Source organism: Opisthocomus hoazin, chromosome 14 (genome assembly GCF_030867145.1).
Source record: "Opisthocomus hoazin isolate bOpiHoa1 chromosome 14, bOpiHoa1.hap1, whole genome shotgun sequence".
Taxonomy (NCBI): Eukaryota; Metazoa; Chordata; class Aves; order Opisthocomiformes; family Opisthocomidae; genus Opisthocomus; species Opisthocomus hoazin.
In genome coordinates, this window is record NC_134427.1 from 1,574,547 (window position 1) to 1,705,673 (window position 131,127).

Consider the following 131,127-nt stretch of genomic DNA (forward strand, 5'->3'; position numbering starts at 1 on the left):
CAAAAAAAAACCCAACAAAAACACAAAACCATGCTATAATTCAGTTGTATTAAAAATGTTATCTACTACTCTCTGTGTTCAATAGTCTCTGTACCTGTAATGCTTTCAGTTCTGTTGTATTTCGGGGCAGAGGTTTGCTCCGCTCCTTGTTTAACCCAGTAAAGAAATAAAATGTTAAGAATTGATGATAACTTCCTCCTCCCTTTCTCCGCGGTGGAACCGGGTCCCGGCGCGCTGCTCGCCGTCCGGGTGGGACGGGCCGCCGGCCCCCCGCTCCCCGCCAGAACCGGCCCCGCCGGCTGGGGCTGTCGGTCCGACGGGTGCCTTTCTCCCTGCAGAATCCGATCTGGGACGGGGGACAGCAGAGGCAGAACAGAGGGACAATAGCCCTGCCTCGCGGAGTTTGATTTCGTAACCTTGCTTTCTATCCTTTTGTTTCTTGCCTTCGCGTTTCTTGCCATGGGGCTCACCTCGGAACAATAGGGGCAAGGACTGTCACCAAGAGATTCCTCAGGGAGTAATGACGAGACCAGGGTATCCAGATTTCGCCCAGCCGAAGCCCACACCCACGCACGATCTGGAATTAATTCGCCTGGACAACGGATCTCGGCATGCAACAGAGCGAGGACGCTCGGCTCCCAATTGAGCGCTGCGTGCCGGGCTGCCGAAGGCCGCGGCATAAAACTCCGCCGTTACGCTTGGGCCATCGCTGCCCCGAGCTGGAAATGCTCGGTTTGGAAAGACGACGAGGAAAAGACAGCGAAAAAAAGGAATTCGACTGGACGGCGATAGACAGAATTATTTTGAAGGCTGCTGGGTGCGGAAGGCGAATGGGAGGGGGAGGGCGCTGGGAGGCTTCGGCTCCGCGGCGAAGCCGGGGCGGGGGGAGAAGAAGCGGTGGGTGCGGGGCGGAGGGACATGGGGAGCACGGCCAGGAGTGGGGGGTCTGCTCTGGAGCCGCGTGAGGGGCTGCGTGGGTGAGCGATTTGGAGGGCGTATCACTGCGAGAACCGAAGCCGCGTTTCCTGGCCTCCCACGAGGTTCTGGCTCCCCTCTGCCCAAACCCAACCGTCGACGAGAGACAAGTTCCCTTTGTGGCTAAGAGAGAAAAAAACTATATAAATATATATATCTATGTTCCGTGGAGCTGCTGAGAGAGGGGAGCGGGCGGCGGTGCTGGAGGGGCTGTGCTCCAGCGGGGAGCTGGGCTCCTGCTGCTGCACCGTCCCCTTCCCTCCGCCTTCGCCCCTGCCGCACCTTCAGCCCTTCCCTCTTCCTCACCCCACCGGGAGCCGATACCCGTATTCAGCCCTTCAGCAGCGAAATCCGGAGTGTTCCGGGGCTGCCCGTCCCTGCCGGCAGCCTGCGCCCTGCTACACGAGCACACGGCTCTGCCCCGGGCGCGAATGGCAGCGGACGGGTCGGTGCCTGATTTTCCGATGCTCTGCTCGGGGTGCCCGCGAGCTGGGCGGGGGATGGCGTCGCACCCCCCGTCAGAGGGAGCCGCTTCGTCGATAGAACCGCCCGGCTGGCCTTTTGCCCACACAACCCAGCGGCGCGAGGCTTGGGGTACTGGGACAGGCGGCTGGGAGGGTCCCTCTGCTCTGCCCTGGGGAGGCCCCATCTGCAGTGCTGTGTCCGGTGCTGGGCTCCCCAGGTCCAGAAAGATGAGGAGCTACTGGAGAGAGTCCAGCGGAGGGCTACGAGGATGAGGAGGGGACTGGAGCATCTCCCCTACGAGGAGAGGCTGAGGGAGCTGGGCTTGTTCAGCCCGGAGAAGAGAAGGCTGAGAGGGGACCTTAGAAATGCCCATAAATATCTGCACGGTGGGGGTCAGGAGGACGGGGCCAGACTCTTTCCAGTGGTGCCCAGCGACAGGACAAGGGGCAACGGGCACAAACTGGAGCCTGGGAAGTTCCAGCTGAACCCGAGGAAGAACTTCTTCCCTCTGAGGGTGACGGAGCCCTGGCCCAGGCTGCCCAGGGAGGCTGTGGAGTCTCCTTCTCTGGAGATATTCCAGCCCCGCCTGGACGCGGTGCTGTGCAGCCTGCTCTGGGTGACCCTGCTTGGGCAGGGGGCTGGACTTGGTGACCCACAGAGGGCCCTGCCAGCCCCAAACATTCTGTGATTCTGAGATTGAGTGAGGGTCCCAGTGCTGCTCCCAGGCTGGGCAGCTGGAGATCAACGTTACCCAGCCCGTGTTCGACTGAAACCGTGCTGCTCGCTTGTTTCTTAAGCCACGTCAAGGCATGCAGGACCTCTGGCAAGGTTTACAGCAGCAATAACTGTGTGAATTCCCACCACATTTCTCAGGCAACCTTGACATCTTTGGTGGGGACGTGAGGGGACAGGGTAGATGATGTACAGGAGCACTGCGGGGGGGTCCTTTGCTCTGAACCCCACTTCTCCTGCTTTGTTGCAGCCCCTTGCTTCGATTTTCAGAGAATCGTGTTCTGCCGCCGCCCGAGCATGAAAACAAGGCAAAGGCAAGATGGTTTCCAGGACAAAGCATGAATATGAGTTTCTGATGCAGAAGCACGATGGCCAGCGGACAGAACCAGGGGGGTCTCTTGCTGTCTGCGTATCAGGGACCATGCTGGGCCCCCCAAACAGGAGCACATACATCAGAAGCGGTCCCCGGAACAGCACTCAGATGTCCCAGGTTGGCATGTCTCCTGCCAAAGGCACTTCAAGCCAACTCAGCCCTTTCCTAACATCTGCAGGCCCTTCCACTTGCTCTTAACGGACCTGGTTCTTCATGGGTGGTTCTTCAGGGGTGTGTCCTGAACCGCCCCAATTTAGGCAGCTCCAGGCCTCAGCTGGGCTCTGGAAACTACATCTGAGAGTTCTGCAAGGGGCTTGAGCTGATAAATAGTCCCGGGGTGCAGGCAGCACCAGACTTCTTGGAAAACATGTTTGGGATTGCTTTTCCCCTTGGGAGCACGGCTGGTGGGATGGGGCCCAGTGAGTTCCGTGCCGTTGGTTGTGAGAAAGCACCAGCTCCCATCTCTGCTGTGCTCAGCACCAGGTAGGTCATGGTGAGGAGCTACGAAGCCTCTGAGAAAGAACCTGCTGCTGGTGATCTAAAGCTGGAGTTGCTGGCCCAGGGGGGAGAGCATGGCAAAGGGGGGGGAGATGCTCCCCGAGCCGCTTGCTGAGCCCATAGGAAATAATGGTGAGGCTTGGGGTGTGCTGCTGCAGCAGGTGTTTTGGGAAGCCCCATGAGAGTGGGGCGAGCATCCAGTAATGCTGCTCCTGGAGTATCCACACGTCCCCATCCAACTCATGGGACTTCTGAGCCAAATACAAGGGGTTTCCTGGTATCTCTCTCTGTGACAGCTCTGGATCGGTGTTTAGCTGCTGAATTTGTGTATTTATGCATTCTCAAACCCAGCTGCTCCCCGGGTACCCCCCGTCCTGGGCAGTGACTGCTGGAGTGCTGCACTGCGTGCCTGAGGAGCCATCTGTTCTTGGCAGCTTCTTTTGATGGCCCTGTGTCTTCTCATCCCAGACGCCACATCCCTCAGCTGTGCTCTCCCAGCCTCACGGGGTTTAGCAGACCCCGAGCATCTCCCACCTTGGTCTCTGCCTTTCTGCAAAAAGAGGTGCCATGAGCCAGCCCCATCTCCCTGTCCCCAGGATGCCCCAAGAGAAGCATCTGCTGGGGCTTGGCTACCATAGAAAAAGACCTCCAGATTTGTGGGGCTGGAGAAGGGGGCAAGAAGGCGCACGCCTGCGCAGCCTGGGGAGTAGTGATGCTGCTCCTGAGCTTGCAATGAGCATCGGGCAAAGCGCAGGGAAGGGTCTCGGTGGCCACACGGTGCCCAAAGTGATGTGGCAGCCAAAAATCCACCCAGCAACGTGGTGGTTCCCAGGGGTTTCGGTAGCGGGGACTTGAAGTGGGTATAAATTTTCATGCCTATAGGCCGGCAGACATTGGAGCTGGAAGGCGGCATGGAGTGAGAGAGAAGTTTCTCAGCTGTAAATTTGCCTTGTGACGCCACAGAAACTGAAATGGGCAGTGGAAAATCATTTCTGCTGGAAAGAGCATGGCAAATGCTGTGCCCCTGAGAAACCAACACGAAGTGCTACAGACCCGGATCCAGCTCCAGGCCTGGGAATGCTGGGAGGTGCAGGACGGGGCTCTCCAGACCCTGAAGTCGTGGGCAGGGTCCAGATCTCTAACATTGTCTCTTCTGGGTGTGAACTGGGAGTTGCCTTTCTTTCTGTATTTATCCAGGTAGTTTAATGATGCAAAATGCTCTGCATTCTGGTTTATCAAAAAAATAAAGTGACATTTTCAAGCATGTGCATCCAGAAAATGTGCCAACTGCGTAATTATATTTTGGAAAGACTTCACAGCTGCTGAAGCTTCTTCATCTGCCCTGGGAACAGGAGTACTCAGGACTCCTGAAAATCAGGCAACTCGTTAGCGTGGATCTAAAAACCTGTGCGAGGGCCTTGTTTCTCACACCAGCGTTTGAACCTGTGAGACCAAGAATCCTGAAGACAAACTGTGTGTTGTCGCCCTTCCCGCTCTCTGCTGCGAGAACGCAGTTCCAGGCTGGTTTCCACCTCCCGGGAAGCTCAAGGGTGTTCCTAGGCCTTTCAAAGTCTACGTGTGGTGGATACCTTCACCCTGGAGTGCCCTGATGTTGGTGAGGAGTTCTTCATCTATTTTTATGTGATCAAACAGGTATTTTTTTGGTGGGTATATAGATTTTTTTGGGTGGAAAATACTGTATGGAAAGTTACTGTGATGCCACCTCAGAAAACCAATGAAAATGTTGTAGTGAAGAGTTGAAGAAATTATTAATGATTGTAATTTGCCACATTTTTTGCCTGGAGGACTCCTTTGTTCTCTTCTTTTTGTCTAAGATTTGTGTTAAGTAAGAGCTGACCATTTATCTTTCGTTAGCAGCCCCCTGGACGCAGCAGGGTGGGAGGTGCCAGGACCGGCTGCGGCAGGCGGCTGCGTGTGGCTTGGTACCGTAGACACAGGGTAAACCCGTCTGGCTTGTTGAGACTTGGTTCTCCCTGGCGCTCTTTTTCCTGGTCTCTCCTTTGCCCGCTTTAGACCACGGCCTTGATGCTGCACAGCAGTCTGTGTCATTCTGGTTTGGTGATGTAGGAAGACCAAGGTCATACTGATGTGTTTCCTCCACTAAAATCATCAGTGTCATTATTAATTCAGCTTTAATGGTGTTGAAGTGAAGCCCCTTGATGGGAAAGGGCTAGGAAGGGATGGTTTTCTCTGCCTTCATGTGAAAGCAGTGTAAGTTCCTTTTCTGTCTCTCATCTACTTTCCCAAACATGCATATTTGGAGGAGAGAGTGTTGCTGGTGCCAGGTGGGACTTGGATGATCATCACAGTATGTCAGGGCTTGGAAGGGACCTCTGTGGGTCACCCAGCCCAACCCCCTGCCCAAGTAGGGTCACCCAGAGCAGGCTGCACAGCACCGCGTCCAGGTGGGTCTTGAATATCTCCAGAGGAGACTCCACAGCCCCTCTGGGCAGCCTGGGCCAGGGCTCCGTCACCCTCAGAGGGAAGAAGTTCTTCCTCGGGTTCAGCTGGAGCTTCCTCTGCTTCAGTTTGTGCCCATTGCCCCTTGTCCTGTCACTGGGCACCACTGGAAAGAGTCTGGCCCCGTCCTCCTGACCCCCACCCTGCAGACATTTAGAGGCATTTCGGAGGTCCCCTCTTGGCCTTCTCTTCTCCAGGCTGAACAAGCCCAGCTCCCTCAGCCTCTCCTTGTAGGAGAGATGCTCCAGTCCCCTCATCATCCTTGCAGCCCTCCGCTGGACTCTCTCCAGTAGCTCCTCATCTTTCTTGAACTGGGAAGCCCAGCACTGGACACAGCACTGCAGATGGGGCCTCACTGACTCCAGATGGGGCCTCTCTTATGAGCTTACCCTGCACCAGGAGTTTACCCAAAAGCCTTGATAATCAGACCAGATCAGGTGAAACTGCCAGTCCCAGTATTCTGGGAAAAAAAAAAAAAAAAATCAAAAGCCTGAGAGTGAAGAGCTGGAAGCAGGAGGACCTCAGTCATTGTGCTCCTGGAGTCTGCAGAAGGGCAGGTCCCCAGCTGCTGAGATGGGTGGGTGACTGTCAGCAGGAATGTGCTGGTCCTAGCCGGGGGACTTCTCTTGAGCTGGTGGCAGAGGAGGTTGGATGCTGTAGGCTGAGCCTGGGAAGGACTGGACACAATCCTCCTGCTGTTGCTGGAATAGGCAAATAGATCTGGAAGGTGGGGGATGCTTAGTTATGAGTTACTTCCAGTCTGACTGTATTATCCAGAAAAAGTCCGCTTTTGGTTTTTTATTCCCTGTCAAGCCCCCTCCTCCCCTTGGGTCCCAAGGAGTCTTCCCTCTTTCAGCCGTGCTCCAGCCATGACCCCTTGGATCAGCCTCCTGCTTCTGCCCTCCACCACAAACACCTGATCCCTGTCAGGGAATCAGCTGGGTGCTGAGAAAACTCTCTCCTGGTGAGAGCAATGGAGAGCCGGCAGCTGGTGGAGGTGAGGGCTGGCAGAAGGAGGTGCTGGGGGTGAATCTGGTGGTGTGCTGGGGGAGCAACACAGACATGGCATGTCCAGGATGCCATGTGTGATCACCCAGGGCTACCAATGTGGATCTGTCCCTTGCACTGCCCTTAGGGCAGTTTCCTGTAAGGAAATTTGTGTGGGATCTGGTTTTGCTTTGAAGAGGGAAGCGTTAAGTGCAGGCAAAGATCACAGACCTGATAAATCCAAGGGATGTCAAATTACATCAGAATTCCTCGTCTTCATGTGGAAACGCCAGGACAAGTGTCTTGAACCAAGCTGCAGAAGCTGCTGTACGCGGTGCTACGTTTGGGAGAGGTCATCTTTGTGCTACCTGTGGCACATCACCTCCTGCCCTGCTCTCCTTTCCCCTGCCAGTCCCCTGCACATCTTCAGCACAAAACGAGTCCTGTGTGTGCCTAGCGAGAGGACAAGGGGCAATGGGCACAAACTGAAGCAGAGGAAGCTCCAGCTGAACCCGAGGAAGAACTTCTTCCCTCTGAGGGTGACGGAGCCCTGGCCCAGGCTGCCCAGGGAGGCTGTGGAGTCTCCTTCTCTGGAGATATTCCAGACCCGCCTGGACACGGTGCTGTGCAGCCTGCTCTGGGTGACCCTGCTTGGGCAGGGGGTTGGGCTGGGTGACCCACAGAGGTCCCTTCCAACACCGACCATTCTGTGATTCTGTGACCTCCTCATCTCTCTCAGGCTTCCTAGCCACCCTTCACTTTTGATCTGTCACCTTTTCCAAGGCTGGCTCTAGCAAGCTCTTGCACTCTTCTTCCTCCAACATTTCTCACCCTCTTCCCACCAACCTCCTCTCTGTCACTCCGCCTGCTTTCCCCTGCCTTGCTCTTTGCCCCCAGACCAGCTGGGGTTGACCCATGCCTTCTCCACGCAGGGACCACGCAGCTGTTGCTCGAAACCCCCCGGTGACCTGCCTTCACCCGGTTCTCCCGGCGCTCGGGGCTGAGCCCGGGTCAGCACCCAGCTATGGCACAGCCCCGGGTCAGCCTGCGACCAGCTCGGAGGAAAGCCTTGCTGTCAGGAGACCCCCCGACAGGTTTCTATTCAAAGCTTGTCAGCATTTGGCTTTTTTTTCTTCTTCTTCCTCTTGGGGAAATTTGCTGCTGTTCCTGACGCCGCTGCGGATCCGCCGAGCCCAGCTGCGAACACGCCGAGCGTCGGTGCCGACGCGCCGGATGCCGCGGAGACCCGAGCTGGGTGAGCTTGCGCTGGACGCTGTCGCTGCGCTGGCACTGGGGACGGCGGAGTTAGGAAGCCAAAGGGAGAACCTCTTTTCTATAAACTGTAAGTTTTTCATAGAAGCCTTTCTAATTTGTACCAAAGAGACTCTAGCACGCCCTTGGGACTGGTAAAATAATAATAGCTTCAGTGGTAGAGGACTGCGAATTTGAAACAGAAGTACATGAGGTTTAGAAGCACTGCAGCAACGTCAGCGTTGCGTATCAATAAATGTAATTTAGGTGTGCGAAGGAGGCAGCGAGGATTTCGGCAGAGAGCTGTCATGGCTCACCTCTTCAGGTCTCTTCAAAATAAGCAGATGTCTCCATCCAGTCGATCCAGAGGAACTGGCCTTCTCATCCTAAAGGATGGAATTTCAAGTCACAAATGAATTGCTCCTTTCAAAAATTGCCTGGTTTGCTATTTTTCAAGCTTTTTTTTTTTATTCTGAGGTGAAGCACAGGTGTCTGCGTTGGCTGGCGTAGCCAAGCAGTGCAGCTGTCCCTACGGCCAGCAGCGCCGAGCTCGCCGAGCCGCGGCTGCCGGACCGGCGAGAGGAGAGACGAAGGCGAACGACGCTCGTTACAGCCGCCTCTGTTCGCTGCTCGGAGTACGCCTTTGTAATTAGCAGTTTAATTTTTACTGTTCTGTACCATAACGAAGGCCTCTGCCCCTTTCCAAGCCCTCTGACCGATGCTCGCACGGCGTGCTGCGTCGAGCCTGGATCCGCCGTGGGCTCCGCAGGGCAAACTGCTGGCTTCAGGCTGCGTCGCTGTCAGACGTCGTGTCGGAGCCTGGGGGTCTTCCTCCTCGCTGAAATCCACGACGGCTGGGACGCACCGAAGCACAGACGCTCGGGTTCTCCTTCCCCTGGTTGTCGCCGTCACGTAGCATCCGCAGGCTCAAGGCTGCAAACCACTGATCACAGAATCACAGAATGGTAGGGGTTGGAAGGGACCCCTGTGGGTCACCCAGTCCAACCCTCCTGCCGAAGCAGGGTCACCCAGAGCAGGCTGCACAGGACCTTGTCCAGGTGGGTCTGGAATATCTCCAGAGAAGGAGACTCCACAACCTCCCTGATACCCTGGGTCACCTGGAAACCGAGCCCCTTGGGCGGAGGTCCCGTGGCTGGATCAGCACCGAGGCTGTGCGCCTTCCGATAGCTCCAGCAGTGAGAAGGAGAAGATAGTGCCATATGTCCTCCTCATGACCGCTCCTGCTTTGATATAGATTCCTTGGATTCATGCTTTCCAAAGCCAGGGCTTCAGTTCTTTACCCTGGGCTCGCCCCACCTTACCCGAGATGCTTAAAAATCCAAATTTAGTCCAGAACTATGTGGGAAGACTCTGGTCCCTGGCTCCCGGTAGCTACAGACCTCTCCTCCCCGCTGGCACCGCTGCAGGCACAGCTCTGGGGCCAGGGAGAAACGCTGGACCCCCAGGAACGCTGGAGCCAGGGGGTGAGGGGGCTTCCCCCCACCATCTCCCAGCTCTGTGGCTTTGTCTGCTGGGCGGGCAGACTGTGGCGGCGGGGGGCGAGGGCTGAGCTGGGACCTCCGCGTCTGGCACGGTGCTGGGCACTGGGGAAACGCTGCTGGGAGCTGGTAGACCCACGTGGGTGGCCTGGGTGCATCAGGCACAGGGACACGCTGGTCACCGTGCTACCAAATCCCTCTGCAGCCTGGCTAATTTTTCATTCTCCTTTCATTTTTTCCATTTTTCTTCGATGACATTTAATTTTTTTTACTTTTTTTCCTACCCCTCTGCTTACAGCAGCCTGAATCATCCATGGAGCTGTGACCAGAGAGTCGTGGTGTGTTACCACACCAGCACCAATGCTGCCTCGGGGCTGAGGGCAGCGCCGAGTCCTCCCCAGGACCCTGGGCTTTGCATCACCAATAATCAGCAGCATCAGCCCGCAGACGCAGCGCGCGGGAGCGCAGGTGAGCTGTGCCTGAGGGTGGGCAGGATAGAACCATAGAATGGTTTGGGTGGGAAGGGACCTTGAAGATCATCTGGTTCTAACCCCCCTGCCATGGGCAGGGACATCTTCCACCAGCCCAGGGTGCTCAGAGCTCCATCCAGCCTGGCCTTGAGCCCTGCCAGGGAGGGGGCAGCCACAGCTTCTCTGGGCAGCCTGGGCCAGGGCCTCACCACCCTCATGGGGAAGATCCTCATGGATCAGCGCTCCATGCAGTGCTGGCAGCTCCCGGGATGGTTCTGGAGGACCAAGGGGCTTGTGTGACCATTCCACCAGGTGACAAGAAGGGACACCGCAGCCCACAACCCCTCCCTGGTACCAAGCAACAGTGTTTCCCAGGCTGATGGTGTGTGAGCCTGCAGCCATTGGCCCTGCAAGCCCTCTTACTGGGGGAAGGGCTCAGCGAAGGGGTGGTGGGACATCGGTCGGTTCCCCGGGGCAAAGCCTGATAAGAGCTGTGCCACAACTCCCATCCTGAGGAACACCTGGGAACAGAATCACAGCATAGTCAGGGTTGGAAGGGACCCCTGTGGGTCACCCAGCCCAACCCCCTCCCCAAGCAGGGTCACCCAGAGCCGGCTGCACAGCACCGCGTCCAGGCGGGGCTGGAATATCTCCAGAGAAGGAGACTCCACAGCCTCCCTGGGCAGCCTGGGCCAGGGCTCCGTCACCCTCAGAGGGAAGAAGTTCTTCCTCGGGTTCAGCTGGAGCTTCCTCTGCTTCAGTTTGTGCCCGTTGCCCCTTGTCCTGTCGCTGGGCACCACTGGAAAGAGTCAGGCCCCGTCCTCCTGACACCCACCCTGCAGATATTTGGAGGCATTTCGAAGGTCCCCTCGCAGCCTTCTCTTCTCCAGGCTGAACCAGCCCAGCTCCCTCAGCCTCTCCTCGCAGGAGAGATGCTCCAGTCCCCTCCTCATCCTGAGGAACTGCAACAGTGCAAGAAGAGCCGGTGGCTTTCCTTTGTGTAGGTTTAACCAGGTGAGTACCGGACCTTCGGGTGCGTTGGGCTGTAGGACGGGGCTGTCGGGCCAGGACAGCGCGGTTCAGCGGGGCTGGAAGAGCCTTGCACGGGCTGGGTCATATTGGTGGAGAGAGACCTGAGCATAGGGTGGTACTCAAGCTCATGTTCTTCGTGGAAATTGAGCTTGTATCGTTTGGAATGAGCTCCGCTGGCACGGCGCTGTGCTGCGTGCGTCGGCTCACCCCTGCGAGCCGGCTGTAACCCTGGTTCCATGGCCGCAGCGTCCCCTCCACCCCAAGGGCAACCAGACGGGAGCTGCCCTGGCAGCCCCCCTGCCCTGGGTCTGGGCACACGCGTGTACACGCTTCAGCCTCTTCGCCTTCTGCTTCTCTTGCTTTAGAGATTAAAATTCTGTGGACAATAATTTAATCAGGATTGCCTCTCCGAAGAGGTAATTTGTGCCGTGCGTTAACGGAGACAAACATCAAATGACCGAAATCATTTGCAGATGGAGCGGGGCCGCAGCTCGAGCCCCGGTACGGGCAAGGCGTGCTGCGAGACCCATCTGCTTCCGCTTTGCGGGCGCTGCCTGCGCTTGCTTTGGGTGGGAAAGGGCGTGATTTGGGGGTCTGCGGGGCAGCTGCTCTCCCCTCGAGGAGCACCCAACCTGGAGCCGTGCTCCCCGGCCGACAGGTCGGGCGAACGCCCGCGCCGGAGACGCCGGAGCCTGGGGAAAGCCCTGCCATCCTCCGGCAAGGGGCAGGGGAGAGGAGCTCCCTCCGCTTGGTCCTCTGGTCAAGGGAAGTTCTAGCTGGGTGCTGCAGCTCCCTTCTCCTCCTCCCTGTTCTAGCGTGGGCTGCGGGTGAGCGCGTGTCACCCATACGAGGGGTGGCGCGGGCTCCGGGCTCTCTGCAAGGGTGTCTCTCGCACAGCACGTATGTTCCTCGAGGCGAAGATCCTCTCCTCTTTCGTTGGCAACAGCGCATCCCGAAACCGGCGCTCCGGGACAATGGCTTGGAAGGTTCCTCCGCCTGCCCGAGCGACCTGGGACGCGGGGAGCCGGCGGGTCGGGGGCGACGGGGAGGTTGTATAACGTGGTGTGGAATATCATTGTCCCAGCCAGGATGAGTAAGAGCACAGCTGACGCTGGTCACCGGCTGCACTTCCATGTGGCCGAGGGAGGGGGAGGCTGAGAGACGGCTGCACAGTTGAAAATGAAGACAATAAGTCTATAAAAGTTTAAGAACTGAATAGATTCCTAACATTTGTTTTTCATTATCACCAAATAACGTATAAATAAACATACAACAGGACCAAGAGCAACGTCCCAGCCACCCTCTCCAGAAGAAGCTGTGTCTAGGCTCAGCTTAGCCTGCTCCGGCCAAACCTCCGCCCCGTGCACTCCGTAACGGAGCAGCAAAGCCGGCCGCGTGGCGAGGCCTCCATCTTCCCTCGGAAAGCAAAGCAGGACCTTGTCTGTGTGGGAATCTAGATGTCAAGGCGCTGCGAATCGTTACCAGTCAGTAGTACAGGGGGGAGAAGGTGAGAAAATCAGCACCGTAAGAGCCAACAGACCCTTTTTTTCCCCCCTCTCTCAGGAAAAAGGACAACGTAGACCTGGCACTTAGAGACATGGTTTAGCGGGCATGGCGGTGTTGGGTTGATGGTTGGATGGTTGGACTGGATGATCTTAGAGGCCTTTTCCACCCTTAATGATTCCGTGACACAAGCATATGTAACTTTTGTTGTTGTTGTTATTGCCTGTTGATAATCTCAAAGAAAAAAATCTCTGTCGACACTCAGTGGTTGGTAGGTTTGGCTTTTCCTTTCTTCATGTCCAATGCTGTAAAATGGACCCTGGAGTGATGCTCTGCACACTGCGCTCTGTAAATACTGCCTCATGCTGATGAGGAGAAAAAGCAATTCGGGCTTCAGACGCAGTGGCTGTTTAGGTGACACCGGGCTATCGAGGGTTTTCCGATCGTCCTCTGTCTCAGGCATCTCGTTGAAGCCAGGTTGGACCAACGGGGTGGTCCAGCAGAGTTTGAGGAGGGGGATGAGCAGCTTGGTAGGTGTCATTTTAAATGCGAGTTGTAAGAACTCATGGAGTAAGATGGAAGGGACAGACAAATGATCAGGGATAGGCAGCGACGGCCTGCGAGAGGGGAAAGCTCAGAAGAGTTGTAGGCAGAGCTGGGAAAGGGGCATTCCAGGAACGCAACTGCTTGGTGCGTGTTGCCCTTACAGCGTGCGGGGATTGCTCAGTGCGAGCCCCTGCGGAAACAGCCGGGCCCGAATAACCACCTTCACCGCCCAGGCAGAGCTCGCAGTGACTGCAACGACAGCCTTCAGTGAACCAGCTGGTGTGAAAGGTCTGGGCCCTCACCGAGGAAAGCCAGGCGTAATGGCCGTGACGCTTGGAGGCTGGATAAATAAAGTCGGGGTCCTTTGCCCTGCGGGCTGTGGACACGTCTGAGGACGCGCTGTCCGCACGCTCTGACTTCAGGTTTCAGGAGGCTTCATTGTATGAACGCTGTTGCCAACATCACCGCGAGAGTGGGAGAGACGGCTTTCCTGCAATTTAGCGGAGCTTTCCTCAAAGGGAAGTCATGAATTCCAAAGCTTTTAGGTCACGCATGCTAAAATCTCCCCGATTGCTGCTGCGGAGATTACAGCTGCTGCCAAAATGTAAATGGGAGATGGGCTAAAGCCTCCGTGAGGACACCCTGCCGAGAGGTTCCCTGCTCCCTTCAATTCGCATGGCAATGGGCGCTGGCACCCGCCATCAAGCGCCCTGTGTCATGCAGAGAGGCTCTTACCCATCCCCAAAGGCAGGGAGATCTGCGCTGACGAGGTGCCCGCCGCAGGTTCTGCTCCGGCCTTTGGTGGATCCGGCCCTGGTGGGAAGGCTCCGTAGAGGAAAAGTCCCCCGGCATGAAGACGTTGCCTCTGCGTGGCGTTCTCCTCGCCAGCCTCTGCCCACCCTCCGGAGGACGCGGCCGCACTACGTGGGCTGGAGGGAACAATGCCTTTATTTTTGGGATGTTTCCTTTTTTTCCTAGATTTCTCTCCATTGTTCACAGGCAAAAAAAGAAAAAAAAAAAAAAGGCAGGGGCAGCTGGACCCAATAAAGCCCAGCAGATATAAAGAGGCAAAGTTTGGGTGGGGGGACCTCTTCCTTGTGAAAGAAGTAATGTTATTTTCTGATTAAAAAGAACTGTTCTTTATTTTCCTATTGTGGACCCTGCCTTTGATCAGCCCATCCAAAGCATTACGAATCTGGGCCATTTCTGCAGCCGTTGGGAGCGGGAGGCTGGCCTGTCCCCTGGCTCCTGCCTCTCCCAGACCAGGCTGCAGAAGATGACTTCAACCTTTGAGGTTCTTCACACATATAATGAAGTTTATCGAGGATGGTGTAGTGAAAGGGGACAAAACTTGTGAAGGAAAGGGCACTGGCTGCATTCCGCAGAGAAGGGGGACTCACGGCTCGGAGAGGAGAAGTTGACCATGAGCCAGCAGTGTGCCCTGGGTGCCAAGAAGGCCAATGGGGGCATCAAGAGGAGTGTGGGCAGCAGGTTGAGGGAGGTTCTCCTCCCCCTCTGCTCTGCCCTGGTGAGGCCCCATCTGCAGAGCTGTGTCCAGTTCTGGGCTCCCCAGTTCAAGAAAGATGAGGAGCTACTGGAGAGAGTGCAGCGCAGGGCTGAGAGCATGATGAGGGGACAGATCTGAGCAGAAGCAGTGAACCCCCTTCTCACGAAGAGTCAAGGGCTGCTTGACCCCGCTGCGCAGCGGGGCCTGGCGACGCCTGCACTGCGGAGCTGTCTTCAAGGCGCTGCGAACATGCACGGTACGAGATGTTTCAGGGACTCCCGGGCAGAACTGACCTCTAAAATTCATCTTAAAAGTACCAGAAACTACTCTCAAAAATGGAACCAGCCTGTTGCAAGCCTGAGGAGGTCAATATATGATTGTTTTTAAATAATTTGGATCTCAGTCTTGAAAACCCGCAACAACCCCAAGCATTCAAATAATTATAAGTTCTCCTCAAACAAGAACAGAATTTTGTACAGGGGGTGTGTTTGCTTTTATTTGCTTGTTGCGCTGGAGTTGTTAGGGTTGGCACTGGTTAATGCTTCCAGTTTTTTCTTCACAAGTAGTAGGGAAACACTTCTTTCTTAAATGAAAACAGAGTTTTGCGTATAACTTCATGACTGTTGCATAGAACTTAAAGAAAAAAAGTCCCTACTGCAGAACAATAAGGCTAGGAAGGACAGCGAAGCGGTCACCTAGCTCATCTTCCTCCCCGAAGGTGGGATGAGCAGCAGCCGCAGGGTTCCTTCCAGCAGTGCCCTACGAGACGCTGGGGGGTGCAGACCCCCCAGATTCCCGGAGCTTCCCACCGCCAAGAGCCCCGGCGCTGGCGTCCCCGGGGAGCTTCACCGGTGTCGGGCGCCCGGAGCTGAGCCTCGGGGACGGGCTGGGGACGGTCCTTGGAGCGGCCAGCCTGCCGACGGCTCCGATGGGGATTCCACCGCTCCCTCGCCCGCTGGCCTGCCCTGCACCGACGGCCGATCTGCTCCGCACCATCCGGTCCCGTCCCAGCAGCAGGACGCGCTCCCCCGCAGAGCCCCGCACCCGCTCCTGCCTCCCCGCCGCAGCCCCTGCCTTCAGACCTCCTCGGCACGCCGGGGTTGGTTTGCTTTTTCTTCTTTTATTCTTTCAGGTTGTATCCTATTTTCTTCAGGCCACCCCTCCAATTTGTGAAGAGAATTTCTAACGCTGCATTTGAAGTTCCTTGCAGCCTCTGCCGTGTAGGCATCACACAGAACCCTTCTCACCTCCCTCTCTGTTTCATTATGGAGTAAAAACACTGAACCAGCAAAGACTTTTGCAGGGCTCCCGTTGGTGCTTTTGCTTCCTCGGTGGCTAACTGTCACCAAACTGCTCCCCAGGGTGCAAAAGCTGATTTCGGGAGCCTGCCCTGCGCAGCCGCGGGCTCCCACCTTCCTCCCGCAAGCCCCAGGGGCCGGTGGCCCTCGCAGCCGCCCCGGCGAGGGACCCAGAATGCCACAGCGTCGTGGAAATCGAGACGAAGCGGTCGCCAGCTTTGCTGTACCTGGTCACTGGGGACGTCCGGTCGGCCTGACGAGGTCACCCTCAACGGGTCCCCGTGAGCCGCCCTCCCGTCCATCTCACCCGCCGGGTGCTGGCGAGCGCCTTGCTGATCTCCAACGTTTGGGGGGTATTTAGCCAAGCTGTGTGACCTGTGTAACAATTTCCTGATGTTTTATTCCTCCTCACCCAGTCTTTTAAGCTCTCCCTGACCCCACCAATTCCCAGTGATCACCTCTAATGATTCGGCCAAAGCATCATCTTCATCAGGCCCAGCTTTTGGGAAAAACGCCAACGTTTCTGCTCCACCTTCCTCCCCAAGTCTTCCCCATCCCTGGTGTTGGCCACTGCCTGACTCAAACACAGATTTATTTTTTTAAATATAATATCTCACTGAGGTAGTCCCAACCCTTCCGCCTGCTTCCATTTCAGCTGTCCATGTTCCTCCTCGCCGAGGACAAGCCCCTGGTCTTCCTCTCCCCGATCACCAACCCACGCGCTGACGGTTCCTCGTCTCCCGCGCGGCTCGCTGCCCGTCTCCGCGCCCGCAGCCTCACTCCTCCCAGCCCCGTCCCCACGCGCTCCCGCTCTTCCGCCGCGCTCGGCGCTGGGGACCGCTCTGATTTATACTTTCTGTGCGTGTTCCTCGCCGTGTTCGAGGTGACCCGGCTGATCTCACGCTATTCTTTCTATCTCGCCGCCGCGGCGGGATGGCCTGCAGATGTGCCGTAACTCTGATTCCAGTACGGAACCGGCAGCTCCCCGGACGCCTTCCCCCGCCCCTTGTTTTCTGCGGGATGCGTACCCAAACTCCTGGTTTATTCCAGCCTGCTTTCTTCGAGTTCGCCGTCTGCCCTCTCGAAACCCACGCTGCTTCCTGGGTAGCTTCTGCCCGAGCCGCTTTCCACCTTCTGGCTGGTTTCTAGCGGTCAGAATCCACCTTGGAAAAGCTGGAGGAGGAGTTGAGAGTTGCCCCAAAACATTCACATAATGTAAGGAAGCTAACTACTAAAACATTACGATCAAAATATTTTAGTTCCTCAAATTAGAGAATTAGTCAGCTAGAACAATCCTGCAGCAGAACAAATTCACACTAAAATTTGGAAGTAAATACCATGCATGTTCTGTGAATGTTTTCAGCAGTACAACTTAAAAGGCAGCACCTTTTAGTAGCAGTATTTCTTAATTCTGTGTTAGCCAGCTATTAAAACAGCAAAAGCAATATGCTAATTACAGAAGGCATTATTAATAATGATAAATACTTCTTTTTATTAATCAGGTATTTAAATGGCTAGAAACCAGCAATTCACTGAGAGTTCATGTATGAAACCTGTTTATTTGCTCCCTGATGTGTGACCATGTGGTTTGGTGACAGAATTATCTCACTACTTTATTTACTATATTACCCCGTGCCCCGCTGCCTGCGCCTTCCCAGCCGTGCCCAGAGCCAGGGCTGCCTCCTGGGCCTCGGACGTCTTTGCCGGCCGCTCGCAGCGATCCTCGGCCGTTGGCTGACCGCAGCGCATCCCCGCGCGACGCCGAGAGGCCGCGTGCCAGCCCCACCGCGCTCTCGGCCGTTCGCCGTCCCGAGGGGCTGCGGCAGACGCCCGCGACCGCGCTCCGGTTCCCCCTTGTCCGGCCGGCTGCGACCCAGGCTGAGCAGCCCCCGGCTCCCCGTGACGCGCGGCTCCAGCCCGGGACCCCCCGCTCGGCTTCTGGAAGGGCAACGGTGGGGCTGGAGGACGCAGGTGCTGGGCCGGAGCCGGGCTGCGGTGAACTGGGGGATGGCGAACTGGGGTACAGCAAACTGGGGTACGGCAAACTGGTGTATGGAGAACTGGGGTATGGCGAACTGGGGTATGGAGAATTGGGGAATGGTGAACTGGGATATGGCAAACTGGGGTACAGCAACCTGGGGTACGGCGAACTGGGATATGGAGAATTGGGGAATGGTGAACTGGGATATGGCAAACTGGGGTACAGCAACCTGGGGTACGGCAAACTGGGGTACGGCAAACTGGGGTACGGCAAACTGGGGTATGGCAAACTGGGGTATGGAGAATTGGGGAATGGTGAACTGGGGTATGGAGAACTGGGGTATGGCGAACTGGGATATGGAGAATTGGGGAATGGTGAACTGGGATATGGCAAACTGGGGTACAGCAACCTGGGGTACGGCAAACTGGGATATGGCAAACCAGGGTGCGGTGAGCTGGGGTATGGTGAACTGGGGAATGGTGAACTGGGGTATGGTGAACCAGGGTATGGCAAACTGGGGTATGGCATACTGGGGTTTGGCAAACTGGGGTATGGTGAACCAGGGTGCGGTGAACTGGGGTATGGCAAACTGGGATAAAGCAAACCGGGTATGGTGAACTGGGGTACAGCAAACCGGGGTATGGCAAACTGGGGTACAGCGAACTGGGGTATGGCAAACTGGGGTACGGCAAACTGGGGTATGGCAAACCAGGGTGTGGTGAACTAGGGTATGGCAAACTGGGGTAAAGCAAACCGGGATATGGTGAACTGGGGTACGCCAAACCGGGGTATGGTGAACTGGGATATGGCAAACTGGGGTACAGCGAACTGGGGTATGGCAAGCTGGGGTACGGCAAACTGGGGCACAGTGAACCAGGGTGTGGGGAACCGGGGTACAGAGAACTGGGGTAAAGCAAACCAGTGTGTGGCGAACTGGGGTACGGCAAACTGGGGTAAAGCAAACCAAGGTACGGTGAACTGGGGTACGGCAAACTGGGGCATGGTGGACCGGGGTATGGTGAACTGGGGTACATTAAACCAGTGTATGGTGAACTGGGGTATGGCAAACTGGGACACAGTGAACCAGGGTGTGGCAAACCGGGATACAGTGAACTGGGGTAAAGCAAACTGGGGTATGGCGAACTGGGGTACGGCAAACCAGGGTATGACGAACTGGGATATGGCGAGCTAGGGTATGGCAAACTGGGGCACAGTGAACCAGGGTGTGACGAACTGGGGTATGGCTAACTGGGGTACGGCAAACTGGGATATGGCGAACTGGGGTAAAGCAAACCAGGATACGGTGAACTGGGGTACAGCAAACTGGGGCATGGTGGACCGGGTATGGTGAACCGGGAGCTTGCCTGGCCAGGCTGCGGCCCCGCAGGAGGAGCAGCCCGGCCCTCCCCGCACCATTCCCCCCCCCCCCGCACCATTCCCCCCATCCCCGCACCGCCTCCCGCGGCGGGGCGGGGCTTGGCGCGGCGGGGCGTGGCTCCGCCCTCCGCCGGCCCCGCCCCCCCGCCGGCCCCGCCCCCTGGCGGGGCGCTGGGGCGGCCCCGGCCGCGCGGCCCCGCGGCGTCCCGGCGCTCCCCGGCCGGGCATGGAGCAGTAGCGGCCGGGCGCCGGGCCGCTCCGCACCGCCGGCCATGGGCGCCGAGCGCAGGGGGGAGGCGGCGGCCCGCGGGGGGGGCGGCTGCGCCTGCGGCGGCGGCGGGAGCTGGCGGCTCTTCCTCGGCTTCTTCGCGCTGTCGCTGGCGCTGCACGTCCTGACGCTGGGCTGCTACCTGGAGCTGCGCTCCGAGCTCCGCCGCGACCGCGGCCCGCAGCCCGCCGCCCCGCCGCGGAGAGACGGCACGGCGGCGGCGCCGGGGATGCCGGGGGCCGGGCGCCCGCAGCGGGCCGCCGAGGGAGCGGAGCGGCGGCAGCAGGTGGGTGCCGGGCCGGGACCCCCACCCCACCCACCACCCCCACCCCGCCATGCCCGGGGGTCTCCGGCCGCGCTGGCTTCGTCCCTGCGGGTCCCCCTTCCGCCGGGCCCGCACCCCCAAACCCCGAAACTAGGGAAACGGGGCGGGGGGGAGGCTCGAACTCGCGGGGTGGGGGGCTCGAACTCGCGGGGGCTCGAACTCGCGGGGTGAGGGGGCTCGAACTCGCGGGATGGGGGGGGAGGCTCGAACTCTCGGCGACGGGGCTCGAACTCGCGGAGGGGGTTGGGGGCTCGAACTTGCGGAGGGGGGGACTCAAACTCGCGGGATGGGGGGGCTCGAACTCGGGGGGGGGGGGGGGGTGTCTCGAACTCTCGGCTGCGGGACTCGAACTCGCCGACGAGGGGAACTCGAACTCGCGGCGGGGGGGGGGGGGGGGGCTCGAATTCGTGGCCGCGGGGCTTAAATTCGGGCAGGGTTTGTTTTCCCTCGGCGGGAGGGGGAGCGGGTGCCCCGGGGAGGGGCTGCCCGGGGACACGCCACCTGCCGCCCGTCCCCCCTTGTCGCTCTGTCGCGACAGCCCCGCGCTGTCGGCGCGCCGTTGTTGGGGGAGAGCGGCGGGGCAGCCTCAGGCGGGGGTCCCAACGAGGGTGGGGGAGGGGGCTGTGACCCCGGGGGGCTCTGCGCAGCCCGGCCTTAACCCCTCACCCCCTGCCCACCCCGGCTGCGGGGGGCCACGCTGCACCCCGCGCACCCCGCGCTCTCCTGGGGTGCCTGTGATTTATCCGGGTTATTTCCACCCCCCCAGCCCGCCCGGCGGGGGCTCGGCGTCCCCCCGGCCGCTGGTCAGGGTGGGTTGGGGTCCAACTCCGGGTTTCCTCGCCGGTGGACCCGGCGCCGGGGAGCGGGGGTGCCTGGGGGGGCTCGCCTGGCCCGAGAGCCTCTGGGAGAGCGGGAGCCGAGCCGGGGCCCCCGCTTGCAAACTTAGCTCATTTTTTCCAGGCACGAAACCTCGCTGCGAGCGGGATAAGCTGGAGGAAGGAGTTTCCTCCCCTTCGAGCCTGGCCCGATCCCCGAAGGTGCTGGGTGGCTTTGCTGGGGGGTCCCGGGGGGGGCTGGGGGGCACTCAGCGCCCGGGCAGCCCTGGCCGTGCCGGTTATCGGTGCTGGGGGGGGAGGACAAAAATAGCTGTGATAAAGCTGCGAGTTTGGAAACTCTTCCTCCTCCTTGGCAGCCGTTGGCCGCGCCGGCCTCGGCTGCTCCCGGGAAAGCCGGGCTCGCGCCTTCCAGCGGGTGCTTGGATCCCGCGGCTTCCGATGAGAGAGCCCGAGCGAGCGGGGAGCCGGAGAGAACCCCCGCCATCTCCACGCCGCTTTTCCCCCCCCCCACTCCCCGCTTCGGCGCTCGAGCGGCGTCGGCGGCGAGCGAGCCGCGGTGGCTCGGTGTCCTGCTTGGATTCTTAGGTCGCGGTGCATCTGCTCGGGCCGCGGAGCTCCGCGTTGCAGCGAGCGTCTCGTGGAATAGCGGGGTGAGTAGCTGGGGCGGTCGTGAATCGCGGCGTCAGTTCGTCCCGGGACGCGTGCGGAGATCCGAGCGCCGCTGGCTCGCGGCTGACGTACTCCAGAGAAGGTGGTGCTATAGCATATAATATAAATATAAATATATTTGTCTCTACATCTGGCCTGCCAGGCATAAGGTGGGAAGTTCTTCGGGATGGAGCGAAGGAGCTGGAGGGGAGAGGGAGTTTGCTCGTGGCGACGGCAGCGCCCAGCCCGCCGGCACCGAGACCGCTCCGTGTGGGAGGCTGTGGAGTCTCCTTCTCTGGAGATATTCCAGCCCCGCCTGGACAAGGTCCTCTACAGCCTGCTCTGGGTGACCCTGCTTGGGCAGGGGGTTGGGCTGGGTGACCCCCAGAGGTCCCTGCCAACCCCCACCGTGCTGGGATTCTGTGGGAGCCGGCGCTGTGACAGCGCGTGATTAACGTCGCGTGCGGCCGCGCCGCTCCCCGGCTGCTCGCTGGCATCGAGCGCGGGTACGGCCGGCGTCGCGGGGTGCCGCGGGCATCGCCCGGCCGGGGGCAGAGCGGCCGCATGAGGCCCGGTGTGAGGAGTGGGCATCGGCGGCGTGGAAACCCTCGGGGTGCGGACGGGGTTCCTCGCCGCGGGGAAGCCCCGGCGCGCTCCCGTGTCGGCAGGCGGACGCCAGCATGGATTCAGCGGACATTGCTGAAGCGTGGTCGTGCTCGGTGGCACCCGGGGACCTGCGAGGGAGCGGCCGGCGTCGGGGCACGCCGTGCCACGAGCCCGCTCCTTTCGCTCTCCGTCACCGCGCAAAGCGTTTTCGGTGACCACGCGTGCGGCGGTGGTACAAGGGGTTAAAACCCCCAAAAACATTCCCCTCCCTGACCCTTCTTCCTCTTCCTCCCCGTCTCCGCTCCCCGACCCGAGGCGGGAGGGAGGGGAAGGACGGGGAGCGGTGGTCAGCGCCGAGGTTTTGGCGGGGGATCCGGCCTGGCCGCGCGCCAGAGGTGACCTCACGACGCGAGCGCGGTCCGGCGGCCGCGCAACGCCCCGCTCCCCTCTCTGACCGGGCGCTGCGAGGCGTGACGCGCTGGGGACGCCAGGGCGGATCGTCGCGGCGGAGCTCGGGGCGGTTCACCGTTCTGTCTCTGTCCCAGAAGTTCGTTAACGCTGCTTTAATTCATCGACTGCTCGATCGCGGAGCCTCTGGGCGCGGTGGCGGGCGGTGGTCCGTCCGGCCCCGACCCACGCTGTAAAATCTGAATCGTCCCGGCGGGTGGGCGCTGCGGGGGGCAGAAGCGATTCCCTCGGCGCGTTCGTTGTCGCTGATCGGGCACCGGGGTACCCCGTGCCCGTCGTTAAGATATTTCGTGCCTGAACCAGGTCGTGTTTTGTTGCCAGGAGCAATCGTCCCCTGTGGCAGCTGAGCCTCGCGGAGCGTCGTCTCTGCGCTCTTTCTCCGCACGTTTCTGTAATAACTTGTTTTTCAGCGCGTGCCCGCGCGAGCGTCCCGAGACGCGCTCAGGAGCTGCCAGAGTCTGCCTCTTGGAGGAAGATCAAATACCCGTCAGGGCTGTCAGATCAAACTGATTGCAGAGGCGTGGGGGGGCTGCTGACTCAGCAGAAAAAAGGCGCCGAGCAGCGCTTGGGTCCCGTCCGCAGCGCCCGAGGTGGCCGTTCCCGGGCCCCCACCGCTCGCCTGGTGGACCGGGGCCGTGCCCGCTTCCCGGCAGCGCGGACGTCGGCATTCCTGGCAGCGCCGTTGCTTCCCGGCCGGCGTTTTTAATTCCACCGGAGCAGCCGTGTGGAAACCCCAAGTTGTTCACGCGCTCGCTCTCCTCCGCTCTCCCCCCCGCGTCCCTCCGTCTCCCGAAGCGCGGCCGGGGCCCTCCCGTCCCAGCAGTCGTCAGGCCACGCTCGTTAATTTATATCGGCCTGCGAGGAGCCTGCTCGCCCGCCCGATGAGGGAATTGGGGGAACGAAGCTGGAGAGGCAGAGCGGTGTTTCGCTCGTAGCCGTGGATGGAGAAGCGCAGCGAGAGCGTGCGGCGTGCTCTACGCACACTGCTTCGTGTGAGAGCAGCTCTGCGGAGAGGGACTGGGAGTGCTGGGGGACGACAGGGTGACCGTGAGCCAGCAGCGTGCCCTGGGTGCCAAGAAGGGCAATGGGATCCTGGGGGGCATCACGAGGAGGGTGGGCAGCAGGGCGAGGGAGGTTCTCCTTCCCCTCTGCTCTGCCTTGGGGAGGCCCCATCTGCAGTGCTGTGTCCAGTGCTGGGCTCCCCAGTTCCAGAAAGATGAGGAGCTACTGGAGAGAGTCCAGCACAGGGCTACGAGGATGAGGAGGGACTGGAGCATCTCTGCTACGAGGAGAGGCTGAGGGAGCTGGGCTTGTTCAGCCTGGAGAAGAGAAGGCTGCGAGGGGACCTTAGAAATGCCTCTAAATATCTGCAGGGTGGGGGTCAGGAGGACGGGGCCAGACTCTTTTCAGTGGTGCCCAGCAACAGGACAAGGGGCAATGGGCACAAACTGAAGCAGAGGAAGCTCCAGCTGAACCCAAGGAAGAACTTCTTCCCTCTGAGGGTGACGGAGCCCTGGCCCAGGCTGCCCAGGGAGGCTGTGGAGTCTCCTTCTCTGGAGATATTCCAGCCCCACCTGGACGTGGTGCTGTGCAGCCTGCTCTGGGTGACCCTGCTTGGGCAGGGGTTGGGCTGGGTGACCCCCAGAGGGCCCTGCCAACCCCACCATTCTGTGATTCTGTGAAAATGGGTAACCAGCTTTACTCGACGGGGAGGACGGAAGGATCGAGGGAGTAATACATAATTTTTTCCCTGTTTCTGGTCGGGGTGCTGTGGCAGAGTAGCTCTTGGTGAATTATTTGGGCGGATTCATCTGGGGAAGGGTTGGCCCCAACGTGGCCGTGGGGAAGGGCCGCTGGTTGTAGAGGACAGACGGACGTCGCGTTGTCCGCCACGCTTAGCCGGTCGCCCAGCCTCTGCTGCCAAAGGGCGGTTGCCAAAAGTGGGGAACCGTGGCCGGGTGCTGGCTGCCGTCCGTTCCCAAAAGGCACGCGTGGTGCTCTGCGGAGCGATGCTGTCACAGAATCACAGAATGGTGGGGGTCGGAAGGGACCTCTGTGGTCACCCAGCCCAACCCCCTGCCCAAGCAGGGTCACCCAGAGCAGGGGGCACAGCACCGCGTCCAGGTGGGTCTGGAATATCTCCAGAGAAGGAGACTCCACAGCCTCCCTGGGCAGCCTGGGCGTGCAGCCGGCGGGGCTGGGCCGTGGGAGTTCTCGCTGGAAAGGGGGGAGGTGGTCGGCGGGAGGATAAACGGCTGCGGGTCGGGGGTCTGCGCGCGCGGGGCGGCTGCGGGCACGTCTCGCCGGGGCAGCCCTCGGCCCTCCCTTCGCGCGAGGAGGGGGCTTCTGATCGGCGTTCGCCGGGTTCCCTGCCGGAGGAGGGGTTGTTGCCACAGCGAGCGTCTGACCCAAGCCGCGGGGTGTTCCCACGCCGTTCCGGTGGGTGAACTGGCAAACGCTCCCACCGGTGTGGGGCTTTGTGGTTTTTTTTAAGAGCGCTCGGTGGCATTCCAGAGTTATCTTTCACTTCACCCCGTGGTACATAGTGCTTTATCAACCCGGTGTTATTCTAACCTTTTAACATCATTTTTCTAACCGCATAATACTATAAATCTTCCCCGCTCTTCCCTACACATGTAGTATCTTGTAATGCTAATTAAGCTGCGCGCTCTCCTAATTTTGCTCTCGCACTAATCCAATATATTCTCCTTGACTGGAAGCCAAACCCTGAGCGCCTCGGAGCACGCGAAGCTCTCGTTCCAGCCTTATTATATGCTAATGGCTGGAGATTTTAGTGTCTTTCAGCACTTGGAGAGGATGTGATTTTTCGAGGTGTCTGGCTGCGAGAGGTAACCCGTGCGTGAGAGGCCGAGGGGTCTTTGTCGGTGGGAAGCCCTGAGCGAGCCCCGCGCAGCGAGTCGGTGGCAGGCGCGGCTCTGGAGATGCGCGAGCTGTCAGAATTCGTTCTGCACAAATTCAAAATTACAGCGCGATTCGGATGCAATTTGGAAACAGTGAAGGGTCTTTGGAGGAGAGGAAAACAAAGCTCTTGCCTCGGCTTTTACGTGTTGCGGTTGCGAGCGCTCCCTTGTCAGGCTCTTGGGGAAACGCGCTGCGTTTGTGCGCCGATGGCGCTGATGCCAGCGGGGCCCGAGCGCTACTACACCAGCGCTAATTACTCCCAGATGGGTGGATATTAAACGAGCTCTTTCCGTAAGCCCAAATAAAATTCTGTTGCCAGCGCGGAGGACTGACCACGCGAGATCGCCCTGGTGCCACGCCAGCGCCGTGACTCGCTCCGAATGGCCGGTGCCCGCCGCCCCGCGCGTCCCGTGAAGGGCTCTCGCCGCGGGACGAGCCGAGACGGGGGTCTGCAAGCGGTTCGGCTCCGCGCGCCGTGCCTGCTGCCGGCACCTGGGAAGGAGGAACGCCGTGCGAAGCTGAGGGCCGGCCTCCAGCCCTGCTGCTGGCCGGGTCCGTGCAGGGGACCTGAGTCAGCTGAGGAGAGCGTGAGACCTCTGCAGGGGTTGCGTCGCGTGGCTTCGGAGCAGCGGGCGTTGCATTGTATGGCCTTGGAGCAGCGGGCGTTGCATGGCATAGGGTTGCGTTGCATGGCTTTGCAGCCGCGGGGTTGCACCCCATGGCATGGGGTTGCATTTCATGGCTTTGCAGCTGCGGGCGTTGCATGGCATGGAGTTGTGTCACATGGCTTTGCAGCCGCGGGGTTGCACCCCATGGCAGGGGTTGCATTTCATGGTTTTGCAGCTGCGGGCGTTGCGTGGCACGGGGTTGTGTCGCATGGCTTTGCAGCCGTGGGCGTTGCGTGGCACGGGGTTGTGTTGCATGGCTTTGCAGCTGCGGGCGTTGCATGGCACGGGGTTGTGTCGCATGGCTTTGGAGCCGCGGGTGTTGCATCACACAGGGTTGTGTTGCGTGGCTTTGGAGCCGCAGGCGTTGCATGGCACAGGGTTGCATCCCATGGCACGGGGTTGCGTTGCATGGCTTTGCAGCAGTGGGTGTTGCATGGCAGGGGTTGCGTTGCATGGCTTTGCAGCAGTGGGTGTTGCATGGCATGGGTTTGTGTTACATGGCACGGGGTTGTGTTGCATGGCTTTGCAGCCGCAGGCGTTGCATGGCACGGGGTTGCATCGCATGGCTTTGCAGCAGTGGGTGTTGCATGGCATGGGGTTGTGTTACATGTCACGGGGTTGCGTTGCATGGCTTTGCAGCCATGGTTGTTGCATGGCAGGGGTTGCATTGTGTGGCTTTGCAGCTGCAGGCATTGCATGGCATGGGGTTGCGTTGCATGGCTTTGGAGCTGTGGGCGTTGCATGGCATGGGATTACATCGCATGGCTTTGCAGCAGTGGGTGGTGCATGGCACGGGATTGCATCCCATGGCACGGGGTTGTGTTGCATGGCATGGGGTTGCGTTGCATGGCACAGGGTTGTGCTGCATGTCTTTGGAGCCGCGGGTGTTGCATGGCACGGGATTGCATCCCATGGCAGGGGTTGCCTTGCATGGCTCTGCAGCCATGGGCGTTTCACGGCACGGCTTGCGTCGCATGGCTCTGCAGCAGCGGGCGGTGCGTGGTGTGGGACGGTGTTGCTGCGGTTGCAGCAGCGCGTGCCAAGAGCTGTTATGCCGGATGGCTTGGCAGTGCGTGTTAAGCAGCGTGGCGTCGCACGGCTTTGCGGCGGCGGGTGCTGCGCGGCGCAGCGCGGCTTTGCAGCGGCGTGGCAGGGCTTTGCCGTGGTGGGCATCGCTCGACGTGGCGCGGCGTGGCATGGCGGGGTGTTGCGATGCGTGGGGTCGCGGGCGTCGCGTGTTGTGATGCGTGGGGTTGCGGCAGGGGCTGGCAAAGCGATGGCTGGTACCTGCTGGCTGCTCCTACGTGCGGGAGGAGGAGGAGGAGGAGAGGCCTGGGGAAGAGAAGGCTGCGAGGGGACCTTATAAATGCCTACAAATATCTGCAGGGTGGGTGTCAGGAAGATGGGGCCAAGCTCTTTTCAGTGGTGCCCAGCGACAGGACAAGGGGCAACGGGCACAAACTGGAGCAGAGGAAGCTCCAGCTGAACCCGAGGAAGAACTTCTTCCCTCTGAGGGTGACGGAGCCCTGGCCCAGGCTGCCCAGGGAGGCTGTGGAGTCTCCTTCTCTGGAGATATTCCAGCCCCGCCTGGCTGCGGTGCTGTGCCCCCTGCTGTGGGTGACCCTGCTTGGGCAGGAGGGTTGGACTAGATAACCCACAGAGGGCCCTTCCAACCCCTACTATCCTGTGATTCTGCTTCCCAGTGCCCTGCACCCAGCGCTGGGAAGTTGGCCCCGCAGGGGTTAGGGGAGGTGGCCTTTCTGCCTGGAAAGCTCTCCTTCTCCTGCTGCCCTGCAAAACGCACCCTGCGGCGGAAAAATTGGGTCCAAGTGCGACTCGCTGGGCATGCAGCTGGTGGGGTGTATCTGGGGAGCAGGATGAAAAGCTGTAGGTGTTTTTTAGCTGCAGCTGTTAGCATCTTCAGTGGTGAGGAGCAGGGTGGCTGGCTGCCTGGGAGCTACGGGTCGGGCGTGCTGGGGCTCGCCGGCTGCGCGGCGTTAACTCCTGCTGGGGAGCGGGGTGAGCCTGCCCGAGGGACCCGCTCTGCGCAGCGGCAGCCAAGCTACCCCGGCGTGGCCTTGGGGGCCCGGGGGGGATTTTATCCTTTGAAGGTCAAAAGGAGACCTTTCACAGAATCCCAGCATGGGAGGGGTTGGAAGGGACCCCTGGGGATCCCCCAGCCCAACCCCCTCCCCAAGCAGGGTCACCCACAGCAGGCTGCACAGCACCGCGTCCAGGCGGGGCTGGAATATCTCCAGAGAAGGAGACTCCACAGCCTCCCTGGGCAGCCTGGGCCAGGGCTCCGTCACCCTCAGAGGGAAGAAGTTCTTCCTCATGTTCAGACGGAACTTCCTGTGCCTCAGTTTGTGCCCATTGCCCCTTGTCCTGTCGCTGGGCACCACTGAAAAGAGCTTGGCCCCATCCTCCTGACATCCACCCTTCAGATATTTGTAGGCATTTATAAGGTCCCCTCTCAGCCTTCTCTTCTCCAGGCTGAACAAGCCCAGCTCCCTCAGGCTCTCCTCGTAGGAGAGATGCTCCAGTCCCCTCCTCATCCTCGTAGCCCTGCGCTGGACTCTCTCCAGTAGCTCCTCATCTTTCTTGAACTGGGGAGCCCAGCACTGGGCACAGCTCTGCAGATGGGGCCTCACCAGGGCAGAGCAGAGGGGGAGAAGAACCTCCCTCGTCCTGCTGCCCACACTCCTCTTGATGCACCCCAGGGTGCCATTGGCCTTCTTGGCACCCAGGGCACACTGCTGGCTCATGGTCACCCTGTCGTCCCCCAGCACTCCCAGTCCCTCTCCACAGAGCTGCTCTCCAGCTGTACTGGTGCCTGGGGTTGTTCCTCCCCAGGTGCAGGACCCTGCACGCTGGCATTTTCAATCGCCGTCAAATCGAGCGCAGCGGAGCTCTGGGCTCTGTCCCGCCCGTCGCTGCAGACGGCGGCCAAGCCACGAAGCGGGCAGCAGCAGCCGGTGCACCGCTCCGAAGAGGAGAGCAGCACGCCCCTAATGAAAGCAAGACCTTCAAACACGTGGGCTTCAAACCCATGGGCGCGGCACGGTGCTTGTTAGCGCTCCGATGCGCGCCCGCGGGGCTCGGGCAATTTATAGGCGCTGCTGCGTCAGGCGCCGCGGTCGGTTCCAGATGTGCTGCCTCCACGCGTCGGTTCCAGATGTGCCGTCTCCATGCACAGCCTGGTAGGGGATGGTGGGACGAGCTCTTGGAAGTTGAGGTCTTCAAGTGTTAAGTGCGAAGCGTTGCTCCTGCGGGCCGGGCTCTGCCGGGCCGGGCGTCTGGCGCGCGGTCCCAGAGCGCGCTGGGTTACGCTGCGTGCAGCGAAGAGCTGCCAGCTCCGTCCTCCCCCGTCTGCCGGCCTGCCCGCCGCTTGCTTCGCCGAGCAGCCGGGTGCTTTGGAAGCGATGCGGGAGCTGGGGTTTCCCCGTGCCGCGGTGGTGCTTCCCCTCGCCTGGAAAAACCCCGTCCTCGCAGCACCCCGGGCGAGGGCCGCCGGGACCCTCGGCAGACCCGCTGCTGAGGGCCACGTCGAGCGGAGAAGAACGTGAGTTCCTCTCCTCTGGTACCTAAATATTGCACCAAAGTGTGCAAGGGGGGATTTTGGCTGGAATATTGACTACCTCGTTCGCATTTCATGAAGACTTTTGGGCTTCTGAGCCTGGTTGCACGCGGGTGGCTGACGCTGGGCTCAGAAGAAGACCTCCGGAGCCCCCCAGGCTGGTGTTCCCCCTCCTCGTGGACCATGAGCTTCTCTGCTGTTGGTCCTTCCTGACTCAAAACCATTTCTCCTTTCTGTGTCTCAAGATGCTGGAAAACCAAGAAGTGGTTGTCCTGATAACAGTAGTCGATGGGGGCTTTGGGGCAGTAACGCTTTTGGCCAGGTCCCAGCAAAGCTCCTGGGTGGCTTCAAGCTTCTGGCCTGGATCGGGCACTCAAGCAGTTAAATCGTCCCGCTGCCGGTGTACGAAAGCCACGCCAGGTATCTCCCAGGGGATCCGCGTCTGCTATCTGCAGTCTGGCACATAGCAAAAATTTTTATGTCGTTAGCAGAAATCGCACCCCGAGGCGCCGGCCGACGGGGCAGGTCTCGCTGACATATTTACCGAGCAATTTCGAGTCCGCCTTCTCAAACAGCTCGAGCCTGGAGAACAACAGCAGCAACAAACCCACCGCGGGTGTGGCGAGCAGACGGAGATAACGAGCGGTTGGTTTGCTCCGTGACTGCTTGGCATTCGGTGGTTAATTAGTGCGAGGCCACGTACGGTGAGATAGTTCATAAAAGGGAGTTTTAAAAGCCCTGGAGCTGGAAGGTTTTGAGTTACGCTTGTTCACGTCAGTCCGGGCGCTGCGAGAGGCGGGCGAAGCAGGGCTCTAGAAACAGCTAAAAGTAAATATTGGTTTTGGGCAATAAAAGATGGACTCGGTCCTGTGCAGCCTGCTCTGGGTGACCCTGCTTGGGCAGGGGGGTTGGACTGGGTGACCCACAGAGGTCCCTTCCAACCCTGACCATGCTGTGATTCTGTGAGTTTGGAAAGGGTGGGAGGGCAGAGGGCACAGCGTGTGCAGCCCGTCCCGAGGGTGCTGTGGAAATGTCGCCCAAAAAGCCAGCGTTCCGGCCGGCATGGCCGTGGGCCGGGGCTGGACCTGCTGAAGGGAGGTGGGCTGCCGTGCCACGCGTTCCTCCGCCGTCCCGCCTGTCCCGGCCCCTCTGCTCGTTTGCAGGGCCACGCTGCCATGCAAAACCAGTACTGGTCATTCGCGTTATGAAGGAACGCCTGGGGAGGAACAACCTCATGCACCAGTACAGGCTTGGGGTGGACCTGCTGGAGTGCAGCTCTGCAGAGAGGGACCTGGGTGTCCTGGTGGACGACAGGTTAACCATGAGCCAGCAGTGTGCCCTGGCTGACAAGAAAGCCAATGGAAACCTGGGTTGCATCAAGAAGAGTGTGGCCAGCAGGACGAGGGAGGTTCTCCTTCCCCTCTACACTGCCCTGGTGAGGCCCCATCTGGAGTCCTGTGTCCAGTTCTGGGCTCCCCAGTTCAAGAAAGATGAGGAGCTACTGGAGAGAGTCCAGCGGAGGGCTACAAGGATGGTGAGGGGACTGGAGCATCTCTGCTACGAGGAGAGGCTGAGGGAACTGGGCTTGTTCAGCCTGGAGAAGAGAAGGCTGCGAGGGGACCTAGTAAATGCTTACAAATATCTGCAGGGTGGCTGTCAGGAGGATGGGGCCAAGCTCTTTTCAGTGGTGCCCAGTGACAGGACAAGGGGCAACGGGCACAAACTGAGGCACAGGAAGTTCCGTCTGAACATGAGGAAGAACTTCTTCCCTCTGAGGGTGACGGAGCCCTGGCCCAGGCTGCCCAGGGAGGCTGTGGAGTCTCCTTCTCTGGAGATATTCCAGCCCCGCCTGGACGCGGTGCTGTGCAGCCTGCTCTGGGTGACCCTGCTTCAGCAGGAGGGTTGGACCAGATGACCCACAGAGGTCCCTTCCAACCCCTACTATTCTGTGATTCTGTGATTCTGTAGTGGAGGCCCAATCCCTGGAAACATTCAAGACCAGGTTGGACAGGGCTCTGAGCGAGCTGATCTAGTTAGCGGTGTCCCTGCTCGCTGCAGGGGGGTTGGACTAGATGACCTCTAGAGGTCCCTTCCGACCCAAAACTTTCTATGATTCTAAGGGGTGACACTGGTTCTGATCCAGGTTGCTCCCCGTTCTTTCGGTATTATTTTGTGTCGTATGGGAAGGGCTGTCCACGCGACGTCTAGGGTGCTCTGTCAGCGTTGGCACGTGGAACAGCGAGTAATAAAACGGCGTCTCTGCGCGTGGGCTCGGAGGGTTGTGGTGCGAAGAAGGGCAGAAGAAACGTGACACTGGGATTGCGATTCCTGGCAGAAATGCTCTGCGGTGGGGCAACGTCAGCGTAGTTAGGGTTGCCTCCGCGCCTTTCTCCTGGCTGAAGGGCAAATGGCACTGCTGGGATTAAACGTTACTGACTGGCACCTCGCCGTGAAGTACGGCTGACGTCTCCGAAACTGAGCTGGCGTCATTGCCGGTCCGGAGCTGCTGCTTTGCTGGTCTCCGTTCCTGGTCTTGCCACACAACGGACCCAAGCTCAGCGCTCGTGCTGGCGAGGAGCTTGGGTGTGAAGGAGAAGCGCTCCGGGGAGAGGCCTGACAAAGAGCGAGCGGCTGCGTGGGGAGAGTCTGGTCGGGTCGCCCGCGGGCTCTCGTGTCAGGCTGACGGGTGCCTGCGGTGTTACAACAGTGACAAAACCCGGGGCAGTTTCTCGGGGTTTTGTTCTGGCTTTTAAGTTTTTCTGAGGCCAGAACTCTGGGTTATTGAACATCGTGGGCTTTTGTGGGGAGGGTTTGTGGTGGGTGCCAGCAGTTTGGAGACTGAGGAGGTTGTCCTTGTTGGAAGTGATGCCGTGCTGGTCACAGAATCACAGAATCACAGAATGGTCGGGGTTGGAAGGGACCTCTGGGGGTCACCCAGCCCAACCCCTGCCCAAGCAGGGTCACCCAGAGCAGCCTGCACAGCACCGCATCCAGGTGGGTCTGGAATATCTCCAGAGAAGGAGACTCCACAGCCTCCCTGGGCAGCCTGGGCCAGGGCTCCGGCACCCTCAGAGGGAAGAAGTTCTTCCTCGGGTTCAGCTGGAGCTTCCTCTGCTCCAGTTTGTGCCCGTTGCCCCTTGTCCTGTCTCTGGGCACCATTGGAAAGAGTCTGGCCCCGTCCTCCTGACCCCCACCCTGCAGATATTTAGAGGCATTTCTAAGGTCCCCTCTCAGCCTTCTCTTCTCCAGGCTGAGCAAGCCCAGCTCCCTCAGCCTCTCCTCGTAGGAGAGATGCTCCAGTCCCCTCATCATACTCGTAGCCGTCCGCTGGACTCTCTCCTCTTTGGTCCAGCATCCAAGGCAGATGCTGCGTGATGGCTCTTAGGTTGGTTGGCATGGCCGGGCCTGGTGTCCTGATGGCTTCCACACCTTGAGATGAGTGATTTGGGAAGAAGCTGCAGTGATGTAGGCTGACCAAAAGCTAGTGAAGGTGTGTGTTGGACAGCTTGAGCTGCAGGGAGGATGGGCAGCCTTGCGTCGCGCTCAGTTTTAGCTGTAGGTACGACGAGTTGTGCCGCTTGTGCCAGAGATAACGAATCGGTGGTTGGTTTGGGCTGAGTTTGGGCTCTCCATCCACAAAGGTGCTTTTGCAGAGTGATCTGCCAGGGTTGTAGTCTGTGAGGAAGAGAGAGGTGTCAGTCTGTTTAGGAAGTGCCGATTGCTACGTCTGCAGAAGATCAGCAGAGTTGGCCTTTGCTCGTGAGGAGGCTTCAGTGGCACGTTGCACTTCGCGGCATCTTCCAGCATCTTGCCGAAGAAAGTCAAGAAGCAGTGGATTGAGTGTTGGGTGGGAATGATGGCGGTGTTGCAGGTTGGGTTGTCAGCTCCACCTCCAAGACCGGAGAGAGGTCCAGCAGTGTCACCGGGGAGGTTCACCCTCTGCAGTGGCCTGAGGGGTTGTTCTGAGCAGTGCTGAGCCTTGATGCACGCTGTCAATTTGAGACCTGTAGGCTGATGGTTCTTCTCCCTTGGAGTGAACATCTGGGCAAAATAAACGTTTCAAAAAGAAAAGGAAGACGAGCCGGCTTCTTGGTGGAGCCATGAAATCTTTCAGACATCGTCCACTTCTGCAGGGCTGTCCGTTTTGTGGGCGCTCTTCTCTTTTTATCAGCGGGGTGGTACTACCTGCCGCTCTTCTGGCCAGCCCGGGCCTGTTTTGCCGCTGGTAACTGATATTTTGAAAGCTCTCGGGCTTTGGCGCGCTTCGGGAGCGGGGTTGGTCAACTGGAGGTGGTGGAGCGCGTGGTCTGGTGGGGCGGGTGGCTTCTCCAGGCAGCTCTCTGCGCTGTCGGTTGATTGTGTCGGTGGGGTATGTTGACAGCTCTGTGCACCGCTCGGGGGTGGTGTCGGGACGCTGCCGATGCCCGAAGTGGAATTGCCTTCAGGCCCGTAAAGCTGTCACTCGGTCGGGGACGGTGACGGCGAGCGGCGGCTGGGGGGAGCGGCTCCCGCTTGAGTTGTTGGAGAAAAGCAGGAGAGCGCAGGTGCAGATTGTGTGTCTGTGGCAGGACTCCCCTTCCATTGCCTGCTCGCTCCGAGACCCCGACGAAGTGACTTCCAGGGGGAGTCGGGATTCACCGCCGCCGGCTTTTGGTTCGCCCTCAGGCTATGCCCACCCCCCAAAAAATCAGACTTTTTCTATTAGCGGCAGCGCTTGGTAGAAATTTTTCCCCTTTTTTCTGGCAGAAAAGCCAAGCCGGCTTTGCTGCGGACCCAAGGGCCTGTGCCTGAGGTGAGGAGCAGCCTGGGGAGATGGCGTGCGGGTCTGACCGCGTCCCGGCGCTGCGGAGGAGAGCGGGCAGCAGAGCTTTGCGGGGCCCTCGCTGCAGCTTTTGGAGCACGCGTCCGGGGGTGTAAAGAGCTGCAAGGGAAAGGAAACTTCTTCTTTGCAGATTTATTTAGGGGGAGGTTGGATCGTGGGTCTTTGAGGAGCACAGAGGCAAGCCATGAAGAATCACAGCATGGCGGGGGTTGGAAGGGACCTCTGTGGACCCCCCAGCCCAACCCCCTGCCCAAGCAGGGTCACCCAGAGCAGGCTGCACAGGACATTGCCCATCCAGGTCTTGAATATCTCCAGAGAAGGAGACTCCACAGCCTCCCTGGGCAGCCTGGGCCAGGGCTCCGTCACCCTCAGAGGGAAGAAGTTCTTCCTCATGTTCTTCCTCATGGATGTCGAAGAGCGAGTGCTTCCATCGCTTTCTAATTCTTGCTGTCTTTCGGTGCTTTGGGCGTTCATGTTACCCAAATGGCTGGGTGCTTCCTGCAAGTATTTGAGGCTCTTCACTGCAGGGACACCCGGTAACAAAGAATTCCCTAAATTCAACTTTTTGAAATAAATAAAATCCCAAGTTAATTGATCTTATAGTTAATGGTTATCAGGATGGGTTTTTGGTCTTGGTGGAAGGCCGAATCCGTTGGGTTTTCCTGTCGTTCCCTTTCAAGCTGTTTCAGAACTGGCAGCGATCTGGACTGGCCGTGGAGGTTTGAGGATGCCAGTTATCGTCTGAGTCACGAGGAGTCACCCTAAGGGTGATCTCTTGCTGCTGAGGTGACCGTACATCAGCTGCAAGTGACAGCAACCCATAAAGATCCACCATAAAGATCCACCCATAAAGATCTCAGTGAGCTGGCTGGGCGAGAAAGCCGCTCGTCGTGACGCGAGTGAACCACAGCAGCACCAGGCTTTGCTTTCACGTCCCAGGATCGCGGCCGTGGGGGTGTTGGTGGCTCCGTGTCCATCACCTCCAGCCCGAGCGTCTCCCGTACGCCGTCGCCTTACCCAGGGCTCCCCGTCCCGGTGCCTGGCCCGCGCCGGTGCGCTGAAGCGGTGGAAAACGCTGGGTTTGAGGGGCTCTGAGTAGGCATAGGACGATTTAATGAACATTTTTGATAGCTCTCTGTTTGTCAGCGGTGACTAAGGTGGGAAGAAGGTTCTGGAGACCTCGCGGCGAGCCCCTGCGTGCGGCAGAGGTAGGGTTTCCAGGAGGAGGATGCCCTCTGAAGAGCACGAGCTTGCGCCCGCAGCCGCTCAGCCCAGTCACCCTGCTGTCTGCGTCGCCTTACCGACGAAAGCTTGCAGTAATTCGGAGCAGCGCTGGGGCTGCGAGTGGTGGCGATGATGCTGAGCTTGTCTTTTAGTGCCGAGTTTGGAGTCTTTGAGGTTTGGATTAAAAAAAACTTCAATGAAACCACAAAAAAGAGACTGGGAGCATAACTGAACAGGTGGAACAAATTTGTTAAATCTGTTATTGGGAAAGCAGCAACTTGCTTTTAAGAAATAAATCAATCTGCAGCTCAGCGTTTCATAATGAGGAGTGGGATAGGAGAATCTAAAAATATCTACAAATGAGAGCGAGTGCTCTGAAGGAACAGATCCAAACGAGAATATAATATTGCCCATTGTGGTGACAATAAGCATTCTAAAGTTCATTGAGAGCCTTGCTGGGATGCAGATGGGACTTTAAGAGCCAGCATATTTCACTTGGCTGGGTCCAGTTTTTATTTGCATAATAACTTATTATATGTATTGCCAGTAGCTCGCAGAGCCCCTGCTTGGGGTTGGGAAACCACGATGAGTTCATACTCCTCTGCCTGGTGAGACAGCATAGGCAGCGAGGAGCTGGGAGGGAGGCGTCTCCAGCAGCTAACGCAAGCGGTTCCACGCTTCAAATCCCAGAATCACAGAATGTTGGGGGCTAGAAGGGCCCTCTGGGGGTCCCCCAGGCCAACCCCCTGCCCAAGCAGGGTCACCCAGAGCAGGCTGCACAGGACCTTGTCCAGGCGGGGCTGGAATATCTCCAGAGAAGGAGACTCCACAGCCTCCCTGGGCAGCCTGGGCCAGGGCTCCGGCACCCTCAGAGGGAAGAAGTTCTTCCTCGGGTTCAGCTGGAGCTTCCTCTGCTTCAGTTTGTGCCCGTTGCCCCTTGTCCTGTCGCTGGGCACCACTGGAAAGAGTCTGGCCCTGTCCTCCTGACCCCCACCCTGCAGATATTTATGGGCATTTCTAAGGTCCCCTCTCAGCCTTCTCTTCTCCAGGCTGAACAAGCCCAGCTCCCTCAGCCTCTCCTCATAGGAGAGATGCTCCAGTCCCCTCCTCATCCTCGTAGCCCTCCGCTGGACTCTCTCCAGCAGCTCCTCATCTTTCCTGAACTGGGAGCCCAGCACTGGACACTGGCAGGGTCTTGCTGGAGCTGTGAATGAGCCAGGCCGTTGTTCGCAGGTGGGTGTTGCTGTGCGCCGGGATGGTGACGCTTGCCTGGGGACGGAGACCTGTGTGTGTGCCCGTGCTGCGAGCTGGCCTGGGGATGCGGCAGGGCGGCAGTGTCTGTGGCAGCACGGCTTCTTGGTTCGGGGGTCACACTGGCAGGCTCTGCTGCCATTCAGCGAGACGTGGACAGGCTGGAGAGTTGGGCAGAGAGGAACCTGATGCCGTTCAACAAGGGCAAGGGCAGGGTCCTGCACCTGGGGAGGAACGACCCCAGGCACCAGTACAGGCTGGGGCTGAGCTGCTGGAGAGCAGCTCTGTGGAGAGGGACTGGGAGTGCTGGGGGACGACAGGGTGACCATGAGCCAGCAGCGTGCCCTGGGTGCCAAGAAGGCCAATGGGATCCTGGGGTGCATGAGGAGGAGTGTGGGCAGCAGGGCAAGGGAGGTTCTCCTGCCCCTCTGCTCTGCCCTGGGGAGGCCCCATCTGCAGTGCTGGGTCCAGTGCTGGGCTCCCCAGTTCAAGAAAGATGAGGAGCTACTGGAGAGAGTCCAGCGGAGGGCTACGAGGATGAGGAGGGGACTGGAGCATCTCTCCTCCGAGGAGGGGCTGAGGGAGCTGGGCTTGTTCAGCCTGGAGAAGAGAAGGCTGCGAGGGGACCTTAGAAATGCCCATAAATATCTGCAGGGTGGGTGTCAGGAGGACGGGGCCAGACTCTTTTCAGTGGTGCCCAGCGACAGGACAAGGGGCAATGGGCACAAACTGGAGCAGAGGAAGCTCCAGCTGAACCCGAGGAAGAACTTCTTCCCTCTGAGGGTGCCGGAGCCCTGGCCCAGGCTGCCCAGGGAGGCTGTGGAGTCTCCTTCTCTGGAGATATTCCAGACCCGCCTGGCCGCGGTGCTGTGCAGCCTGCTCTGGGTGACCCTGCTTGGGCAGGGGGCTGGGCTGGGTGACCCACAGAGGGCCCTGCCAACCCCAACCATGCTGGGGTTCTGTGGTTCTGTTGCATTGATGAAGAGCGGGGCTCTGTGTTCGGGGCTGGCGCGGGGACGGTGCCGGTTCCTCCTCGTGCTGCTGGAAGCCCTGCTGGCCTCCTGCCGCCGCGGTCGGCGAGCGCTGGCGTGGGATGCTCGGGCCGGGAGGAGCCGCGTGACGGTGACGGGCTGCGCCGGGGACGGGGGGAGCGGGGCGGGAGGACCCGCCGGCCGGTTTAGCGCCGGCACCCATGGGTGCTGGTGGAGGTGCCGAGGCTTTCAGGGGGCACCAGGGAGTCTCTCCGGCCACGCCGCCGGCGATTTATTTTTATTCAAGGCCAAGGGGTTTGTGGAGGTTTTGTGTTCCCGCTTTGAAGCTTGGGTCTGAAAGTGTTGTAATGAGGTTTTATGATGTATTCTGGCAAGGTCTTGTTATTTTGTGTGTGGATTTATTGTATAATGAACTGAGTGATTTTGAAATGTTTTGTGCAACGATTTTTTGGAAAGGACATTGTATTTTGTTTATGGGATGTGTGAGTTTTTATGAAACTTTATTTAGCTTTTAGCAAGAATAATCTTTATTCAACAAATAGTGCAAATAAATCTTTAATTGAACAAATATGTGCCAACTTTCAAACACTGTAGCAAACAATGACATGAAACAAGGAGACTTGGGAACAATATACAACTTTAAACATAGTATTAAAAAAAAAAAAGCCACCCCAACCCAAAAACCCCTCACAAAGCAGAATTTCGGCTGCTAGCGGGGCAGCAGCGCGTATGTGTGGGACCTGCCGAGCTGGAGGGAGCTGGGGGGGGAGCGGGGTGCCCGGCAGCTTTGGGGGGTGCCCGGCGGGTCGGGGTTCGCGGGGGGCTGCGGGTGCCAGCTCGCGCCGGGCTGCCGGACGTGACTGGGCTGCGCCAGCGCCCGTAGCTGTGGGGAGATGTGGAAACGTGGTCTCCAGCAAAGCCGGCTGGCTCCGGCCGCCCCGGGGAGCGTTTCGTATACGTCCCTGTCCTTTCTCAGCCCCCTTTCCTGGGGCGGGCGATGCTCCCCCCTCGCGGGGCCGTCGCCGGCCCCCCGGCATCTCCGAGGAGGGGTGGCAGGGTACGGCGTGGGGCTGGGGGCTGCGTCGTCACCGCTTTGCTGCTCCCAGCCCGGTGTTGTTTCTGGGGTGTTGGCAGGCAGCCGAGTGCCGTCGGCGTCTGCGCGTTGCTGCGTCTCGCGTTCGTGAGGCTCGTGGTGGCTGCAGACTCGTGCGGACCATGGCTCAACCTGGGAAAGGGTGTTAGCGTCCCCTTGCTCCTCTCCGTTTCATCTTTGATCTCCCACGCTGCCATTAAATCCATCCTTCACCCCTGTCACAGAAGCGTTAAGGTTGGAAAGGACCTCTAAGATCATCCAGTCCAACCATCAACCCAAACCCACCATGCCTGCTAAACCATGTCCCCAAGTGCCATCTCTAGATGGTTTTGAACCCCTCCAGGGATGGGGACTCGATCTCTAGGTGGTTTTGAACCCCTCCAGGGACCGGGGACTCCATCTCTAAATGGTTTTGAACCCCTCCAGGGATGGGGACTCCATCTCTAGATGGTTTTGAACCCCTCCAGGGATGGGGACTCCATCTCTAGATGGTTTTGAACCCCTCCAGGGATGGGGACTCCATCTCTAGATGGTTTTGAACTCCTCCAGGGATGGGGACTCCATCTCTAGATGGTTTTGAACTCCTCCAGGGATGGGGACTCCATCTCTGGATGGTTTTGAACCCCTCCAGGGATGGGGACTCCATCTCTAGATGGTTTTGAACCCCTCCAGGGATGGGGACTCCATCTCTAGATGGTTTTGAACCCCTCCAGGGATGGGGACTCCATCTCCCTGGGCAGCCTGGTCCAATGCCTGACCACTCTTTCAGGAAAGACATTTTTCCTGATATCCAGCCTAAGATTGGAGCTCCGGGAAGGGCCGAGCCGCAGGCAGCGAGGCAGCGCAGGGCCGAGGAGCGGGCAGCAGCGTGGGGAAGAGACGGGCAGGCGTGTGCCCGGACTCGGCTGCTGCAGCCTGGGCTGGCAACGGAGCTTCCCATCCCCTGCACAGCAAGAGCCCTCCCCGGGGTGGGTGCCCCATGCCCGGGATGGGGCACCCACCATCCTATCGTGGGTGATAGCAAGGTGGTCTCCGTCGCATCTGTGGTTCCTCTGTCCCGTAGCTGTGGCACAAGGCGCTGTGCTTCGGTGGCAGCGGTCCCTCCTGGTCGCTTCTCTGCCCGTCGCGACGTGTCCCTGCCGCCGAGATCTCCATCCCTTGCCCCCCTCCATCCGTTTGTGCCAGCTTGGCTGGAGCTCACCGCAACCCTCTCGTGTCCACCGCGAAAGGGCTCTGCGCGCGCGTGGGACGCCGGAGGGAAGTAGCTCATGGCTCCGAGAAGCAGGCGGGCTCGCAGTATTTTGTGTGCAGTTTTCTAGAGCTTGATTAAGCCACATCCTCCGGCTCTGCTGAATTTTACTCCTCTGTGGTATCTCCTTTCACTTGTCCAATTATCTGTATCAGCAGTAAATATTTGCAGTTGATTCTGGATTTCCCAGAGTTCTGCATCAATTCTGTAGCTAGAGATCACAGTATTAAAGTTCTCACCTGTAAAACATACACTATTTTCCAGGTAAAACCTTCTTTTGCAACCTGCGAAGCGACTTTTATTCCTCTTTTTACCTTCAGGGCTGTCTCAGAATTTGTTTCGCTTCGCTTTTTTGAAGGTTAGTCTTGAGGGAAGAAGGGCAAAGCCGCCTTTCTCTTTATTTCTGTACTGTTCTGGTTCTGCTGGATCTCCTTCCGTGTTCCAGCACCTTGGCTGGGTTGGACTCTGCTCTTTACACACCGATAGTTATCCTGAAGTATGGAAGGAGTTGATTGATGAAGATGCTGACCTCCCTGTGTGGCTACTGCTTTCCCTGGGGTGTGGAGGATTCCTGTATTGAAGATAAAATAACTCAGCAGTTATGGCAGGAGGAGACCGAACCCTGCTTTGAGGTGGCTTCCCTACACGTTCTGACCTCAGGAATATCAGGGCGATGAGCCTGATACTGCGTATTTCTGCGGGCAGCCCCGTCTAGTGAGTCCATGGGCAGGGGAGGAGCATTTCCAGCCCTTCACTGCCCTTTTCAGCCCCTAGAAATATTAACAAAAGAGCTTTTCTTCTGATAGTGAGCAATGGAATTGGGTGTTAATGAAAACAAATGAATTCTGAATGGAAAATTCCTTCTCGTCTGTGTTGTGCCATTCTCTTTTCACAGCGTAAGCCTACCAGAGCTCTCTGGCTGCCCCTGCTTTTCCAGGGAGAATAAATGAGGCTTATGTTTCCAGAACTGTGAGCTGGAGGCATCTCGCTGCTCCTCGCACCCGCGGGTCGAGCCGGCCCAGCCTGCTCCGGACCTTTCCTACGACCCCGAAAGGGCACGGCGCTGTCCTGTGCACCTCGCTGGTGAACACGGCTTCACGGCCATTCGGGCTGCGTTCGCTGTGTCCCGCCAAGCCTCAGCTCCTTCCTCGCTCTTGCACGTTGTGATTATTCCATGTACCTTCAGAGTCTGGGCACGACGCTGCCTTGTTAGCTGCAAACAGGATCACACAGAATGTTCTGGGCTGGAAGGGACCTCTGTGGGTCATCTAGTCCAAGCCCTGCCAGTGTCCAGTGCTGGGCTCCCCAGTTCAAGAAAGATGGGGAGCTGCTGGAGAGAGTCCAGCGGAGGGCTGCGAGGATGAGGAGGGGACTGGAGCATCTCTCCTCCGAGGAGAGGCTGAGGGAGCTGGGCTTGTTCAGCCTGGAGAAGAGAAGGCTGCGAGGGGACCTTCGAAATGCCTCTAAATATCTGCAGGGTGGGGGTCAGGAGGACGGGGCCAGACTCTTTCCAGTGGTGCCCAGTGACAGGACAAGGGGCAACGGGCACAAACTGGAGCAGAGGAAGCTCCAGCTGAACCCGAGGAAGAACTTCTTCCCTCTGAGGGTGACGGAGCCCTGGCCCAGGCTGCCCAGGGAGGCTGTGGAGTCTCCTTCTCTGGAGATATTCCAGACCAGCTTTGCTTTTTGTTTCGAGTCACATTCGCAATGTGGGTGGACTTTGTCATTGCAAGACCTCTGTGGAGCAGGAGACCGATGGGGTTGGGGACAGCGTCACCCCGGTTCAGAACTGGAAGCTGTTGGTGCAGAGGAGACCGGTGAGGTTGGGAACAGCATCACCCCAGTTCATAACTGGAAGATGTTGGTGCAGAGACTGGTGGGGCTGGGGACGGTGTCACCCCAGTTTATAACTGGAAGATTATAACTGCTTCGGCAGGAGGGTTGGACTAGATGACCCACAGAGGTCCCTTCCAACCCCTACTATTCTGTGATTCTGTGATATCAGTGGAGGGGAGACCGGTGGGGCTGGGGACGGCGTCACCCCAGTTCAGAACTGGAAGCTGCCGGTGCAGAGGAGCCTCGCTGGCCAAACCCAGCGTTTGGAATCCAGATCTCCTGAAACGCAGCCCGGCGTGCTGAGCCGCTGTGCCACCACCTCCAGCCAGACCTCAGCGACTTCCCCAAAGCTCTTGTTAGCCGCTCTTGCATTCAAAACAGAGACAAAAGGCCGAGTGCGGAGAAAAACACCTGCCTGCGTGTTTTGTGCTGAAATCCGTATTAACTTAGGAGATCAAGGAGCTGATGTCATTTGCACCACGCAGAAGGAACCGAGGCAAGCCATTGATGTGCCAGATGTGAGGCTGTAAAATCTGCCGCCGCGTGAGAGCGGAGTGGTCGGCGGTTTGTTGGCCCCGGGTTCCTCGTCTGGGCTGAGGACGGTGGGTAGGGAGCTGGTGGCTGAGAAGACTGCGAGCGGCCGTCTGCTCGCTGCGGTGAATCCTCCGTTCAGCCAGCGCCCTGGCTGGTGGGCAAACGGAGAGCAGGCAGCAGCATCTGCCAGCAAAGCACTGGCATTTCAGCAAAAAGTACATCTTTAATACCAGTTATAGTTTTTATATCTCGTTAATACTGGTTAGCTGTTCGCTAAACATCTTTTTTCTTGGGTAAGACACAGCCTGAATCCATAGAACAGCTGGTGATGGTATCTAAGGGTAGACTTTCTTGATTCACAATATTTTTCTAACTCCTCACCCTCCTTGCTACATGGGAAATTGTGTTTCCCCTGAGGACCAACCCATCAGCGTCCAAGCTGTTGGTCCGGGCGGAGCTGGTGCTCCCAGCACGCAGCCCTCGTAGCTCCGTCCAGCGGACAGCGAGACGGTGACCCTGCTGCCCAGCCCACCAGGGAGGAGATCCCCATCCTCCTCTTCTGGACAACCCAGAAGGGGAAAGGGACGTTCCTTGGGCCGAGGCCACGTCACCCCGGTCCCGTGAGAGGGGCTGTGAGGACCAGGGGCGATTGCCTCTGGTGTCCTTCCTCAGGGCAGGAGAGAGGGAGCATCAGCATGGTTTCCACTGGTGCCTTGGCTGGGTTGGAGACGGGTGCAGGTCAAGGATGGTGAGCTCCAGAGACTGGGACTGGTGTCCTGCGGACCAGCAAGATGCTTGCGGTCGTATCGCTGTCTCCTGTCTTGTGTCTCCCCGTGTCCCCATCCCGGCGCATCGCTGCAGCCTCTCCTCTGCGGGCTGAGGGCTCGGATCCGCCTCTTGGCGTGTGCTGGCCCGGGGTGGGAGGACATTGGTGCATCCCTGCGGGAAGCGCGGGCGTCTGCGTGTCGCGGCGCGGGGCCGCCGGCCGGTTTCCCCGCGGACAGGCCAGCGTCCCGTGCACGCCGTGGCTGGCAGCGGCTCCGTGGTATTTCCCACCGGCAAATCGTAGCAGCCGGCACCTGCTCCTCGTTGGAAGTGGTAAGCCTTTGCTGGCTTCGTGTCAGCAGTGTAGCAGGCGTGTTTCTCCTTCCCCTCTACACTGCCCTGGTGAGGCCTCATTTGGAGTACTACATCCAGTGCTGGGCTCCCCAGTTCAAGAAAGATGAGGAGCTACTGGAGAGAGTCCAGCGCAGGGCTGCGAGGATGAGGAGGGGACTGGAGCATCTGTGCTACGAGGAGAGGCTGAGGGAGCTGGGCTTGTTCAGCCTGAAGAAGAGAAGGCTGCGAGGGGACCTTAGAAATGCCTACAAATATCTGCAGGGTGGGTGTCAGGAGGATGGGGCCAAGCTCTTTTCAGTGGTGCCCAGCGACAGGACAAGGGGCAATGGGCACAAACTGAGGCACAGGAAGTTCTGTCTGAACATGAGGAAGAACTTCTTCCCTCTGAGGGTGACGGAGCCCTGGCCCAGGCTGCCCAGGGAGGCTGTGGAGTCTCCTTCTCTGGAGATATTCCAGACCCGCCTGGACAAGGTCCTGTGCAGCCTGCTCTGGGTGACCCTGCTTGGGCAGGGAGGTTGGTCTAGATGACCCACAGAGGTCCCTGCCAACTCCTACCATTCTGTGATTCTGTGTAAGCACATTGGCAGGCACCCTTCGTCTTTCTCGGGAAGGATTAACCAGATGTCCTCAAAATCCCGCGTGCTCTGTAGCTAGCCTGCAGTCCAGCGAGGAGAGCTTCGCGGCTCGGCCCCGTGTCCGGCGAACCTCTCGCAGGTCTCGTAAAGAAAGACAGGAGGGGTTGGGATCTCAGCCCCTGCCCCACGCTGGGTGCCTCGGCCGGGGAAGGCTCCGCTGGCTCTGGGCGCTTGGCGGGGTTTCGGCAAAGCCCTTCCCTCCGGGCAGTCGCCAGCCGGGAGCCGGAGTTCAGAGCCTTGCACCTCTCTACGTCCCTCCCGCCTCTCCCCGCTCAGTGCTGCTCCCCTGGGCTCCAGGCTGAGAGCAGCTCGGGGTGGGACCTGGTTGCAGCCATGTGGACGGCCAGCAAGGTGCTGAGCTTCTCCTGCAGATGCTGCGAGGGCATGAACTGGCGTAGCACTTCAGCTGGCTTTCCCTCCAGACCTAAGAAAGGCGATCAGGGCTGCGTGGCTCGGAGGATGTCCGTTATTTGAAGAAAGAAACCATTTATTTGCACCAACCTTGACATTTGGGTGGTGGTGGAGAAGCAGCAGCATGAGGAGCGCTTCATGGTACCTGTCTAGAACCGCTTAGTCAGAGTCCGAGTCCGGACGCAGAGGTTTTCGGTGTCTGCGTCCCTGGTTTCAGACCCGCCGCTTGCTCCAGGATCTTCCTCTGGAAAGAATGCGACGTTCTGCGTCAGCGCTTGCAGCTTGTGGTCGCCGCCAAGATCCTCGTCCTGGTTTTAGGACGAAGATTTTGATCTTAACCTGTGAGTCAGAGCACGCACTTCAGCAGCGTCTGAATGAGCTTATAGTTCGAAGCCACTCATTATCTGTTATAACAGGCCTTTTATTGCACTGGAAGACTAATTTGCATTGCTTGTTGTAATTAACACTGTAAAATGTTTAAACAAAAGTACAGATAGAAATTAAGTTTACAGGCATTGAATTCAATAGCATGAAAATAAACCTTTGATTTGTTTTTCTCCTTTGGCAAGAAAGTGATTAGCTCAAATTAAATTTACGGAAAGCTCTCGACTTGGAACAAGTGATTTAATGAAAAAAAGGCATCCCGAGCTGGCAGAGCAGCCCGAGGACGAGCCCAGCCGCCGCTTGCAGAAGGCTGTCGACGTGAAACTTAACCGTTTCGGGGCGGAGGGCTGCGTGCCCCGAAAACCCCCATCAGCCGCTGCCGGCGGGACGTCTGCGGGCGCGACGGCGGCTTGGCTGCTCGGAGCCCACGGTCCCGTTTTACCACCAACTATTTTGGAGGCATCGGGGGGTTTCTTTGGAGTGGGGTTGAGATATTTATTCGCTGTGAAGACCTGGCCAGTGCTACATCGCATTTCAGGGTGGGAGCTTGCCCAGCGCGGTCGCCGGACGCCAGCCCCACGCCGTGCGCCGTTCCTTGGAGCCTCGGGGTCCGGCGAGGGTGGCATCGAGGTGGGTGGCTCCGTGATCCGAACGGAGCTGGCGTGGAGCACCGCATGCTGCGGTGTTGCTGCTGGGGCGGACGCGGTGCTGCGGTACCCGAGGAGCGCGTCATCGCCCGAGAGCCACGCGTCATCGCCCGAGAGCCACGCGTCATCGTCCGAGAGCCACGCGTCATCGCCCGAGAGCCGCCCGTCAGCTGGGGTCGTGGCTCGTCTTAGCTGAGCTTGGCTTTTTTCTTTTGCCCCAGTGCCTCATGTTCACGTTGTATCGGGTTAAATGAAGAGCTGTGGGTTGTTTCGAGGTCGTGGTTTATTTTTTTGCGTGCCGCTTCTCGCTCGCCACCGGTGCCTGTCCTCCGGCACGACGGCGGGCATCTGCCTCCTGCCCGGGGTGTCAGGCGCAGGCAGGCTGTTCCGTGGGGACACGAAACAGGGTTTGGAAAATCAGCTTTTTCAATGGCAGCGGATCCCTGAGCGAAGGGGTGGGAATTGCGCCGTGTGCCCCCTGTTCCCGGGGCGCTGGGGATGGCGTGCAGGGACCCCTGCGATGGCCGAGTCCCCTCCGGCTGCAGAGCCCGTAAGGTGATGCCAGAAAAGTCTTTTTTGCACCAGAAGAGGCTCCAACATGTTCATCCTCAGATGAAGTCACCAAACCCAGGCCATTTCTGCTCCGATTCGTGGAGCAAGCTTTGACAAAAAATTGTATTGCGAGAAAATGGTCTCTTGGTAAGGTTTGGATTCTCTTCCACTGTTTTGAATTTTTTTTGTTGTATGGCTGTGATTTGCGTGGGTCAAACGAATTAGTGCTGCCTGGGACCGCGGCTCCGAGCTGTCCACGTGCTGGCACTGAGCTGCTGCGGAGATTCACGGGTGCGGGCGTCCTCCTCGGGGTCGGGGCTGCCGTCACGTACGGCCCGGAGCCCTCTCGGGGACTACTCTGCTCTGTCTGGCAGAAAGCTGGGGCAGTCAGAAAAATAAAACTAAAAGAGGGTAGGACGTAGCGTGTGTCTCTGGGGTACTCCCCGCTGCTGAGCTGCCCGGGAAGGCTGGGGCTTGGGGCGCGATGTGCAGCCACGCCGCGAAGCAGAGCGCGTTGGTTCGAGCCTTACGGAGTGGGGTGTTGCTGTGCAGGGTGCTTGGCAGGAGGGCTGGGTCTGAGAAGCCAAAAGTAGTTAAAAATGAGGTTTGTCCCAAAGGTTCGTGGGTAAAAATTTGGGTGCTGATGGGGTAGATTGGGAGTTCCAGGTCTTTGGTGCTTCTGGGCCGTTGGGTGGCCTTCAAATGGCCATTTCCTCCCCAAAATCCCTCCTGCGTCGGCTTGGAAACCACCGGCAAGGACCTGCCTGTGCAGAGGACGTGGACACCTGAGAGGAGCGGAGCTAAGGGCAGGCAGAAGACGCCAGAGGTGTGTCGGACCCTTTGCGATGAGCTGGTGGGCTCCGAGGCCAGGGGATGGGTGAGGTCTCAGCCGCTCCGGTGATGGCTGGATTCATTCAATGCTCTGAATTTCTGCTTTTATTTTTTTTTCTTCTTTTTTTTTCTTTTGTACCCTAGCTGTGTAATTAACAGACAGCGTTGGGAAAAATTAAGTCTGTGTGGTCGAAAGGCGAAGAATTGGCAGAATCCTCATCGGTAGCGAATGTGGCTGACGCGGGCGGACAGGGGTCTGAGCCGCGTGAACGGCCGTTACCGAGGCAGCCTGGGTGCAAACACGCTCTGAGATACACACAATTAATTCTCAATTAGCACTAGACACTAATCTGCCAGACCCCCCGGGCGGGCGATGCCGCTTCCCCCCGCGCTCGGCTGCCCGGCACGCCGATGCTCCCGCGGCGTGCGCCGATGCCTCGCGTAGCGGCGGTGGAAATCCGATTTCCACGGGCAGGCAGTGCACAAACCACACCTTGATTTTTATTTTTCGAAGTTTCCATCGCTCTGCCGCCAGTAGCTTTTCGTGTTGGTTTGTTCCCTCTCTTAAAGTATTTTTATTTTTAGCTCAAGCTCACGTTCCTCCTCCACCCAGCAGTTGCTTCTCGCTATTTTCAGAATAAATCTCTAGAAGCCGGAGTGCCGGTGCGTTATCTGCGTTAAGCTGGACGGATTGGCGGCTGGGACGGAATCTCTTTCAAACCCTGCCAGAGTATTTGGTGAGCTTTCTGCTGCTGGTTTTTTTTTCCAGCCTTTTTGCTTCTGTAGGCACCGGGTTTGTGTGCTGCTCTTTCTCCGGTCTCTATTGCAAAGTCTCTTAGGCAAGAGGTGACTTCAAGCTGGCAGAACGCGTTTCGAGCCCACGTGCGTGTTTTCGTTACGAGTGTCTGAAACGATCCCTGAGATCGCCGCGCTCCCTCCTCCCCGGTGATGAGCGAGGTAAACCTGCCGCCTGCTCGGGGTTGTTTAAACACGAGGTGTAATTCCTGCTCGCCCCCAAAACGGCTGCGCTGGACCCTGCCCGCCAGGCGCTGCGGCGGGGGAGCGGGCGCCGGGGCCCCGACCAAGGATGCCGATCCCACAGCAGAGCCGCCCTGGACTCAGATTTGCACCAGCTTGTTTGATTTCCTCCTAGTACTGTTTTTTTTGAGTTTTAGGGTTTTTGGAGTTCTTGATTTTGTGTTCGTTGTAATAAAGCATCTCCTTGCCCCTCCAGTTTGCTCGCTCTGCAGGCCCCAGCCACCCAGCACGCCCCAGATCAGCGTTGTCCCTCTCCCAGAAGAAAGCCAAAGGTGACGTCAAGCTATGTAAAAACTTGTGGTTTGGGTCTTTAGCCTTTTGTTTTTTCTTTCTTGTTGATTTCTGAGGAGCAAGCCAGCCCTGTAGACGATGGGTGATGGAGCTTCCGAGCGTTTGCCCCAGAGAAAAGAAGTGGTCATTCTGCAGGAGCTGTTTGCCTTGGGATGAGCTGGAAGGGAGCGCCTGGCTAGCTGCAGCGCTGGGCTGTTGGAAGGGGCAGCTTTTGCTGTTGGAAGGCACACACAGCAGCGTGCCCTGGGTGCCAAGAAGGCCGATGGGATCCTGGGGTGCATTCAGAGGAGTGTGGGCAGCAGGGCGAGGGAGGTTCTCCTGCCCCTCTGCTCTGCTCTGGTGAGGCCCCATCTGCAGTGCTGTGTCCAGTGCTGGGCTCCCCAGTTCAAGAAAGATGAGGAGCTACTGGAGAGAGTCCAGCGCAGGGCTACGAGGATGATGAGGGGACTGGAGCATCTCTGCTACGAGGAGAGGCTGAGGGAGCTGGGCTTGTTCAGCCTGGAGAAGAGAAGGCTGCGAGGGGACCTTAGAAATGCCTCTAAATATCTGCAGGGTGGGGGTCAGGAGGACAGGGCCAGACTCTTTCCAGTGGTGCCCAGCGACAGGACAAGGGGCAACGGGCACCAACTGAAGCAGAGGAAGCTCCAGCTGAACCCGAGGAAGAACTTCTTCCCTCTGAGGGTGACGGAGCCCTGGCCCAGGCTGCCCAGGGAGGCTGTGGAGTCTCCTTCTCTGGAGATATTCCAGCCCCGCCTGGACAAGGTCCTGTGCTGCCTGCTCTGGGTGACCCTGCTTGGGCAGGGGGGTTGGACTGGGTGACCCCCAGAGGTCCCTTCCAGCCCCGACCATTCTGGGATTCTGTGATTCTGTAGCTTCTCCAGCACGGAGACTGGAGCTGAGACCAGCCCGGCTCTGGCACGGCTTTTCACGCCCTGCCTTCTCCTCTCCGCGTTGCTCAGACGCCGGGGCGTGAGGACAAAGCCCCCGTCTGGGCTCCTCGGTGGGTTTGTTCCTCTGTGGGACGCTGGAAGGTCCCCCCGTTGGAGAGGGGCAACTCGAGCCGAGCGTGGGCTGGGCAGGGTGCTGACCCACCGAGCTCAGCACCGCGCAGTCGGCCGAGCTCGGGGTGAGGAGCGGGGTTCTGCTGAGAAAAGGTTCACCCCGCTCTAGTCGAACGTTTGCCTGGCCTGGAGCTCGCTGGTCGCGGGGAGGAAGCTGGGAGGGAGGCACCGGGCAGCCGACTCAGCATTGCGGCACTTTTAGTTTTTTACATTAAAAAATTCAGCCTGAGCTGCGGGTGAAGGTGCTGCCGGGGGAGCGGGAGCCACCATCTCGAGGGCACGAACCTGCGGGCTGCTGCTACCCAAATACCGTCATCCGAATCCTGGGGTAATTCCAGAATAATCCGTTTTATAAGCCCGTCTCGTTGGCAGATCCTGTTCTTTGCCGCTTTCTCTTCGTGGGGGCTTTCTTTTTTTTGGGTAAGGGCGGTAAGGTCCGGCGCAAGGGGCTGGCTCCTGGCGCTGGCCGCGTTCGCGCCGCTCTCCACCGTGACCCCGCGCTGCTCCAGCCTGCTGCCAGGGCCCCGGGCTGTTCTCTGCGTGCGTGAAGGCGATCCACAGCGAGCTTCTCCATCTCCTTGGACGTGCTGGCGGTCACCTCTCGGGGGGAATACAAGCACCCACATTTTTTTTCGCCTTGGCACCTGAAGATCCTCGCGCCGGGATTTCCAGCATCCTCCTCTCCCTGTGGGATCCTCGATCGCGCGGGTTTTTTCTCGTCGCGGTGTTGCTCGTTTCTGCCCTCCTGGCTTTTAGTCGTGGGCGTTTCAGGGTAAGCAGGTAACGCTTCCCAGTCGAGATCTGCCTGCGTACCGGTCTCTGGCCGCGGTGGGTGCGTTCCCCCGGGGCGTGGGGACGTATCCCGTGTGCCGTTCTCCAGGGCGAACCATTATTTACAGCATCCATCTGCTTGATCTGCGGCGGTGTTTACAGTTCCCTTTGTAATTCCCAGCACCATCTCGTCTCCTCCGCTCGTTGTTTATTTAATTTTATGATAAAACATCCCCGTCCTTCGGGCGTGCGTGGGAGCCTTTCCCGGTTTGGCTGATCCTGGGGGACATCGTGACCCCAAGATCCTGCCGAGAGCTCTGGTGTGACCCGGGCAGCGATGGTTCCAACCGGTCGCTGATGCTCTCGCTCCGTGGGGACGGGATTTTGGCCGGATCCTGCCCTTGACCCGTTGCTCGCCGCGTCGATGTCCGGCCCGTAGCAGGCTGGGTCTGCGCTGTGGGGAGAGCGAAGGCTTCCGTGCAGTAAATCTGCGGCAGAACCTGGCCAGTGGTGTGCTTTTTGCTGGAGTGTTGAACCAGGGCGATGTCTGCCTAGCGTGATTTAGAAAGCCAGGAGAAAAAAAAATACAAAAAACCAAACCAAACTGTCTGAAAAATCCAGTGAGGATAGATTTGATACTTTTTCCTGGCAAAAATAAGACAGTTTCCATCCTCCTTGGGTTTCAAGCCTTCGGAAGGTCTATGGGGCCGTCTTCAGCACGCGCTGCTGCCTGTCCGTGTCCGCGCCGGCAGCGCTGCCGCTGCTCCCGGCACGCGCGGGGCTGCACAGCCTCCGAGCTCTGCTCGGGTTTTGCATCCCCATCCCGGGCAAAATGTGACCTGGGGTGACACTGGGAGAGGTTGCAAAATTCTGTCCGTAAATTATAATTTATTTTTTTTTTCCTTATACTGAGCCCCAAGCCATGTAGCTGTTCATCTCACCCAGAAAAGTAGGAAAATACTCCCTGGCTGCAGGAGTGGGTGGTTTTCCTAATTTTCCTCTGTTGCAGCAGCGTTTCCCGTCAACAGCGAGCGCGCAGCGTGCCCGGGTGAGACCCCAGCGCGCGTGCTGCACCGAGGTGCCCGTCGGAGATGCGTGGGACGCGGTGGCGAGCTCCCCGTCCTCAGCTGCCGGGCTCGCTGCCTGTTTCCCAGTGCCAAAAGTCAGGCAGCCAGCTCCCAGCTGGCTCCGGGGGTCCGGGCGTGCTGCTGGCATCGACGTGCCCCGTCTGAACATGAGGAAGAACTTCTTCCCTCTGAGGGTGCCGGAGCCCTGGCCCAGGCTGCCCAGGGAGGCTGTGGAGTCTCCTTCTCTGGAGATATTCCAGCCCCGCCTGGACGCGGTGCTGTGCAGCCTGCTCTGGGTGACCCTGCTTCAGCAGGAGGGTTGGACTGGGTGACCCACAGAGGTCCCTTCCAACCCCTACTATTCTGTGATTCTGTGATTCTGTGATTCTGTGATTCTGTGATACGCCCGCGCCGCCGCGGACGCGGTACGGCGAGTCGGTGTCGGCCGCGGCGGGTCCCCGGCCGTGCTGGAGCCGGGTGCTGGCCGTGCGCGCTCCAGTGTGGCCGTGGAGCGGCGCGGTGAGGCAGGAGGGCTCTGGCCGTGGCAGCCCCGGGGATGCTCTGCGGTGGTCCCACGCCCTGAGCTGCCGATGCGCGCCCACCCGCGTCCCACCGACCAGCGCCGGCGATTTGACCCAGCGGGCAGGCTTTGCTCCGTTCCTCGGCGCGTTCAGAGCTCGGCTTGGGTGCCCGGGGTTGGGACCCCAGGCTACCTGCGATGTCCGTGTGTCTGTATCTAGCTCTACAGGTATCTGTATCCGTCTCCGAATCCTCACCACCAGCAGGACTTGGGTTGATACGGGAAGGCTTAACTCTTCCGTAGCTGGTACCCAGCAGTTCTCTGGGTAAAAGAGCAGCTCTGCAGAGAGGGACCTGGGTGTCCTGGGGGACAACAGGTTGACCATGAGCCAGCAGCGTGCCCTGGGTGCCAAGAAGGCCAATGGGATCATGGGGTGCATCAAGAGGAGTGTGGGCAGCAGGGCGAGGGAGGTTCTCCTCCCCCTCTGCTCTGCCCTGGTGAGGCCCCATCTGCAGTGCTGGGTCCAGTGCTGGGCTCCCCAGTTCAAGAAAGATGAGGAGCTACTGGAGAGAGCCCAGCGCAGGGCTGCGAGGATGAGGAGGGGACTGGAGCATCTCTCCTACGAGGAGAGGCTGAGGGAGCTGGGCTTGTTCAGCCTGGAGAAGAGAAGGCTGCGAGGGGACCTTAGAAATGCCCATAAATATCTGCAGGGTGAGGGTCAGGAGGACGGGGCCAGACTCTTTCCAGTGGTGCCCAGCGACAGGACAAGGGGCAACGGGCACAAACTGAAGCCTGGGAAGTTCCAGCTGAACCCGAGGAAGAACTTCTTCCCTCTGAGAGTGACGGAGCCCTGGCCCAGGCTGCCCAGAGGGGCTGTGGAGTCTCCTTCTCTGGAGATATTCCAGCCCCGCCTGGCCGCGGTGCTGTGCCCCCTGCTCTGGGTGACCCTGCTTGGGCAGGGGGCTGGGCTGGGTGACCCACAGAGGTCCCTGCCAACCCCGAACATTCTGTGATTCTGTAAAAAGAAGAGGATGATGATAAAAGGAACGATGGAAAGCAGTGGGAGTGGCAAGATTAGATCTTCCCGGGGAAGAGTCAGCGGGGTCTGCTGCGGAGGAGCAGGCTGGGAGCACCAGATGTACACTTACAGCTGAATTCTGAACTTCAGAGGGTTGGGAGTGAGCTGGGGCTAAGTGGTATTTCAGAAGGACTGGAGAGCCAGCTTGCGAAGCTTACAGGCCAGCTTAGCCTTCATGGTGGGAATCGGGCACGGACAGAACTGTTTGTGACGTTTTTTTATCCTGACTTTTTTTAACCTTTGGAAAGTCGCTCCATCTTCCAGTGCCTCGGTCCGCGGTGTCCGTATGGTGGAGACGGCAGCTGCTGCGGTGGCACGGGCAGTGCCCACCGGCTTAAAATATTGCTTAAATACTTAACCTCGTCTCGACAGGCTGGCCAGGCTGTAGGAAAGCGTTTTCTTTCTGCCTCAGAAAGTAGGAACCTGCAAGCGAGCCACGAGCGAGCGCTTCCCCCGCACGAAGCCCGAGCGGAGGCAGCTGTGCAGCAGCTGGCCTGGCCGGCGGGGGGGAAACATCTGGATGGTCCGACAGCGCGGGGACCCTCGCGGCAGGAGAGGCCACGCTGCTGTGCGCTGCCTCTCGCCTGCTCGGAAGACGCGCGCTCCGGTTCAGCACATCAGAGTCTCTGAGGCAGGAGGGCTTGGCTTGGCAAAGGGACACCTCTCCTTGCTTGTCTGGGGCTGCCGTGGCTGCTGCCCGCAGCCGGAGAGCGAGTGGCGCGGCTGAGGGTCGTGTGCTGGGAAGAGAAGGCAATTCCTTGGCGCAGCCTCGAAACGCACTCGCTGGCGCCGTGCCAGCTGCAGCTCCTGCTCGTGGGGGGCTGCTCAGACAGCGGGGTGGTTTGGGGCAGGCTGATTTCGATTACCAATAGTCACAGAACCACAGACTCTCAGACTGGACAGGGTTGGCAGGGGCCTCTGTGGGTCCCCCAGCCCAACCCCCTGCCCAAGCAGGGTCACCCACAGCAGGCTGCACAGCACCGCGTCCAGGCGGGGCTGGAATATCTCCAGAGAAGGAGACTCCACAGCCTCCCTGGGCAGCCTGGGCCAGGGCTCCGTCACCCTCAGAGGGAAGAAGTTCTTCCTCGGGTTCAGCTGGAGCTTCCTGTGCCTCAGTTTGTGCCCATTGCCCCTTGTCCTGTCGCTGGGCACCGCTGCAAAGAGTCTGGCCCCGTCCTCCTGACCCCCACCCTGCAGATATTTATGGGCATTTCGAAGGTCCCCTCTCAGCCTTCTCTTCTCCAGGCTGAACAAGCCCAGCTCCCTCAGCCTCTCCTTGTAGGAGAGATGCTCCAGTCCCCTCCTCATCCTCTCAGCCCTGTGCTGGACTCTCTCCAGTAGCTCCTCATCTTTCTTGAACTGGGGAGCCCAGCACTGGACACAGCACTGCAGATGGGGCCTCCCCAGGGCAGTGTAGAGGGGAAGGAGAACCTCCCTCGTCCTGCTGGCCACACTCCTCCTGATGCACCCCAGGATCCCGTTGGCCTTCTTGGCACCCAGGGCACGCTGCTGGCTCATGGTCCTTCTGCGTCCATGTAGAGGGTAAATGGAGAATGTTTTTCTGATCATGAATCCGTCTGGTGCTGACCCCAGCAAGGGCAGCCGGGTCGCTTGGCAGCCCTGGGGCTCGGTCTAGGCTACGGCTGGGGCTGCGCGCGTCGCTGGTGTGCGGGACCAACAGGGCGAGACAGCGTCTCAAGGAAAACCCGAATTCCTCAGTTCCTCCCAGCTCTTTTCCCATAGTTTCCATTTCTGCAGCACATCCTTAGCCTTTCTTCTCCCGAAAGCCCGTCCGCGGCTCGGTTCTCTGCCGTTCCGTTGCGCGGGGAGCGGTGGTGTGTGGAGTCCCCGGGCAGACCCAGCGCTGCTCGCTCGGCCGCTCTCTGCGGCACCGCTGGGAGCGGCGACGGCGGCCGGGCTGCCGTAGGCTGGACCTCGTGAAGGAGCCGTGCCCGGGGTGCTGCGGGTCGGTTTTTCTGCCCTTGCCGATGGTTTTGGCGGGTGCCGGGGCCGTGGGAGCGTGCTCCGGGTGCCTCCGCTTCCAGAGGGGATGACGCTGCCGGCTGAGCTACCGCAGCCAGGGGAAGCCGAGCCAGGAGGGGACTCAACAGCAGCATCATTTCAATTTTTGGCAAGAATTTCGTTGATCTGGAGGCAACTCGCTTCCCGGCTGCCGTGTGCTGAGCGGTGCGTCAGTGCTCCCCGCTTTCCGGAGCCGGGGCTCGAGGGGACGTTCCCTCCTGCCCCCGTTCCCGTGTGCGTGGCTCTCCTCGCGGGACACGGCGTTTCGGCATCCCCGCGCGCGGGAGCGTCGCCGGCACGCCGCGGCACCGCACCCCGGCTCTGCCGCGCGGTGACCTGGTGGCATCGCCGTGCCCCGGAACGAAGCGCTTGCAGAGCTTCTCATCCTGTTTGCATGAGCTCCTGCTTTCTTCTGGCACTAATTGCAGTGGATCTGATTTATTAGGTGACAAAGAGTAATTTATTTTAACAGATTAATTGTATAGAATTGATCTGGTGTGGCGAGCGCCGGCAGGCGTGGGAATCGGCGCTGGAACCGTCACCGTCCGCGCAGGCGTCTGTGTCCGAGGTTGTGAACGGTCGGACGTGCCGGGCCCGGCGACTGAAACCTGGGCACTTCATTTGCTCTCAGCTCTCCGGCTTTTTCATGGAGGGCTCCCGTGTGGAAACTGTGTTAAATCCATGGGTGACATTTTGATCGAGATGGTTTCCCAGTTGCTGAAGTGGCCTTGGGCTCGTTTGGCTGGAGGCGTTATTTCACGGGTGTTACGTTTACACTGGGTTTGTTTTTCTTTTAATGGGATTTGGACTGCTTGATTCCCTCCTCCTGTTTCCTTCCCTTCCGTTTTTGTCCTTCCAATAAAACGTCATAAAAATTAATCATAGCTGAAGGCCAGTTTTATCATCTGGATTTAGAAAATAGATTTGAAAACCCTCGTGCTGAAAGGGAAAACGCGCTCTACCAGGAACTCGTTGTTCTGCTGCGGAGCAAGGAGAAGTGTTTGTAAAGCTTGATCTGTCTGAGCAGTTGGTAGTGAAAAGATTTCAAAACTCAAAAGATTTTTAAAGATTTGCAAAAAAAAGGGTAGGAGTAGATCTGTGATAGCCAGGGCAGACTGAAGCTTGCTGAGAAGCTCTCGGTTCCTCAGTTCCAGTGCCTGACACGTGTCCTCCTCTAAGTTCCTCCTTTGGGGACCATCTCAGAGAGGGAATCCAGACCCGTTCTTTGCTGTAAGTGGTCCCATCTCAAGCAATGGGTTTATGCAGAGCTTCGAAAGATAAAAGGGCAAATACCAGAGAGCTAAAAAATGTCCAAAATTCAGGTACTGCAGCTGTACTCTCAGTGGGAAGCTCCAGAGCAGGATCTGGGTGCGTCTCTTCTGCTGGTTGGTGACATCTCGCAAGAAGAGGTGGCTTTGTGCCCTGGAGCGCGTGTCTGCTTTGAGGATGGGGCTCAAAAGAGAGATGGCTGTTCTTTCATGAAGCTGCCGTTCTCAGCTGTCTCAGATGTTGGCACTTCGGTGCTCCTGTCTCGTAAGAAACATCTGGAAGTGGTGAAGGTTGAAGGCGCTGGGTTGAAGAGAAGCACACTTGGTAGAGAGCAGCCTGGTGGCATCTCCTGGGGATGGTCTCTCCGTCTCATTATGGTTCATATTATATTAGTTGTGGAAGCCAGATGAGATCAGTGTTTCTGTCACGGCTAGCAGAACATGCCAGGTATGCTTCAAAATGTTTTCAAACGCGGCGAAAGGGAACTTTCCCCACAGGAGGAGGCCCGAGGGTGGTGGAAGGCGAGTCTTTGCAGGCTGGTGGGACCGCGGTTCGTTATTTCACAGGGCAGCGGAGCTGCTCCGAGTGGAGCAGCAGAGCCCCGAAGCTCTTTGCTGGAGCAGCGCCTGATTTCGAGAGGTTTTTTAAGAGGAATTATGGCTTCGTGGAGGATTGGGCTGTTGACCTCGTGCCATCCTGGATGTACTGGAGAAGGTCCAGGTCATGGGAAAGCGTGAGCAAAGGCACAGATGGAGAAACAGGCAAAAGGAGAAAATCTGGCTAATGGCGAGTCGCTTGAGCTTGCAGGGTCAGCCCCGAAAGCACGCGTGCACGGTGCTTTTTCGAAGTGCACGAATTCTTTGATAACATAAATGCTAAAATAAGCAAAGAATTGCTGTTGGTATGCAGGAGAAGAAGCTGTGACCTCCATATGGAGGGGGACGTAGCCCAGCTGGCTGAAAATGGGGCTGAAAAAGACGAGGGAGGCTAATTAAAATGTGAAAAACTGAGAATTCGTGCTAACAGACAGCAGATCTCTGTCTGGCGCTGGTTCACAGCTAAATTTGATTTCCTTGGGAGGTGAAAGGAACTGATTTAAGCTCCTTACCTTGCCCTGACGTTGATGCTTCTCAGCGTTTTAACTGGTGTGCTCCCAGCGAGGTGCTGGGTTGCTGCGGGTCTGCTGTGCCCGGCCGGGGAAGCCTGCAGCAGGAATCTCTTACTCCAGCTACCAGTAGAAAATTTACTACAGGTGTCGTCGTGTATGGTGTTAAACTCGGCTTTGACCTTGTTCTGCCTCACATCTGGGTTGTGCTTTTGGCTTCCCCTTTCAGTGCCTGCAGGTGCAACAAGCGGGGAAGCCCAGCCCTGGCCCCGCGCCGTAGGCATCGTCCCCGCGGCAGCGTCCCCGCGGCGTCACGCCGGCGGCACCAGCTCACCCCAGACCAGGGCAGCCCTGCCGAAGGGTGTCTGGAGGCACCGAACCACCGCCTTCCAGGCTCGTGGCCATGCTGGCCTTGGCTTCGAGTTGAGCTGTTTAGGTGCTCTGACAAAGTCGCGTGAAGCTGTGGTGCCCGTGTAACCCGGGGATGTGGGCTGCATCCCAGGTTCTGTTTTGTGACCGTGCCTTGTGCCCTGCTGTCCTCTCCACTCTGCGTATAGGACCTCTAGTTCCACTGTGACATTTAATTAGGCAGCAAGTAAATAAACAAATAAATCACAGAATCCCAGCATGGTCGGGGTCGGAAGGGACCTCTGTGGGTCCCCCAGCCCAACCCCCTGCCCAAGCAGGGTCACCCAGAGCAGGCTGCACAGGACCTTGTCCAGGCGGGGCTGGAATATCTCCAGAGAAGGAGACTCCACAGCCTCCCTGGGCAGCCTGGGCCAGGGCTCCGTCACCCTCAGAGGGAAGAAGTTCTTCCTCGGGTTCAGCTGGAACTTCCCAGGCTTCAGTTTGTGCCCGTTGCCCCTTGTCCTGTCGCTGGGCACCACTGGAAAGAGTCTGGCCCCGTCCTCCTGACCCCCACCCTGCAGATATTTAGAGGCATTTCTAAGGTCCCCTCTCAGCCTTCTCTTCTCCAGGCTGAACAAGCCCAGCTCCCTCAGCCTCTCCTCGTAGGGGAGATGCTCCAGTCCCCTCCTCATCCTTGTAGCCCTCCGCTGGACTCTATTAATGACTTCTATTAGCTACATCCAAACTACATCATCTTTAACCATAACAAGAGAGCTGGAGAGGGACTTTTTACGAGGGCATGAAGTGACAGGACAAGGGGTGATGGCTTTAAACTGAAAGAGGGTAGGTTTGGATTAGATATGGCGAAGAAATTCTTCCCTATGAGGGTAGTGAGGCCCTGGCCAGGCTGCCTAGAGAAGCTGTGGCTGTCCCCTCCCTGGCAGTGCTCAAGGCCAGGCTGGATGGAGCTCTGAGCACCCTGGGCTGGGGGAAGGGGTCTCTGCCCATGGCAGGGGAGCTGGAACTGGGTGATGCTTAAGGTCCCTTCCGACCCAAACCACTCTAGGATTCTAGGGCTGTGATTACTGGGGTTCAACCTGGAATCTTTAAAGCGCGTTGCTATGAAAACTTCTTTCTCTGTGTCTCTGTGGTCTACGATTAGCACCAAAATACCTGGAAGGAGTAGAGCTGATGCTGATCTGATCCTTCCCAAAGAGCAGTGGGCAGCTGGAAAAGTAGAAATGAATCAGGGGTGGAAATACAGATGCTTGCTACGTTGCCTATGGAGCTCAGCTCAGCTTAAGGGGTGCGTGGAAGCTGGCTTCTCCAAAGCCTCTAGACTTGACGTAGTCAGAGAAGCCACCAGGAGACAACACTGTATTGTGGGAGGTGTGCGGCGAGGCGCTGATGTTGGGAAGTCACGTCTGAGATGATGAGCTGGGGAGTTTTAGTCGTGGTTTAATCAGTGTACAGCTTTAACTCGCCTTCCTGCCTGCGTTGCTGGGCTTTGCTACCTGTAGTAGACGTTAAGAGAGCAAACCCACTCCTGATTTTAAGGGTCTTTTGGTAGGGAAAAAAAAATGCTTTTGTTTTAAAGATAGGCTTGTTTCTGGGGAGTGGTGTGGCATTTGGTGGGTTAGTTTGATCCAACCATTGGGCTGCTGAAGTTGAAATGGAATTTTAGCGTATTGAAGCTGTGCTCTGGTTTCCCTTCGCTGGGACGGGGTGTCCGTTCTGGCAGTGAAGCCTTGGTAGCTGTCACGGTGGGAGCTCACGGTGTGTGAAAAGAGGAGTGCTGTGGTAGGTGGAGGGCTGCTGCTTGGAGCTCTGCAACCCAGAAGCAGGAGGAGTGGAGAGGAAGGTTTCTGGGACGGGTTCAGGTCTGAAGGACAGCTGGAGTTGCGTTAGACCCTCCAAGGGCAATCAATTCACCGTGTTCGTCGGTTCGTAACGAGCCTTTAACTGATAACTGGCAATTGCATTTCATGTTCTGTGCTGAAAAATACAGTGGCTTTCGTGGGTAATGAAGTTAAAATACCAATAAAATCTTAGGAAAATATGCTCCCTCCTCTTTTATTGTTCTCTGATGATTTGCTGTTACCGCAGTGCCTAGAAGACCCGGGAGCGTGACTCGCTGGCCTTCTGAAAACCGGGATTGCGCAGTTCTCTTTGGAAAGGCTTTGCAACCCGAGGACAGAAATACTCAGCAGATCGAAAGCGTCTCAAATCTGCTGCTTTGAAGCGGTGGTGGCACGTTAAGGGCCAGGGTGTAGCGAGCAGGGCATTCCTGCCCGCTGGCAGCGGCTGGTGCAGTGCCACTGCTCCATGGCGTTACCCGCTCCACCTCCATCTAGGAGACCAAGGCCATTTCTGTTTTCTAGTTGTCAAATTCTTGCTTGGCTCCTTGGTCGTCACTCGTTATGAAGCTCCTCGTGAGCACTGGCATGGAGGTGGCTCTGCTGTCACAGCCTGGAGGCATCGCTCAGTCCCTCCTTCGACCCAAATGTCCCATGTGGCTTTTGTAAACCTATTGGCATCACTGCTGCTGTTGTCCTCTAGATTATAGAAGCATAGAATCATTAAGGTTGGAACAGACCTCTAAGATCATAAAGTCCAACTGTCACCCTAGCACCACCAAGCCTGCTAAACCATGTCCCAAAGGGCTATACCGACATGTTTTTTTGAACCCCTCCAGGGCTGGTGACTCCACCACCTCCCTGGGCAACCTGGTCCAAGGCCTGACCACTCTTCAGTCAAGAAATTTTTCCTCATACCCAAGCTAAACCTCCCCTGACACAACCAGAGGCCATAGAGTCGCTTTGCCTCACAGCTTTGGGAGAAAAAAGCTTTTAAAGATGACCATTGAGTCTGAAAAGCTTGGCAAGATTCCTAACGTGAGGACCAGAACGAGGGGGAGTTGTGGTGGGTTTCGCATCAACTCAGAGCTGGTGGTTCGTGCCCCGGGACCTGAGGCTTCAGGGCGGATAGCTGGTGGGAGCGGGGATGGGGCTGGAATCGGGAGAGGAGAGGAGAGGAGAGGAGAGGAGAGGAGAGGAGAGGAGAGGAGAGGAGAGGAGAGGAGAGGAGAGGAGAGGAGAGGAGAGGAGAGGAGAGGAGAGGAGAGGAGAGGAGAGGAGAGGAGAGGAGAGGAGAGGAGAGGAGAGGAGAGGAGAGGAGAGATGGTGGGGAGCGATGAGAGAGATGAAGCCATGGGGACGAGAGGAGTCACGGGCGGGCTTGGGGGGAGGACCCTGCTTGAGCTGTCACGCATCAAAAAATCCGGTGGCGAGGTTGGCAGAGGGTGGTGTGGAACCTGCGCCAGAGCCCTGGGAAGGACGCGCGCAGCCGAGCTGGGCTGAGATCTCCGGGGCTGGGGGAGGAAGATGGGTTACGAGAATTCCGGCTTGGACAGAGCATCGCCCCTGCTCTCCCCGTCGCTATCTCTGCCCGCGTCCTGGCTCACGCTGCGCATCGCGTTCCGAGGGTTTGGCACGCAGGCCCGCGGCTGCTTTGGCAGGCGAGGCGTCGTGTATAACTTTTTGTCGTGTTGAAATGGGAATTGTTCACTCTTTCGCTTCTTGCTTTTTTATGAGGAAAAAGTAATGATGGCAAAAATCAAGACTTAAAATACATTGAATTTTTTTTTTCCCCCCAATAAAGCAAAGCTGCTCCCCAAGCTTCTTTCTAGTCTGCTTGAAAATAAATAATCTACTTAATTTTTTTTTTTTTTTTTTTGCACCACGTGTTACCAGAGGCGAATTTCTGATGGAGGACAATGGGGCTGATATTCAAGTAGCTGCAGGCTCCGGCGGCCGGGCTCCGGAGCGCCAGCAGAACAGCAGCGTGGCTTGCAAAGAACCCCTCTCACGAGCTTAGTCTGGCGATCAGCCTTCTCGGGCTGATGATCTCCAAAACTCCAATAATGAGGGAGCTTGACTTTAACAATACCATTAACTGATCATGCAAGAGGACGATTTCACAGAATCCCAGCATGGCAGGGTTGGCAGGGACCTCTGTGGGTCACCCAGCCCAACTCCCTGCCCAAGCAGGGTCACCCAGAGCAGGCTGCACAGCACCATGTCCAGGCAGGTCTGGAATATCTCCAGAGAAGGAGACTCTGCTTTCATGGTTTCTCCTCCGGTGCTGGAAGACGTTGTGCAGCAGGAGAGCGGGGGGTTTGCCCATGAGCTCTGAAGCGGCTGCTGGGACGTGCTGGCGGTGAGCTGGGAGCCGGCGGGGTGATACAGCGCGTGGGGAGGTCTGGGGGGGTTGTGAGGGATAAACATGCTCCGAAAGACTGAGGAGGGCTTGTTCCCAGTTCTGCTGTTCCGTTTTCACCCAAACCAGGACAGTCGGGAAGAAGACACCAGTTCTTCCCAGCAGCTGGGCTCTGCCTAAGGAAAAACGGGTGCCGTTTGTAGAGAACCGCGTGGCTCGGGGGGGGGTTTCCCACTGCTCTCACTTCTGAGCTGTTTGACCGCTGGAGATGCGTTCCCTGGGGGATCTTCATTCCTGGGCAGTGTTTCTGAGGAGCACGCGCTGTCCTGGGCGTCTGTGGAGGGAGGCAATGAAACGTGCAAACTGTAACAGGTATCTCAGCATCCCAGCAGTGTTTTCCTTGTTGCACGCGGTTTGGGTATCCAGCCAGAACTGCATTTGGGTTTTATAGCTCGAAGAAGGCTTCACAGAATCACAGAATCACAGAATAGTAGGGGTTGGAAGGGACCTCTGTGGGTCATCTAGTCCAACCCTCCTGCCCAAGCAGGGTCACCCACAGCAGGCTGCACAGGACCTTGTCCAGGCGGGGCTGGAATATCTCCAGAGAAGGAGACTCCACAGCCTCCCTGGGCAGCCTGGGCCAGGGCTCCGTCACCCTCAGAGGGAAGAAGTTCTTCCTCGGGTTCAGCTGGAACTTCCTCAGCTTCAGTTTGTGCCCATTGCCCCTTGTCCTGTCGCTGGGCACCACTGGAAAGAGTCTGGCCCCATCCTCCTGACCCCCACTCTGCAGATATTTATAAGCATTTATTAGGTCCCCTCGCAGCCTTCTCTTCTCCAGGCTGAACAAGCCCAGCTCCCTCAACCTCTCCTCGTAGGAGAGATGCTCCAGTCCCCTCATCATCCTCGCAGCCCTCTGCTGGACTCTCTCCAGTAGCTCCTCATCTTTCTTGAACCGGGGAGCCCAGAACTGGACACAGCACTCCAGATGGGGCATCCTATCTTATGGTGCTTTTAAAAAAGAATTATGATTTATATAGACACCTCTTTATTCTTCCTTCTGTAGCGTGTGGAACGTCACAAGGCGGAGGGGTTTCTGAGTGACTGTCGTTCTGGGGGTTCCCACTGTGCTCCCGTCACGTCCCAGCGCCGCTTCGTTCCGCGTTTCCAGAGCGGGTTCTGCGTGTGGCTGCGGAGCACATCGCTGCTTTGGCGTGCGTGCCTTTTGGTTTTCGTTGCTGTGCTGCCAGAAGCCGAGGTGGAGCGGGTTCCCGCTGCGGAGGCACGCCTGGACTATTGTCCCGCAGGTTATTTTGAGGGATGCTTTCCCCCTGGGATTTCTCCTCTCTTGGCTTTGTGACCTTTTCGCATCCTACAGTGATTTCCTTGGTTAAAAATGTGAAGTCGTAATGGGTTTACACGGTGTTTCTAAAATTAAGGTGGTTTGAGGGCTGTAGGTGGGGGGAGGAGGGAAATGGCGATTGTTCCAAACTTTTCTGTCGCGGCTGCGTAAGGACAGAGAAAATCACAGAATCACAGAATCACAGAATAGTAGGGGTTGGAAGGGCCCTCTGTGGGTCATCTAGTCCAACAGGGTCACCCAGAGCAGGCTGCACAGGACCTTGTCCAGGCAGGGCTGGAATATCTCCAGAGAAGGAGACTCCACAGCCTCCCTGGGCAGCCTGTTCCAGGGCTCCGTCACCCTCAGAGGGAAGAAGTTCTTCCTCATGTTCAGACGGAACTTCCTGTGCCCCAGTTTGTGCCCGTTGCCCCTTGTCCTGTCACTGGGCACCACTGAAAAGAGCTTGGCCCCATCCTCCTGACACCCACCCTGCAGATATTTGTAGGCATTTATAAGGTCCCCTCGCAGCCTTCTCTTCTTCAGGCTGAACAAGCCCAGTTCCCTCAACCTCTCCTCGTAGGAGAGATGCTCCAGTCCCCTCACCATCCTCGTAGCCCTGCGCTGGACTCTCTCCAGTAGCTCCTCATCCTTCTTGAACTGGGGAGCCCAGAACTGGACACAGTACTCCAGATGAGGCCTCACCAGGGCAGTGTAGAGGGGAAGGAGAACCTCCCTCGTCCTGCTGGCCACACTCTTCTTGATGCACCCCAGGATCCCATTGGCTTTCTTGGCAGCCAGGGCACGCTGCTGGCTCATGGTCACCCTGTCGTCCACCAGCACACCCAGGTCCCTCTCCGCAGAGCTGCTCTCCAGCAGGTCCACCCCAAGCCTGTACTGTAGGACTTCTTGTTTGGGAGCAGGCGTGTGCTCGCTGGGCCGCCCCAGGCCGCTCTCGCTCCACGAGCGCAGAGGCCGAGCGAATCGGTTCTCCGTGGCTTCGAGGATGAGGAGTTTCGGTGAAGTGCTGGACCGGGAGAGTAATTTCTTTCAGACCTCCCCAGAAGGGATGGGTGCCGCAGCCGGGTGTCCCAGCGACGCCCTGCCCTGCTCCGGCCACATTGCCGGTGCGGGGGGCTTGGCCGTGGCAGACCACAGAATCGCAGAGTGGTCGGGGTTGGCAGGGACCTCTGTGGGTCCCCCAGCCCAGCCCCCTGCCCAAGCAGGGTCACCCAGAGCAGGCTGCACAGCACCGCGTCCAGGCAGGGCTGGAATATCTCCAGAGAAGGAGAAGCGTTTGCACCGCGTCCCACCACATCACCACCTCCAGCGTCTCATCTCCCGGACCCAGCAAAGGTCCAGCAGGAGCCTTTTCGGTTTTTCAGACCTACGAAGCGTTGCTGTCGGCGACCCCCGTGTCGCAACGCTCCGCGTTTGGCTGGCGCTTACTCCTCCCTCCGCAGCCGCCCGTGTGGGTGCCTCGCGTTGTGCGAGGTGGGTGGCCCGCATCTGCTCATCCTGCTCTGGGGGTCCGTTCCCTCATCGCGGCCGCGCCGAGGAACAGGGAGGAGACGAGTTTCATCCGAGGCACCCTCACGGCCAGACCCACAGCTGCAGGGCCCGCCAGCTGCGAGTCGATGTGTTGATCGGGGGGTGGTGAATGGAAAAAGCATCGCTCGCTTTTCCAGCCGGACAGCGCAGCCCTTCACGGCCTGACCGGGCGACCCCGGCCGCGGGACAACGGAGCCCTTGAGCCGTCGGCCACCAACGTCATCGGCGTGGGGGGCTCGCCGTCGTGAGCACCATGCTCAGCAAGCAGCCTGTCCTTTGCCCTGCTGATCCCTCTGGAGAGGGATCCCAAGCTGCTCCCTCCATCCAGACATGGACCTCTGATCCCCTTATGCTGGCCACCGCGGGTTAAATGTCGTTACTGGCATAATTAGAAGTGCTATGGAAGTAGTCTCTGGGACAAACTCCTCTTTGTCTCTCTGCTGACACCGGCTGTGCCCATCGCCAGGCCAAGCGTGGAGGCCTGGTGCGTTGCTTCTTCAGGAGAGCTGGGTTTGACGGGTCTTGGTCTCCAAGCAGCGTGGGCTCCTAGCTGGGGTGGTCAGGATCGCTGGTCTCCCTGGGTTTCGCTGAAGTAAAGGGTGCACAAACTGAAGCAGAGGAAGTTCCGTCTGAACATGAGGAAGAACTTCTTCCCTCTGAGGGTGACGGAGCACTGGAACAGGCTGCCCAGGGAGGCTGTGGAGTCTCCTTCTCTGGAGATATTCAAGACCCGCCTGGACAAGATCCTGTGCAGCCTGCTCTGGGTGACCCTGCTTCGGCAGGGGGGTTGGACTAGATGACCCACAGAGGGCCCTTCCAACCCCTACTATTCTGTGATATTGTGTGATATTCTGTGTTTCGGCCAATCACCCTCACTGGCATTGCTCTTTCTGACTTGGGCTTGTTAGAAGGACAAAGTTTAATGGGTAGGTGGAGTCCAGCCAACGTTTAGTGTTGTTCTGAGTGACCAGTGAGGAGTGTGTATAGGAATATGGACAGTGAGAAGTGGGAAGGGTGTGTACAGTGAGGAGATACAGGAATAAAACCGGGGTGAGAACAGAGCAGCAGAGTTGGGAATGCTCAGGCTGGAGCAGAGGAGGCTCTGAGGAGACCTTCTTGTGGCCTTTCAGTATATTCAGGGGCTTACCAGAAAGGTGGAGAGAGACTTTTTCTCAAGGCTGGTGGTGACAGGACAAGGGGCAAGGGTTTTGGACTGGAAGAGGGCAGGCTTGGACTGCACGTAAGGACAGAACATTTTTTGATGAGGCCCTGGCCCAGGCTGCCCAGAGAAGCTGTGGCTGCCCCCTCCCTGGCAGTGCTCAAGGCCAGGCTGGATGGAGCTCTGAGCACCCTGGGCTGGTGGAAGGGGTCGCTGCTCATGGCAGGGGGGTTGGAACTGCATGCCCTGTAAAGGTCCCTTCCAACCCAAACCGTCCTGTGATGCTGTGAAGGTCTGAGCAATCAGCTTTGTGCACCATGTTCATGATCAGAAGAGGGTTGGGCTGGGTGACCCACAGAGGTCCCTGCCAACCCCTCACGTTCTGAGGATGAGAGGGCTTGTGGAAGGTGCTGCGGGTGACGTGGGTGCCGGGGTGCGGTGCCACGGGATCTGCCCGGCGGCGGAGGGGGCTGCTGGAAACACCTCCCCGACAGCCGTTTCTGGACACATCCCCTGGCTCCGGTGGGGCCAAAGCTGTGGCGTGGGGGCTCGGGAGGGGCCTGGTGAAGGGGACGGGTCCCCATTTCGGTGCTTTCCAGTGTCGGTTTGGTGGGAGCCGCAGCGGAGGGCTGGGACCGTGCCGAGGGCTCTGGCTGCAGCCCTGGTGGGGCTCGCTGGAGGGAAGCAGGATGCACGCGCGGAAAGGAGAGCTTGGGGGGGAATGGCTTGGGAAGAGGCGTTCGGGCAGAGGGGTGCACCCCCCTGCACCCCGGCACGTGGGCGAGGGGCGGCGAGAGCCCCGGGGCACGTCACAGGCAGAGAGACCTGTATTGGTCATGACTTTTGAGCGGGACTTTTATAACCTCCAGAGCCCCTCTGCTAACGAGCGATTCGAGGCAGGAGTTGATTCCCCTCTGCTACCTCAGCGATGCTTTCGGTGCCGCAGGTTCTGTTCTGGGAACAACGACGCGCTCGATAACCTGGGGGGCTGCTTGTTTGGGGCCGCTTCGTTCCCTCCTGAGGTCGTGTTTGGCTTTAGGGCTGAGATAACCCTGGTCAGGTTTCTGCAGCGCGAAGCCCATCCTGGGCAGAGCAGCCCTGGCTGGCGCGGCGCAGGGTGCTGGGCTCCTGGGTCACCGCTCCTGAAATTCCTCATTTTAGGAAGCGGGAATAGCCGGGGGAAGGGCTGCTGGTGACGAGCCGCCGTGCCCTGGGGCGGCTGGCAGCGCTGGCCAGGTTTCTCCAACCGAAATCCCAGTTTCTGGGTGGGGAAGTTGATTTATTAACGGCCAAAGAGTTTGTAACGCCGCGACGATTTTTCCTTGAAGAAGCGGTCGCTGCGTAAAACCTTTGCCTCTTGGCAAAAACCGTGTTGTAAAGATCTGCTTGCTCGAGGTTTAAAGTGTTAATTTATGTGGCGTGCTGAATTGGCCCCTGAAGACCTTTGGATCTCCGTAGCTATTGAGGCTCGCAGAAGAGAGCTGGAGGGAGGAAACACTTACTAGCAGGGAGTAAGACTGGCGAAAGAGCTCCGGGCTTGAGCGAGTCGTGCAGAGGATCATCAGCACGGATCGCGTCGGTGTTCGGGGCGTGTGGTGGTTTCCAGCTATCGACCTCCCCGGGCACTGTGTCCCTGTCCCTGCAGCCGCCCCATGCCCCGGGGCCATGCTTCCTGAAACCCTCCGGGGTGAGTTTGCCCAAGTCCCCGACTGCTGCCGAGGGGATGTGGCTGCTTGGGATGAGCCGGGCATCCGTGAGCAGCCGTCTGGCGTCTGTCCCTGGCGGGAAGGCGTTGGCGTTCCGGCTCCCGCCTCTCCGCTTGGCCAAGCCGTCCCGGCCGAAGACGCTTAACCTTGTCCTCCTTCTTCCAGCTGGCCTTGCTGAACTTCTTCCACCCGGAAGAAAAGCTGCACGTCGGAGAAGAAGGTCGACGCGTCCGTCGAAACAAGCGGAGCAAGGGCAGCGAAGGGCCCGACGGTGAGTCCCGCCGCCGCGGCGCGCGGGCAAGCGGGAGGCTGACGGGGTTTTTCGGATCGTACAGAATTCCATCTGTGGGGGGGGAATAATTGGCACGTGTGGCTTTTAAGAGTTTCTGTCTGATTTTGATTGCCTTCCAGATGGGAATTCTAGTAGTTTGGGTTTCTGCAACTGTAGGTCTAGTGATTTGGTGCAGATGACTGCTGCTTAGTAATCTCGTCCTTGACTCTGCTTCTCTAACAGTGAGGCTCTGTGCTCCTTTAAGGCTATGATTTGTACTTATATATACCTAAATTTGTCGCTGTGTACACCTGCCTTTGCTTAAAATCGTCGAGTAGATATTTGTGGTCTAACAACAGCCTGAACGTCTGCAGCGCGGAGTGGTCACTGGGCTCTAAGGGGGTTTCGCCGTGCTGCGGAGGGTCTCGGGTGGGCTCAGAGCCAGGGGAAGGGAAGTCAGAGTTGGACAGAGCTTGTATAAAGAGAGAGGAAAGGTGCCAGAATTATCTGTGATTTGATAAATAGAAAAGCAAAGATGTGTGGTGCAGAACCCGGGGGTGCTGGGGCTTCCTCAGAGGCTCTGGCGCTGGGTGATGGCCTGAGACTGCCCTGGCGCAGCCATGCTCTCAGTCCTCGTGGCCGTCACCGTCCCTTGGCGAGAGCATCGTCCTCGACATGTCCTGCTCTGCTGCGCCCAGGTGCCACGGCTCTGCTTTTGTACCCGGTCTCTTTGTACCAGACCTTCTCGTTGGTTTGGACTTGGTGTCTACAACGCGTCTGCCCTTCGTGGACGGTCCCACCACCCGCTCCGTGGTGGGACAGCCGTACCGTGATCCGCTGTAGGTGTGCTTGGTGCGAGCGCTGCGTACCACAACACAGGGGTTTTTCTGAAAGCGTTGTCGTCTTTAATCTGGGAGGCGGAGGCCGTCGCTCGCAGGACGCGGCGGTGGGAGCGGGAGCTGCGAGGGCCAGCCGTGGAGTTGCAGGGCGAGGGACTGCAGCGACCGGGTGCGGGCAAGGTCTGGGAGATACGGCCAGAACTGGAGCAAGCCTTCTGCCAGACGGACTGGGACGGTGCAGCCGGGCAGCCCGCCCCGATGCACGAGGTGCCGCGTTGGGAGGCTCGGTTTGCCGGGGCGTTGGAGGTGCTCGTGGCAGCCGAGAGCACTGTGTGGAGGGGCCGGGGAGGCAGGGGACAAGGAGCACGTCCCTTGGGTGGACGATGGCATGCAACCCCTTGAATGGTTCCCAGGGGTCTTCGGGAGCTCTGCTCTGCGGGGCCAGCGGCTGGCTCTTCACGTGTCCTCTAAAGCCCCTGGACAGCTGAAGCGTGCTTTAAAAATGAAAAATGAACCTTGCCAAAATCCAATTCTATGCACGAGGTCATGCAGTGTCACCTTTATTGTTCTTCAAAGAACAGCTCCAGAATCCTTAGGTAGAGCACAGCTAAGGGCAGGTACCGCAACGTATTTATTGCACCACAACCAGTCTGAACTCTTGTTGAAAACTTCAGTAATAAATGCCAAATTAATTAAAAATGGCTTCACTTCCCGTCCCTTCCCCTATCTTGAATCCTGCCTGATGTTGGTATGAGCGATTTTATTTCCAGTGCTGTCCTTTCGCGGTTGTCCAGCTACCCGGGGACAGGAGGACTGCCTTCCGTGTCGGGCTCCTGCCAGAGCTCCCGCGCTTTCCTGCTGCAGCGGAGCTCGGGGCCGTTTTTGGATTGGAGAGGAGGAGGCTGGATGCCAGGGAAAGCAGGGAAAGAAGGAACGGCGTAGTGGTCTGTGCGTGGCCCGATGCCTGCGAAGTCCAAGTCCCACGGTGTTGCAGACCTCTCGGCTAGCGTTAGCTTTCCTCTCCAGCTCCATGAATTCCCCGTCTCCCATGAAGCCTTTGCAGTTTCACGGTGGAAGAGTGCTTCCCTGTGGCTCTGCTCCAAGAAGGAAACTCCTGGGATTCCCCCTCGCCGAGAGGCTGGCAGGTAGGATGCGTTGGGTGCAGGTCGCGGAGCGGTCCGTCGTCGGCAGGGCTGGAGCCGTGCCAATGCTCGGGCGGCTCGGGCAGGATCCAAGCCCCTTGGCCCCGACTCCTTCAGATCTGTCCCAGCATCCGCACCAGTCGCTCGTGGAAGCAGCAAGTTTCCCGTGGGAGCGGAGGGATCAGCCCGCTCCGTCAGGCTGCCGAGGGGCTGCCGTCCGGTTGCCAGACGCGCGGGGAGAAATCGTTGATGAAGGTCGGTGGGCTAACGAGGGCTTTTCTCGTCATCCTTGTACCCAGGCGTAAAGACGTCGTAGTTCTATAACTTGCCGTCCTTTCCCAGATTTCCCTTCTGGACTCCGAGTGCGTCGGAGCCGAGTCCCCCCCGAAACATGGCCACCGATTCCGTGTCTCCGTGTGCGGGAGGGGGCTTGACCCCACGGGCTGGGGGGATGGGGAGAATGGCCAGAGCCGCAGGTTGCTTTCCGAGGGGTGTCACAGGGCGGGGTGCGTTGGCAAGCGGTGGCTTCGTGTTTGGCCACCTCAGCTCTAGGAGGCAGAGCGGTATTTAGCAAGTGTGAGCTGTCAGGGTGGGGGTTGACCTGGTACCAACCGTGAAATCATTAAACAAACAGAAGAGCGTTCTTGTGTAACTCATGCTGCTTATTTTAGACCTACATGAAGGAATCTTACTTCTTAGAGAAGGGCAGTGAGTCATTAAAAAAAAATAAATAAACAAAATCATGTCACGGTGCTGATAACACCGTTCTCCTCGTGAGTTTTGCAAGGGGAAAGCTGATTGAACCTTTGATCTCCAGCGAGCCTCCGGAAGATAAAAGTGGATGAACTATGAATTCCCAGAAGGAAGGAGATGTGCTTTCCACTTGAGGCCTCACTAATATTTGTCTGGAATTAATTTCATGAACTTTCAAGTCCTTTCACGCACGCCGTGCGAGACCGAAGTGATCCGAGCGCGGAGGCCGTGGTTGGAGGAGGCTGCTCCGGCCCCTTCCACGGCTGCTGGAGTCCTGCTCGTCTTGGCACCGACAACGGGACGGCTTCAGTGATTTATAAATGTCAAAGACAGCACGGTTCCTTTCCTGAGAGGTTTTTTCTTTTAGGAAAGTGGCGCTTTCTGGTCTTCTGCTGTGAAGACGGTGTTTCTGAGGCAGGTCGGAGCTGGTCCCGCAGGCGGGAGGAGGGTGATGGCCACAGCGCAGAGCCACAGGGACGGGACACGGGAGGCCACGGGCAGCGAAGCCCTTTGCTGCTGGCTGAAAAACCCCAAGAAAAATTGCGTGTGACGGTGCAAAGCGATCGGTGGGATCCAAACACGACTCCAGGGTTTCAAGAGCTGCTCCTCCGAGGGCTGCGGCTTCGCTCCTCCCACCCGCGTGCCGTGTGGCTGCCAAGAAAGCCAATGGAATCTGGCTGCCAAGAAAGCCAATGGGATCCTGGGGTGCATCAAGAAGAGTGTGGCCAGCAGGACAAGGGAGGTTCTCCTTCCCCTCTACACTGCCCTGGTGAGGCCTCATCTGGAGTACTGTGTCCAGTTCTGGGCTCCCCAGTTCAAGAAGGATGAAGAGCTACTGGAGAGAGTCCAGCGGAGGGCTACGAGGATGGTGAGGGGACTGGAGCATCTCCACTACGAGGAGAGGTTGAGGGAACTGGGCTTGTTCAGCCTGGAGAAGAGAAGGCTGCGAGGGGACCTTGTAAATGCCTACAAATATCTGCAGGGTGGGGGTCAGGAGGAGGGGGCCAAGCTCTTTTCAGTGGTGCCCAGTGACAGGACAAGGGGCAATGGGCACAAACTGAGGCACAGGAAGTTCCGTCTGAACATGAGGAAGAACTTCTTCCCTCTGAGGGTGACGGAGCCCTGGCCCAGGCTGCCCAGGGAGGTTGTGGAGTCTCCTTCTCTGGAGATATTCAAGACCCACCTGGCCGCGGTGCTGTGCAGCCTGCTCTGGGTGACCCTGCTTGGGCAGGGGGGTTGGACTGGGTGACCCACAGAGGGCCCTTCCAACCCCTACTATTCTGTGATTCTGTGATTCTGTGTTTTACGACCGCGGTTGCGTAGTTGTTGTTGGGTCCCTCCACGCACGGTGCCCCGGACCCCGTCAGCCGCGCCGAGGCCATGTCCCGGGCGGAGGCGGCTCGCGGGAGGCTGTCGCCGGTCCCCATCCTGAGGAGCTCAGATCGGGGCTCGAGCCGGCTGCCCGTCCGTGCCACCGCAGCCGACGCGTGCGCAGCTGCAGACGCTGCCGCTGCTTTTCCTTCCTTCTCAGGGACCGGGGTTATCCCCTTTACAGCTCCGCTTGACGATGTTCTTTGTACTCCGTGTTACCGACTCCGCCTGCCACTTCGTTTGCTTTGGTTCACGACAGCTTGACCCTCGTCGATGCCTCTTTTTTATTTTCCTCCTTTTCCCCTTCTTCCTTTTCGTCTCGGTGTATTTCTGCTGCTGTGGAACCGCCGTTGCTCCCAGATTAACAAACCACTCCGGAGCTGGTAATTAGCAACAGTTGTGCTAAAAGGAACCATCAAGAATGTTAAATTAGTCCATTTTTAAATAAACTGTGTATGAAATGTTAGATCTCTATTCCCAGAGCGCCAGTAAAAGCGCTGCTGGCTCTTTGCTACCCAAGCCAAAATATGGGAGTAGCATGGTTGTAAGTACAGAGACAATGCCGTGCGCTGGAGGTTATAAATAATGACAGAGCGTTTACAAAGCAGATGTCAGTAGGACTCTTTAAAAAACATTGTTTTAAAAAAAAAAAAACTAGTTTCTTTTTCTCCTACTTTCATCTCTGTTCCCAGTTAGATCCCTGCCGTGCTGCTTTCCTGGTTTGTTTGGCTTTTGCTTTTTGGTTTGGGGTTGGTTTTTTTTTTTTCCCCCTTCCTAGATTTTTTCATCCTGAGCTTGGTGAGGAACAGCAGTGATTGTTGTCCCCGCTTTGATTTGGCGCATGGCAGCTGGGAAGAGGCTGAGCAGATGGCTGTCCTTAAGCTGACAACACTCTGGTTCCTACTACTTTGGCAGTCACCGCCGAGGAAAGTCCTCGGCGAGAACTCGTGGGCTTCAGCGCTGCAAATGGCTCTGGCAGAAGCGAAAATGAAGTTCTGGGCGAGCAGAAGCTCGTCGCGATCCCTGCTTCTGCCTGGAGCTGTGGAAGTGATGCACCAGCTACGTGCGCTCAGTGTTTCTCCTCAGTAGTAGTCGTCGGTGGGCTTGGGATGGGTTTGGGGTGGGTTTGGGATGGGTTTGGGGTGGGTTTGGGGTGGATTTGGGATGGGTTTGGGGTGGGTTTCGGATGGGCTTGGGATGGGTTTGGGGTGGGTTTGGGATGGGTTTGGAATGGGTTTGGAGTAGGTTTGGGGTGGGTTTGGGGTGGGTTTGGGGTGGGTATGGGATGGGTTTGGGGTAGGTTTGGGGTGGGTTTGGGATGGGTTTGGGGTGGGTTTGGGATGGGTTTCGGATGGGCTTGGGATGGGTTTGGGGTGGGTTTGGGATGGGTTTGGAGTAGGTTTGGGGTGGGTTTGGGGTGGGTTTGGGGTGGGTTTGGAGTAGGTTTGGGGTGGGTTTGGGGTAGGTTTGGGGTGGGTTTGGAGTAGGTTTGGGGTGGGTTTGGGGTGGGTTTGGGATGGCTTTGGAGTAGGTTTGGGGTGGGTGAGCAGGTAGCTGATGCTGGTGCCTGGCTCCCTCCATCCCCAGGTCCCGCAGGTGCCGCGTCTCGGCTCTCCCCATCCCCCCCTCCCAGCCTGACGATGCAATAGGGCTTTTTTTCTTTATTTATTTTTATATACCCAGATCACAATAGTGACTTTTCCTGCCGGCTTCCTCTCCTTCGGAAAGGGCAGGTTCGTCCCTCTGCCTCCAGAACAATCGGTGCCTTTGTGTGGGCCCCGTGCAATTCCCCAAAGCCCCGGCGTTCCCAGAAACGCAGATGCACGAAGGGCGATAGAGCCTTATTGTGCTCCGCAACCATGGCGATGAGCGCGCAGTAAATACAGAACATTTCCTGGAGCGCAGGACACGGTCCCGAAAGCAGGGCTCGCCGCAGAGGGCTGCCGCTTGCCGATTCCCCCCCCCCCCCCCGAATTTCTCTGTGATTTCCCCCAGGATGGGGAAGGGGGGAATTAGGACGATGTTTGGCTCTTTGTGGACAATCTCCATCGCTTTCCTGCGACGTCGCTGCCAGCACTTGTTATTGCTACGGTAAAATTACGACTACAACTCATTTACAGGTCCTTACCTACGTGTTATACCTGTGCTAATGATAGTCAGGCGGGTAGCTCTGTAAGGTCTCGGGCTCTTCCCAGCCATGAAGGTGGTGATACGTGCATCGGGACCTTTTTTCAGACCCCAGCCCTGCGTCTCTGCTCACTTCTCACCAACGTTTCCACTGAGACAGTTTCAGAGACGCTTAGCAGCTGGCTAAGAACCCGGAATGAGGTGTGGGTCCTGGTGTCAGCTCTGCAGCCGCGGTAGATGAATACCGAGCCACTTCTGGAAGCGAGTGAAAGCAAAGGCGACGATGGGGTTAAAGGGGATCTTCTTGCTCTAGGTAGAACTTTGAAGAGAACACATTTTTAGACAGCTGAAGGATTGTCAGCGTCACAGAATCACAGAATCACAGAATCACAGAATAGTAGGGGTTGGAAGGGACCACTGTGGGTCATCTAGTCCAACCCTCCTGCTGAAGCAGGGTCACCTACAGCAGGCTGCACAGGACCTTGTCCAGGCGGGGCTGGAATATCTCCAGAGAAGGAGACTCCACAGCCTCCCTGGGCAGCCTGGGCCAGGGCTCCGTCACCCTCAGAGGGAAGAAGTTCTTCCTCATCTTCAGACGGAACTTCCTGTGCCTCAGTTTGTGCCCATTGCACCTTGTCCTGTCGCTGGGCACCACTGAAAAGAGCTTGGCCCCATCCTCCTGACCCCCACCCTTCAGATATTTGTAAGCATTTATTAGGTCCCCTCTCAGCCTTCTCTTCTCCAGGCTGAACAAGCCCAGTTCCCTCAACCTCTCCTTGTAGGAGAGATGTTCCAGTCCCCTCATCATCCTCGTAGCCCTGCGCTGGACTCTCTCCAGTAGCTCTTTATCTTTCTTGAACTGGGGAGCCCAGAACTGGACACATTACTCCAGATGGGGCCTCACCAGGGTAGTGTAGAGGGGAAGGAGAACCTCCCTCGTCCTGCTGGCCACACTCTTCTTGATGCACCCCAGGATTCCATTGGCTTTCTTGGCAGCCAGGGCACGCTGCTGGCTTATGGTTAACCTGTCGTCTACCAGGACACCCAGGTCCCTCTCCGCAGAGCTGCTCTCCAGCAGGTTCAAACTACTCTGAATTCAGCTTTTTAACACTGAAATTACTTTGAGGTCAGATCCACTGCACTGTCCATGAACAACCTTTGCTGAAGGTCTGAACCTCTGCTGAACCTGCCGCGGGAAACGGGAGGCAGTCGCTTGCCAGCCAGCAGCGTGATGTGGTGGAAACCCAAGCAAGACAAGAACTAGAGGCCAGCTCCGCGCAGCCCGAGCGCCTTGGGAGAGCAGGGTGTTAACACCCAGGACGGAGCCAGAAAGCCACTTCAGCTTCGAGATTTTGGAGTCCCTTTCTGTACCTGGGAAGCGCGTGACGCTGAAAGCCTGCGTGCTGGCCCCCGTTCCTGCAGTGCGCGTCGAGGGTGGTGTTTTCGTGAGGGTGAGCTGCATCAGCCAGCAAGAAGGAGCCGGGGTCTGAAAACCGATGGAGTCCAGAATTCTTCTCTGAACTCTGGTATGCTGCTGTCCCAACCAGACGTCACGAATGGAAAGCAGTTGCCTTGCTGGGAGAGGTACGAGCATAATTGAACGGTGGCCATGATGGGCGGCTGTTCCAGGTCACAGGGTTCAGTGTCGTGGTCGACATCTCCTGATCCACACACAACCTCCGTTTGCCTCCTGTCTTCTTCACCAGCGCTTCCAGTTGTGATCTGGATTGTTTCAGAAGCAACCCTGCATGGTTATTCGTAATATTTATGCAGCCGTGATTAGGTGCTGTTGATTGGTTCCATCCGCAGAGCTGCTTTGGTGTCCATCCTTCCCTGGTACCTCCCGCCTGGTTGGGGTGAGGTGGTGGAATGGCCGCTGGGAGGTTCTGAGATGCCGAGGAGCTTCGGAAGGCTGGAGAAGGCATTCTCTGGTCAGAATCTCACCTCGGTTGCGTTTTCAGGTGCTTGCACTGATTCTGCTGATGGGTGGAATTCAGAGCTGTCCTGATGGATCCTCAGCACGTGGCTGACGGTGTGTGCTCCAGCGGGCTGTGCTGAAACTTGAGCTAAACTTCTTTTTCACAGCTGCGTGTTAAGCAGGGACCAGCGTTATTAGAAGTGACTGGTGATTCCGTATGAACTCCACTTCTGAAAACCAGGGCTTTCCGTAATGCCTCGGGTCAAATACTGAAGTTCAGGAATCTCAGATAGTTCCTTCTGTTACAGAAGACGGCCAGGACTAATGAGAGGAGAGCAGATGTTCCAGCCGGGCAGGAATGCGACTGCATCTGAACCGTGTGCGCGTCTGAACGAGGGGTGCCACGCACCAAGCCTTGTAAATGCTGAACTCGACTGGTCGCTGGTGATTTCTTTCCCACAGTATGAGAGGCTCTATTGTCTTGCTGGAGCACTGGCAGCTGAGCTTTGATTTCTGTGAATAAACTGGCCCTCTGGCCACATCCACCCAGCATTTTGCAGGCAGGCAGGCACAAGTTTGCTTAGCACATGCTCCGAGTCCAGCTGGTCGCAGACCGGCTCTAGCCCAAAAGCTGAGGAACTGGTGCTGAGCCGGAGCACGTACACCTTTCCAGGTGACCAGGTGGGGTGGTCCAGGCTCAGGGTCCTGCTGCCGCGACCGCGGGCTGTCTGCCTTCTGCATGTCTTGGGCTGAATAAGCTTGGTTTTCTGTCTGGGGGGGACGGGGCAGGGCTGAAAAGCCAAACCCGGAGCAGCTGCCCTGGTGATGGGAATTGTGAAGCTGTCTTCAGTTGTGGCCTGTCTGGGCGCTCATTAAAAACCCGCTCGGTTATAGCAGACCAGATACATTAGCCATGAGAAAAGTGCTGTTGCACAAAGCTGAAGAACCCCGCCACCGGGCAGCTCTTTGGGGAAAAAGCTGTGAACGAGGCATGGCAGTCGCATGTTTTCATGAGGGCTTTGTTGGCCATGATGTATAGCAACTTTGTTGGATTTGTAACTCATCTCGTTAACACGAGCAGGGTTTGGTGAAGCCCATTAATCTGTTTGAAAGGCTGTGAACGGAGAAACTCAAGAGTTGGCTGAGCCAGGCGACGCTTCGCCTTGCCGTGGCCGCCACAGGGGCTTGACTTTGGCTTCCCAAGGAGTGGTGGGGTCTCTCTTGGGTTTCCTTCAGACCCCTCTTCAGCTTGATGCAAATAGAAGTACACATATTCACACACAGCTCTGTTTGGATGTAGATCCCACGCTATTCCAAGCAATTAAACCATCACTTTGCAGACAGCTGTTGCGCTGCAGAGGTTTTCAATCCAATTAGGCAGGGTTACATACGGGAGGAAGACAAACATGTGAAGTTCTGCAGGGGTGAGCCAGCCGACGAGCTTCCCTCCCACCTGCCCTCGACTCCTGATGGATAGCCCTGGTGGGGAGGAGTGCGTTTAAACATCCAGCAAACGACTGAAGAGAGCCTTTTGTACGCGTGGTTAAAACCTTGCTGCCGCGCCACTTGGGAATCATTTCTGCTGGAATTCATGACATATGTTAGTTGTTTATCTTAGTGGGATATGACTTAAAATGTCAGAGTGTTTTGTGTTAAGCAACAACCGAGTAAAACAAACAAAATAAAAACACAGCTGTAATACTACGCTTCAAATTGTTGAATTCAAATATGTGGTATTGATAAAGTAAGCAATAGGGTGCAGTGGTGTATAGAAAGGAAGCTTTGCGAGTCCAGCCAGCGAGCCAAAACCAGCCTGGAGATACTCGAATTAGCAATAGTAATGCTGTTTGTCAGCTCTGCTGTACAGATCCGGCATTTGGAATCCAACCTAAGGGCCCGAAGGAGCGCAAAAGGCCCATCACATTCTGCTTCCATAGCCAGTGAGAGTGCGGAAGATGAAATACGATGGCCACAGGTTCTGGTGTGAGCCCCAGGAACTGGGCTGGGACTGATTATGTGGGAGCGGAGTTCAGAAGGGCGGAGATTTATGTTTGATTGGTTTTTTGTGTTTTTGAGAAGGCAGTGCAATGTTATTTTGCCAGCAACAGTGGCTCTGTAGTTAATTGGGAGCAGGATTTTGTCTTTGTTTGTGAGCGCATTTGCGCTGTGGTGCGCTTGCACCTACTCAGTGGAGGCTGGATATTTTTTTAAAAAGCCTTGATGGTATCAGTAGGCTGTCCTGGTGCCTTGCCACCGATCCCGAATGGATCTGGATGGAGTTGATGGAATTGAGGAAATAAATCAATCACCTGGTCGTTCTTTATGTTCTGTAGAGCAATGGAAATTCCTGTTGCAGTGAGTAAAGATCCCTCTGCTCTACTCGGGAAGGCGGTGAGCAGTGCTTTTCAGCAGAGCTCTGGCTGTTGGAGAAGCAGAGCTGAGGTCGTGGAGGAAGGCAGGGTGGAGGGCACCCCAGGAGGTGCCTGGGTCCAGCCCTCTCCCCCAGAGCGGGACCAACAGCAGCAGAGCTGTCGGACCTCTCGACGGCGGTTGCTGTTCCAGCCTGGTTCTTCTGTGACCCCGCACCTACGTTGCTCCTCATGCCAAATGGCGCTTCAGAGGTTCGCAGGGCTGGTGGGTCTCTATGGGCTGGTGGGTCCCTTCAGACCGCAGCTGGTGACGCATGGGTCACACCAACCTTCTAAGGGTGGAAAACCCTGGTAATGTGTGAAAGCGGTTCCATTTGTCTTGGCCTTCCCCCTCGCCAGCTGGGGCGGAGGGTCCGTGCTCGACAAGGTGCCTTTGCCTGGACCAGTGAAACAGGTTGATGGCTGGTGGTCTCTTGGGTCTGTCTCTTTTGCTCGCGGTTCGGTTCTGATCGTCTTGAACTGCCATAACTAAAGACATTTTTTTCCCCATTAGTATGATGAAAGATCAGTATAAAGAACGTCGCAACCTACTGTGGCTGTTGGCCAGTATCTCTGCGGTTTTGTGTTGAACTGTCCTCCCGTTCCTTAGGAGCTTGACCAAGTTACCCCCCAGTGTGGACAGTCCTGGTTTTTAATGATCAAACCAGGCAAAAATGTCTCTGAGTATTGGCAGCTTGAAAAAAAGCAATGGCAACAGCAAAAAAAAACCTGTAACGTGATGAGATCTTGCATGGTCTGAAGCTGCCTGAGGAAGAGAGATCGTGGCTCTCTGGCATCTAGCGTCACTCCGGGGACTCGAGAGATGGGCAGGGGTGAGCTGTGGCTTCTCTCCATTTGCTTTTAGACCGATAGGCCTGAACTGAGGTCTGCTGTATGGGATCAGAGGAATAGGGAGGGAGCAGGCTACTGATCCGTGGAGCTCCTGGAGCGGCATCTGATCATCTGGATGACACATGGATGTAGGCTTGCCCTTTGACGGGTTGCTCAGAGGAGAGGAGCAGTGAGGCAGAAGAAAGCCGCACTCATACCTAACTCACCACAAGAGAAAGGATTCTCAGCCTTTGGTGTTGATGCACAAGCTCTGCTCAGACCCTCTGGCCAAGCAGCGTAGTGTTCCAGCAGTGTCAGGGGAGACCTCCCCCCGGAGACATGTGAAAAGTCCTTGAAGAAGAAGAAGAATAGCCTGAAAAAGTGGGTGTAGCCGAGGGAGTGCCTCAAAAGAGCACAAGATGAGCTGCAAACTCTTCTTGATCTCTCAGGCTGGAGGAGACTGGCGTTAGGCAGTTCAATTCGGCGCAGGGGTGGGGTATCAGAAGAAGCGTAGGCTCTGGGCCAGTCTTGGGGACTTAGCAGCCTGCAACTCCAGAATACGACAGGGCTACCACTGAGCAAAGATTCCTGAAATTTAGGGCTTGTGTTTCTGCTGTGCACTGAGGGTAGAGCGCAGGCGGGGTGTCCTCCAGGCATGGCTCTCGGTAGTGCCCTGGAAGGAAGATGCCGTGAGGTGAAGGACAAGGAGGGAACGCTGTTTTGTGGGATGCCGTCATGGAGCATCTCAGTTTGATGTAACCAGAAAAAGACAATTCAGGGTGACTGCGTCCACACGTGAATTTTGACGAGTTTAAAACAAAACTGAAACAAAAGCAGAGAGAGAAGCAGCCGTGGTGGTTGAGGAAAATCTGAATGCCCCTAGGCTCTGCCTTACGTAGCAATATATCAAGCAGCAATGTCTCATCCTTCACCCGCTTTGTACGGGGAGTGAGCTCCCCGTTCCGTTATGTAATACATTCTGATTGATTGAAATTAGTATCAGCCTCGTACCAGGGACATCACATCCTTCACCTGGATTCAGCCATTCTGCCTGTAATTGCAGGCAGCATCTTTCATCCACACCTAGCAGAAGACCTCCCTTCCGCATCCCACCCCTCCAAAAAACACTTTGGCAAGGCACACCAGGAGTTTTGGGTAGAGCATGATGTGCTTTACTTCTAGGACGTTTTCCTAGATGTGTAATTTATCATATTTTCTAAATATTCTGGAGTAGTAATACCAAAGCTGCTCTTCAAAGTCTGTTGCCTTTTTCTCTGGAATTGGTGAAGAGCACTTTTTCAGGGAAGGGAAAGAATTCATCTTGTTTCTGTATTTGTATCACTGACTGGTATTTCAGTAGGGTCCAAGAAGCTTTCATCTGGATAGACCAAATTTCCTGAAAATGCTGAAAACATATTGGTTCCAAACCTCCCCCCAGACCACATGTTCTAGATTAAGCATGTGTTTGGGAGCTAACAGCCTTCTTTCCCCAGCTCCACTGTAGTCTGGCATTAATAACGCCGCACTTAAGAATATTTGAAAAGCCTGACATATCTCATACCCGTGTGGATGAAGTAAATGTCATTACGCCGCTCCTGTAAATGAAACAACTGAGTTTCGGATGTTTGACCAAAGTGGAGTTTTTTTATTACTCATTGAGACAACTTGTATCAGAGAAGACAGCAGATTCTTTGTCGCTTGAAATCTCAGGTAACGCCTGAGCTTGGCTTTCTTTCCCCTCCCCGCCTTTAGAATTGGTCAAATAGAACCACAGAATCATTTAGGTTGGAAAAGACCTTTAAGGTCATCGAGTCCAGCTGCAGAGATAGGGGGACTGATGGGAGGCTTAACGCGTAGGACCTCTTTAATGCTTGACCATCATGATGGTTCCTTCTGGTCTTAATGTCTGTGGAGGTTGACAGGACTTGTTAGTTCCTGCTTTGCCCCTCTTTTGTAGGAAGCCCCAAGGGGCAGAGAACTTCCTTGCTGGAGAGGTGGAAGCCTTCACAGCTGGAGGGCACTTGGTGGTCAGAGCTTTCTGTGAGAGGTGGAAACGCCCTGCGTAGCTGGGTTGGACGCTAACCTCAACGTTAGCAGGACTGGAGTCCTGGGATGCTCATCTGCTGTACCGCACAGCCTGGTTGTCGTGCTCGCCTGCTGTTTCTTCTCTTCTCTTTGTGCATTGTGTTTATTGACAATCCCGGATCCTCGGAGAAAAAAATCCCTGCATGCAAATGGAGAACAACTTTGTTTTTGGCCAGCACCCTTACATGTTTCAATAGCTCCGTTAATGATGGTATCCCAACGAATGTCCAGGAACTCACTTCAAATTCTGTCAGCTAGCTATTCTCCAGAAGTTACTGGTGGATTTGGGCACTACTCAGAGCTTTGTCTGAGATTTAGCAAGTGGTCTCTTTGTTAAACCAGATGGTTCGCAGGATTCGGAGAAAGGCTTCACACAAACTTCCATAGCTGTTGAGAACAGTGATGATTAAATTTAATATTCTTCTTCCAACTACACCCAGAAGCTCATACTTCAAAGAAAAAGATGCAATTTTATTTTTTTTTAGTGCACAAAGACGTGGTTTTGAAAATGTGCGTATTGGATAAGTCACATAGAGCTGCCTGCTTCTGTTTTCATCTTCAAAATTAGATGTTCGTCTTGAGCGTAGCTGTGGACGTAATGATTTCAGGTCACCTTATGCTTATTTTATGAGTGAGTGAGAAGTGATGTGACATTTCTGGAAGATGCTAACATCTTGTTAATCGTCAAGATTTTGTCTCTGATTCAGGGAACCAGAGCCGTGCTTAGGTGAGAAGATTGATGATATACCATAGTCATTTAGTGCTAGGAGAACAGAAAAAGGATGCCTTAATAATCCTGGGGGCGAGCAGCGAATGCTGAAAACGGGTACCTGCCAGCACTGGTCGAACACCTTGAAGACATCAGTAGACGTCTCTTGTTCAGAACTGAACAGGGACGCTGCTAGGCAGTGGTAGTGGCCCTCGTTGACTTGGTTCTGCTCTGGGCAACTGAGAATTTGAGGAAGTTCAGCAGCCTTCATGGGCGCTCGCCCTTTGTTTGACTGATTTCTAGAATGGGCAGCCTTTTATAGGCTTTATATAAAACAAGCGTAATTACAAAGATCTGTTCCCATCAGTAAAATCAGCTTGAACTGTTTTTCAGGAATTTAAACTATTTCTTGTTAATCCACACACACGGCTAATAAGTGAACACAGGGGTTTTTTTAATATACTATCTGTATCAGCATATGTCCAAAAGAAGTTTGGGATATTTTTGTATTTATAGTAAATCATAGCAGTGCGTAGCGTGCAGAAAGAAAAATTGGCGGGGGGGGGGAGTAAACTCTATTAAGCTTTATAAGAGAAAACATGTCATATGTAATATCCTCGAGTTGCATCACCATCTGGTGTTTTCTGAAGGCCTTGGAAACCATCCAGCAGATGCGAGGGCTGCGGGAGCTGGGAGCTAGGACCTGCTCCCCGAAGCACGGGTCGATGTCTTCTGCTGCTTGCTGCGCCGCAGCTGCGGTTTTGCAGAACAAAAGCTCATCCCTTGCAGAGCTTTCCTTCAGCTGAAGCGAGAAGCTTGCATCTGAAGTGGCTGAGCGCTCAAACCCGTGGCCGTAGCGCTTGGGTTGGGAGGAGTGACTTGGCGTGGCACGGAGCCTTCCCCTCGCAGGTGCCCGGCCGGGTGGCTCTGCGGGCAGAAGGCTTCCCGCGTGGCTGTTCCGCTAGCAGATAGAGCTGTGTTTTCCCTCGAAGCTTACCACTGTTCCTGGTTTTATATTCCTTCCTTTTCTGCTACCATTCCCTTTTGTTTTCCCAACAGATGTGGAAAACGAGCTTTGGAAGGGGTCTGGGTCTTCCAGCACCGTTCAAAGCCAGGGTCCCCAAAAGGCCCCCGCGCAACGTTGCTCCAGAGCCTTTGCTGGGGAAATTCCGTCTTGGGGTGAACAACTCAGCTGGTGGAGGAGTTACAACAGCGGGAGTCGGTGGGCTTTTCCTCCAGGAAACCCAGCGAAGGAGATGATAACTTCTGGAAGTAGAGCGGGTGGCTAGCGCAAACGTTGCAAGTCAGGCTGGCAGCCCGCTTCGTGGCTTGGTAGCTGGGGCTTGAGGAGATAGGCGAGAAGTCACCTCAGCGCTTTCCAAAGGGACTGGTGAATTTTGGAGAGACTTTTAAGCAGTGACCCGTGACCGTGGCAGGCTGGCTCTGAGCCAGAAGACCCCCTCCAAACCTGTGCTCCTTCTCCTGGAGGTGAGAAGAAGCCTTCTCATTCCCGGCTTAATTATCTCTGGGAGCGATGCGCACACATCAGGACGTGCCTGCGCTGTCCTTTACACCCCACAGGTCTTCTCCATCCATGCCCATCACCGTAGCCTCATCCCTTTCCCGGCGTTGATGGCTCTGCTTGTGCCCTTCCAAAGGTGGGCAGCCCCTTCGCATCTGCCTGGCCTCCCCAGGAGCTCTTCTGCGAAATTATTCTCATTTAAATTCATCTTTCTGTATGTAGATGAGCAGAGTCGACTGCGTTTCTCCCGGGATTTTCCGCCCCGCCTGCTGAGCAGCATCAGTATTGCCCTGTGTCTGCTGGAGGTGCTTCCACTGGTCTGTTTGGGATTGTGTTCCTGCCTTTCCCGGCTCTCCGACAGCAGCTCGGCATGTGCAGACGTTGTCCTTGGCAGCTCCACCGGAGGAGCTCCACCATCCCGCCGAACAGCTTATTACCACCTCTTTTTATATGTAATTTATGGGATTATGCATTTTGGATGACGGGATCTCGTTCCGTGCTTATTACTGTGTCCTTCAAAGCCGTCCAGCCTGTCCTCCCCAATATCCCGGTCCTCTGCTGTGGTAACAGTTCCTGTCGACGTTCCTTCCTCTGCAAGGCAAAGCTAAAGTGAGGGGTTGAACGGAGCTGACAGCTCCTTCAAGGAGGGCGTAGAGCATAAGCGTAAATTTGCTTTCAGATGGGAGTCAGGAGCTGTTGGAGGGGGTGGGCTGCCCTGGGGCTGGGGGCTGCTCCGACCTCAGGCACGAGCAGGCAGCGTGCGGAAAGGAGGTGGCGGGTAGGTGGGGTGAGTCGGAGGAAGTACAGAAGTTGAGGACAAGCACACACGGAGAGCGACAGCCACGCTTGGGCAGCTGTCGTGTTTAATATCAGCAGTCAAGACCATGAGCTTGGTCTCCAGTACGTTGGTAACAGATGGGTCAAGGAATGCGTGAGAACAGGGGTGATGCCGGGAAAGTGCAGAGAGGAAAACTCGAGGCTGTTTCTACAAAGAAGGGAGAAGAATTTGCTGGGGAGCAGCTGACCGGTCGGGTTGCTCTCAGATCCCACCGGGGCTGGAGTAAACCCTGAAGTGCAGCGCAGTGAAGCCGCTGCAGGCAGAGCTGAGAGTGGCAGCAGGCAGCGCTGGTCGGTGAAGAATTCTCCAAGTCAAACTGATTTCCTTCTACAAGGCAGGTCTTGTGGGCTCTGGAGCAGCCACGGGTATTCTGTAACTTGGTTTTGCAGAAGGCTTTTGAGACTGTGGAGGAACATAGTGTAGTCTGCGTCTTGGAGCGGAAAGACAAGTGTCTTCTTGTAGATCTTCCTTGGAATCAACTCATCTCATGGCCTCCATGAAACTCCGCTAGATAGCCGCGGCCAGCGGGAAAGGCTTTGAGGCCGGGAGCCTCTCGGCAGGAGGAGTGGGATGGCGGGGTGGGAGTCACAGTGTAGGAGAAGATGTTCGGAAAGACTCAGGCTTGTCTAAGTTGTAGGTGTTTAACCTGCTCCGTGCCCTCACAGAGACCCAGCGGGTCGTACGCGTTCAACCACTGCAGCGTTGAAACGTTGGGGTGTGGCCTCAGAAAAGCAGGGCAGAAAGGATGATATTTTTTTTTTCTCCTCTGCACATAAGTGTTGGGACAACGTTTCTTGGGTGATGTTTTCAAGCCTTGGGCCTCAGCACCTTCGGTCCCGAGGGGAATGGAGCTCAGATCCCTCGGTGGCACTCTGCTGCTCAGTCTCGGTGAGAGACTTCGTTACCGCTTTAGAGTAAATTGAGAAAAAGACGACGAGTTTACCGTTTTGAGCAAAAATGAGGAAAATTCTGTCTTCTGGTGTATCGGATGAACCTCACGCAACGAAATTACCCACCCCCTCCTACTGGGAGCCGAGCAGATGCAAACCCCGGCGACTCAGGAGCTCCCAGGGCTAATAATATTGTGTTTTTCTTCATGTCAGGAGTATTTTTGCGTTTGTCGAAAGATTCCCTTGCCCAGCCGTAACATCTCTCTCTGCCGTGCCTGGAACAGATGCGTGTGTTGTAATATAGACTGCGAACATTGACATCGCATGTGGTTCTCATTCCTCCCATTCGTCTTTGAAGCTAATTGGTTCCATCCAGCCCAAGGGTGTTTGGCTCGCCGCAGCTATTCGTACTTTCACTCTGGCTGGAGCGCTAATGGTGTGATATATATAACATGAAATAAACTCTCGTGACTCCGAGGCCTGCAGAAACACATAGGCAGCACTCGCCTTTCGCTTGCTGGGTCGGGGTTGGCTTTTTTTTAATGACCTCCCCCCAGAATTTTTTTCTCTTCACTGAGATTGTTATGAACGAGCTGGTGCCTAAGACCGGAGATGGCCGGCGCGATCGCGGCTCGTTCCGCATCGTGGGAGCTCAGAAGATGCGGAAAGGTCCTGTGCAGCCTGCCCTGGGTGACCCTGCTTGGGCAGGGGGTTGGGCTGGGTGACCCACAGAGGGCCCTTCCGACCCCGACCACTCTGTGATGCTGTGAAAAGAGGAGCCTGGCGGTGCCTGCCGAGCGTGAAGGGCTCTGCTGTCCCTCTGCGGGCGGTGGACCTGCTGGCTGGCCGCGGTGATGCTCGCCAGCAAGGCACCGGGCTGGCGTCGTTAGAAGCCGCTGTCTTGTCCCACCTATGCATTTTGATACGTGGCGTAGTAAAGAAATAGTAAATGAGCAGAACTAATAAATTAGCACCGTAATTTTCCCATGACCCAACAGCACCGTGTAGGCAAATTAATATTCCCGTTGGAAAGGCTTGGGTGAGGTTACTGGGTATCTCCCTGGTCCTTCTCCCGTCTTTCCATCTTGCCCTGGGAACCTGGCACTTCCGTGCTAATTGGTAATTTGTCCTTCTCCGCCAGGGCTGACCCACAGCAACCTCGTTACCTTCCGTTCGTTATAACCGGGACTCAGTTAAAGGTGATTGCAGTCTCTGATGTGTGTTTAAACCCTGGGTTTAGAGGGATTTCACTGATGAACGGCGAGGGAATATTTGGGGATTTTTGCAGTTCATTCCCATCCCTGATTAATTTTTGAGGCAGCAATGGAACATGTTTCACACTTCGGCTTCTGCTCCAAAAGTCGTGTAGTTTCTCAGCTTTGCTATAAATGTTTTCGCTCCTTGCTAGGGCGGTTTGTATCCCTATTGTTTAGAAAGCCAGTTTGTACTAACTCTTTGCTTTTGGCTTCGTTTTTGAGTATTTTATTATTATTTTTAAAACAATTTGGCTTGCCAGTATTTGGGTTACTGCTCTCAGCTGAGAGCTGAGTCACGCGAACTTTCTTCTAGCGTGTCCTCATCGGGAAGCGAAACGCGTTGGCTTGAAACGTTGAGCTTGGTGATGTCCAGCTACCAGAGAGAGCTCGAGGACGGCTGCGTGGACCACAAGTGTGTCCCCTGTGCGCTTCAAAAATAGTCTGCTGTGTGAGGGTCGCGTTTCGAAATGCTTTCCTCTGGGTCTCGGGATTTCTGCCGGCTGAAGGCTCCTCGTGCCGTGCTCCCACCCGTGGCGTCGGGGCACGCGGGCGGCAGGGCTGCGGCTCAGCCGGTGCCGGAGCTGGAAGCTCTGGCTCGAGGCTGGCGAGCGGCTCTCACCCGAGCTGTGCCGCTGGCCTCCGACTCGCCTCGGTGCCCAGCAAAGCTCCCTGCCTTGCGTTACGCCAGCCACGGGCTGCGGAGAGGACGGAGCAGGTCTGGGTCCCGGTAACCTCGTTATCCCTTCGCGGCAGCTCTTTGCCGAAAGCAGGAAACTCCGCGTCTTTGGCTTCCCGGTCTCATTGCTGGTTTTATTCCAGCCCTGGCGAGGGTACCCTCTGGGTGGGTGGGTGTTGGGGGCAGTGTGGATTTGCTAAATCACTGAATTTCATTAATTTTCTTTTTTTTTTTTCTTCGTAGGTCCAAGTTCAGTTAAAAACAAGAAAAAGGGTAAGTGTGAGTTTTAATTCCAGTTTCCTTTCTGTGCCTGCGGTACCCGGCTATGAATTCTCTTTAGGCAACGCGAAGGAGAGACCGGCGACGGGATCCCTGCGCGGGAAGGGCAGGGGTTGCCGTGGTGCGTGGGGCCGTGGGCTGCTCTCCTGTGCCCACGTTGCCACGGCAGGACCCTCGCTGAAGCCTGCCTTAAAATCCACAGGAGCTTAATTACCTCGTATAGAAGTAATTCCAAAGATGCTGTAATGGCATAGTTGAGTGGAGCTGAGCCGCGTACCGGCTACTGGGAGCCGCTTGCCGTTTGCCGACACGGCTTCAGCTTTCGTCTCGGTCCCGCCGTGCGTCTTGCCGCGGGCCGGGGTCTCCCTCCGACCCACCCAGCTCGATGCAGGGAGGCTCTGCCTCTCGCTTCGGGCTGCGTGTTCGCCTCGGAGGTGCGGTTCTGTGCGTCCGCTCTGGGTGCTGGTCACCCGCCGGTCTCGCTAAGGTTCCTCGAGCCGTTCGCAGCGGGGAGCCGGGTGCTTACAAATATCTGCAGGGTGGGGGTCAGGAGGATGGGGCCAAGCTCTTTTCATTGGTGCCCAGTGACAGGACAAGGGGCAATGGGCACAAACTGAAGCTGAGGAAGCTCCAGCTGAACCCGAGGAAGAACTTCTTCCCTCTGAGGGTGACGGAGCCCTGGCCCAGGCTGCCCAGGGAGGCTGTGGAGTCTCCTTCTCTGGAGATACTCAAGCCCCGCCTGGACAAGGTCCTGTGCAGCCTGCTGTAGGTGACCCTGCTTGGGCAGGAGGGTTGGACTAGATGACCCACAGAGGTCCCTTCCAACCCCTACTATTCTGTGATTCTGTGATTCTGTGTTCTCCAGAGGCGTGTTGGTGAGCTGGTGTGGCTTGGGTTACTGGCGAGGCAGCGCTGGGTTTGGACGGGGCGTCCGACGCTGGCCTGGCTCGCGCGGGGGTCCCGAGGAACGCTGGCGGTTGCTCTTCGCTGCCAGGGGCTCGAGCGAGTCAAAGGATCTGAGCTGCTTCATCACCTCACCCTCAAATCACGCTGCAGTCACGGGCTGGGGGAAACCCAGCCACATCACCCGACTTTGCTCCTTGTAGCCACCAAAACGCTTCTGTGGAGGCGTCAAAATCTTTAGGAGAGGGGTTGTAGGCGTCGAGCAGCGCGGGGCTGTGCCGCCTCCGAAGCCCAGCGTGTCGAGGGGCTGCTGCCGGCACCGGCACGTGGCACGGGCTCGTCACCGAGCGCTTCGTGCTGTCCCTCGAGAGCCCTTCCCGCGCGGGCCGGTGCGTGGCCGGGGCTCCAGCCCGCCGTCGGGACTGCGCTGCTTGAACAGCAGCTCAAATCCTGGGATACAAATTCCACATTTACAGCTGAGGGGTTGAGACAGGCCGCAGTTAGAAACTCCGGGTATATTTACCCTCAAAAGCAGCATAAAATTTTATGTCAGGGAAGTTTGTCCTAACAAAACTCGGAAACCCTAGCCCCGCGTTCAGTCAGCCCAGCTAATAACAAACGATGGCTGCGGTGTCCGCGGCAGCTCCGGAGGAGCGGGGGGATCTCGGGGAGCTCTATTATAAACAGCTGCAGCGCTGTATAAAATCGTTTAAATTTATGGTATTGTCACATCTAATTTTTCTTGGAGTTAGAGCTTATTGTCTGGCCAGCGGTGATTAAGGAAAGCTTACTGGTTCTGCCTGCTTCGAGCTTCGGAGCCCGCCGGGTGCGTGTGGGGAAAGACGGAGGCTTGGCACGCTGGGGCTTGGGTGCTGGGCACAAACTGGAGCAGAGGAAGCTCCAGCTGAACCCGAGGAAGAACTTCTTCCCTCTGAGGGTGACGGAGCCCTGGCCCAGGCTGCCCAGGGAGGCTGTGGAGTCTCCTTCTCTGGAGATATTCCAGCCCCGCCTGGACGCGGTGCTGTGCAGCCTGCTGTGGGTGACCCTGCTTGGGCAGGGGGTTGGGCTGGGGGGTCCCCAAAGGTCCCTTTCAACCCCCACCATCCTGGGATTCTGTGAGTCTGTGGGACAGCGTCCCGCTCCTGCCCTGCCGGCAGCGTTGCCCTGTTGGCGCGGAGCCGTGGGACCCCCACCCCACCCCGGGCAGTTGGGTGCTCCTCCTTGTCCCTGCCTTCAGCCAGCAACGAGCCGTCCCCACCCTCTGCTTCCCTCGCTCCCAGGGCTTCCCACCAGTAAAAGCCCACCCCGTGCTCCTGGTGCGGAGAAGCTAACGTTTGCTCTTCTGTTTTCCAGGTAAGAAGGCTGGTCCTCCAGGGCCCAACGGTCCCCAAGGGCCACCAGGTCCTCCTGGGCCCCAGGGCCCCCCCGGCATTCCTGGCATCCCAGGGATTCCCGGCACAACCGTCATGGGACCGCCCGGCCCCCCCGGACCACCGGGCCCCCAGGGACCACCCGGACTGCAGGGCCCCTCAGGTAACCGGCTTGTCCCCATCACCGAGCTCCCCGGTTTGCGTCCGAGGCAGCGCAGGGTCCGAAGGTGACGGTGCAGCACCCTCGCCTTGCCGGTCTCGGGTGTCCCTGGGCTCACCCGTGCACCCACGGGGACGTGAGGAGCCAACGACGTCCCGCAGCCCCGTGGGCTCTGCAGTGGGAGCCGGCGGTTTTGGGGTGCGACACCGGGTGCCTGTCGGGAGGAGGATGGAGAGAAGGAGCCGCAAGGACCTGCAGAGCCTCGGGTGCTTCTGGGCGTCCCACCGATGGCTGCCGGTGACCTCGGGTGCTTCTGGGCGTCCCACCGATGGCTGCCGGTGGCCTCGGGTGCTTCTGGGGGTCCCACCGATGGCTGCCGGTGGCCTCGGGTGCTTCTGGGGGTCCCACCGATGGCTGCCAGTGACCTCGGGTGCTTCTGGGCGTCCCACCAATGGCTGCCAGTGGCCTCGGGTGCTTCTGGGCGTCCCACCGATGGCTGCTGGTGACCTCGGGTGCTTCTGGCTGTCCCACCGATGGCTGCTGGTGACCTCAGGTGCTTCTGGCTGTCCCACCGATGGCTGCTGGTGGCCTCGGGTGCTTCTGGGGGTCCCACCGATGGCTGCCGGTGGCCTCGGGTGCTTCTGGGCGTCCCACCGATGGCTGCCGGTGACCTCGGGTGCTTCTGGCTGTCCCACCGATGGCTGCCGGTGACCTCGGGTGCTTCTGGCTGTCCCACCAATGGCTGCTGGTGACCTCGGGTGCTTCTGGCTGTCCCACCGATGGTTGCCAGTGACCTCAGGTGCTTCTGGGCGTCCCACCGATGGCTGCCGGTGACCTCAGGTGCTTCTGGGCGTCCCACCGATGGCTGCTGGTGACCTCGGGTGCTTCTGGCTGTCCCACCGATGGCTGCTGGTGACCTCGGGTGCTTCTGGCTGTCCCACCGATGGCTGCTGGTGACCTCGGGTGCTTCTGGCTGTCCCACCGATGGCTGCCGGTGACCTCGGGTGCTTCTGGGGGTCCCACCGATGGCTGCCGGTGACCTCGGGTGCTTCTGGGCGTCCCACCAATGGCTGCCGGTGACCTCGGGTGCTTCTGGGGGTCCCACCGATGGTTGCCAGTGACCTCGGGTGCTTCTGGCCGTCCCACCAATGGCTGCCAGTGACCTCAGGTGCTTCTGGCCGTCCCACTGATGTCTGCTGGTGACCTCGGGTGCTTCTGGGCGTCCCACCGATGTCTGCTGGTGGCCTCGGGTGCTTCTGGCTGTCCCACCAATGGCTGCTGGTGACCTTGGGTGCTTCTGGGCATCCCACCAATGGCTGCCGGTGACCTCGGGTGCTTCTGGCCGTCCCACCAATGGCTGCCAGTGACCTCAGGTGCTTCTGGCCGTCCCACCGATGTCTGCTGGTGACCTCGGGTGCTTCTGGGCGTCCCACCGATGTCTGCTGGTGGCCTCGGGTGCTTCTGGCTGTCCCACCAATGGCTGCTGGTGACCTTGGGTGCTTCTGGGCATCCCACCGATGGCTGCCGGTGACCTCGGGTGCTTCTGGCCGTCCCACCAATGGCTGCCAGTGACCTCAGGTGCTTCTGGCCGTCCCACCGATGTCTGCTGGTGACCTCGGGTGCTTCTGGGCGTCCCACCGATGTCTGCTGGTGGCCTCGGGTGCTTCTGGCTGTCCCACCAATGGCTGCTGGTGACCTTGGGTGCTTCTGGGCATCCCACCAATGGCTGCCGGTGACCGATGGCTGCGGGCGCAGGCTGGCTGCGAGGTGGCCCTTCCCGGTGGTGACTCGGCGCTGGTGCTAATTCCTCTTATGCTGGCGTAAAGCCTCGCTTGGCAGCAGGGCCGGGAGGGCTGAGGCTCCGCACAGCCACGTAGCCGGCCCGGGAGCCCCACGAAGCGGGGCAGCGTCCCTCCCCGCCCAGCCAGAAGAAAACACGGTTCCATTTTCCTTTTTTTCTCTTCATATCTGCACCATATTGTTTCTCCCGGGAGAGAAAAGCCAATTATTTTGTTACAATCCCTGAACTGAATAACTCTTGATGAGTGGAAGTTCACATCGGTGTCGTTCGTTTTACATATATGAACAGCCCAGTATTAAAAAATGCAGCTTCAGAGAAATCGGGGCCGTCACCCCGGCGCTCGCCCGGCGCCCAGAGCTTGGCTGACGTCTCGGTTTGTGTCTCGGGAGCTGCCGAAGCGGCGGCCGGGAGCAGCGTGCGGGGTCCTGCCCCCAGGCAGAGGTTTGGCTCCCGGAGAAAAGCGATGTCGGCGTCTCGGCTGGGCACGGCGAGCGAGCTGGGCTGCGGCGGAGGGGAGCCCGCGGTCTGCCCAGCCAAGGGGCTTGGTGGGCACCAGCGGTGGGGAGGAGGGCCGGGCGCTTCGTCCTGCTGGTGGAAACTGGTTGAAGAACGTCGGGGAATTCGTTGGGGAATTTTGAGGATGCTAGGCAGAAAGGTAGGAATAAACCAAGGAAAAGTAGGAAGAATCTTTTTCTCGTTTATGTGCTTTTTAACATCAAGCTGTGCCCCATACCACCAGTACTGTCCTCCACCCGTTGAAAATGGGGTGTTAATGGTTGTTATGGGGTCAGAGGAGTTTTATTTGTAGGAGTGTTTATTGCATCTCCCCCAAGCTTCCCCTTCAACGGTGTGCAATTGCATTTTGCAGGTGCCACAGACAAGGCCGGCTCCAGAGACATCCAGGTTGGTTGATCTTCTTTCAAGGGGAAAAACCCAGCTTTGGCTGGAGCTTTGTGAACTTTACTGGCTGTGTTTGCTGCTGCTGCGTTCGGTGGCATAGCTCTGAAAAAACCCTCTCCTCCCTGCGGCTGCTAAATCGCGGCTGCGCAGAGGGACCGCCTGAGCTCGCCCTTTTCACTGCCCAGAAGAAAGCCACCTCGAGCTGGCTGGGGCTTCTCACCTCTGCTCCAGCGCTGCGACACGTTGGCGTCAGCTTTCGTTCGCTTGTGGAAAGCGTTAATGCCAGCAGCGTGCCCTGGGTGCCAAGAAGGCCAATGGCACCCTGGGGTGCATCACGAGGAGTGTGGGCAGCAGGGCGAGGGAGGTTCTCCTCCCCCTCTGCTCTGCCCCGGGGAGGCCCCATCTGCAGTGCTGTGTCCAGTGCTGGGCTCCCCAGTTCAAGAAAGATGAGGAGCTACTGGAGAGAGTCCAGCGGAGGGCTGCGAGGATGAGGAGGGGACCGGAGCATCTCTGCTATGAGGAGAGGCTGAGGGAGCTGGGCTTGTTCAGCCTGGAGAAGAGAAGGCTGAGAGGGGACCTTATAAATGCCTCTAAATATCTGCAGGGTGGGGGTCAGGAGGACGGGGCCAGACTCTTTCCAGTGGTGCCCAGCGACAGGACAAGGGGCAACGGGCACAAACTGAAGCCTGGGAAGCTCCAGCTGAACCCGAGGAAGAACTTCTTCCCTCTGAGGGTGACAGAGCCCTGGCCCAGGCTGCCCAGGGAGGTTGTGGAGTCTCCTTCTCTGGAGATATTCCAGCCCCGCCTGGACAAGGTCCTCTACAGCCTGCTGTGGGTGACCCTGCTTGGGCAGGGGGGTTGGACTAGATGACCCATAGAGGTCCCTTCCAACCCTGACCATTCTGTGATTCTGTGTTATGAGCTCAGGGTGCTGTGGCAGGGCTGCGGAGGTGTCTGGAGTGACTAAAAGGACGCGATGCTTCCCATTAATCCGCAATCCCTGTGGTCTCCTTTGCAGCCAGCTGTGGTCCACCTCCAAGGCCAAGGCTCGGCAATCCAAGTGAAGAATGGTAAGGATCTCATGGCGTTGGCAGTCGTGAACAGAGCCCGTCCTGCGGCCGTAGCCTCGTGTCCGGGTCGAGGTCCGTGCTGTAACGCGGGGTCCCTGGCTGTCCCTGCTGGCGGCCTCTCCGATTCCCCCGCCCAGACCCCCGCAGAGGAGCCTTCTGCCCAGTGTCCATCCCCGTTTCTCCTGCGCTCCTGGAGATAATCCCAGCTTATCCTGTGCACCCCGCTGAGTCTCCCTCTCCCTGACCTCCAGATGCGCGGTGGGCGTCCTCCCGCCTGCCGCTCCGGCAGCCCCTCAGTGGCCAGCCTTCTTCCCCCCTCCATCCCATCCGAAGCCCTCGGTGGAGCGTTTTCCTGCCTCAGCCCCGTTAGCCTGTGTTTTTCTCCAGTTTTCCCAGTGATTTATGGCAGGGGAAGGCACAGCCGTAGCGTGAGGACGCGGAGGTTCCTCCCCGGCCCCGCGTGCACCTCCACCCCACCACCAGCCCTGAAGCCCAAGTCCTGCCCAGCCACGTCGCGTCCTCGGGCAGCTCTTCGCTCCCCTCCTTCCTCCCCGCATCCCCATCCGATTTCTGCTCGAGTTCCTGCTCCCTGTGCCAGCAGCTGGCTCTCATCCCTCGGCTGCTGCCTCCCCGCTCGCCGCGTCGGGCCGTGCCGGGGGGACGCTGGCTCTGTCGTCCCCTGCCGAAGTCACCGCGTGCAGCTCCCCGGGGCGCACGTACCCCCGTCCCGGACCCGGGGTGCAGCAGGGACGGGGCTGCAGGACCCCTGCCCGCCAGCTTCGCCCCGTGCCGGGGATGAGGAGGGTGAGGAAGGCTGGCCACCGCTTCTGTTGGAAGGCAGCTTCCCTCCCTCGGCGGACGTGAGCCGAAATTCCTCGTGGCTGGGGAAGTGTCCTGGCAGCGGGGTGGGGGGAGCTCCCCAAAACGAAAAGGGAACCGGCCGCTCCGAAGAGCAAGGCGAGGGCGAGGGTGCTGCTCTGCTTACGATCAAAAAGCAATTAGCCCGGCCGAAAACGCAGCCTGGCTGGCTCGCGGGGTGGGGGGCTGAAAAGCGGGTGAAGACTGGGAGGAAGAGGGCTGTGGGGAGGAAGAGGGCTGTGGGGAGGAAGAGGGCTGTGGGGAGGAAGAGGGCTGTGTTCGGTAAAGCCGGGCGGCTGCAGAGAGCGGCTCTGTTCTGGGCGCAGGGCGAAGCGTGCCCGCTGGACCTGCTCCTTGGCCCGTCCCCAGAGCAGGGGTCCGCTCGCGACGCCGGCGATGCCACCGGCTCCAGTGCCGGAGGAGCGGGTGGGGGGGGGTCTATAAACCCCGGTCAGGGGTTAACGTGCTGCGACGTGATGCAGTTTGGTACTCGGTTGTTATTTTGGCTTCTAAATACCTAGGAAATGTAACGACAACGCGTTTGGTAAAATAACGCTAGTTACAAAGTCAAGAACGTTGACGTCAAGGAATGCCAGAATTAAAATCGATTGCGTAGCCCGAAGTTGGCCCCCATGCGCAGACGCGTCCCGGGAGGTGGTCCAGCCTCGTCGTTGCACACCGTTTTTTCCAGGGTGTTGCTGGCTCTTTTGCCACAAGGACTTAAGTTTTCTTCTCGGGATGGTCCCAAGGCTTGAGGTGAGGGCGAAGGCTGCGTCGTGACACCGCAGCTGAGAACGTCTTCCAGCCCAGCGGCGCTGGGAGGCGGGCAGGCAGACCGGCCACGTTAGTCCCATTCCCACGAGGACAGGAATCGCCGCTGTCATCCTCGCCTTGCCGTGGTCCTCAAGGACGGCCCTGCTGATGCGGTCCTCAGCACGCCGTCTGCTGAAGCTCCGCTGTGTTTGGTGTGGAAGCTGGGTGGAGAGGTGTGGGGAGGGGAACAAACGAGGTGGGGAGCGGAGGAAGAGATTTAACGGCCGCAGGGCTGGGTGATGTCAGCTGAGATCCTGGTCCTGCCTCCGCTGCAGAGTTTCTTCCAGGACAGCGGGGAGGTCGCCAGTAGGAAAGCTTTGACGAGGCCATGAGCAGATGCTCTGCAGGAGGTGCCTGAAGAAGTGCTGCTATAATCACAGCTGCCAGAAGGCGCCTGGGGGCTGTGGCTGAACGTACAAAAAGAGTGTGAAAAACCAGCCCCTGGCCTCTCAGGTGACCTAGGAAAGCTTAGCAGGTGCCGTACAGCACTGGCATCGATCTGCTTGCTTTTGATGGGAACACGTTGTCAGGGCTGTAGACACTCAGAGATGATGATAAGCTCAACCTAGCACCAGGAGGAGAGAAGTCAGCCCGTGTCAGCGCGGGGGCTGAACGTAGCGTCCTACAAAAGGCCGTAGGCCCTGTGTTCAAGGACGAGGAGAGCTGCTCTTGATGAGGACAAGTAGAGACGTAAATCGGTGCTGCTGTGCACCGAACAGTATGAGTGTCCACCAGCAAGTGACGGCGTGATGAGAGCTGTAGAGAGGAGTCCCAACTAACGCACCGTAGCCTTTAATTCTGGGATTTCCTTACCGAGTTACTTGACTTTTGAACTGGAGTCCGTGCCAGCCGTTGTGCATGAAACCTTGCAATGTCACTGTATTTCTGTGCTCCTGCGCTTTTCATTCTGACGGGTACTGAGTGACTGCCGTTTTCTCATACTGAGATCTTTCAGGTGGAGTCCTCAATGACTGGTCTCGCATCACTATGAACCCCAAGGTGTTTAAGCTGCATGCCCGCAGTGGGGAGCTGGAGGTACTGGTGGACGGCACATACTTCATCTATAGTCAGGTAGAAGTGAGTACGGTCCTGGGCCTAACTCCTATTCTTGTGTTCCAATGGAAGCCTTTGCATGAACCACGAGAGGGCTCCAGACAACCAGCAAATGCCAAGAACTTGTGTGTGCTTTTACCCACTTCGTGCTCTAGGAGATGGGTGTCGGAGGAAGACCTTAGAGGTCACACGTTTCGCAGTGACGCCAGCCGCCAGAGATTAGTTACCGAAACGCAGACGCCCAGCCAGATCCCGCACGCCACCAGTGCCTTTTTTCAATCCTCCGTGTTGCCTGTGCGGTCATTCCCCAGCCCACCTAAACCTCCTTGCAGAACGAGGGTCCCAGCAGGACGTTGGCCTCTGAGCTTTAGAAGAGGTGTAAGACCAAAACCCTGAGCCCTCGTGAGCGTTGTGAAGCCGTGTCGCTCTTTGTAAGCGTAGGACTTGGCCCCAGGTGGCTTGGCCCAACTCCAGCCCAGGTAACTCCATTTTGCCTCCACCTTCTTCACGTAGCTTGACCGACACGATGGGCCAGCGACCGCATGGTGCAGCGGGATGGCTCGGCTGCTGCTTTAGTTGGTACGGACGACGGATGTGTGGACCTGCTTCCGAAAAAAGGGCTGAACGAAGTAACAAATTATTGCATTATGATTTATTATACAGCTGATTAAGACATCATTTCCTCTCCCCATTCAAACAGAATTGCAGGAGGTGTCATTTTGACGCACTGCTCCCAGTGTCTGGCAAATCTCTGGACAGAGCTGCTGAGCTGCGTGGGGTGTGAGCTGCAAAGCTCTCCCCTTCCAGAGCGTGCAGGGTGCCCACCCACCCGTGGGCTGAACAACTGTCCAGATCTTAGCAAGACGAGGGGCTTCCCTGTGTGACAGCCACCACTGAGCAACTTCCACCTTGCTCTGGGCTTGTAACGTTACCTCCGGCTCATGATCTGGTGTTGGGTTGACGGTTGGACTTGATGATCTTAGAGGTCGTTTCCAACCTCGATGATTCCATGATTTGCCTCTCTTCAGCTGGCAGCCCCACCAGGACTGTGCCAAGTCGGATAAAGTGGGCTGTGGATATCGAGTTAGGTGCTCTTCCATGGAACTGGTTTGGATGGGGACGGGAAATGTGACTCTGCGTGGGCCAAGGTATAGCTGTTTCCCAATGGCTGGCCGCACCGTTGTGCCTCCGAAGCCCTTGTCCGTTCAGGAAAAAGAGCACTCAGTCCTGCGTAGAGCTGCTGTGACCGCAGGGTGTAGCCTAAGAGGCACGCGCAGGTGCATCCAAAATGGCTGGTGGTCTTCTGTCAGGGAGAAGCAGCTCCCTGGGCCTGACTTCTCTTTGGGCAGGTCTTTCTCGTGCACCTCGCAGTCCTTCAGAATCGGTGGGGGAGATGGAGAAGTGACGAGTAGTGGAGTCACGGGGACTTGGGCGCTAGATCCGAGAGCTTAATCAGTGCAAACACCCTAAGGTCATTTGCTTCCAAGCCGTGGAGGTTGGGAGAGTGTCTTCCCCGTAGTAGCTTATGCCTTTGAAGCACCTCAAGTCCAGTCACAAAGGCGGCAGCTCCCAGTACATCTTAGGGCATTTTTGATGTCAACACTAAAGGAGGCTCATGGGACCCAGAAAGCAGGACTGGCCAGGTAAGTGAAAGAGGCCTTCAGTGAAAATGTTTGTTTGTTTGGTGGGTGAGAGGCTGTTTGTCGCCGACGGGGCTGTCGACACGTGTTTGTAACTCGGCCTGTGCAGGTTTGTACTTTTCCCTGTGCTGAGCGGGGTCTAAAGCGAGGATTCGCAGCTCCGCCTTAGATAGGTGGATTCATGGACACCTGCATGCTTGCGCTCGCGTGGAGTGGAATGCAGAGTCTCCTCGTGTTTGGTTGCCTTGGGGTTCTTTCTGCCTTGAAGAACTCAACCTCCCATGAGTATGGGGGTCCCGGGGCCAAGGGAGGGGTCGTTAGCGGAGGGAACCTGTAGATATGCACTGAAGGGAACGTGGACTTGCTCCTGGTGTGCAAATACGCTCCCTAATGTCTTTCTTCTTCCTGCTTCATATCAGGTATACTACATAAACTTCACAGATTTTGCCAGCTATGAGGTGGTGGTGGATGAAAAGCCCTTTCTGCAATGCACTCGGAGTATTGAGACCGGCAAGACCAACTTCAATACCTGCTATACAGCTGGGGTCTGCCTCCTCAAGGCCAGGCAGAAGATCGCCGTGAAGATGGTCCATGCCGACATCTCCATCAACATGAGCAAGCACACAACTTTCTTTGGGGCCATACGCCTGGGAGATGCGCCAGCGTCCTAGAGGAACGTGGCCTGTCCAAGGATGCTCACGGAACTGCACAGTGCTGCTGTTCATAAGCGTATCAGTATTTCAGGGGCTTCTGTAATCCGGCCATAAAGAAAACTGATCCAGAGCTATTTATTCCTATCTGTGAACGCAGGAAGCACAGTTGTCTTCTGTGACTTGCATGGAGACTCGGATCAAAAAGCTAGTTGAAAAAGCGTCGTGAGGAAGAAGGGCTGTGCTGCCTGCCTTGTCTCAGTATTTCCAGTATTACTGCACTGATGTTCCGCTCTGCGATCGTCACTCGAGGCTCGTCCGGAGTGGTGTGGGTCTCTGCTTTTCTGTTGCACTAGCGAGAGCATCCCAGGCGGTAGCGGGAGGAGACGGGCTGAGCTCAGCGTTGTCCTCCCCAGGCGCTCCTGCTTCTGCCCGCTAGCGAAAGCGAGAGAGGGGGTTTCTGGTTTTCCGCCTTCCCAGTTGGAACTGGGGCGGCCGTGGGGCGCGAAGGGAGGTGGATAGGACAGGGTCGGTGGTGTTTACATTCATCCTCAGGAGTGCGAGGGAAGAGGGCGAAGTGCCTCTGCCGAGAGCTTGGAAGCAGGCGGCGAAAGCAGGAGGTGCGAGAGGAAGAGGAACGCTGAGCAGAGCAGGCGTAGCCGGTAGGAAGCTGCCTCCGCATCCCAGAAACCACCACGTCCCCGAGAACGTGCCGGTTCCCGGCGCCCGAGCCTCTGCCACTCTCAGCTCCTGCCATGACCCCAGAGGTGTACCTTGCCCCAGCGGGGGCTGCCTTCAAGTACTGCTGCTGTTACAGCACGTCGTGTTTCGTTGGGGTTGGTTTTGTTGGGGTTGGTGTTTTGGTTTTTTTTTTTGTCTTTTTAATTAATATTTTGCAGACCGGAACACATTTCTACAGGCTTCACCGAGCCGCGTAGAGCAGACACAAGTACTTGTGGAAACACTCGGAGGAAGTTTGTCATGTTTAAGAATAAAATTATTCAAACAGGATTTTTTAATTTATTTTTTTCTGTTTCGCTGGCAACCGTCCTGCTTTCAGAAGTGTTTTTTATCCTTCCTTCCCCCACCCCTGTCCCTTTGGCACCCCCCTACCTAAAATACTCTAGCAAGTGGCGGTGGAGTCTCTAGCGAAAAAATTCATGTTGAAAAAGTCTGGTCCGGCGTGGTCACCGCTTTTTCTTTCCTGCGAGCCCTGCGGAGCCTCGCCGGTGCCCGGCGCCGAGCAGAAGAGCTGCGACGCGGTTGTTTCTCTCGGCTTCTCGAGCAGCTCCCTCCCGTGACCTCCCCGCGGCTGCCGAGATCTGAAGCCGTGAGATGCGCCCGAGCTGAGGAGAGCGCTCGTTGCTCGTTTGTCCCGCGCCCTCGTTTGAGCTCGGTTGTGTTGGGGTTGGGTTTTCTTCACTGGATTTCTTTTCAGGGCGTGGGGTTTTTTTTCCTTCGCAAACTGAAGAGGGTGGTGAAGTTTCAGCCCGTGCGTAGCGAACGGGACGAGCCCCGGAGCGACGTCGCGGTGATGCCCTCCAGCTCCCAAGCCGAGGTGGCCCCGGCGGGGACGTGGGAGCGGACGCGTCTCGGGACCGCGCCGGAGCGACCGATCCGGCCGCGGAAGGGTCCGCCCTGGCTGAAGCGTTCTTGGCTCCGTCGCTTCCCCCCGTCCGTCGCGAGCGATCTCGCTTGCAGCCATTGGGAGATAAATATTTCTCGGGGGCACCCAGCGTTGGCTGCAGCCTCGCTGTTCACAGGAGGCGTGCAGCTTGTAGAGGAATGGCATGAAAAATTGCCTGCTGTTTCTTTTTCAATACGTTCTCCTCCTTTCTAGCCTTAACGTGTTGGACCAGCAAGAGCCTTTGGGGCACGTAACTGGTCTTTGTGGTTGATTCCCTCTAAGATGGGTTAAGAAGGCTGTGCTGCCATTCAGCGTGACCTGGATAGGCTGGAAAGCTGGGCAGAGAGGAACCTGATGAGGTTCAACAAGGGCAACTGCAGGGTCCTGCACCTGGGGGGGAACAACCTCATGCACCAGTACAGGCTGGGGTGGACCTGCTGGAGAGCAGCTCTGCGGAGAGGGACCTGGGTGTCCTGGTGGACGACAGGTTAACCATAAGCCAGCAGTGTGCCCTGGCTGCCAAGAAGGCCAATGGGATCCTGGGGTGCATCAAGAAGAGTGTGGGCAGCAGGACAAGGGAGGTTCTCCTTCCCCTCTACACTGCACTGGGGAGGCCTCATCTGGAGTACTGTGTCCAGTGCTGGGCTCCCCAGTTCAAGAAGGATGAAGAGCTACTGGAGAGAGTCCAGCGGAGGGCTACGAGGATGGTGAGGGGACTGGAGCATCTCCACTAGGAGGAGAGGTTGAGGGAACTGGGCTTGTTCAGCCTGGAGAAGAGAAGGCTGCGAGGGGACCTTATAAATGCCTACAAATATCTGAAGGGTGGGTGTCAGGAGGATGGGGCCAAGCTCTTTTCAGTGGTGCCCAGTGACAGGACAAGGGGCAATGGGCACAAACTGAGGCACAGGAAGTTCCGTCTGAAGATGAGGAAGAACTTCTTCCCTCTGAGGGTGATGGAGCCCTGGCCCAGGCTGCCCAGGGAGGCTGTGGAGTCTCCTTCTCTGGAGATATTCCAGACCCGCCTGGACAAGGTCCTGTGCAGCCTGCTCTGGGTGACCCTGCTTCGGCGGGGGGGTTGGACTGGATGACCCACAGAGGTCCCTTCCATCCCCTACTATTCTGTGATTCTGTGATTCTGTGATTCTGAAGAGGGACGTGTTCCTCTGACAAGAACTCATCGGGACGGCTGTGTGTAGTGAGAACATGAAGCAAATCATGAACAGCATTGCTTCAGAGCGCGGCCCGACAGCAAGGCTTAGGGGCGAGCGTAAATAACGGGGTGCCCTGGGGGAGAGGTGCATGGCGTTCGCGTTCCTTGTCTCCCGCTGGCAGGGCCTGGGATGTGCTCCTGCCGGCGGCTGCGGGCAGGAGGAGGCAGAGGGAGAATCCCTTCTCTCGAGACGCCCCACGCGCCGCTGTCGAGTTCCTCTCTGGCACGTGCCGGGGACGCGGGACGAGAGGGGTTCCTGCCGTGGGAGGTGTTACCGGGCTTCTGGTGCTCACGTCACCGCAAGGCGCGAGCGCGGTGTAGCCAAGTGGGAGACGTGGGGCAGGAGGGCAGAGAACCCCTGACGGCGGGTGGCCTCGGTGCCGAGAGCCGTGCCCGTCCCCGGCGTAAGCGCGCCGATCGCCAGTCCCGCGGCGGTGGCGGAGACAGTCGCGATGCTGGAGACCCCTTGGCCTCCGTAGCAACGAGCGCTCGTTAATGAAGCACCACAGCGCGGGTTCCCCAGGCTGAAACGTAGCTGCTTCTTTGTGATGCTTCTCCAGACGTCGTCCCACCGTCTCCGGTGCCTCTGCCCCTTCACTGGAGCCGAAAAGTCGTGCGAGGAGGGTGCGCGCGGGAGGTTTTAGCAGAGCCCAGCAGGAGCAGGGCCTTGCTCCGGCGTTCCCGTCCGACGTCTCCGAATTCTGATGTATCTCAGCTCCGAGCCTGGGTGAGAATGAAGTGCTTAGTTCATAGACAAGCATCCGCGTGCCCAAGATGGCGAAGACAACACCAGTCCCCCTGGCTTCCCCTCCTCTCCGGCGGTGCTGGCTCTGCTCGTAGCGACGTGCCTTGGCTCAGCTGCCCAGCTTTCGGCGGGACTCCAGCTGCAGAAATGCAGCCAATCCCTACGGAGCGCATCGTCTGCAACCCTGCTGCCTCCCGCGCTCCTCTCTGCGGAGACGATCTCCAGGGAAGCCAGCTCGGCTGTTGGGTTCGGGGCCCCTTTTTGAGGGAAGGATTCCCTTCAGTAAAGGCTTTAGGTCGTGGCTCCCCACCCAAAGCTGCCCGGCCGTGGCTCCCCTCCGCGCCTTCGCACCCAGGGAAGCGGTTGCCGCTCTCCCTGCCGCCCGCTGTCCCCGTCAGGGGACTCGGTGTCCTCCGTCCGCTGAGCGAGCAGCGCCGGGTGCTTGGGAAGGGGCACCCGAGCGGCGCTGGGAGGGCGACGAGCAAAGCGCGTCGGCTCGTCCGTGTTCGGAGGAGCGTGGGGAGTCCTTCCCGCTCGCTGCGGGCCGGCGGCACTGCCCTGGCTCCCAGCCCAGCCCCGGGCTTTGGGGGACGGCGATGGCTGCGCCCACGTGTGAGCCTGATGCCCGCCCCGTGCCCCTCGCGCCAGGCTGGGACGAAGCCTCGCGGGCTCCCCAGCCAAAGCGTAACGGGAGAGGAGTCGGGGAAGAGACTCAGCTCCCCCTGCTACCTGTTGGAGCTGCACGGTGACGGACCGATGCCGTCCCGTGCCTCGACACCTTTATTCAAGACGCTATCTGTATATAAAATATACGTAATGTATATAAATCAGGATGTAAGTTTATGTGAATTGTCAATATTTTCTTTGCGAATAAAGCTTTTTCCCTGATCTCGGTCTCCTGGGTGGGAGTTCTTCCCCCGCCAACGCAGGAGCGTCTGCGGAGGGCATTCTGCCCGCGCCGTGCGGTGGGACGCGGCCGGAAGGCGAAGCAGCTCCCGCCTTCGGGGAGCAGTGGACGCGCGGCCGCTGCGGCTGCCGACGAGAGGCACCGGTGCCCGCGTCGGGCTCGGGACCGCGCGGCGTTGGCCTGCCCGCTCCCCGCTGTCACACGCAGAAAGCAGCATTGCTGTCACTCCTTCTTGGGAAAGACGTATAGATCTGATGTATTTAGCTCACCAGGTATATAATAATTAGATTTGCTGTATTTAGAGAACCCTAACTGCCTCCTCAGTGCCCGGGGGGGGTGCAGGTGCCCGTCGCCCCGCGGTACGGCTGTGACGCTGGGCAAGCGGCTTCGTGTCCTTTGCTGCCAACTCAGCCCTGCTGCTCGCTGCTCCCGGCCTTCGGAGACCTCGCAGGTGCTGCCTTTGGGGGAACAGAGGCATCGTTTTGTCGCAGACCGCTCTGCAGACCGGGCAGGAGGCCGGGAGATGCCCCGTGGTTTGCAGCAGCAGATCCCTTCCCGGTTCGCTCTGCCTTCGGCAGGGTCTGTGAAAAGCCTCTGGGTATTTGCGGGGTGCCTGGGACGGCTCTGGGTCCGCGCCGGGCTCCTGCCGAGGGAGTTCACAGCCTTGGGATGCAAACGCCCAGGGATTCTCCGCCGAGGTCCCTGATCAAAGTCAGGGACTTTTCAGCTGATTTCATCGGCCGTGCCCGCTGTGCAGACCCGTGCCCAGCAATTCGGGGTGCAGGGAGGAGAGGGCCGGGGTTCCCCGGGCGAGGCGGTGCCGGGGCTGGAGCGCTGGCATGGCGCGGTTCCTCCCCTGCGCCGCCTTCCGCTTTCGGGGCCCCGTGCTCGGCTGCTGATGGGCGACGAGGGACGCCGGAGGCAAAGGTTCATCCAGAGGTCGATGTTTCCGTGGCCGGAGCCGGACGGATGCCGCATCTGCACGGCTGCGCTGCCCTCGCCGCGCCTCCGAAAACGACGGCCTCGGGCCCCGGCTCAGGGTCCGGGTCCACCGCGGAGAGCGGAGAGGGCATCAGCCTCGAACACCGTCCGCGGGCCGAGGGCAGGCGGCTGTCACCGCCGCCGCGCGTGCCCTGGCTGGGACGTTGGGCTGGCTCCGGGCTGAGCCGTGTCCGGGGGGTGACCCAGTGCTCCCCACCCTGCCAGCGGTCAGGAGGCGAGGGCAGCAGCAGCAGGAGCCGGGCTGCTTCATCTTCTAGATACATATGCGCACGCATGTGTAAATATTTGTAATTTTTTAAATATATATATAAAAAAATATATTATTTTTCCTGCCAGACACGTGTCGGAAGAGCTCATCAGCTCTACAGCTGAAACTCATCCTTGGACAGTGGCGCAGCAGCCTGGAGATGCTCCCTCGGATGGGAAGGAAATTGGCCTCACCAAGCCAAAAACCCAACCGGAGCAGCCCGTGAAGCGCACGGGGAGCGTGTCCCCAGGGAGGAGGTCACTGCTGGGCAGCACAGGGGCACAGAGGCGTCACCACAGAAAGATGGGGTGCAGCTCTGGGCGCCCAGATACCACCCTGAGCCCAGATACCCATCCCGAGCCTGGCAGGGACACGGGGACATGGCAGCGAGGAGCCCACTGTGAGCTCCTGGGGAAGAGGAGGAGGAGGATGAGGAGGAGCAGGGGTTGCTGGCTCTGCGCATCCCACTGGGAGCGGGTGGCAAACCCCGGGGAGCCGTTGGATCCCCAGGGAGGGACAGGCACCCCAGGAGAGTCCCTCGGCTGGGCTGCGGCCACGCGGGGAGGGAGTTTTGCTCTGCCTTCGTGCAGCGAGCTCACCCGCGGCCCCGGAGATGCTGGGCGTCCCGGCAGGAGCCGGCACTGGGCACAGCCTGGCCCTGGCGCGGGGCAGAGGATGCTGGAGGAAGAGCAGGGTTGAGCAGGGGAACTCCCTCGAACCCCCTCGGCCTTCCCAAGTCCCACCGCTGGCATTTGATGCCTCCTGGCATTTGATTTTGGCGGTGGGTGCAAGCCCATCACCTGAGCGCCGGGTGCAGCCCTGCCTCCTCCCCGTCCCGCCGTTTCTCTTTCCCTTCCTGGTGGCTGCCTGCACTGTTTTTCCCCCTCTGCAATCTTAGGTCTTTCTTTTCCCACTTCCGTAGCTACGAACACCCACAGGCATTATCTCCTTCCCCCATCCCATCCTGAAGCCTATTTATACCCAGCCCGGCTCCTGCCCAGTTTGCCAGCGGGTGCCGGAGGAGCGGGACGGGGCCGGCAGTGCCCGCAGCCCAACATGCTCTTGTTTGAACACCGGCTGGCGGAAAGAGGATGCTTGCTGCTCTGGCTGCTCCCGTCTGTCCTCAGAGCCCAGTCTAACGGGGAGGCCAGGGCCAGGTCCACGCCGTGCCAGCAGGTAAGGCTGCTTTCCGAGGAGCCCCTGGGCTGGGACGGCCCCAGGAGCTTCGCTGGGTCCGAGCGGGGCTACGAGCATCCTTCTACATCTCCTCTCCGTGGCTCTCACCTCCCTCCAGCCCTTTGCTCTCTGCTCTCCCGTCTCCGAGCCAGTCCCCAGCACCCGGTGCCGGTGTCACCTTCCATGGGGGTGTCAGCTTGAGGTGCTTGCTGAGGCAGGGTGGTCGCAGGGGGGCTCAGACAGCTGCCACGGGGGTTAGCGAGGCAGTCAGGAGCCTGGATGCGGAGCGGGTGGTTTCTGGCCCCCAACCCACCACTTTCGTGGCGGGTTGGGGGCCAGAAACCACCCGCTCCGCATCCAGGCTCCCAGCTCCAAACCAGTTTGGACAGAAAGGGATGGTGGAGCCCACTAGGACGGTGCCCTTCCTCCGCTCAGACGGGACAGGGATGCTCTGGACCGGTCCCAGTGCCCTCCAGACACTGGGTTTGCCCCACCAGCCTGCTGCATCTTTGATGCTTACAGGAAAGTTTTGCTCATCTTGCTTGCTGGGACAAGGACAGCCAGAAACAACTGGGCAGTACCAGCCAGAGCCTTGACAAGCCAGCCTTCACCCCGGGGACGTGCTCCTCTTCCCTGAGCATTTGATGGCCCCTTCCCATCCCAGGCTTGGGAAGGGGGAGCGGTGCTCATTTCCACATCTTGGGCAGCAGCTGGCTGTGGTTCGCAGCCCCTCTCGTGCTGACGGCATCTCTCCCTCCCTGCAGAGCCCCACGAAGGTGTCTTGCAAAGGGCTTGGGCTGCGCAAGTTTCCAAAGGAACTTGGCCAAGGAGTGAAGCACCTCGAGCTCTCCAACAACTTCATCCAAAACCTTTCGGGCAGCCACGTGCCGGGGTTAGGGCAGCTGGAGTACCTGGACCTGTGCTTCAACCGGCTGGAAGCCGTGTCAGCCACCACGCTGGCTCAGCTGCCCCAGCTGCGCTCTCTGCTCCTGCGGTCGAACCGCCTGGACCGCAATTACCTCGCTAACGGGCGAGCCTTTCGTTTGCTCAGCAATATAGAGGTCCTGGACCTGTCGGCAAACAACCTGGAGAGCCACATGGCCGGCTGGTACGTCAGAAACCTCACCACGCTGAGGGTGCTCGATCTCTCCGGGAACAAGATGACCAGGCTGCCGGCGGGGATCTTCTGGAGCACGTCACGGCTGCGGGAGCTCGACCTCAGCGACAACTACATCGTGGACATCGAGGAGGGAGCTTTTGAGGCCCTGGAAGAGCTGGAGGTGGTGAACTTGGCTTTGAATTCCCTCCACTGTATCTCTGGCTTCAGCCTCGCGCAGCTGCGAGTTTTAAATCTCAGCCACAACGCCCTGGAGCTCTTCGCCTCGGAGGAGGGGGCAGAGCCGTACCTGCTCCGAGTGCTCGACTTGAGCCATAACAGACTCCTCTATTTTCCGGAGCTCCCCGGAGCCCGTTACCTCACCCATTTAAACCTCTCCAACAACCTGATCGCTTCCCTGCTCCCAGGCTCTCGCGGTCCGGGGGAGTTTGCGCTGCGCTACGAGGAGATGGCGAGGTTTAACGGGACCTCGCGTGCCCCGGCTGCTCTGGCACTCGTAGCTGACTTGGATCTGAGCAACAACCGGCTCCAGCTGTTCCCGCTTGCCTTCTTCCATGGCCTGGGCTCCCTGCGCAGCCTCAGCCTGGCCAGGAACTGTCTCCAGGACGTAGCCGGGGAGTCGCCGGCCGGCGGCACGGAGCCCAGCGACCGCTCGCCGGAGCGTGCCGGCCTCCCCGTGCGCTGGCTGGACCTCCGTGGCAATGCCATCCGCGTGCTGCCGCGCTGGTTTTTCGATTCTCTGCCACAGCTGGAAAGGATTGACCTGGGCTCCAACAGCCTCCAGCCTTGCGAGAGCCCGGGGAGCGACTGGGGAGGGAGCTGGGGAGGGGGCTCTCGAGTTCCAGCCCCAGGAGGCTCCTGCACCCCCTTCTACAACTTGCCTCGCCTGAAGCACCTGAGTCTTCGCAAGAACAACATCACCAGGCTGCACCCCTACACCTTCAACCAGACCTCGCTGCTCTCCCTCGACCTGTCCGGGAATGAGGGCTTGTTCGTGTCTAAGGAAGCCCTGGGGGGGTTGGAGTTTTCCCTGCAGAAGCTCTCCCTGAGGGGCAACCAGATGGACAACAGCAAGGCAGAGCTCCCCTGCCTGGACACGCTCAAAGTCTTGGACCTCTCGGGCAATAATTTGAGCCTTTTGCCCACGGGGCTTTTCTGCTCCCCGCTGGAAAGCCTGGACGTTCGCCACAACAACCTGCTGACGCTGGACAGGCCGGCGCTCGCGAGCTGGTCCCGCAGCCTGAAGGACGTCTCCGTCGCTGGAAACCCCTTCAGCTGCTGCTCGCTGGCCTGGCTGGACACGCTGCAGGCGGCCGGCGTGGGCGTGCGGGACCTGGACGAAGCCCTCTGCGCCTACCGCGACGAGAGCAGGAACTTCTCGGCCAAGATCGCCAGCAGTCCTCGGTGGCTTTGCCCACGTCCCGAGGGCACCAGCCCTCTGGCTCTGCTCGTGGTCATGATGGGCCTTTTCCTCCTCAGCTCCGGGGCTTGCTGCCTGCTGAGGAGACGGCAGAAGTCACCGGGGTTTGCGGGACTCCAGAGCAACAGGGTCTTCCCCCACCGCCCCGAAAAAGAGGAGCCAGCCGAGGCGAAGCCCGCAGACAGCGTCACCAAAGTGTAGCCCAGCCCTGGGGAGCAGGAACTGTGGCGGTCGGTCAGAACTCTAATTATTGTTAATAATATTAGTAATACTGTTGTGTTTCAGACCTCCTCCCCTCACCGGCATCCTGCGTGCGTGGCAAACCCAAGGCGGGGAGCGTGGCTGGTGCTGAGCTCTGGGCTGGGCGGAGGTGGTCTCGGGGCCACCTCTCCTTCTCGAGAAGGAAGGTGCGCCCGTCTGCTCTGTTCCCTGCTAGAAATTAAACGCTCTGTAAGCAGTTGCGGGGGGGTTTTCTGCCCCGCCGTCACACGCTCCCATCACCCGGGACAAGAGACCAAGGCCTGGGCTGGCTGGGTTGACCTGCTCCCCCCGAACCCCTCAGGCTCTGCCTGTGGAGAGGGAATTGGCTCCATTGGTGGCACCTGGGCGTTTCACACCTTTCCCGGCAGTCTCTGCCTTATAAAGAGGTTTGATAGCTCAGCTGAGTCCCTGCTCAGCTCCCGAAGGGGTTCCTCAGCCCAGTGCTGCTGGAGCGGCAGGGAACGGTGTGTGCCAGCAGCCAGGGCAGGAGGGGGTTCTGCAGCATCCCACCCACCTCTCGTCTGCCCCTTCCTGCCACGCTGGCATCCGAACGCTGCCGTGGGGCTGGCAGGGCTCGGGATGACCCCGGGCACTGCTGCGGGCGCAGGAGGGAAATCTGCCCCGTCCTCACCCGCTGAGGCAGCGAGAACGACAGAGGACGAACCGGTCTCTTGCCGTCCCCGGCTGGCGCTGGGTCGCGGGCTCTCCGAGGTGGGTGCGGGACGTTCCCCGCTCCGCGCCCGGGCTCTCGAGCCAGCGGCGGCAGCTCGGGCTCCATCGCAGCGGTACGTGCTGTCTCGCGCAGGGGCAGGCAGCAGGATGGAGCGATGCTGAGCAGGTCTGCCTGCGGGAGCCGTGGTCCTCAGCGCGTCCAGCACCCTCTGGGCATCTGGTCCATGCATGGCCAATGTTGAAGATGGGGGAGCTGTGCCCTTGGGTAGGGAGAAGGCACGAAGGGGGACAGCAAGCTGCGGTAGAGATGCGGGCTGGCTGCTGTCGTGGTGTGGTGGGTGCGATGCTCCCGGGCTGCAGGCACCGGCCGGCTGTCTGTCCCAGGGCAACACGTCCGGCCGCCCAAGGCAGAGCGGTGCTGCACCCCCAGGACGGCAGCCGGGTGCCCGAAGAGCACGTGAGGGGCTGGGGCCAGCTCTGGAGAGGGTAAAAATCAGACTCTTGGGCATGGCATCTCTTTGGTTCAGGACAAGGGGCAATGGGCACAAACTGAGGCACAGGAAGTTCCGTCTGAACAGGAGGAAGAACTTCTTCCCTCTGAGGGTGACGGAGCACTGGCCCAGGCTGCCCAGGGAGGCTGTGGAGTCTCCTTCTCTGGAGACATTCAAGACCCGCCTGGACAAGGTCCTGTGCAGCCTGCTGTAGGTGACCCCGCTTGGGCAGGGGGGTTGGACTAGATGACCCACAGAGGTCCCTTCCAACCCCTACTATTCTGTGATTCTGTGGTTCCAGGTTGGAAGTCCCCAGCTGGCCCAGGCCACCCACTTGCCCACACACCTGTTGGGCTAGGGACTGAGAGAGAAAAAGGGCTTGGAAGTCACTTAAAATCCCAATCACTTAACTTGTCTTTTTTTTTTTCCTCCTTTCAAGCTTATCGTGGTTTTACTGTGCAGCAAAGGGCGTTTTTGCTATAAAACATCTGCCTTCCCCATGCTGGCTGCACTGCCGCCGGGCCTGCGGCTCCCTGCCCTTTGATGGGCATCCAGCTCCCGAGGGACCCCAGCGCCTTTGATGACCCCCTGTGTCCACCCCGCCTCCATTTCCCTTTGATCTGACCCCTCTGCTCCTCGTCAGGGCAAGCGGCCGGCCGTGCCGCTGCCCCGGGGCATGGCGGGGAGCCTGGCACTGCGCGTCACCACCCCGCAGGGACCTTCGGGACGGGAACCCAGCCTCCCGCTCCGGGGCGGCTCTTCGCCGGACCTCCAGCTTCCACACGCTCCTGCTCCCGTGTCCGTCTCGCTCGCCAAAGTCCCTCATGTTCCGTCTGAACATGAGGAAGAACTTCTTCCCTCTGAGGGTGACGGAGCACTGGAACAGGCTGCCCAGGGAGGCTGTGGAGTCTCCTTCTCTGGAGATATTCCAGACCCACCTGGATAAGGTCCTGTGCAGCCTGCTCTGGGTGACCCTGCTTCGGCAGGGGGTTGGACTAGATGACCCACAGAGGTCCCTTCCAACCCCTACTATTCTGTGATTCTGTGATTCTGTGGTGCGTGCCAGCCGCTGCCAGCCCTCGTCCTCTCTCCGTCCCCTGGTCCAGCACTGATCCCAGCCAATGTCACCAGGGAGACACAACCTATGGGCTCTGGGGATGAAGCTCAGCGTGCCGGGAGCCACCATGTCCCCCTCGGTCACTTCTGCACCTCTCCAAAGCAGGGTACCCTGTCCTCACGTGGCACCTGAGCTCCCTGGGGTATGGATGGGCTTTCCTGCGTGCCCATGGAGCCCGTGACAGCAGGTGGGTGAGCTCAGCCTGGCCGTGCCAGCCTCATTCCCCGGCCCGGGCACTGGGTGACATTGCAGGGACACTCTTCGTGTCGTGTCCCCACAGACCAGCACCGTGCTGGGCCGGTGGCACCTGGGGACAGCGAGCTGCTGCTGCCCTGAGTTTCCTCCGGGGATTAGAGCATCTGCTAAAGCGCGTACTGAAGATGGGAGGAAGGATCCTGGTGGTGGTTTCACCCTGCAGGGAAGGGTCCCAGAGGCACGTAAAACTTTGGGGTGAGAGGTGCTGGCCTTGCTAAAGGACGGGGAGGCTGCCAGCGCCCGGGGAGGGGGAGGTAAGCTTGAAAGCTGATGAGAACCTGGAGAAGGCGACCAAGAAGGGCTGAGAAGGTACAGAAACTGAGCCAGGGAAGTGGCCTGTCGGGTTATGATCTTTACTGATGGCCGTGTGCTTTCCCTAGCTGAAGAAAAACGGGATTCCAGGCTGTGGTCTCACAGGTACCACAAGAAGAACTGAATCCACGCGGGTGCTGAGGGCAATGCCCCCTTCTCCCGGCAGCAGGAAAAGCGAGGTGCTTCTAGCTCGGCCGGAGCAGGGCCCGGGGCGAGCACCCACGGCTCGTCCTGGCACAGGGGACAACGAGGGGTGACCAGGCTGGCCGGACCCTGCCTCCACCACCACGTTCATGTCAGCAGAAACCAGCACGAGTTGCCCACGAGGTCGAGAGACAGCCAGCTGCGGTGCTGACTGGTGTTACTGGGAGGGCTGTGCCCTGCGTCCCGCACTGCTCCTCAGCCTGAGCATCCCACGGCTCGGGGAAACGCTCTCCTTATCCCAGGGACCTCTTGGCATCGCGAGCTTTTTCCTGACCCAAAATGAGGGTGGAAGATCTGTAGAATATTGAAGTTCAGACAAATAAAGTGATGATGCCAAAAATGTTGCGTTTTCGTGTCAGGCTGTAAGGCACCAGGAGCATAAATTTTGGTCTGAAAAAAGAGCAGTGGTGGTTGACATGTTGTGACCGTTTACAAATTTTCTAGAGAACTCGTTGAGAAATCCAGCAAAAACTCATTCTTTCCAGTGGAAAGCCTTCGCATTTCACTGGATCTGCATTTTCAAAGAAAAATAGATTTTATCAAAAATTTCCAACTAACTGTTCTGCTAACTCATGTGGAAATTACCTTGTCTGCATCTAACTTGAATTCAAGGACTTTTTTTTTTCTTTTCCTTTTTCCCCTTTTCTCCATGGAGATGAGAGCCAGAGCTTCATCCGCTTCGAGCTGAAGAATTTCCTGGTCGCTGGCTGGCAGAGAGCGCTCCTCATCCTCTGCATGTAGATGGAGCAGGGGTTAGCCCGAACCCCCCCAACCCCGCTCCAAGAGAACGCGAGACGAGGTCTGAAACCGTCGTGGCAGCGAAGGTTGTGTTCCTCCCGGCAGCTCCTGCCCCGGGTTTCACCCGAGAGCAGAGCTCAGGTACGTCCCCTTCCACGCGCAGACGGCAGCAGAACGGCCGCTGAAGGTCACAGAATCACAGAATAGTAGGGGTTGGAAGGGACCTCTGTGGGTCACCCAGTCCAACCCTCCTGCCGAAGCAGGGTCACCTACAGCAGGCTGCACAGGACCTTGTCCAGGCGGGTCTGGAATATCTCCAGAGAAGGAGACTCCACAGCCTCCCTGGGCAGCCTGGGCCAGGGCTCCGTCACCCTCAGAGGGAAGAAGTTCTTCCTCATCTTCAGCTGGAGCTTCCTCTGCTTCAGTTTGTGCCCGTTGCCCCTTGTCCTGTCACTGGGCACCACTGAAAAGAGCTTGGCCCCATCCTCCTGACACCCACCCTGCAGATATTTATGGGCATTTCTGAGGTCCCCTCTCAGCCTTCTCTTCTCCAGGCTGAACAAGCCCAGTTCCCTCAACCTCTCCTCGTATGGGAGATGTTCCAGTCCCCTCCTCATCCTCTCAGCCCTCCGCTGGACTCTCTCCAGTAGCTCCTCATCTTTCTTGAACTGGGGAGCCCAGCACTGGACACAGAACAGGTCGCTTCGCTTTTCTTTTTTGCTGACGTTGCCGCGATGCGCGTTCCCGAACGCGGTCGATCTCCCAAACCATCGTCTTGCGTGTCCTGGCTCCCGCAGCCGGGCGCCTCGTACGTGCTCCGAACGTGGCGTTTGCTCTGCGGCTTCGGGATGGGGCCGGAGGCTGGTGGCGGCGGCTCGTCCCCGTGTGTCACCTCGGGGATGTCAGCCCGCCTGTCCCTCCCGTTCGCAGGGCTGTGCCACCGCTGCTTTCCATTATCACTCGCTGCCACGGCCTCTTCTGCGTGACTCGACAAAACTCCCCTGGCAGCTATTTCTAGCCTAGTTGGAGAGGTCGGGCGTGTTATTCATGACACTTTCTTCCTCTCTGGTGGGGCTCTGGCCGGGCTGGGACCTGCCACCAGCTCTCCAGCACGCAGAGGAGATGGGGAACGCAGCTCCCACCACCTCCCCGGCCTGGCAGAGTCCTGCGCTGCCTTCTGCGGCATCGCTGTCCCGGGCTGTCCCGGGGTGCTGGGTGGGGAACGCAGATGCAGACACATGTTCTGCAGCTGGATCCCCCAGCCCAGCTGTCCCGTGGCGCTGGGGACAGGGCGTGCCGCAGAGCCGGCTCTGGGCTGCCCGCGGTGGGACACGGCTGCAGGCAGCTCATGAAGCGTCACCCAGCGCTCTGTCCCCTGACAGCTCGAACCCGCAGGCAGGTACGGACCCGTGGTCCCTGGTCCCGGCTTTGGGACTTGGGAGCGGCCCCGTGGCGAGGGGGGGGGAAGCCACGGCGTCCGGTGAAGCTGGAGGGCGTCGTGTGTAAGCGGCTCCGGAGGAGATCAGCTGGCAGGAACGCGTCCTCGCAGGTCCCCGTCACCCCCAGCCTGCTTGTCAGTATCCTGCTGTGGTGAGGTCACCGGCTCCATCGCTACCTCAGAAAGAGGAAGGAGAACCTTATAAGGGGACCTTATAAATGCCTACAAATATCTGCAGGGTGGGTGTCAGGAGGATGGGGCCAAGCTCTTTTCAGTGGTGCCCAGTGACAGGACAAGGGGCAATGGGCACAAACTGAGGCACAGGAAGTTCTGTCTGAACATGAGGAAGAACTTCTTCCCTCTGAGGGTGACGGAGCCCTGGCCCAGGCTGCCCAGGGAGGCTGTGGAGTCTCCTTCTCTGGAGATATTCAAGACCCGCCTGGACAAGGTCCTGTGCAGCCTGCTCTGGGTGACCCTGCTTGGGCAGGAGGGTTGGACTAGATGACCCACAGAGGTCCCTTCCAACCCCTACCATTCTGTGATTCTGTGAACGGCTTTGCTAAAGGACAGCATCCGCCTGCAGCAGGACAGTCACCTGGCACCCAGGGTGGCCCTCACCAGCATCCCCAGCCTCCGGCGGGGACAGGGTGCTCCCGGGCGCCCGCCGGCAGCGGGGATCTCATCCACGACCTCTGGGACGTGGCAGGAGCTGGCCGGGGAGCACGACCTGCCTCCTCGCCAAGACATCAGCACCACATGACAGCGTGCCACCACCGTCTGCGTCACCACAGCCCCGCGCTGTCACAGCCTCCCAGGCAAAGGGATGTGGCTCCTCACGCGGTCCGTTGGCTGGTCGGTAGGTGAGCGTGGGGTGGGGGAGCGCCGAGCTCGCCAGTGGTGGCTTGAGGGGACAATGAGCTGGCTGCTGGCAGGGGAACCCGTGGAAGGTCCTCGTGGGAAGCTGCCTCTCCTCAGCCTGGAAGCCACAAGCCATTGCAGGCTGGGATGATACATGGGGAGGGGGCTCCAGGTGCTTACGCCGGTCACAAACTGTTCATGGGCCTTTGCTTTGGCCCCTGTCTGAGCCCCAGTAGTGGGGGACAAGAACCTTTGCCCATCCAGGAGAACTATTTGACATTCCTCTGCTAATTAGCTTCATGCCAGGAGCGAGCTCTGCGTGCAGGCAAGCCCCAACCCAGCAGCAGGTCTTCTCCTTGCCCTCCTATGAGCTCCTCCTCGAGCTTTCCCCTCCTGACTGTGTCCCCAGGGCAGCCATGGCCATTTCCAGTGTCCCTCCCCTGCTCCTCGCCAGCTCCCCACTGGTCTTTTCCCCCTGCCCAGCGCCCGCAGACGAAGCCCCAGCGGCGCGGCTGCGCTTTCTCCCCGCAGAGGCTCTCGGCGTGGGCAGGCTGGGGAAGGGAAGCCTTCCTCCAGGGCTGGGAATCCCCTCCTGCCCTCCTCCTTCCCCGAGGGAGAGCCTGACACGGAAGGGGAAGGGGTATTTTTAGCTCTTACCCTACGGTTGTTTCAAGGATTGAGCTAAAAAGAGGAATTTACCTCAATGAAGGATCGCTTTTGCTTCAAAAGGAAGCCTTTTTTTTTTTATTTTCTTTCTTCCTCCCTACTACTCAGTCATTGCAAAACTTTTCTGCGAAGAGGGATTGGTAAAAATCACCTTTCGTGGGAGGCAGCGGGCTCGAGCAGGAGATGGGCGTCAGAAAGCGCTGGACACCGCTCCCTGTGCTGGCACTGGGTCCTGGTGCCCTGGCCCGGCTCCCACGGAGACCTCGCATCTCAAAGGAAGGGGATGGGGTGGCACGAAGCCCCTCTGCCCCAGCGCTCGGCGCAGCTCCCAGCACCGGAGAAGCTGCAAGATGCCTCCTCCTGCCCGACCATCCTCGCACATCTCCTCTCTGCATTCCTGCTCTCCAGCAGCTTTTCCTGAGTGTTGCTCCTGGCTTTTCCCGACACCCCTGGGATCCCAGCTGCTCTTGCCTTCCCTGCTGCCGTCCGACCCCAGTATGCACCAGCTATGGCAACCCATCTGAGATCCTCCAGCTCCCAGACTAAGGTGCCATCCACACCGTGAGGAGTTTGCCTGAAAACAATACGGTTAATAGGGGAAAAAGGTGCCTCGCTGCAAGGTGAGAGTGGCCAGCACCAACACGGCAGGCAGGAGCATGGTGAAAGCAGGTTCTTCAGGGACCCGACCGGGAGATGGTGGCCCTTAAAAGCAAAACCACTGGCCAGGAGATGGCAATATGGCCTCAAGTTGCGTCAGGGGAGGTTTAGATTGGATATTAGGAAAAATTTATTTACTGAAAGAGTGGTCAGACATTAGACCAGGCTGCCCAGGGAAGCGGTGGAGTCCCCATCCCTGGAGGGGTTCAAAAAGTGTGTGGATGTGGCACTTTGGGACATGGTTTGGCAGGCGTGGTGGTGTTGGGTTGACGGTTGGTCTTGATGATCTTAGAGGTCTTTTCCAACCTTAATGATTCTATGATCTATGAATATCCCCTCTCCTTTCTGGGCCTGGCACTGCGCAGAGCAGAGAAGGGGTCAGCCCCTTGTGCCGGGGATGGGTCCACTTTGGTTTGGAAGCTCTAACCCTACTCGGACCTGCTGCTGGACTGAACAGCTCGGTCAACGGCAGGATGACAGTCCATGTCCCACTGAGGCGGTCGGGCGTCCCCGTCCTGAAGCTCAGCCCATGCTGGCCGCAGCGGGTGCCGGTGTGTGAATGCCGTAGCCCCTATGGCCAGCGGGGACTGCAAGGTCCTGCCCCGGGGACAACAGCCCCAGGCATCAGTGCTGGGGCCACCCCGCCTGGACAGCAAGCCCTGACCTTCCTCCTCGTCCACCTGCGCAGAGCTGGGCTTGCACATTGCCCACCTTCGTGTCCTGCTCAGGGGAGACCAGGGGACTGCTGACCATCCTGACCCTCTCGTCTGAAGACCTCTGCAGGGTCCGGTTGTGCTGAAGGTTGCTTTTCCTTGGGCTGGTCCATGCAGCTGGTGAGATCACGTTAGAAATCACACCAGAAGGATGAGCATCTCCCACAGAGCCTGCCTTCCCACTGAGACCTCCTCATCCCTCAGCAGAGATGGGGCACTGGGACGCTGTGGAGCAAGAACCAGCAAAGCAGCTGCTCCGGGCAGGCTGGGTGCAGGACACCTGCTGCAAAGGAGGCCAGGGCAGAGCGACTGTAACTGGGAGGGACTGGAAGCCACTGGAGCCCCTGTGTGCCTCTGGCTGGAGTCTGAAGAAGGAGGTGCCTGGTTAGACGTGCCCAGCATGCGGGATTGCCTTTCCTTGGCCATTCCTGCCTTGCATGTACTTGGTGAACCCCCGCCATCCCTCTGCCCACTGACCACATGATGCCCCAAAAAGCACCCAGGCACCTCCCAACACCGACAAAAGCAGCTTTTCCTGGTCAGAAAATTCCTGATCCCTCCAGAAGCTGTTCAGATTTCCCCTCAGCGTTCCCCGGGGGCCCAAGACATTTCCCTATTCCCCAAGGCTGAAAAGGGAACTTACAAAGAATATGATTTCATAACAGCAAAATCCTCAGGGTTAGAGTGAAAGGAGCACTTGGGCTAGCACGGGGGAGAAGCGTGGACACCGTATACGCCTGCGGGTCAAGGTAAGAGAGGGATCTGCGAAGGCCATGATTGGGAAGGTGGGCTGTCAAAGAAAGACCAGGGACTTCCAGCGTGCAGGGACAACCAGCAGGACCGCACTGACTCAAGAAAGGTGGAAGCTGAACTGTGTCGCTGTGGTGAGACCAGTCTGACTTCGGTCTCGCCAGGCACGCCGGATGACTTCATGGCAAAGGACCCCAGCTTTATCCCAAGCCCTAAGGGGTCTCGCAGCACCGAGCTGTTGGTCACATGGCAGGGCCCCAGGCACCCCAGGGTGCTGTCACCCTGTCCCACACAGCACCAGCGTCTGGCCCCAGCAGTGGGTGCTGCTTCATGGGGCTCTTCTATCTCAGCCTTCAGGGTCCTGTGACAACTATAAGCAAAACCCATCACGCCAGGGACTTAACGGGGACCATCTCTCGCTGCAGAGCTCTGGCTGGAAGCGGAGCAGGGACAGAGATCGGGTTCATCTCCAGCGTGTGCCACCTGGGGTTGGAGCCAGAGAGACGTTGATCTTCCATGGGACGGCAGTGCCAGGCCCCAGGTGCCACTGCAGCCACACAAACCGCAGCTTCCTGAAACAGCAGGGATGCTGGGGGAGACGCTGGGCTGACGGAGGAGCAGCTGAGTTGGGCTGAAGAGCTGGGGGCTTGTAGAAAACAGAGAAAAGAGACAAACCAGAACATGGCGTTTGGTGTTTAGACTTGGGTTATCCCTTGTCCTCTCCAACTGGGACTCTGCTTTCCGCAGCCAGGAAAGCATTTCCCACCCTGAAATACCCAGGGACAATTTTCTAAGTACCGATTGCAGTGAGAAAAGGCTCCTCTTGCCCTAAGCCAGGGGGTCCCAGCCCAACAGTGGGGACGTTCAGGCAGTGGCAATGCAGCCAGCAGGATGCCCGGAGCAGGGCAGGCTTCTTCCTCGGACCACGCCGACGCAGAAACCCATGGACACAGAAATCCAGATGTTGCTGGCCTCCACGTGCGCTCTGCAGAGACGTCCAAGCTGTGTGCCCTGACGAGCAGCTCAGCAAATGTGCTTTTATCCTGTGCCCTTCCTAGTCCTGCTGAAAAAGCATTCCTCAGCTGACGAGAGCTTGCTGTAACTTCGGAGCCCTTTGGTCTCAGCCCGCAGGCATCAGGGAGAGGAAGGTTAATGGGATCAGAACCAGCCAATTCCACTGAATACAGCGTCCCTTTTTTCTCTCTGTCCTTTAATTAAGCCCCTTGTAACTCTGCTTGGGATTGGGGAGTGACCTCGGCGCTTTCATCGCGGGACCCTTCCTCATGGGCCGTTGCTCCGGCACAAAGCACCCTGACCTTCTCATCCCAAGGGAGCAGTGTGGGCAGGTCAACAATTCAAGCTGCGTCTCCCAGTTTCAGTGCACATGACAGCAAGTCAAAGGGAGGTCATGGGGGGATGCTGGCCAGCCGCCCAGTTACGTCCTGGAAAGGGAAAGCACCGTCCAGCGAGAAGGGAAGTTGCGCAGAGAGGGAGAAAGTGAAAGCCCAAAGCGGAGGTCTCCAACCTGTGACTGCTTCCAAAAGAAGCTGCTGTCAGCTGGGCTTGGCTCTCAAATGTCACCTCCCGCTGCGGGAAAACACCAGCCTACCTGGTTCCTGCAGGTCTTTGCAGCGCCGAGGCTGCGCTTTTGTTTTTCTGCTTATGGAAGAGAAAGATTTAGAAAAAAACCCGCCTTGTGACAAGCATGTGCAAGCCACGGAAATGCCACCACAAACCAGCCCCTGTCCGAGCAGGCACCGTTTCCCCAGCTGCATCATTCCTGCCAGCTGTACGCTCGTTCCTGCAGCGGAACGGGCGCTTCTGCGGCCGGGCCCCAGCCCCAGGGCTGGCTCACGGGCGTGCATGCAGCAGTTTGCCCGCAGCTGGGCTGGCTGTGAGGCAGCCCGTGGACTTTAAGCTCATTTTCTTGGCTTGGAGAGGCAGTTATGCTGCTGTCAGGGACCTGGCGTTAGCAGCACACCTCAAAGCATCAGTCCTGATCCGGAAAGCCCAGTGACAAAGTCACAGAATCACGGAATGTCAGGTGTTGGAAGGGACCTCTGTGGGTCACCCAGCCCAACCCCCTGCCCAAGCAGGGTCACCCAGAGCAGGCTGCACAGCACCGCGGCCAGGCGGGGCTGGAATATCTCCAGAGAAGGAGACTCCACAGCCTCCCTGGGCAGCCTGGGCCAGGGCTCCGTCACCCTCAGAGGGAAGAAGTTCTTCCTCGGGTTCAGCTGGAGCTTCCTCTGCTTCAGTTTGTGCCCGTTGCCCCTCGTCCTGTCGCTGGGCACCACTGGAAAGAGTCTGGCCCCATCCTCCTGACCCCCACCCTGCAGATATTTCTAAGCATCTATTAGGTCCCCTCTCAGCCTTCTCTTCTTCAGGCTGAACAAGCCCAGCTCCCTCAGCCTCTCCTCGTAGGAGAGATGCTCCAGTCCCCTCCTCATCCTCGTAGCCCTCCGCTGGACTCTCTCCAGTAGCTCCTCATCTTTCTTGAACTGGGGAGCCCAGCACTGGACACAGCACTGCAGATGGGGCCTCACTAGGGCAGAGCAGAGGGGGAGGAGAACCTCCCTCGCCCTGCTGCCCACACTCCTCTTGATGCACCCCAGGATCCCCTTAGTCCTTCAGCTGTCCCCGTGCGCTTTGGGGTGCTGAGGGCAACAGAAAGCCCCATCACAGCCAGGGACGGGGCTTAGCAGCGCTGACGAGCTGCAGACAGCCCCACGCCGAGCTGGATCCTGCCCTGCCCACATCTGTTCGGTTTGAGGCTGTTTCTCAGCTTTGCCTGGGCAGGGCTGCAGAGCGGGGTGAGGAGGAGGGAGCCCTTGCACCTTCCCGCAGCAGGGAGAGGCTGCTTTAACCCAGTTACGGTGAAATTTGGTGGTGGGCTGCATGCCAAGACCTCTCGCACGTCTCCCCTTCTTTCTCTGCAGTTATGAACCACACGCAGCTGCCGATGCCCCGACTGGGATGATGGGTCACCGAGATGCTTGGTCTGTAGGAAACGGGGTGAGGTCGGTGTCTAGGGACACGATTTCCCCACATTGGTCGGTGAAGTGGATAGAGAACTGGCTGAATGGCAGAACTCAGAGGGTTGTCATCAGCGGCGCTGAGTCTAGTTGGAGGCTGGTGACAAGTGGTGTCCCTCAGGGGGTCAGTACTGGGCCCAGTCTTGTTTAACTTCTTCATCAACGACCTGGATGAAGAGTTAGAATGTACCCTCAGCAAGTTTGCTGACGACACCAAACTGGGAGGTGTGGTAGATACACCAGAAGGCTGTGCTGCCATTCAGCGTGACCTGGATAGGCTGGAAAGCTGGGCAGAGAGGAACCTGATGAGGTTCAACAAGGGCAAGTGCAGGGTCCTGCACCTGGGGAGGAACAACCTCATGCACCAGTACAGGCTTGGGGTGGACCTGCTGGAGAGCAGCTCTGCGGAGAGGGACCTGGGTGTCCTGGTGGACGACAGGTTAACCATGAGCCAGCAGTGTGCCCTGGCTGCCAAGAAAGCCAATGGGATCCTGGGGTGCATCAGGAGGAGTGTGGGCAGCAGGGCGAGGGAGGTTCTCCTTCCCCTCTACACTGCCCTGGTGAGGCCTCATCTGGAGTACTGTGTCCAGTTCTGGGCTCCCCAGTTCAAGAAAGATGAAGAGCTACTGGAGAGAGTCCAGCGCAGGGCTACGAGGATGATGAGGGGACTGGAGCATCTCCACTACGAGGAGAGGTTGCGGGAACTGGGCTTGTTCAGCCTGAAGAAGAGAAGGCTGAGAGGGGACCTTAGAAATGCCTACAAATATCTGCAGGGTGGGTGTCAGGAGGATGGGGCCAAGCTCTTTTCAGTGGTGCCCAGTGACAGGACAAGGGGCAATGGGCACAAACTGAAGCACAGGAAGTTCCGTCTGAACATGAGGAAGAACTTCTTCCCTCTGAGGGTGACGGAGCCCTGGAACAGGCTGCCCAGGGAAGTTGTGGAGTCTCCTTCTCTGGAGATATTCAAGACCCGCCTGGACAAGATCCTGTGCAGCCTGCTGTAGGTGACCCTGCTTCGGCAGGGGGGTTGGACTAGATGACCCACAGAGGTCCCTTCCAACCCCTACTATTCTGTGATTCTGTGATTCAGTCGGCTTCGGTCCCAGCGCAGCCTTTGGCTGGGAGCTCTCCAGGCTGGTGGGACCAGTGTCCACGCCTGGACTGACGCGTACGCATCAGCAGTCGTGGTTCTTGCGGAGCGCTCGCTGTCCTCGTGGGGCTCCGGAGACAGGCGGCGGGAGGCTTTCACCCGTTCTGGCTCAGAATGTGTTTTTTAAAGCTTCTTGCAGAGAAAATAAGCAGAAAGTCAGAAATTAATATCAACTCCTTCTTTCCTTTCCTAATGTCCTCCCTTTCTGACTGCTGCCAGCCAGCTACAGGGAGCAGTTCCTACCTGCCGTGTATCTGCTCTGCGACCCAGCAGCTCTCCTGAAGACGCCAAAGGTAGAGAACGCCGGGGCTCCCGCGTCGGGGCGCAGCGTCTCTCCGCCGTGCGGGGCCACAAAGGGGTACGGGGCAGCCAAGCGCCCGGTGCCGGACCCGATGCCCCCCCCTCCGAGCTCCCCATCACCCATCGCCGCTCCGCATCTCGTGAGGACTCCTGCATCGCTTTCCCGGGTGCTGCTTCGGGATGGGGGCTGCTCAGAACAGCTCTACCCCCGCCCCAGGCTCCCCCCCAGGGCCCTAACCCGCTGTGAATGGCATCGAAACCGCCTTTGTTCCCCTCCCCGGGGGGGAGGATGCGCTGCCGAGGCTATAAAAGGGGGCGGTGGCACTGAGCAGCCCCAGCCCCAGTCCTGGCCCCATTCCCCATCCCGTCCCCATCCCCATCCCGGCCATGGGCCGCCCCGCCATCGCCGCCGCGCTGCTCTGCCAGCTGGGTCTCTCCGTGGCCATCCAGTGGCTGTGAGTAGCGGTCCCAGTGGGGGGACGCACCCCTTCCCCAGTGCCCCCATTCGGGGGTCCCCCTCTGCGGTCCTCGGAGGGGTGCCTGTGGTCCCCCCCACCCCGCTGACGCCCATCCTCTCCCCACAGCGGGCTGATGGAGAGCGGCAGCGGGGTGGCCTGGAACGAAAGCCGTCACTGCCGGCTGCTCGCCGGGCTGGTGCCCGACCAGTTCCAGATGTGCCGGAGGAACCTGGAGGTCATGCCCAGCATCGTCCGGGCCGCCCGCCAGACCCAGAGCATCTGCCAGAAGACCTTTGCAGACATGAGGTGGAACTGCTCCTCCGTCCAGCGTGCCCCCAGGTTTGGCCCTGACCTGCTGAAAGGTAAAGGATGCTTCGGCCGCGGTGTTACGGCTCCTTTTGCTGCCCCACGGGGCTTCCTGGGCGCTTTAACACACAGCTCCGCTCTTCGGTGGGTGGGTGTCAGCTTGGGAGAAACGTGCTGCCACTACACTGGTGTGATCCCGTGCGGGAGAGGACAGCCAGTATCTCCCATCTCAAAGAAAAACAGTTGCTAGAGGCTCCGGGGAAAAAAGGGGGGAAGAGGTGGGGACAGGGGCTGTGTACTGACAGCGTAATACAATCGGTGGCAGAGGTTAAAAATACAGCACGAGAAAAATGTTGGGCTTTGGTTTTATCTTGTTGCAAGAAAAAATCCCCGTCGTTTGCACTGTGTTATCTGAGAGGAGCGTTTTCTGGGCAGGGAGGAAGGACATCTCCCCCTCTTCTTCCCAGGGACCCGAGAATCCGCCTTCGTCTACGCCCTGGCTGCTGCCGCCGTCACGCACTCCATCGCCGGAGCCTGCGCCTCGGGAGAGCTCCCGCTCTGCTCCTGCGGCTCCGTCCCCTCCGAGGTCCCCGGGCCGGGCTTCAGATGGGGCGGCTGCGGGGACAACCTGCCCTACGGCCTCCAGCTCGGCGCCGCTTTTGCTGACAGCCCCTTAAAATCCAGCAAGCTGGGGACACAAGCGCTGAAGGCCACCAATCTGCACAACAATGCGGTGGGGCGGCAGGTGGGTCTGGTGCCCACCGGGACCCGCTGCAGCCCAGCACCCCTGACGGCAGCCCGGGGGGCAGGGGTCCCCAGTGGAGGGTGGAGGGCTCCAGCCAGGCAGTTGAGATGCTGTCCTTAGAGTCAGGAGGCAACTAAATGGTTAAAACAGAGTGTTTGCAGAGACATCCCCCCACTGCTACCCTCCCCTGACACCCCTGCGCCCTTTCCACAGCCAGCTCAAGGTGTTTGCCACTTCACACCAGTACTTCCAGTACTTCTTTCCGTCCCCCTCGGGAAGCAGAGGCCCGTCCTGCTCTGCTCCCCAGCCCTGCGGAGAGCTGCGAGGACGTGGCCAGCTTGGAAGCCACCAGCCCCACTCCTGCAGGGAGTTCCCCGAGGGCTGGGCTCTTATCACAAGGGGAGCGAAGCAGGGCTGAGCCCTTGATTGCCCCATTATATTCATTTAAAGGTGGCAGTAAGCAGCTGAGCTCTTTCATCTCCTGAAACTTCCCACGAATGCTCTTGCAAATCCATCCCTAGGGTGGGTACCAGGAGAAAGCAGAAGCAAATTCCTCTGTTTTCCTGTGCCCTGCAGGTGGTGAGTGACTCCCTGGACACCAAGTGTAAATGCCACGGTGTTTCAGGCTCCTGTTCGGTGAAGACCTGTTGGAAGGGACTGCCAGACCTGGAGGAAATTGCCTCCGACCTCAAGTCCAAGTACCTGGCAGCCATCAAGGTGACCCACCGGCTCGTAGGGCCCAGGAAGCAGCTGATACCCAAAGAAACGGACGTCAGGCCGGTGAGAGAGACGGATCTGGTTTATCTCATCAACTCTCCCGACTACTGCACGCCCAATCTCCACCTGGGCTCGCTGGGGACGCAGGATAGGTAAGAGACCGGTGCAAATATGCACCACCCCTTGTGAGCCTTCTAATTTCATGTCTGCACCGCTGGGCTGGAGAGCATGCTCCGGGAAGCTGGTGTGGGTGGGCAGTCCCCCGTCAGACGGGGACACTGCAGGGACTGCTGCCAGATCTTTGTGTCTTCAAGTCCCGAGGAGGGCAGGAAGGCAGATGTCCTTCTCGCAGAGCTATGCAGGTGTAAAGGCAGGGAGAGCCCTCGCTGAGAGTCCGTCAGCTCCACTCTCCAGGGCGGGATCCGTCCAGCGAGGGGTCAGGAAGGGAAATGCCTCCTCTCCCTGCAAGCCTTTGGGTGCTGCCTGCTGGTAACCAGGACGGTTCAGCAGCCCTCGGGATCTGCGGTGCTTCCCAGATGTCTCCTTTCTGGGGCAGGGTAGGGGGGAGTTTTTAGAGGGATGGGGAAGGCTCATCTGAAGGCTGAGCCGGGGCTGCCTCAGGGCTGTGACTTGCAATCCCTGCTAGACTTAGCAGTAGCAGAAGTTCCCGGTCCCAGCCATCCACCCTTCCTCCTCCATGAGAAGCTCCTGCCCCCAGCGTGAGCGTGCCCAGGCTCCGCCGCGGCTGCTCGCACACTGCCCCGGTACCACCAGCTGACAGCAACCCCGGCGCGGAAGCAGAGCCGAGCATCTCGCTGCCGCCTGCTCTGGGCACGTAGGCGCTGGGAGGCGGCCGGAGCAGGTAACTGTGGTCAGCATCACCGCCATGGGTGGGCAGGGATGCTCCCTAGCTCCCACCTCCGCATCCTTCTCTTGACAGGGCTCCCCAGTTCGAGAAAGATGAGGAGCTACTGGAGGCAGTCCAGTGCAGGGCTACGAGGATGAGGAGGGGACTGGAGCATCTCTTCTATGAGGAGAGGCTGAGGGAGCTGGGCTTGTCCAGCCTGGAGAAGAGAAGGCTGAGAGGGGACCTAATAGATGCTTAGAAATATCTGCAGGGTGGGGGTCAGGAGGACGGGGCCAGACTCTTTCCAGTGGTGCCCAGCGACAGGACAAGGGGCAATGGGCACAAACTGAAGCAGAGGAAGCTCCAGCTGAACCCGAAGAAGAACTTCTTCCCTCTGAGGGTGACAGAGCCCTGGCCCAGGCTGCCCAGGGAGGCTGTGGAGTCTCCTTCTCTGGAGATATTCCAGCCCCGCCTGGACAAGGTCCTGTGCAGCCTGCTCTGGGTGACCCTGCTTGGGCAGGGGGTTGGGCTGGGTGACCCCCAGAGGTCCCTGCCAACCCCCCATTCTGTGATTCCGTGATTCTGTGACAGGCAGTGCAACAAGACCTCCGCGGGCAGCGACGGTTGCGACCTGCTGTGCTGCGGCCGCGGCTACAACACCTACACGGAGGAGGTGGTGGAGCGGTGTCACTGCAAGTATCACTGGTGCTGCTACGTGGTGTGCAAGAAGTGTCGGCGGAAGGTGGAGAGACACGTCTGCAAATAACGCCAGGAGACTGAGCGCCATCTGCGAGGGATGCTCGGAGCTACGGCGAGGAGGGGGCTGTGCCAGGGGAAGCCTGGACTCTCGCGTTACCACGGAAGAACTCAGCCTGAGAGATGCCAGGAAGCCCGAGACCGGAGGCCGACCTCTGCTCCGTCGCTCCGGGGCAGGACAAAGAGCTGCCCTCCCGCAGCGGATCGGGAGCGCCCGGCCCTCTGTCTCCAGCTGGGGACAAGCCATTTGTCACTCCGCACGCACAGGTCCTTGTCTCCAGGGGTGAATGGGGACCCTGGGCTGCCATTGTCTCTCTGCAGGAGGTTTCTGACAGTGGCCTGAAAGCCAGGAGTGATGGATGGGAAGGGGGGGTAGAGTTGCCTGTAGAAGGCTGCGGGGGAACGAAGCTGCTTTGGGTGAGGGGATTGTGGCAGCTCCTTTGGGGACAGATTTCTGCCGTGGGCTCACTCAGAACGACCGAGCGTTCCTCCTCAGGGGCAAAAACCGGTCCGGTGCCCTTTGCAGCATCTCAGATGGAGACCAGGCTTGGGCGCAGGCAGAACCAGTTATTGCTCCAGGAGACAACTCATCAGTCCCCCCCATGACCTGCACAGAGATGACCGCTGCTCTCAGTGCTGATGATGATGGCGGGCAGACCCGGGGACAGGAGCGGTCCCGGAGGCTGCCGAAGCAGGGCAGCATGGCAAAACTGCACCCGGCAGCCTTGGATGAACAGGGCAGCCATGGCTTGGGGGCTTGTGTTTGAGGTGGAAGGCCGGTCAACGCGCCGCATACTCGTGGCTCGTCCTTCCTGCCCCTTCCTTGAGACCACTAAGGTGTTCAGCCCACTCCTCCCACCCCCTGGAATTATGTTATATTGAGATATCAGGTGTGCTGGCACACTGGCCTGGAGAGAGGACTCCCGGGCTCTTGGGAAATAAGAACAAACCTTTAGTCTCCATGCTTAATGTCAGTGGGATTCTGGTGTGCGTTTTTTAAATAAATGTGTTGTGCTCTGCCTCTCCGTGCCGTGTTTCCTAGGACAGGCTCCTTGCTCCGTCTGCTTCTCGGCTGGCCGCAGAGAAGGCGAGGCTGTAAGGCGAGCGTGAAGCCCCGTGTCCGTACCCTTCCACGCAGCGGGGGACTGGTTCAGATTGAACCCTTTCTGCTGCTCATCAGCCAGGTTTGCCTTTAATGACAGAAATCTGTCAGCTTCAGCTGCCACTCACGTGCGGAAAACCTGTTGGAAGGCTTCTGTCGCCCACTTCCTCGGGTCTCTGACCAGCCAGCAAGGAACCCGGCTTCCTGGGGCTCAGCGCCGGTGGCTGGAAACTGAGGCAGTCCAGGATTATTTTCTGAGCCTGGTGAGTGTGGGCTGGACTAGCCAAGCGGGTGTGCGTGAACAGCAAGGGGTCAGGAGCCCGGGACGGGGGCTCTGATGGCCCCCCCATTTCCCCTGGCGCAGAATCTGGCCAAGCATTTGCACTGGGTAAGAGATTCCCAGTCGTGCAGCTTTTGCAGAGAAGGGATGAGTCTAAATACACGGGTGCTGAGGAGAACCCACAGCACGAGGAGGACAGGTAGACGTGGTGGGAAGCCTAGGGCAACCTCCTGCAGCTTCTACCACGACCCAGGGACTCTGCAGCTTTGCGTCCGCCTCGCTTTCTTTGCGGTTCGCGTCGAATGGAGTTGGCCGCGCTCAGCCCCGAGTCCAGCTGTACGATTACTCATTTCTATATTCACTCAATCGTTGTGAACAGCCTCCGCTGGGTCACGGAATCAATTCACGAGGTTTTGTTGTAAACCATCCCCTCCACTTGATGTGCTCCAGGTTTCTGTACGAACAGCGAACGAGAGCCGGGAGTCAAAGGCGGCTCGGGAGGAGCCTGGGAGCTGGAAGCGTGAACGCTCAGGGGCGAAGCGTAGGCTCCCATGGTTAACCAGGTGAGTTAATTATCATTCTCAGTGGTCAGCGGGCCACTGGCTCGATCTGGCGGCTGACATCTAGCCTTCCCAGAGCGACGGTAAAGCCCCAGCTGCAAGGCTTCCCAGGGCCAAAAAGCTATCTCCAGTTTTTCTTTTAAAATGCAATTAGGGGTTAAGTCACTGGCATTCCTCAGAAAAGGGAGTCTCCAGCTGCAAAATAGCTGCAGTTTCTGTGTCCAGAGAGCTGATGCAGGTACTTAATTAGGATTGCTTAAATACCTTCCCTATAGCATCGCCAGATCCGAGGGAGGTGAAACCAGGAGGGGCTGTGAACTCCGCAGAGCATTGCAAAACGAGCTGGTGAGAAAAAAAAAAGCAAGGGAAGGATCTTGTGGAGTGAGAGATGCAGCCAGGAGGGTGGGAAATGCAATTTGCATTTGGTAACTACAAACACACATGGCCTGGGGCAGTGGAGAGGAGCCACAATAGCTAGGAATGGCCCGGGGAGATGTCGAGATCCCCTCCCAGAGAGGTGCCCTTTGAATTTCTGCCTGGGAAAAGGCAGGGTCAAGTGCTGAATATGCAGAGCCCCCTGCTCCTGGCCCTCCTCGCATCTTGGCTGGAAGCCCAACAGGGAAGGGCCGGGGAAGGGCTGGAGGGGTCGACCAAGCAGCCAGGACCTTGGGCTCCATTTGCGCCCTGCGGGAAATCGGAAAGCAGTGTAATTAGTCGAAGGGTGCAAAGGGCCAGGCCGGCGGGAAGGGCGATGGTGGGGAGGTGACAGCTGAGTGACGATGCTCTGAGCAGGGGGTGCTGTGGAAGCTGGGGCCACACCTGGACTCACCGGGCTCTTGAGATCTGCTGGACTGGGAGAGTTCCCCACGGACCGGGAGCCAGAGCAAGGCCAATCGGCATCAGAAAATGGATCCGGAGGGAACAAACCTCACTCTTGGCCTCAAGGGCAGAGGGAACCATTCTGACTGGATGCATTTTCTCTCTCTAACCCTTGCCTGGGCAGAAAAGCTAGCAGGAAGGTGCCAGGAGAACATGGAGCCCCTTCACCCTGCCTGGGCTAGCACGATCTCCCTCTGAGATAACAAAAGATGGGAAAACCTGGACCCTGACATCACCCTCCGGGGGCTTCCCGCACCAGCCAGTGCCACCCTCTGCCAGAGAAATTGGCGCAGGAGGGCTTTTCTCTAACCCTCTACACCTTGGCTTCCACCACAAACATCTCCAGCTCTGGTAGAGAGTCCTTCAGGACCTGAATAAACCTGGACAAGGGCGGCAGCAGCGTCCCTGAAACCGAGAGCATCTCTGCCACAGCTGTGGCTTTGCAGCCCCTCAGACGCTTCCTCCTGTGTTTCTCTTGCCCTGCTTTCACGATGGGTCCTCTGCAGACTGTGGTAGGCTGCTGTCATTGCCCGCTGCTTCGCAAACCCTCGCCAGGCTCACTGCTAACGTGACAGATCTACCTCTTTGACTTCCCTGTCATTGGCCATTTCTCCCCTATGTCTTGTGGCTTTTTGTTTGTCTCTCTGGAAATGAGACTCCCCGGAGCGGACTTCTCCATGGCCATGGCAGAAGTCTTTCACTTTTTGGTGCCATGAGCTGTCATGGGAGAGCTGGCTCTGAAAATGGCTTGCACGTGGAGGAAAACCATCCTTCTACATGAAATGTGGTGAGAACCAGGCAAAGGGTTTGCTCTGAAAAGCCTCCTCTCGGTTACTGCTTGACCTTTAATTGGGGTTTGAAAGGAGTAACACTGGTATGAATGTGATCGTTCCCTGCTGGGTAGACTTGTGCAGGCAATGAAGTCTGGAGAAAGGAGAGCGATTTTCATGGACTCTTCTGACTTTGCTGCTAAAGTGCTGATTTCTTTTTTTTCCTTTCATTTCTGTATTCATCGAGGGATGCCACATAACTTATTCCAGAAGGATAATGTGAGCAAGGGCCGCAAGCTGTTGGTAATCAGGTAAGCTTTCTGGAGGAAGAACGACTCTGCGTTCATGTTGGGATATTTCTTCCTTACAGCCCCAGACGGCAGCTCGGACAGGGCCGTGGGTCAGGACCTCCTCCTGCTTTTTGCTTGTGCTGTTCACAAAGAGAGCTGAGCCAGTACAAGGAGAAGGCATGGGATGGGGCCGCTGTCTGGGCTCAGCTGTTGGTCAACATCCGTACTGCTGTAAACATTTGGGGGACGTTGCTGTGACCTTTGGGATGGTTGGTGCCTACACTATCACACCGCAAGACACAAACATGAGTAAACGCTTGTCTTTAAGGAAAAACCCTCGCATCTCTGTTCTCCTTTATCTCTGGAGTGTTCAGCAATACCACCATGCCCTAAGGATGACAAATAATAACAGGGGTTGTCCTTATGGGGATCTTCAGCTGAGGGACAGGGAAAAATCAGCATAGGTGAGTAACAGCCATAAGACCAGAGGGGAACCAGGCTGCAGACTGAGGGCCCTGGGGCATAGCTTGAGGGACAGCTGTGGCACCGGCCGCGCGAGCTTCGGAGGGGCAGCAGACCTCTGTCCCTTCTCCCAGGATGGGCAGGCTGGCATCCCTCCCAGTTCCGAATCTCGTGCTTCGGTAAGCTGCTCGATCAGGGTGGAAGAGTCCCAGACACGCAGGTTTGTGGCATCCCTGCCACGTCTGCAGGGGCCAGGAGGAGCGGGGCAGCTGAGCTTCTGAGCACCCCAGTCTCCCCTCAGCAACCCACATTTCTCCCTCTCGCTTGCTTGAACTCTTCCACATTCAGTGCGGGCAGCGTCCTGGAGGATGCTCACCGTGGACTCTTCGAAGTCACAGAGAAGGCGTCATGGCCGCCTTGTTGAATCATGAAGTAGGAGCATCTTCCCTTCTGATGTGGACCCGTGAGCCACCCTGGGGCTGCCACCAAACCGGGCTTTTCCAGGAGCATCCTCCCACCAGCTCAGAACCAGGGCCGTACAGATTTTGAGGACTTTCTCAGCTTGCGTACATGTCAGCTGTGACCACTGTGCATGTGCTGTGTGGAGGAGTAAGGACTTTCCAGGCGTGCTTCAGCCCAGCTGGAGCAGTGCTTGCATGCTGTAGGATAACTTGCAGAAGCTCTGACACCTTCCAGGAAGACTGGATGTACGTGTAATGTGCCAGAGCTCCTGGGAAGCACCGGACAGGCCTTCTGGATGTGCGTGGCCAGATGTCCTACACAGGTGAGTTAGATGTAATACACTGTGGCAGTAGGTTTTACTACCTGTAGAATGGAAAGCATGTGGGCAGGTTTCATGCCTGGAAGCACAAAGGTAAGAACTCTTCAGGAGCTGCACCTGATCCCTAGACACTGACTTTGTGCTGAAAACCTACCACAGCAAGATGCCTGGCAGAACTGGGGAGAGGGAGAGGCCGATTCCCGGTGTGCCAAAGCTCCAGAAACCCCCCCTTTTCACACGCAGTGGGACTAATCACAGGTACCATTCCTGGAGTCTCCAGCTCTAGGCTCATTGTGGTGTGGACAGGGGCTCTCTGGGTAATTATGCCTTCCAAAGAATCATTTATTTTTAACTTGTGTTCAGAACGTTAGGTCTGTAATTGGAAGGGGCAGCTCGAAAAGCCACGTCCTGCCAGGCAGACCTCAGGCAGGAGGAGAACACATGCGGGTAGTTTTCTACGCCCGAGCTGAAGAGCAGACCGTGGGTGGCTCTGGTCCCTAACCCTTACTGGTTTCATGCTCCCATGGGGCAACTGAAACCTGTTCTTGACCAGTTGGGAC

General features: G+C 58.1%; 3 protein-coding genes across 4 annotated transcripts; all 3 read left to right on the forward strand.

Moving 5' to 3' along the window:
- Positions 1 to 19,195: 19,195 nt before the first annotated feature.
- Positions 19,196 to 99,557, forward strand: EDA (ectodysplasin A). Of its 2 annotated transcripts, none has more exons than XM_075435744.1 (8): positions 19,196 to 19,529; positions 67,579 to 67,684; positions 87,293 to 87,322; positions 89,585 to 89,764; positions 92,431 to 92,465; positions 93,481 to 93,532; positions 96,150 to 96,280; positions 98,316 to 99,557. In XM_075435744.1, exons 1-8 carry the CDS (start codon positions 19,248 to 19,250, stop codon positions 98,565 to 98,567), a joined length of 1,068 nt encoding a protein of 355 aa, XP_075291859.1. In that variant the 5' UTR covers positions 19,196 to 19,247; the 3' UTR covers positions 98,568 to 99,557. The 2 variants fall into 2 exon arrangements, with proteins under 2 accessions (XP_075291859.1, XP_075291860.1); XM_075435745.1 differs by having other exon boundaries at positions 19,197 to 19,529; positions 96,150 to 96,274.
- Positions 99,558 to 105,340: 5,783 nt separating this feature from the next.
- On the forward strand, positions 105,341 to 108,198 carry LOC104327475 (transforming growth factor beta activator LRRC32). The gene is made up of 2 exons (XM_075435887.1): positions 105,341 to 105,460; positions 106,225 to 108,198. Exons 1-2 carry the CDS (start codon positions 105,341 to 105,343, stop codon positions 108,196 to 108,198), a joined length of 2,094 nt encoding a protein of 697 aa, XP_075292002.1.
- A 13,803-nt stretch (positions 108,199 to 122,001) lies between these two features.
- LOC104327572 (protein Wnt-11b) lies at positions 122,002 to 125,654 on the forward strand. The gene is made up of 5 exons (XM_075435564.1): positions 122,002 to 122,069; positions 122,199 to 122,434; positions 122,846 to 123,123; positions 123,700 to 123,992; positions 125,279 to 125,654. The coding sequence occupies exons 1-5, from the start codon at positions 122,002 to 122,004 to the stop codon at positions 125,451 to 125,453; spliced, it is 1,050 nt and encodes a 349-aa protein (XP_075291679.1). The 3' UTR covers positions 125,454 to 125,654.
- Positions 125,655 to 131,127: the final 5,473 nt, after the last annotated feature.

Coding starts and splice junctions, on each gene's coding strand:
- EDA (XM_075435744.1), top strand. CDS start 19,248: ATGGGCGCCGAGCGCAGGGGGGAGGCGGCGGCCCGCGGGGGGGGCGGC. Junction 87,323..89,584: donor AGTTAAAAACAAGAAAAAGG/GTAAGTGTGAGT, acceptor TCTGTTTTCCAG/GTAAGAAGGCTGGTCCTCCA. Junction 92,466..93,480: donor CCGGCTCCAGAGACATCCAG/GTTGGTTGATCT, acceptor TCTCCTTTGCAG/CCAGCTGTGGTCCACCTCCA.
- LOC104327475 (XM_075435887.1), top strand. CDS start 105,341: ATGCTCTTGTTTGAACACCGGCTGGCGGAAAGAGGATGCTTGCTGCTC. Junction 105,461..106,224: donor GGTCCACGCCGTGCCAGCAG/GTAAGGCTGCTT, acceptor CCCTCCCTGCAG/AGCCCCACGAAGGTGTCTTG.
- LOC104327572 (XM_075435564.1), top strand. CDS start 122,002: ATGGGCCGCCCCGCCATCGCCGCCGCGCTGCTCTGCCAGCTGGGTCTC. Junction 122,070..122,198: donor TCCGTGGCCATCCAGTGGCT/GTGAGTAGCGGT, acceptor CTCTCCCCACAG/CGGGCTGATGGAGAGCGGCA. Junction 122,435..122,845: donor TGGCCCTGACCTGCTGAAAG/GTAAAGGATGCT, acceptor TCTTCTTCCCAG/GGACCCGAGAATCCGCCTTC.